This window comes from Molossus molossus, unplaced genomic scaffold (assembly GCF_014108415.1).
Source record: "Molossus molossus isolate mMolMol1 unplaced genomic scaffold, mMolMol1.p scaffold_m16_p_10, whole genome shotgun sequence".
Taxonomy (NCBI): domain Eukaryota; kingdom Metazoa; phylum Chordata; class Mammalia; order Chiroptera; family Molossidae; genus Molossus; species Molossus molossus.
In genome coordinates, this window is record NW_023425345.1 from 104,832,152 (window position 1) to 104,974,672 (window position 142,521).

Below are 142,521 nucleotides of genomic sequence, written 5' to 3' on the forward strand. Positions count from 1 at the left end.
GGGTTGTAGTCCTCAACTGAATGAAAAACTTGCTCAGGTATTCAAGGTAAAAGGATTTCCAGAGGGTGGGGAGATGCAGGCTTTTAGCCTCAATTTGCATTTCTCTGGTCTTCGGTGGTGTTATATTTGTGAGGGAGGGGCTGTTACTTCTTTCTTCGGCTCTGGGAAGAGGTGCTTTGAGTAATATGACTACTGTCCTGTGAGGGAGTGATTCAGCAAAAAACTCTAATTGCCTTCTCTTGTCTCTAAGTTCCCAAGTCTCCACCCAGTTCTAGTCCAGTCCACCCTCCCTTTACCAGAGCCCAAGATGAGTAGCTGTAGCTAATTTAGTGCTCTGTCCCAGCCCTCTGTGCTGTGGATATGGCTTGAGATTTTAACCCTGAGGGAGCTGCTCACAGCTAAACAGCTGCTGTTCCTGGTCTCCCAGCCTGCCCTCTTGCTTCTCTGGAGTTCCTACCAGGCTTGATTCAGTGTCCTTTCTACTGTACTGGTTATATGTATCCTCTCCAGCTGCTTTTCTGTTGCTTTTTCTCAATTATTTATCTTTATTTTAGTTTGGTTCTGGGAGATGGTCTGTGTAGCTTTCATTCACACCACCGCCACTTTGGGACTGTGTTCTACTTCTTAATGCTGGACTTCAAGCTCCTTCCACCATCTGAACATTATCCTCACCAGGCCCACAGCTCCCACACCTGACTCTGGTTCCAGGGCCTTCCCTCTTTTCAAGGAGCACTGCCTTCTCCACCAGGATGCTCAGCAAGGGTAGCTTCCCAGAACTTGACCATCTCCCTATGTCTTTAATTTTTGCCTTTTTAATTATAATGTCTTGGTTTTGGCCTCTGGGCCTATCTTGTTTGGGACTCTCTGTGCTTCCTGGATGTGTATGTATTTTTTCTTCATCAGCTTCGGTTAGTTTTCAGTCATTAAAATAGGTTCTTTATCCCTTGTTTTTTCTCTTCTTTTTCTGGTACCCCTATGATTTGTATGTTGTTAATTTCAAGTTGTCCCAAAGGTCTCTTAAACTATCCTCATTTTAAAAAGTTCTTATGTTTCTTTACTGCTCTGATTGGGTGTTTTTTTTTTTTCTACCCTGCCTTCCAAATTACTGATTTAATTCTCTGTTTCATTGTGCCTACTGTTTATTTCTTCCAGTGTATTCTTTATTTGTGTTATGGCATTTTTCATTTCTGACTGGTCCTTTTTATGGTTTCTATGTCCCTTTTCATGCTGTTGAACATCCTTATAATTATTGCTCTGAACTTTATACCTGATCAATTGCTTACCTCCACTTCATTTAACTCTTCTTCTGGAGAATTATTTTCTTCTTTCATTTGGGGTCTGTTTCTTTGTCTCTGCATTTTGGCTGCCATTTTGTTTCTATGTATTAGGTATGTCTACTATGACTCCCAGTCTTGGTAGGGTGTTCTTATGTATTAGACCTGTGGGACTCAGTTGTGCAGTCTCCCTGATCACCTGAGCTGGGTGCTCTAAGAATGTCCCTTGTATGGGTTATGTTGGCCCTCATGTTGAAATTGAGTCTTTATTGCTGTTGGCCTGTTCATGCATAGGATTTACATGCATACTGGCTTATAGTTAGGCTCAACCTCCAACACAGCATGCAAGCTGCTATGCAGGTGATGATCACATGAAGCAGAATTTGCTTCAGCAGGTTTTGGTGCCTGCCAAGATCTCCCTGTGGATGTGCTGCTTGTGAAGCTAATTGGATCCTGCTCTGTTGTTGTCTGAAGCTTAACACTGGGTGTATTGGTTCAGGGCTTCTTCAAATGGACTCTGTTGCAGACAACCTGTGACTGGTTCTGGGCAACCTGTTTGGAGCTATCATTAATCCACAACTTTTGGCTCCCTCTGCTGGGCCTGGTTGTGTGTGGAAAGGACCAAGCTGTGCACCAAGTTCTAATTTTGCTAGCACTGGGTTTAGGGATAGGTCAGCAAGAGTCTCAAAGCAGCTCAGCTGGTGTGGCTCAGTGGTTGACCCATGCACCAAGAGGTTGCTGGTTCAATTCCTGGTCAAGCAACATGCCCAGGTTGTCATGCAGAAAGTGGCCAGTCAATGTTCTCTCTCATCAATGATGTTTATATATCTCTCTCCTCTTCCCTTCCTCTCTCTCTCAAAAAATAAATAAATAAAAAATCAATGAAGAAAAAATATTTTTAAAAAAGTGTCAAAGCACTCAGAGATCCACCTCTGCCTGCAGGTTGTCTGTTAAGCTCAGTCACTCAGGGTGGGGTGAGAGGGATTTCAATGGGTGGGTTATTGTTTACCCAGGCTGATGTGGAAGGGAATGTTCTGCTTGAGAAAGATGGCTTCTGTAGTATGGGGAATGATTCAGCACAGGGATCCTGGCAATTGACCCTTTAGCTCTTTCCCCAGAACCACCAACCCCAGAATCTCCTCCTGCACCTTTAGTCTGCTCTGCCCTCTATCTGCTGGAGCCCAGGGTGAGTGACTTCCAATGAAATTTTGTGTGTTGACCATTTCAGAGGGTTCCTGTGTTTCTAGACATCTCTCCCTAGTGGACAGAAACCCCACTCCTTTTCACAACCAGATGTTATGTGGAAGCCTTTCCTGGTTCTGGTACTCGAGACTGAGGAGCCTGGCTTGGGGTGTAGACTCTACACTTCTCAAGAGGGGCCCGTGGCAGCTTATATATTCCTCTGAAACTTCAGCTGATGAGTGCCCGGCCAGCCCTCCTGTGCCTCTACACTTCCTACCAGTCTCTATTTGGTGTCCTTTGTAGCTGGTGTCCTCTCTCCAGCTAGTCTTCAGTTGGTTATTCAGGATAATATTTTTATACTTTAGTTGTGGTTCCAGTTTGGTCTTTGGAGGAGGTGAGTGTAGCTTCCACGTAATCCACCACCATCTTGTATCTCTTCAATTTGTAACTCTAAGAAAATCAGAGACAATTTTCAAAAGGTATTAAGCTTGGGAGGATAGCTTTTAACCATTGTGGATTACAAACATAAAGGGGATGCAGTGGTTTGGTAGATAATTTCTATCCTTTGTGCTGCCATTGCTAGATAATTTATAGGGGGCCTTAGACAGAGACTTTATAGAGAGGTTTATATGGCTATAAAGAACATGAAACAGTTTGTCAATGTAGTATATTAAACAAAGTAGAATAATAATGAGTAGAATGATATGTAACCCAGACTTAAAAAAACACCAAGTCCAGTTGGGAGGCAACTGAAAATATCAGAAAATTTAGATGCTAACCAGTTACTGATGCAGCAATAAAACTGGAATATCTTTTAAGGGATTTTGCAGGTTTAAAAGCTTAGTTGTTTTAATTCTACCTGGACAGAAGTATGTATTTGGGTACAGCAAGAGGTATTAGCTATGGCAGAACCCCTGTTTGGGCTGCAAATATAAACCCCAAATCTAAAACAATTCTGTTGTCAAGGACTACCTGAGTTAGGGCATCTGAAGATATTTGTTGAGCTCTGATGACTCTAGCAGCTAAATGAGCTATTCTGTTAACTGTTCTGGATAGATGTCACATCATTATGTCTAACTGAGCAGTTCCAAGACAAGTTTATGAGCCTATAATTCTAAAGGTCAAAATTCATTAATATCAATTTTCTACCTTTCATCTTCTCAGAATACTCAATATTCAGCTACATCTGAGATGATTTAAAAGGAGCTATAACTAAAACCATAGTTTTATATGCTTTTACATGTTTTCTAGTGATGCCATTAAAAAATTACACAACTGGATTTATTTACTGTATACATAAATTAGTGTTGGAATTTAAGAAAATTACCATTTACATCTGCAGGACCAGAATCAAACTCGGAATTACAAAGAGGAATAATAATCTGTTACCATATAATTAACTGTTTGTAAAATTTGTAATGATTAGTGGAACAAAATCCTTATGAATGTAGTATCAGCGTTTAGCAAATTACACTAATTAAGCATCTCAAATTTATAAGGGTAAAGACCCAATATCTCTGAATTTCTAAGCATTCATCTCAGCATTAACATAGTTTTATCTAAGGATTAACCCATTAGATAAGATGTTTTAAATGCTTCTCTCTTTCCAATATGTCATCATACTCTCAGAGATAAAAGGGAACAATTCAATTTCTGTACCCATTCTCATTAGTCTGATCTTAGTTTAATTGCAGGCTAAGGTGATTTCTCTGAAGGACCTACTAAATTTAATTTCTAGACTTCAGAATATTGATGGTATTGCACAAATCGTGTCTACCAAAAATCCACATCTTTGGTTGAGGTACAGTGGCCCTCGTTTATTGCGGTGAAACAGTTCTAGATTCTACCGTGACAAATAAATTTCCATGAAGAAAGATTCTTTATTTATAAATAAAATATTTTTGCAGTTAGAGCATAGAAAACCTATTTATGACCTTCTAAATACATTTTTAACATTATTAGAGCCCTCTAGGCATGAAATAACACCCTTTAGTCACCATTACACTTACAAGAGCAAAGATACTTCCAATGCTTAGCGATGTGGAGGCGTTTATGAGAGAAATGAACTTGCATAAGGCTGAGCCAATCAGTGGCCAGGAGAGGAAGAGGATAGAATAGCCAATCAGTGAACAGCAAACTCTGATTGGCTTGGTTTCACCACACCTGATTTTTTGGAAAAAAAGTTATTGCCCACACACAAGGAGTGGTCAAGCGGTTGCACCTGGAGTTGAAGGATTCCTGGGGCGCTCGAATACATAGGCCTACAGTCCATATCTACAGTAATTTTAATTTTTATTGTAATACAGGGGTGTATAATTGACTCAGACAACCACACGTGCACTGTATCATTTTCACTGTCTCAATTAACTTTTTTTTTTTATCCTCACCCGAGGAAATTTTCCCATTTTTTGTTCAGACAGAGTGGCGGGGGAGAGGGAGGAAGAGAGAGTGAGAGAGAGAGAAACATCAACATGAAAGGGACACATTGAGTGGCTGCCACCCGCACCACCAACCAGGGCCAGGGACAAACTGCAACCGAAGTACATGCCCTTAGCGGGAACTGAACCCGGGTCTCTCTGGACCACAGGCCGACGCTCTAACAGCTGAACCAAACCAGCCAGGGCTCGATTAACTTTTAAATTCATATATTTGAAAAAACCGCGATAGAGTGAAGCTGCGAAAGTCGAAGTGCACAGTGGGGAGGGACGACGTATATTCCTAGATCAATGATAGAGAAGTTAAGACTGGCTGCCAAAAAAGTTAGACTGTTCCCTAATTGTCAATAACAGTTTGATCTTCTTCACTAAATTAAAATTTCTTAGTAAATAGGACCAGGTCTTTCTGTCTCCCTCCACCCACCTTTATATCTCTAATGCATCTTCTGTAGCATCAACCAAAGTGTTGGGCAAATATATATACTCAAGGAAACAATGAGTGATGGGAGTTGGAACTGAATCAAGGGTCAATGTGGTCGTGGGGAAGCCTTATTTCATCCATAACTAAAAAGGCAGACATCAGAGTAAATCTCTGATGCTGTCTCTGAAGAACAGATGTTTGTCTTCTGCCATGGTCTGAAAGGGAACAAATCATGTGGGACTCTTTATCTCTTTCTCTTAGTCACTAAGAGATTATAAATTAGCATAAGTATGATTTGGTGGATGACATCTGAAAAGGTTTTTTCTGTCTCAGAAGAAGAGCCAATCCATCACTTGGTACACTTTAACTCAATACAATGTATAAAACAGTTAACTTTTAAAGTTATATTAAATGTTATCCATATTAATAAATATTTAAAATGTTAGACTTATTCTCTCTACACTTAAAATGTATTTTATTTTTTAACACTGTCATGAATTAGAAGATAAAGAATTCACAAAAGGAAGTAATCTTCAAAAAATTGAATTTTGTTTGATACAATTAGCCCCAAGAATTTTTTTAAATTAATTAATTAATTTTTGTTACAGATGTTTTTCCTTTTTCCCCAGTAATTCCCCCCCTCCCCGCCCTGTCCCCAGCTTTGTTGCCCATGTCCATTGTCCATGCACACATGCATATAAGTTCTGTGATTTATCTCTCCCCCACCACCCCCTCTTCTGGGGACTGTCAGTCTGTACCCCACTTCCACGTCTCTGGGACTACCCCATTCCTCAGACTGTTATGTTCATTATATTCCACAAATAAGTGAGATTATATGATACTTGTCTTTCTCTGTTTGGCTTGTTTCGCTTAGGATAATACTTTCCAGGTCCCTCCATGTCGTCTCAAAGGATAAGAGATCTTTCTTTCTTACAACTGCATAGTGCTCCATTGTGTATATGGACCACAGCTTTTTAATCCATTTGTCTACTGATGGACATTTGGGCTGTTGTAAATAGTGTTGCTACCAAGAAAAAAGTAAGTTATAGCCCTAAGCTGGTAAGCTGACTACTGTCAAGTTACTATCCTCATTTGAAAGAAATGTCTTATATTTGAATGTGAGGTGATAATTTTTTCTTAGTAACCATTTCCCCATTAGGTGCTGCATGAAACAATTGGAATGTCCATTTTCATGGTAGAGAGGCAGAAAATGGTGAAAAGGACTGTTTGTGTCATAGTGGCTTTAGAGAGGAGGTTTTGTGGAATCAACAGTAAATTTAGGAAGGGTCAACTAATTAACATGGCAATAAATATGGGATCACCAATTCTACCAAAGGTAGAATTAACATTGGATGACAATCCAGAATTTAGACAGGTTTTTTCTAGGTGGCTAAGGATGGAGTGTATTATATAATATTCTTATGCCAAGTTTTCCCATTTACAAAGTTGACTACCCTATAAGTTTATTTTATAAAACCAGAAAAACAATGATAATAACAAGGTAAATTGAATACCAAATTTTGCATACCTGGTGTAGAATTTGCCTTGTCTACTGGCTTCCCTGATCATTTAAGCTCTGTGGGGGTTTTTCAAGGCAGAAAGAATTTTTTTCTAGAAATATTTTAGTAACTGCTGTGATTGTAGTTCTCTGGTGTGGGATCCACTTTCCAAACATCAAAATTGTATCATATCAAATAGGCTTAATTAGTTTAATCTTTCTCTTTTATAAAGAGAGATTTCTTTTGAATTGCTTCAAAATCCTAATGAAGAATTCCAAAGTTATCTTTAGGTTAAGATTAACTTTCTATTTAAATTTCAAAATTTGGAGTGTTTGTTAAACACATGCTTAGGTAATAGGGTCATAAATCATTGTAAACAATACTTAAATCTCCATTTAATCATCACAGAAATTACCAAAAGTTAAATATTTAAAAGCAATATAGCTATTCAAGAAGCACTGATTCAGGCAGAAGCTCAAATGATGTTCCAATGAGGACTCGAAGACAAGGAGTACTTATGAGGAGAAGGGGAACGGTTACATCATTGAAGGAAGTAGTTTTTGTTGGTGCAGATAACATAGCATAGTAAAGGAGTTCTAAGTAATGTCTTTAATTTTTAGTCTGGCAGTCATCAGTCCATAAGTCATAATAATTGATTTCTTGTTATTTTTGCAAACACTTATTTGGAGCACAGGTTGCTTTCGTCTCATTCTAAGGGTAATTTTACCTTGTTTTAACATTCCAAAAGTTTGAGGCATAAGATGTTTTCCTAGCATGGCAACACTGACTTCATTTTAAAGTGGCTCCATTTAACATTTTTTTGACAATAATTAAAAGAAAACTAAATAAACCCATTCAACTTTTGCTTAATTTGACCATACATAAGATTTCCTTTACCAAATTTATTTTCCATAAGTCTTCTGCAACTTTCATAAACCTATCAACTTTGTCCTATCTTTTTCCTTACATATTCTGGAACAATTATTTTACTTGAAGACAAAATTATATTTTTTCTATTCAAATGCATTTCCATTCTTCATGTCTTTTACCAAGCACATATACTGTATTTTCCAAATGCAATTATTCTCAATCACCGTAACATCTCCTCAGGTTGTGTTCCAATGTCTGGATCTTCATCTGCTGTCACAGCCTTGACACATAGCACTGTAAGGTTTTAGAGACAGGCTAGTCAGCCAGGACAAGTGGAGTGGCGAAACTGAGAAAGATAGTTCAACAGCCGAGCAGTTTATAGCTATCCAGTAAACCACAAAATTCTATCTTTTGTAGCTAAGGAGAAACATGACAGTCAATGGTTCATATTTCTCCTTCCCAACCAGAAGGCAAATAGCTTAAATCACCCTACTCAGAGAGATAGAGAGCAAAAATTCAATTAGTGCCACTTGCCAACCACACCCAAGGACAGATGAGGTTAAGGTAATAAATCTCATTTTGGCACATCAGCATAAAGCTGATGAATATTCTGTTGATATTTTCTCCTAAGACTTCTCCTTAACCCCCAGCATTTGAAACCCTCGAGACAAAGGACCCAGTGTGCTCTCTCCCGGGAGCACACTCGTGCCTTTCCCTTCCCCTCTTCTCCCCTCACAGGCTTGCATCTCCTAAACTGTCAGAGACCCATGATTGCAACCAGAGGAGCAATGGGCAGCAGCAGATCATCCCAGGCTAACCCCCGATCCCGTCTCCAACGCCCCCTTTTCTCCGACTCCTGTGAGATGAGATGACAGCAGCCTTGGCTTACATCTTTTCCTAGCCTCGCCTCTCTCCTGCTACTGCTTCTATCTTAAGCCCTTCTTTATTTATTTTCTCCAGCTTTGATCACTGTACTCTCAAGATCACCTGGACTCAAGGTGTGAACTCTTTCCTGCATGAAGTTAAGAACCCACATACTACAGGCTGGACCAAGGCAGACCTGCTCTGGCCTGGTCTCTTTCCAGTAACAGCTAACAATCTTACTACCTTGCTTTCTACCTCATATGCTAGTCCCAAAGCTAGAAAAGCAGTGGGCAACCAGTTTTTGATTTTTAATCCTCACCCAAGGATATTTTTCCATTCATCCGTAGACAGATTAGGAGGGAGGGAGAGAGAGAGAGAGAGAGAGAAACATCGGTGCGAGAGAGACACATCGACTGGTTGCCTCCAGCGCGACCCCAACCAGGGCCGGGGATGTATGGCAACCGAGGTACATGCCTTTGGCTGGGATCAAACCTGGGTCTCATTGGTCCATGGGCTGACGCTCTAACTGCTGAGCCAAACCGGCCAGGGCCAGTTTTTTAATCTCAGCTCTTCTTTTCAGTTTAATTCATCATTTAACTTAGCAGAATTTAAAGTTTCAAGTAACCAAAGGATTTTGCAAGACCATTTACTGAAAAGTACTACAAACTCTTATTCCTTTTATCTCTAGGTCAATAGTCTTTTTTAAATAATTATTTTTAGATTACCCCTGGAAGTTCCACGAGACTTTAAGGTGATTAGCCATTATCTTAAACTATTTTTCTTGCTGACAGTTTTGTAGCATAGATAATATGAGTTTCTTTGACTAATAAACCCAGGTAGAATTAAAGTGATATAAAGCAGTCTTATAACCAAGGATTTGTTGAAGAAGCCACACTGAGACTGGTAGAAAGGGCAGAGACATGAAAAGGGCTAGCCACATCCCCACGAGCGGTGGCTGAGTTTCCACAAGGATAGCTCAGATGGGGGGGTTCCCCCTGAGAAGCGTGGGGCCTAAACCAAAGTTGGGCTCCCCAGCCCAGAGCGCCAGAGCCTAGAAGAGGGATCCATATAACATCTGACTGTGAAAAGCAGTAGGTTTCTGTCTGCCATGGAGAGATGAGAGTCTTCTAGAGACACAAGCATCCTCTTAAAGTGCCAACGCACAAAATTTCATTCACAGCCACTTACCCTGGGCTCTGGCAGAGGGAAGGCAGAGAAGACTAGAGTTGTATGAGGAGAGTCTGGGGCTTGTGGCTTTAGGGAGAAAGCTGAGGGACAGCTGGCAGGATCCCTGTGCTAGTCATTCTCCCACACTGCAGATGCCTTCTTGCTTGGGCGGGGCACTCCCATCCATGTGGCATAAGCTTGGAGGAAAGCAACAGCCCCACACTTCGGAATCCCTCTTGCACCACCCTACAGAGCATACACCCTGTTTAGGGTCAGCTACCTTGGCCAAGTTGTAGAGGTCTAGGCAGAGTCAGGGGGTTTCAATGACTGAGTTTTGTGTAGTTAGCACCTGTGCAGCAGCTCGCAAGCTGTGGTAAGAGTTGATCATCATAGTTAGCCACCTGAGGGTCAATCCCACACACAAATGGGCCCGTAGCAATCAAGACTCAATTAAAACAAAAGGGCCCATATATATAACATTCCTGAAGTACCCAGCTCAGATGACCAAGGAGACTGCACCACTGGTCCCCTCAGCATACCTACTACGTAAGACCACCCTGTTGAGACTGAGACATAGCAGATTTATCTCCTACATAGAAACAAACAAAGAAGCAGCCAAAATGACGAGACAAAGAAACGGGCCCCAAATGAAAGAACAGGAGAAATCTCCCCCCCAAAAAGAGCTAAATAAAATGGAGGCAAGCAATTCATCAGATATAGAATTCAAAGTAATGACTATAAGGATGCTCAACAGCATGAAAAAGGACTTAGAACCCGTGAAGGGGAACCAGTCAGAAAATAAGTACACATCTAAAATGAAGAATGCACCGAAACAAACAGTAGGTTGGATGAAGCAGAGGACTAAATCACTGATTTGGAAGAAAAGATAAAAATAAAACCACCCAATCAGAGCAGCAAAGAAAAAAAATGAATTTAAAAATGAGGGGTAGTTTAAGGGTCTTTTGGGAAAACATGAAGTATAGCAACATCCACATCATAAGGATACCAGAAAGAGAAGAGAGAAAGCAAGGGATTGTGAATGCATTTGAAAAAAATAATGACTGAAAACTTCCCTACTTGGTGAAGGTAAAAAAAAAACACACACAAGTTCTCTTTCCTCTATTAAAAAAAATAACTTTCAAGATTGAATTTTTTGAAAGAGTTTATTGAGCTATATACTAGCTAGAAAAAAAGACCAGGTTCTGGGGTATGCAGTCTAAACTACCAGCAGCAGGGCTAGAAAGAGAAGACAGACATGTCTGCCATGCTGAGATTGATGGGGTTCTTTTATACAATACTTTTTGAGAAGAAAGAAATAAATTGTTTTGAAAAATTTTGCATTAGCTGTAGATAAGGGATATTATATAATAATATAAATTTTTTGTCTTTTTTTCTATGATAATAGTTTTGAATAGCAAATTTCTTTTATTTTTGTGCTATTCACAATGTGATGACTACAGATACACGATCTTTTTAATAGAGTTGTTATTATTAATATATTGTTTTCTCCATCATAGCCTTAAGTCTACAATGTAGACCTCATTAAGGAATATATCTGCCCAAAAGGAGTCCGTATGATTTTTTGCCAAATTCAAAATCAGAGCCTAGCAATCATTGTTTACAGAGGCATCTCAGCAAGCTGAACATCAGGGAAAACCACAGACTGATCTATGAAGCCTCTTGCACTGTGTTCCTGCCTTTGGAGCTGAATCTTCTAAAAAAAATAAATAAATTCCTGGAATGTATTTTGACCAATGGGCTGAGACCTGCCCCATCTAATTGGAGGTGCCAGCTACAGGGCAGTGTTATTTGAACCCATAAAATTGTGTAAATATGGGTTATTCATTTGCATAAGAATGGACCAATCAGGGACTAGGCAGGGGATTTTCTCTCTGTTAGTGGACCTTTCCTTTATCTCAGGGGGAGAAAACTTTCAGTTGCTTCTGGAGGCCGCATTTCTCTGGTTAGCAAACTGTTTACCTAAATAAAGTTACTCCTTTTACAATACCCTAGGTTGGTGACCTCCGTTTGGCAATGGCTTGGTGGCAGTGACCTTTAGTCAACATCTACAAAATTAAAAAAACAGTGAATCAAGCCCTGATTAGCATTAGTTGACAAGTTGCATGGTGCTATATTCCTAGCATGGAGAGTTTAGGCTACTAAGGTGACATCACTGAAGGTGGGTGGTAGAGGAGCCTTGTAGCCCAGCATTATGGGGCATTTCCAAGAGCAGCAAGAAGACTTCGGGCGTAAGCAAAAATAAAATAATAGGAATGGATGAGTTTTGAGTGTTTATTCCTTTTGTTTTTAACACAAAGGTTCTATGATTTAATATTTAATAAAAGCTAGGCCTGGAAAGTAGCTTGCCGAATTCCTGGCAGAGTGTCTTTCGGCTTTCAGGAACCAGAGCAAGACATCGTAAGCAGCACCCACACCACTGACCTTGTTTACCTGTTTTCTTCATGACAGACAGGCATGGACTCAATTCAGTTTTTGCCTATTATCAATAAAACTGTTGTGGACATTACTGTACAGTTCTTTGCATGAATGTATGCTTTTATTTCTGTTTGGCAGATACCTAAATTTACTGAATGATAGGATAGGTGTATGTTTAGTTTTTATTTTTAAAGAAACCAAAACCTTTTTCTAAAGTGATTATACCGTTTTACACTCCCATCAAAATGTGAAATTTTTATTTATTTTAATTTAATTGTAGAATGTGATACACAGTTAAAATAAAAAAAATACCTTGAAAATTATTCTTATATACTGCGCTCATGGATTAAAAGAATTAACATCATTAAAATGTCCAAAGCAATCTACAGATTCAATGCAATTCCTATTAAAATACCAATGGCATTTTCATAGAACTAGAACAAATAATGTTAAAACTTATATTATAGAATTGTACCCCCAAACCTATATAATTTTGTTAACCAATGTCACCCCAATAAATTCAATGTTTAAAAATATTCTAATATTTATACGGAACCACAAGATACCCTAAACAGCCAAAATAATCTTAAGAAAGAAGAACAAAGCTGCTACAATTATCAAACTGTACTTCAAGTCTAAAGTAATCATAACAGCATGGTACTGGCATAAAACAAACACGTGAATCAAAGAAATAAAACAGAAGACCCAGAAATAAATCCATATCTGTATGGTCAATTATTCTATGACAAAACAGGCATAAATATACAACGGGGTAAAGACAGACTATTCAATAAATGATTTTGAAAAAAAAAAAACTGGATAGACATATGCAAAATAATAAAATAGAGCCTTTTCTTATAACAAATACAAGAATAAACTCAAAATGAATTAAAGACTTAAATGTAAGATCTAAACCATAAAACTTCTAGGAAAAAACCCACATAGATTGGTATTAGACTCTTTGACATAGCTCTTAGACAATACTTTTTGGATATTCTGCTCTGGCAAGGGAAACGAAAGAAAAATAAACAAGTAGGACTACATCAAACTGAAAAGTTTGTGCATAGTCTGAAGACTATTAACAAAATGAGAAGACAACCTATTGAATGAGAGAAGATATTTGCCAATGATGTATCTGATAAGCGGTTAATATCCAAAATGCATTTAAAAATTCATGCAACTTAGCACAAAAATAATCTGATTAAAACGTGGGCAGAGAGCCCTGGCTGGTTTGGCTCAGCAGTTAGAGTGTCGGCCTGCGGACCAAAGAGTCCCGGGTTCGGTTCCTGCTAAGGGCATTTACCTCGGTTGCAGTTTGTCCCCGGCCCTGGTTGGGTTCGTGTGGGTGGCAACCACTTGATGTGTCTCTCTCACATCAATGTTTCTTTCTCTCTCTCTCTTCCTCTCTCTCTCCCTCCTGCTCTATCTGAAGATAAATACAAAAATGTCCTTGGGTGAGGATAAAAAAAAAGGGCAGAGGGCTTGAATAGATACATCTTCAAAAAGAACAGAAAGATGGTCTATAGACATATAAAAAGATGCTCAACATCCCTAATCATCAGAGAAATGCAAATTAAAATCACAATGAGATATCATGTCAAACCTGTCAGAATGGTTTTTCTCAATAAATCAATAACAAGTGAAAATATGTTGGTTTTTACTTGTACACAAATGCAGAAATAGTTTTAAAAATCCAAAAACTAAATCAAAGAACTTATATGCATGTATGGGTAACCAATGGACATAGACAACAATGCTGGGGGTGGGGATCAGGAGGAGGTTGTCTAGGGAGGGAAAGGAGAAACATCTGTAACAAAAATAAATAAATTAATAAAAATATATTTTTTAATCCAAAAAAACTAACAACAGTGATTACCTGCAGTGAGGCTAGTTACAGGTGGGCCCTGAGAAAATGAGAACAAGAGTGAGAGTATAATTTTTTTTTTTAATTTTGTAAACTTGATTTGTCAACTACAATTGACATACAATATTATATTATTTTCAGGTATCCGAGATAGTAATGTGGAAAAAGGGAAACCCTCATTCACTCTTCCTAGGAATGTAAATTGGAGCAGCCACTATAAAAAATAATAGTATTGCCCTGGCTGGTTTTCTCAGTGGTTAGTGTCAGCCTGCAGTCCAGAGAGACTCAGGTTCAGTTCCCGCTAAGGGCACGTACCTCGGTTGCAGTTTGTCCCTGGCCCTGGTTGGTCATGCGGGTGGCAGCCACTCGATGTGTCCCTTTCACGTCGATGTTTCTTTCTCTATCTTCCTCTTTCTCCCTCCCACTCTATCTGAACAGAATATGGAAAAAAATGTCCTCAGGTGAGGATAAAAAAAAAAAAATAGTATGGAGTTTCCTCAAAAAATTAAATATGGAATTATCATATGACTCAATTCCATTTCTGGGTATATATCTGAAGAAATTCTAAACACTAATTCAAAAAGATATATGCACCCATGTGCTTATTGCAGTATTGTTTACAATAACCAAGATATGAGAGCAACCTAGATGTTCACTGATAGACAAATGGAAAAAGACAAATGGATATATATACAAAATGGAATATTACTCAGCCATGGAAAAAATGAAATCTTGCCATTTGCAATAATATGGATAGAACTACAGGGTATTTTGCTAAGTGAAATAAGTCAGACAGAGAAAATCAAATACAATATAATTTCATTTATAGTGGAATCTAAAAATAATAAACAAACAAAACATAAACAAACTCATAGATACAGAGATAAACTTGGTGGTTGCCAGATGGGAGTGCAGTTGCAGGGATGGATGAAAAAGGCAAAAGGGATTAAGAAGTACAAGTTGCCAATTAAAAAATCATCATGGGGATGTAAAGTACAGCATAGGAAGTACAGTCATTAATATTGTAATAACTATGTATGGTGTCAGATAGGTACTAGACTTATTGAGGTGATCAGTTTGTAAGTTATGTAAAAGTCTAATCACTCTCTTGTACACCTGAAACTAATATAATATTATATGTCAATTATAAATAACAAATCTATTTACAATTTTTTTTTTAAAAAAGAAAGTTATCCTCTCACTTCTGTTTCTCATTTGCTCAGGGCCCATTCTGTACATAGTCTCACTGCAGGTAATCGCTATTGTTAGTTTCTTGGATTTTAAAAACTGTTTCTGCATTTATATATGGGTAAAAACAAACATATATTTTCATTTTTCCCATTTTTTTTCAATTTTCATTCATTTATTTTTGATATAGATGTTTCCCCTCCTCCCCCGAGACCCTCTCCTCCTCTACCTGTCCCCCACCCTCCACCCCCATAGCATTGTTGTCTATGTCCATTGGTGATGCACACATGCATATAAGTTCTTTGGTTTATCTCCTCCATCCCCCCACCCCCCTACCCTGAGGTTTGTCAGTCTGAACCATACTCCTTTCTATGTCTCTTGGTTCATTTTGTGCATCAGCTCACCTTGTTCATTATATTCCACAAATCAGTGAGATCATGTGGTATTTGTCTTTCTCTGATTGGCTTATTTCGCTTAGCATAATACTCTGGAGGTCCCTCCATGTTATCTCAGAGGATAACAGATCTTCCTTACAGCTGCATAGTATTCCACAGCTTTTTTTTTTTTTTTAACCCTCACCCGAGGACATTTTTCCATTTTTTGTTCAGATAGAGTGGGGAGAGAGGGAGTGAGAGAGAAACATCGACATGAAAGGGACACATTGAGTGGCTGCCACCCGCACAACCCAACCAGGGCCAGGGACAAACTGCAACCGAGGTACATGCCCTTAGCGGGAACCGAACCCGGGTTTCTCTGGACCGTAGGCCGACACTCTAACTGGTGAGCCAAAACGGCCAGAGCTCCACAGCTCTTTTAGCCACTCATCTATTGATGGACATTTGGGCTGTTTCCAGATCTTGGTGATTGCAAATAGTGCTGCTAAGAACATAGGGGCACATATATTCTTTGATTGGTGTTTCAGGCTTCTTAGGATATATTCCTAGAAGTGGGATCATTGAGTTAAATGGCAATTCAATTTTTAACTTTTTGAGGAAACACCATATAGTTTTCCATAGTGTCTGCACCAGTCTGCATTCCACCAGCAGTGTACGAGTCCCCTTTTCTCCACACCCTCGCCAGCACTTGTTGTTTGATAATTTGTTGATGGCAGCCGTTCTGGCTGGTGTGAGTTCAATCTGCATCTCTCTGATGATTAGTGATGTTGAGCATTTCTTCATGTCTCTTGGCCATTTGTATGTCCTGTTTGGAGAGGTGTCTATTTAGTTCCTCTGCCCATTTTTTAATTGGATTCTTTGTCTTCCTTTTGTTGAGTTGTATGAGCACTCTATATATTTTGGAAATTAACTCCTTATCTTATGTATAATTGGCTATTATGCTGTCCCAGACAGTGGGTTCCCTTTCCAGTTTTGATGGTTGTTTCTTTTGCTGTGCATAAGCTTTATAGTTTGATGTAGTCCCACGTGTTCATTTTTCCCTTTTTTCTGTTGCCTTAGGTGTTGTATCAGTGAAAATTCTGCAGTTTATGATGTCTAAAATTTTGTTCCCTACATTTTCGTCTAGGATTTTTATGGATTCATGAGTCACATTTAAGTCTTTTATCAATTTTGAGTTTATTCTTGTGTGTGGTGTAAGTTGGTGGTCTAGCTGCATTTTTTTTGCACGTAGCTGTCCAATTTTCCCAACACCATTTATTAAAAAGGCTGTCTTTACTCCATTGTATGCTCTTGACACCACTGCCGAATATTAATTGAGCATAATGTTTTGGGTCAATTTCTGGGTTCTCTGTTCTGTTCCATTGATTTATCTGCCTATTTTTGTGCCAATACCAGGCTGTTTTGATTACAGTGGCTTTGTAGTATAACGTGATATCCAGTATTGTGATCTCACCTACTTTGTCCTTCTTTTGCAAGATTGCTGTGGCTATTCGAGGTCTTCTTTGGTTCCATATACACTTTTGAAGTTTTTGTTCTAGTTCTGTGAAATATGTCATTGGTATATTGATGGGGATGGCACGGACTCTATAGATTGATTTGGGTAATATGGACATTTTAATTATGTTAATTCTTCCAATCCATGAACAAGGTATGTGTTTCCACTTTTTTATATCTTTCTTTATTTCTTTTTTCAATGCCCTGTATTTTTCTACAAATAGGTGCCTTACTTCTTTGGTTAAGTTTATTCCTAGATATCTGAAATTTTTTGCTGCAATGGTAAATGGGATTTTTTTAGTTTCTTTTTCTGTGAGTTCATCATTGGTGTATAAGAATGTGGTTGATTTCTTGACATTAATTTTGTATCCTGCTACTTTGCCAAATTCATTTATTCAGTCTGATAGATTTTTTGATGGAGTCTTTAGGGTTTTATTTTTGATGGAGTCTTTAGGGTTTTCTGTGTATAATATCATGTCATCTGCGAATAATGACAGTTTTACTTCCTTCCTTCCAGTTTGAATCCCTTTTATTTTTTCTGTATGTCTGATTGAGGTGGCTAGGACCTCCAGTACTATGTTAAATAAGAGTGGCGAAAGTGGTCATCCCTCTTTTGTTCCTGTTCTTAAAGGAAATGCTTTTAGTTTTTGCCCATTGAGTATGATGTTGGCTGTAGGTCTTTCATATATGGCCTTTATTATGTCGAGATATGATCCCTCTATTTCCAGATTGCTGAGCATTTTTATCAGAAATGGGTGCTGAATTTTGTTGAATGCTTTTTTAGTGTCTATTGATATGATCATATGGTTTTTATTTTTCATTTTGTTTTTTGTGGTGTATCACATTTATTGATTGCAAATATTGTACCAGCTTTGCATCTCTGGGATAAATCCCACTTGGTCATGGTGAATAATTTTTTAAATGTATTGCTGGATCCGATTTCCTAGTATTTTGTTCAGGATTTTGGCATCTATGTTCCTCAGGGTATTGGCCTGTAGTTTTTTTTCTTTGTAGTGTCTCTTTCTGGTTTTGGAATTAGAATTATGCTGGCTTCAGAAAACGAGTTTGGAAGTCTTCCTCCTTCTTGAATTTTTTGAAATAGTTTGAGGAGAATGGGTCTTAGTTCTTCTTTGGATGTTCGATAAAACTTCCTTGTGAAGCCATCTGGGCCTGGGTTTTTGTTTGCTGGGAGATTCTTGATTACATCTTCAATTTCCTTAGTTGTTATTGGCCCGTTCAAGTTTTCTATCTCTTCCCAGTTCAGTTTTGGGAGACTATGTGCTTCTAGAAATTTGTCCATTTTGCTTAGATTGTCTAATTTCTTGCTGTATAATTAATCGTTCATAGTACTTGTTAGCGATCTTTTGTATTTCTGTGGTGTCAGTTGTTACTTCTCCTCTTTCATTTCTGATTTTGTGTATCTGGGTTCTCTCTCTTTGTTTCTTGGTGAGTCTAGCTAAGGGTCTATCAATCTTGTTTTTCGTTTTAAAAAACCAGTTCTTTGTTTTGCTGATCCTTTGAATTGTTTTTTTTTTTTTAGTCTCTGTTGTTTATTTCTGCTGTAATCTTTACTATTTCCTATTTCCTTCCATCTACTTGCTCTGTGGTTTTTGTTTGTTTGTTTATTTTAAGTTGTGAGGTTAGATAGTCAATTAAGAATTTTTATTGTTTCTTGATATAGGCCTATAGTGCTATGAACTTCCCTCTCAGAACTACTTTCACTGCATCCCATAGATTTTGTGTTGTTGTGTGTTCATTTTCATTCGTTTCCAAGAAGTTTTTAATTTCTTCCTAAGAAGTTTTTAATTTCTTCCTTGATGTCCTTGGTAACTCATTCATTGTTTAATAACATGTTATTTAACCTCCATGTTTTCAAATGTCTTTGCATGTTCTCATTGCAATTAATTTCTAGTTACATGGCATTGTGATCTTAGAAGACACTTGATATGATTTTAAACTTCTTGAACTTGTAGAGACTTAGCTTGTGCCCTAACATGTGGTCTATCTTTGAGAATATCCCATGTGCACTTGAGAAGAACGTGAGTTCTGCAGTTTTGGGGTGTAATTCTCTGTAGATATGTACTAAATCCATTTGGTATAGTGCTTCACTTGGAGTCTCTGTTTCCTTGTTAATTTTTGTCTAGAGGATCTATCCAGTGATGTCAGTGGGGTGTTGAAGTCCTCTGCTATGGTTGTATTGCTGTCAATTTCTCCTTTGAAGTCCTCCAGAAGATTTTAAATATATTTTGTTGCTCCTGTATTCGGTGATATATGTTTACCAAGGTTATAACTTTCTGTTGGGCAGATCCTTTCAATATTATGTAGTGGCCCTCTTTATCTCCAGTTGTGGTCTTCATTTTGAAATCTATTTTATCTGATACAAGTATTGCTACCCCAGCTATTTTTTCTTTTTGTTTCCTTGGAAATTTTTTTTTCATCACTTCACTTTCAACCTAGGTGAGTCTTTTGTTGTGAGGTGGGTCTCTTGTAAACAACATATATATGAGTCATGCTTTCTTATCCAAAAAGCTACTCTGAGCCTTTTGATTGGAGCATTTAGTCCATTTACATTTAAGGTGATTATTTATATGTACTTATTTATTGCCATTTTTGTTTAGTTTGGTTATATTTTTCTTCCTATTTCTTCTACTAATTACAGCAGTCCTTTTAACATTTCTTGCAGTGCTGGTTTGGTGCTAATATATTCCCTTAGCCTTTTTTTTTTTTTTGGTCTGGGAAGCTCTTTATTTCATCTTCTTTTTTGAATGATAGCCTTGCTGATAGGGTAGTCTTGTATTCAGAACCTCATTTTTCATTATCTTGATTACTTCATGCCATTCCCTTCTGGCCTGCAGTGTTTATGTTGAGAAGTCATATGATAGCCTTATGGGGTTTCCTTTGTAGGTAACCTGTTACTTATCTCTTGCTGCCTTTAGGATTCTTTCTTTGTCTTTAATTTTTGGCATTTTAATAACTATGTGTCTTGGTGTAGGCCTGTTTGGGTTCTTTTTACTTGGGGCTCTCTGTGCTTCTTGAAATTGAATGCCTTCTTTTTCACCAAATTAGGGAAGTTTTCTGTCACTGTTTCTTCCAATATATTCTCTAGGCCTTGCTCATTTTCCTCTTCTTTGGGGACTTCTATGATGTGAGTGTTGTTACATTTCCAGTTGTCCCTCAGTTCTTTTAAGGTGTCTTTCTGTTTCTTAATGGATTTTTCCTTTTGGTTTTCTGCTTGGTTGATTTTGTTCTACCCTATCTTCTAATTCACTGATCTGGTCCTCAGCTTCCTCTACTCTGCTGGTTATTCCTTCCAATGTGTTCTTTATTTCTGCTATATCATTCTTCATTTCCACTTGGTTGGTTTTCAATGTTTCTATATCTTTACTCATGGTGTTGAACTTCTTACTCATGCTATTGAGCTTCCTCAAGGCCATGTCTCTGAACCCTACCTCTGATAACTTGCTTAACTGTGTTTCATTGATCTCATCTCCAGTAGAGGTCTCTTATTATTTCATTTGGGATTTGTTTCTTTGTTTCACCATTTTGGCTCTCTCAGTGGGTTTTGGAGCCTGCCAAATTTTTTCTGTGGGTGTGGTATTCTGCTGTTTGTGGCTCCCTCTACTCAGTTTGGATGAGTGTGGAAGGACCTATGTTAAACACCACTGTGAAGTCTTACTTTCCTGGGTAGATGCAAGCCCAGGAAAGGTTCAGTTATCCTCTAGTTTTTTTGCCTGTAGTCTATTAGTGTCATATGAGTCTTGTACTCATGTAAGTAATAGTACTTGATGAGCCTTGGGTTGTAGCCCTCAGCTGAATAAAAAACTCCCTTAGGTGTTCAGCATAAGAGGATTTCCAGAGGGTTGGGCGGATGCTGGTTCTTAATGAGCCTCAGTTTGCATTTCTTTGGCCCTGCTGCATTGGGTTAAATCTCTGAGGGAGGGGCTTTTGCTTCTCCCCAGAGCTCTGGGAAGAAGCAAGGTGGCCACCATCCTGTGTGGCCACAATTTAGCAAAATCTCTGAGCACCCTCCAAATCCCAAATGTCCCCACACAATTCCAGTCCTGTCTGCCCTTCCTCTGCCAGATCCCAAGGTGAGTGGCTTTAGCTAATTTAGTGCTTTGTTCTGGCCCTCTGCATTGTGGAGCCAGCTTGGGATTTTAACCCTGAGGGAGCTGCTTACAGCTAAAACCGCTGTTGTTCGTGGGCTCCCAGCCTGCCCTCTCGCACCTCTGCAGACCTACCAGGCTCAAGTCAGTGTCCCTGGTTATATGGTCCTCTCCAGCTGCTTTTTTGTTGCTTTTTCCTGACGATTTGTCTATATTTTAGTTGTAATTACAGTTTGGTCCTGGGAGAACATCTGTGTAGCTTTCATTCACTCCACTGCCATTTTGATCTCCTGCAAGCTCTTCCATTTCTCCCATTTTACACAATGTTTTTTAATTAATTTTTAGAGAGAGAGGAAGGGAGAGAGAGAAAGAAAGAAACATAAACCAGAGATCAAAATATTCATTAGCTGCCTCCTACACAATCCCTTCCAGGGATCAAGCCCAAATCCTGGCCATGTGTCTTGACTGGGAATCGAACTGACAACTTTTTAGTGCATGGTATGTTACCCGGCCAGCTGAACCACACTGGCCAGGGCTACACAATGTTGGTTTTTTTTGTTGTTGTTGTTTTGTTTTAGCACAGTTGTATTAATTAGCTAGATCTGCCATAACAAATACCAAAGACAAGATGGCTTAAACAACAGAAAATTTTCACAATTCTGGAGGCTGCAAGTCCAAGATCAAGGGTATATGTTTTTTCTGAAGCCTCTCTGCATGAAGATGGTCACCTTCTCATTGTGTCCTCATATGGATGTCTGTAGATCTATGTTGTTTGTACTCTAATCTCTTTTTAGAAAGACACTCGTCAGATTGGATTAGTGCCCACCCTACTGACCTCTTTTAACCTTAATCACTATTTTAAAGGCCCTATCTGCAAATAGTCACATTCTGTGTAACTGGGAGTTAGGGCTTCAACTGTTGAATTAGGGTGGGAGAACACAATTCAGTGTATACCAACAGTTCTACATTTTGTTTTGTTCATTTAACAGTCTACCTTAAAGATATTTCAGTATACAGAAAGGTTATTCATTTATTTTATTTTATTAAAAAAAATTTTTTCCCTTTATTGATTTTAGAAAGAGAGGAAGTGAGAGGGAGAGAGAGATAGAACCATCAATGAGAGAGAATATCTATTGCCTGCCTCCTGCATGCTCCCCAATGAGGATCAGGCCCACAACCTGGGCATGTATCCTGACTGGGAATTGAACCAGTGACCTCTTGGTGCATGGGTTGACACTCAACCACTGAACCACCCCAGGCAGACTTGTTCATTTTAAAAAAATTATAGAGTAATTCTGTGTATTGATAAACCAGAGTTTATTCAGTCACTCTGGTGATGGACACCAGGGTTGTTTCCAATATTTTGCTGCTCTCAACAATGCTGCAAAATTGTTAAGAGGTGAAATGGAGCCAGATGTTAGACCTTGGTCCTTGAGTTTTGGCTAAGAAAGAATTAAAAAAACAACTATGAGGTATCACCTCACACCTGTCAGAATAGCTGCCATCAAAAAATCATCAAACAACAAGTGTTTGCAAGGTTGTGGAGAAAAGGGGACTCTAGTACACTGCTGGTGGGAATGCAGACTGGTGCAGCCACTGTGGAAAACACTATGGTGTTACCTCAAAAAGTTAAAAATTGAACTGCCATTTGACCCAGTAATCCCACTTTTAGGAATATGCCCTAAGAAACCTAAAACACCAATCAGAAAGAATATATGTACCCCTATATTCATAGCAGCACTATTTACAAAGCTAAGATCTGGAAACAACCCAAGTGCCCATCGGTAGATGAGTGGATTAAAAAGCTGTAATACATGTACACAATGGAATACTATGCAGCTGTAGGAGAAAAAGATCTCTTATCCTTTGAGGTGGCATGGAAGGACCTGGAGAGTATTATGCTAAGTGAAATAAGCCAAGCAGAGAAAGACAAATATCACATGATCTCACTTATTTGTGGAATATAATGAACTAAACAAACTGCTGAACAAAATTAACCCAGAGACATAGAGGTAGGATACAGACTGACAAGCCTCAGAGGAAGAGGGATTGGGGGAGGAAGAGAGAAACCACAGAACTTACATGTATGTGTGCATGACCAATGAACATAGACAACAAAGCTGGGGATGAGGTGGGGGGGGGTGGAGGGAGGAGAGTGTCAATGGGGGAAAAATGAGAAACATCTGTAACAAAAACAAATTAATAAATAAAAAGTAAATAAATTTTTTTAAAAAAGAAAGAATTCAAGGACAAGACTCAAATACAAGCAAAATTTACATAGAAAATCACAGAGACAGAAGGAGTGAGCTGTGGAAGAACTGAACCAGCTGGGCTATGTGAGCTCAGGAAGAAAGTTACAGAGGCGAAAGAAGGACCCTTGGAACTTAGGAGAAAGAAAGACAAAGAAAACATGCCTGGGTGAAGGAGAGGGGAAAGGTATGGGCATGCTTCAGAGAGAGTCTGTACTTTGAGTCATTTGTCTTAAGGGTTTCTATCAGGAGGTCTCAGGGGGTGGATCACAATAGAATATTCATCAGCTTTCCAGATATGTCCTTTCAGGGTCATAGTCTCTATTGATTGGTTGGCTCCAGGGCAGCTAGTCCTGATATCAACCTGGGCATTGTCCACCTGGCCTTGCTGCTTTTCTGGGCTTGGAGCTGAAACATAACTGATGCCTAGATGTTACCTCTAGGGCTTAATGCTTATGAGAGTGGTCATGCAAGGCTTGTATGGGAGTCATATGAGGCTATTATCTGGCCCCCTTGTTCCTCCTCTAAGGGTGTTTACCACACAACTAGCAACATGCTGAGGAGGAAAGGTGAGGGGAGGATCTGAACCACATGACCAGTGATATGAAAGGTCAGGGGGTCTAAATTGCATCACCAGCAATATGGTATAGGGGGAAAGGTCACCTAGAGGCGAAGTCCCACCTTATAATTGTCTGTTGCTGGGCATCTGGGGCTTTTCCTCTGGTGACCTTGCTACCTGACCTAATATTCCTACTCTGCTCATGTCTGTCTAACTGCCTACTACATCACAGTGAATAAGCTTGAAATGGTTTCATTTAATATATTGGCAAGAATCTCTGCAGACAAACTCTCAGAAGTGAAATTGTTAATACACATCATCGAATCATCTCCCCCACCAATTCAGCAAAGTGCCTGCTTCCCCATAGCCTCAGCAATAGTGTACTATCATATTTTTTGATGTTTCCAAATCAAATAGGTGAAAAATGATATCTTAATGAGTTTAAACTCCCATTTTTATTTTTATGACTGAGGTTAAACTTTTTTTCACATTTTAAGAGCCATGTACTTTCTTTTCTATGAATTCTCATTTTTCTATTGAGTTGTAGGACCTTTTCTTAATGACTTCTAGAAGATCTTTGAATATGAAGATTATCCTATTGTGTATGATATGTGTTGGAACTATTTCTTCCATTTTAATCATTTGACTTTTGACTATGCCCATTGTGTATTTTGCCAAATCCAAGTTTTTCATAGTCATGGCTTCTGGATTTTGAGAGGACATTAGAAAGGCTTTATTTATGTCAAGATTAAAAATAAATTTTCACATGTATTTTTGAACAGTCTATTTTTATCCTTAGTGATATGAGATACTACCTTTCATATAACAACTTCTCCAAGTTATTTGGGTGTATTTCTAGATTTTCTGGTACAGTTCATTGGTCTATCTAGTCATGCACCAATGATACACTGTGTTATGATTGAGGCTTTTAAATCAGTCTTCTTATCTAGGAGGTCTAGGAGACCCTCCCCATTACTCTCTTTTTTTTAATCCTCACCCGAGGACATTTTTTGATATTTTGTTCAGATAGAGTGGGAGGGAGAGAAACATCGACGTGAAAGGGACACATCGAGTTGTTGCCACCCGCATGACCCAACCAGGGCTGGGGACAAACCACAACCAAGGTATGTGCCCTTAGTGGGAACCGAACTTGGGTCTCTCTGGACCGCAGGCTGATGCTCTAACCACTAGGCAAAACCGGCCAGGGTTTACTCTTTATTTTCCAAGTTTTTCTGGCAGATATTCTTGCTTTTGATTTTTTTTTTTGTTAATTTTTTCCCCATATGTAAATTAGAAACACTTTATCTAGTTAAAATAATTATTGGTGTTTTATAGGAATTGTATTAAATTCATAAATTAAGGAGCATTTACATTATTTTGACATTAAATCTACTTATCCTAGAATATGATGATTTTTTCCATGTTCTCTGGTGTCATTTAGTAAACTCTTATTCATATAGATCTTGAATGACTCATAGAAGTTTATTGTTAGGCATTGTATTGTTATTTTTATATATTTGTTTATTTTCCCTATAAGAAATCTTTTACAAAATAAGTATTTTCTTCCTTTATATCTTCTATTTGTTATTTAAATACATGATAGTTGTTTGTTTTTTTTCATTTTGATTACTACTTGTTGATTAATTCTCTTATTTTTTGTGTACTGCTTTATATAATCCCACCAGCTTTGGACCTAATGCTTAAGTGAGAAATAAACGTCTGTTGTGTGAAGACACTGATTTTGGGCTTGTTGTTATGCAGCATTTCCTGGCTCTCCTGACAGCTACAAGTAATTTTAAAAAACAAACAACAAAAAGATGCCCAGCACACTAATATATTAGGGTAAAATTCCATAGGAGCAGTGGAATGCAAGCAGAAATTCAAAGAGAAAAGGGAGCAATGAAATTGAAATTTCATACTGTTACAGAACTTACTCATGTATTTTAAAAATGAACAATAGTGAAGATCAAATCACCAGTCTATATATTCCAATAGATGTTTCAAAGAATGATATCCAGTTTTATTTAAAACTATCTGCATTTCCAGCCAGAAATTACATCCTTTGCAACTATTTTAACTTGCAATGAAATGCCAGGGAAACAGTCTTTAGGAACTGAAGGGGTTGTTCCTCAAGATCAGGTTGTTCACTGCTCTGTCAGGGCAAGCTAGACTGCCTGGGCTCTTTCTGATGAGTACAGGCCCACAGGGTTGTTCTGCTCTCTGGGCCCTAGCCAGATGACCCATCCCAGTCTGTATCACAGGACTTTTCCACCTCCCTTCAAGGGAAATACACTGGTTCTGAGCTCAGGCAGGGAACTTGTGGGTCCTATTAATACTACAGAGACAGTGAGAGCAGTTCTGAGTGTCAACAAAAGGTCACTATACCAACCCAATGTCAACAGGAGTCCCCAGTCTGAGGTACAGTGAAAGGAGAGACTTAATTTAGGTGAATTGGAATATGCAGGATCCAGCAGAAATGGAAAGCACACTCCCACAGACACAGGAGGCTGGCTAACAGAGAAAGTACCTGTCCTAGTCCTTGATTGGTCCATTTTTATGCAGATGAGGAATCTAAATTTGCAGTTTTATTGGTCCAAATTGCACAGCCCTGATTGGTCCCTGTGGAGCCACTTCACTGGGATAAAGATGCAAATGTGGATATATCTGTGCACCTCCAGTTGGACAGCGCAGGTCTCAGCTGATTGGTCATAATAGGATTCCAGGAACTCCTTTATAAGATTGGGCTCAGAAGGCAGGAATGTAGTGCAGGAGGTTTGGCAGGTTAGTTTTTGACTTTTTCCTGACATGCTGGTGCATGAGAGGCCTCCATAAATAATGGCTGCTAGACTCTGGTTATGAATTTGGGCCCAATTAGCCAAGAATTCTTTTTGACAGGTATATTACATCTTAGGGTTAGCGTGGGAAAGCTAAAAGCCAGAACTTCCCCTTTAAGAGTAAGCACTCTAAAGCCAGAAATTGGGGTTTGAATCCTGGGTCAGCTTCCTAGTAGTAGAGTGTTCTTGAGGAAGTTTGTCAACCTCTTTGTATCGTAATTTCTTCATCTGTAAAAATGATTTATTATTATTAATGAATACAGAGCATTGAAAAGTGTCTGGCAGAGTGCTGTGTCCATGCTGGTGGCCATTGTGTGTTATCTCTGCATCGTGGCTGAAGTGTGCTCTTGGTGAGGTAGCATTGATCCCTACTCTCAGCACTGAGAGATCAGTCCTGGATGCAGGAATTAAGCCTGGTGCTCAGCTGTCCATTGAGCATCCCAGCCAGGAGTGGGTAGCCCACCAGCATCACCCCTTTGCCTGTTTCCACAAAGGTTCTTGCAGAGCAGCGGCTGTTTTTAAATACAAAATCAAATACATTTTCTCATAATGCTATTGTTGTAATTCACTTAATTACTAAAACATGAAAGGAGCAAAGCGAAGGCCAGATATTATAGTGATGTCCTTTGTGCAGCTTCACCAGGAAGCTGCAGTTTAACACTCCCCAGGTCTTGATCGCTGAGAAATGGGACTAAAGGGGGAGAACAGATGCATGCCCAATAAAACCTGCGTGAAACAGAGAGGGCACCTGCCTGTCAGTCACACCGGAGAACAGGGCATCGGCCACTGCAAGGATCGGGGGAAGACTTGAGATATGTGATCCCGCACCAAGAAGTTTGCTCCCTCACATTGCCCACTAGGTTAATTACAACAGCGTCATATGTCACGGCCATGTGGACCCCACATCATGGCACATAGGCTGCAACAGCCTGATGCTCCGCCCGACCTAACTGCACATGGAAAGGGCACTGGAGCTGGCTCGCGTCTAGCCGCGCACCTTCCAGGACCAGGCTCACGGAAATGGGGCTTGGAGACCCAGAACTGATTCCGCACAGGTGAAAACCACTCATCCTCCAGGCAAGTCTCAGAGAAGTATTTTTCTGGAGACACAGTAAAGACCCCACACCCAGCGCTCCGTGGGGAAACGGATACCCCACTTCCACGACGTTAATACAACGCTACAATTACATTCCGTTTGTTCTTTCCATCCCGCCTCAGGAGAAGCGGCGGAAGTCGCTTGAGGAAAAACACTCCGAGACTTTGTTGTAAATTGTCAACGGAGCTGTCGCGGCCAGCGCCACGGCCTCTCTGGCCGGCAGCCCTCCGGACCATCCGTCCGCTGGGGGGTCGCCCCACACTCGGCTCCCTGCCCTCGCTCCCCGGGGCCTCTGCACGCCGCGGGACGCACGTCACCTCCGGAGCCCGGAAGGGCAGTCCGTTGACGTGCCGGCGCGCCCCCGCCACCGCGCGCTCCGGGCGGAAGTGAAGGGGGGCCGCCGCTGCGGAGCTTGCGGCAGCTGTGGGGAGGCGGCGGGAACGGGCGTGCCGGCCCACCCCCACGGCAGAGCGGCGTTCCGCGCGCTCGCCCCTCGCGGAGCCCCAGCGCCAGGCCCGGCCGGCCGGCGCGGCTCCTCCCGGCCCAGGGCTGCCCGCAGCGCCGTGAGTGCGGGCGCGCGTCCCGGGCGGGCGCGGCTGCCGGGCCGGAAGTGCGGCGCTTTGTGCCGCGGGCCTGGGGCGGCGCCAAGGTCGACCGTCGCCCGGGTCCTTCCGCGCCCCGGAAGGGACCGGCTGCGCTTTGTTCCGCAGGGCCGGGCTGGGTGGTGTTGGCGCCGGGTCCCGGGACGCGGAGCCTGGTAGGCGGCGCGGCGCGGGCAGGTGCGGTGTGGGCCGCGCAGGCGGCCGCCCAGGTGGTCTTGGCGCGGGCACGTTCTCTGGGTCTCGAGGTGTGAGATCGCGCCAGGAAGTGGATGAAAATGGGGAGAAGCGGGTTCTTGTTTCTGTAACTTAGGTTCTTACGATTTTAATAATTTCATACGGGTGAAGTATTCACTTTGTCTACCCACAAAGTGAAAATTCTTCTATTTGCCTAGAACTTAGTGTTCGCCCGCCAGCTTGAGAGGCTTGCAGTGTTTTCTTAAGAAAGGGCATTCGTGGCCCAGTCGGGGCGAACTTTGGAGAAGAGAGGGGCAGTTTTACAACCTGTCTACAAACAGGGTATTTCTCGTCTATGGTGTATAGAAGTTTGCATTTAATGGGTTGTATGAGTTAATGTTTAATTAAACTCATAAATAAAAATACTTGGCATGCAAGAAATTTTTTAAAATAAAAAGGTTTTTCTAGTTCCCACTCTTTAAATTTTCAAGTCATCCCTGTGTTTATAATTTGAGGTTACTTCCCCAAATAGTATATAAAAAACTAGATTAAAAGTTTTTGTTTTTCGCAGTAATCGGGGCACATTTTTAAACTTTGGTAAGTATAGATGTAGTGGATTATGTTTGCAGTGATAGCCAAGAATTGAACATTTCAAAGCTGGTTTTCTAATGTTGAAGCTACTGTGGTACAGATTGTGAGGATTTTCTTGTTTGCTTGTCTTAAGCTTCAAGGGTTTTGCAGTAAGTGTTTATATACATTGTATATGTTTAGTCCTGTTGTGAAACCAAGGTCTGGTAGAGGTCCCTGAAGGCTTGAAGAGTTGGAGACAGCCCGCTTCCTTGGGTGTTTTTTTGTGCAGTAGTTACTAGAAATGCCAAGCAGGTAGCATCCCTCTTCCTGCCTCCTGCCCTTCAGAATAGTGGAAGAATTGGGCTATGTGTGTAGCGCAACTGCCTGTGACTCAGGACGAAGGAGGAAGCCCCATCTGTTGCAGTTGCTACTTCTGCTCCCCTATCAGGCCTTCCTGTATGTGTTAGGGTTTCAGTTGTTCTGTTCTACATCTGCCTTTCAACTTACTCCATTTTAAGGTTAGACAGAATTGTAATGCCAAAATTATTTGAGTTTTCAAACGTTGGGACAATCAGTACTGTAATGCCACAGAAGTAGAGGATTAAAATTGAAAAAAAAGTTAAGCCCTTAAAAATATTATTTTACCTTTTTATAGATTCTGTAGTTTAAAGAGAAATATTTGTTTACCAGACTTGTCTTATATAAACAGCTTCTTTTCCTGAATCAGTTGAGAACATTTAAAACACAGTACATGTGTTCTACTCTATACGGTTGAGGTCTCTCCAGTTCTATGCAGAAATATGTGGATTTCTTCTAATAGGTTGCATACTTTGGTAGTGAATGAAGGTAAAGTTTGTGGGAGTTGAGAACTTTCTCCTGTTATATGCTCTTGATGATATCATACATCACTGAGAATTTCCAATGTTGATTGTACAAAGGGGTATTGTATATTGGTGTCTCGGAGATAGAATTTAAGGCTCTTGAGGTTAGTTTTGTTGACATGAAATACTATTGTAATATGCCTTTACAATTTTAGAATTACTATTTTGTGGGGGAACTTTATTTAGGTCATAGCATGTTTTGAAACTAGAGAAAGTGGTACAGTGATGGGTCTTAAATATACTTTCCCTCTGATTATTGTTGGATTTTCAAATCGAAGACATTTTGCTGTCATCTTTTTAAAGGTAAAACACCTGAGATTTTTCTTCTGATGCAAGTGTCTAACCACTGGTAGTTGAGTCACTGACAGTTGAGTCATCCAACCTTGAAGTCAGGATCCTTGGTCCATACCAACCATATCATACTGGAATACTGAAGGTTTTTGAATGGCCAGTGTCATGAGAATCCCAGGCAAAGTAGTGACCGTGGTTTCTTCCCTTACATTTTCATTAGAAAATTTTAAAAGTATAACAATACAGTGTGTAGCCCTGTACCCAACGTCTCAGTGTAACAATTATTAGCATTTTGTTGAAGTTTCTCAATAATTTTATTCAGAAATACTTTAAATTATAGGCATCATGTCATTTTTATCCTTATGTGTGTTAGTATTTCTGAAAAAAAAAAAAAAAAAGACCTTTGTTAACCAAAATACATTATCACACCTAACAAAACTAACAATTGTTTAATGCCATTTGATTCAATTATTCAGTTGTGTCCCAAAATCTTTAAAATACCATTTTACAGTTTTTTCAATGTAAATAAGGATACAAACAAAATCCTCCTATGGCCTTTATGTCTAAATCTGTTTTAATCTAAAACTGTCCTCCCACTCCTCCACTTTTTCTCAGACCATTGACTTACTGAAGAAACTGGGTCATTTGTCCTCTAGAAAACCCCACCTTTTGGATCTGTCTGATTGCTTCATGGTATTGTTAGGCATATTCCTCCAATTCCTGTCTTTTCCTGTAAACCAGAAGTTATTTAACAGTTCCATTAGATTCAGATTTTAGTGTTTTGTAGTAGCACACCTTAGATAGTGCAGAGAAATGTCATCACTTGAGGGTGAACATAATGTTAATTACCTTGACTTTTAGTGATCTTAAGATTAGTCAGTGAGTTCAGCTTTCATATTCACTAACCGATAAATGTATTTGAACACTTTTGAATTAGATTTTAAATAAATGTCTCAACATCATATTTATTGCTATGAAAAAGTCCTTTATTTTCTGTTGGATACTTCTTTTATTCAGGAACATTCTGAAGGTATTTATGACCACCTCTTTGCTAAGCACTGTGCAGGGAGACTTGACTGAGTAAGGTATTTTCCGTGCCCTTGAAGCACACAGTATTGGGAGGGAATCTCTCTCTCTAATTGATTGAGAAAGAGAGAGAAATATTGATCTATTGCTTCCTTCCCAAACATGCCTTACGAATATGCCCCAACTGGGATTGAACCTGCAACTTTTTTTTTTTAAATTTATCTTTATTATTGAAAGTATTATAAACGTCCCCTTTTTTCCCCCCATTGACCTCCTCCTCCACACTCCTGCCCGCGCCTACCTTCCCCACACTATTGTCTGTGTCCTCTGGTTATGCATATAAGTTCTTTGATTTATCTCTTCCCACCCCCTCCCCGTTCCCTCTAAGATTCATCAGTCTAACAACCAATTTGTACTTTTTAATCCCTTTAACCTTTTTTCCCCCATCCCTGCAACCCTCCTCCCATCTGGCAACCAACAAAAAGTTCTCTGTGTCTATCAGTCTATTTATGTTCTGCTTGTTCATTTTGTTTGTAGATTCAGTTGTTGATAGATATGTATTTATTGCCATTTTATTGTTCATATTTGTTACTTTCTTCAAGAAGACCCTTCCATATTTCATATAATACAAGTTTAGTAGTGATGAACTCCTTTAGCTTTTTCTTGTCTAGGAAACTCTTTATATATTCATTAGTTCTAAATTATAGCTTTGCAGGATAGCGTAATCTTGGTTGTAGGTCCTTGCTTTTCATCACTTTGAATATTTCTTGCCACTCCCTTCTGGCCTGCAAAGTTTCTTTTGAGAAATCAGCTGACAGTCTTATGGGAGCTCCCTTGCAGGTAATTAACTGCTTTTTGCTTGCTGCTTTGAAGATTCTCTCTTTGTCTTTTACCTTTTGTGTTTTAATTATGATGTGTCTTTGTGTGTTCCTCTTTGGCTTGTCTTTTTTGGGACTCCGCTTCCTGGACTTGTGAGTCTTTTTCTTTTATCAAGTTAGGGAAGTTTTCTATCATTATTTTTTCAAATAGGTTTTCAATTTCTTGCTCTTTTTCTCTTCTTCTGGTACCCCCACAATGCAAATGTTGGTATGCTTGAAGTTGTCCCAAAGACTCCTTACACTATCCTCATTTTGGGGGATTCTTTTTTCTTTCTGCTGTTCTGATTGGGCTTTTTTTGATTCCTTATATTCCAAATTGATGGTTTGCTTCTTGGCTCAACCTACTCTACTATTGATTCCCTGTAAATTATTCTTTATTTCAATTAGTGCATTCTTCATTTCTGACTGGTCCTTTTTATGCTTATGGTCCTCACTAAGTTCCTTGAGCATCCTTATAACTAGTGTTTTGAACTCTTCGTCTGTCAGAGGTTCTCAACCTGTGGGTCGCTATCCCTCTAGGGGTTGAATGACCCTTTTACAGGGGTTGCCTAAGACATAACAGTAGCAAAATTACAGTTATGAAGTAGCAACGAAAATAATTTTATGGTTGGGGGTCACCACAACATAAGGAACTGTATTAAAGGGTTGTGGCATTAGGAAGGTTGAGAACCACCGTGTTAGATTGTTTATTTCCATTTTGTTTAGTTCTTTTCCTGGAGTTTTGTTCTGTTCTTTCATTTGGGGCATATTTTTTTGTCTCCTCCTTTTGGCTCCCTCGCTGTGTTTATTTCTAGGTATGAGGCAGAGCTGCTATGTCTCCTAGGCTTGGTAAGGTGGCGTATTGTAGTAGGTGTCCTGTAGGGTCCAGTGGCACAGCCTCCCTGATCACCCCAGCTGGGCCCTCGAGGTATACCTCCCATAAGGACTATACCCTCTTCTGTTGTAATTGAGTCTTATTGCTGTTGTCATATCAATGGTAGGCATTTACTTGGGCTGATCAGCTGCAAGGATTGTTTCTGACCACTGACCTCTGACCACCTTGGAGGATCAGCTGTGCAGGGGCCCACCACACAGAGCAAGACTTACTTCAGCAGGGCTCTGGTACCCTCTGAGCCCACCCCTTGAGTGTGTCGCTTTTGAAGGTGGTTGGGTGGTAGTGCTTCAGTGTGATCTGAAGCTGTTCCTTGGGTGTGTTGACTCTGGGGCCTATGGTAAAACCACTGGAAATAGCTTGTGTGGGCCCAAAAGTTGGTTGGGGCAGGGCCTCAGAGCATCACCAGGGTGGGTCAAACAGTGTGAACCAGGTTGCTGGAGTCTCAGATATGGTGCCTGTCTGCCAGACCCGTGGGAGAAGGGCTCACCAAAGAAACAACCGCCTCCTCCAGCATGTCTGTCTGCGAGAAAACTGCCTCTCCAGCTCTCACCGATGCCAAACAACTCAGTTCTTACCCATATGTCTCTGGTGCCCTTCAAGCTGCCTCCCCCATCCTGGAACCCAGAGGGTGTAAGTCTGAGTAAATCTGTGTGTGAGCCCTTTAAGAGGAGCTGCCTGGGGCTCCAGCATCCTCAGCCTCCCTCAGGCTCAGTTCCCACTGGTTTTTATAGCCAGAAGTGATGGGGACTTCTCTTCATGGTACTAGAACCCTAAACTGGGTGCCTGGTGTGAGTTGGGGATCCCTCCTTAAGGAGGACCTTCCCAGCTGAAGTGTCCCTCTGGATTTTACTTGCCACATGTAGGTGTGGGACCAGCCTGTTTGTTCCTCTGCCCCTCCTACCAGTCTGCATGTGGCTGCTTCTTTAATTTCGTAGTTGTAAGACTTCCATTCAGCTTGATTTCAGGTGGTTCTAAATGATGGTTCTATAGTTGTTATTTTGATGTGGTTGTGGGAGGAGGTGATAACCGCATTTACTCACGCTGCCATCCTGACCAGAAGTTGAACCTGCCACCTTTTGATGTGTGGGACAATGCTCCCACCAACTGAGCCACACCGGCTGGGGCAGGAAACTCATTTGAACAAGTAACTTACGGAGCTGTTTGACATGTGTTCATCGACTTTGTCTTTGTATTACGTGGTGCAAGCCCTTTTGAATTGGAGAGGAAACTGCAACATGTTTCTAATTCTGTTACCATGTTTTCTTACCTGGAATTTTTAGTTCATTAAGACTTTTTAATCACTTTAGGAAACATTATTAGCTTCTAAGAAGTAAAGGTGTTTTCAGGAAAGGTAATCTCTGGGTAGTTTGAAATTAATGGTATTTAGAATTCAAATGCAATTTTATAAATTTTTTAGCAGCAAATGTAGAGTACGTTTTTATTATTGGTTTAGACTATAAATCAGGTCATCTTGGAAGGAGAGCCTTTGAGTTGTTTACAATAGTTGGCCATTGTGAATAATGGTTTGATAAACATTTGTATACAAGTTTTTGAGTGGTTTTATGTTTTTACTTCTCTTTACAATTTTCACCTAGGAATGGAATTTTTAATTGCTATGCTATTCATGAACTTCATTGCCTACTACATGATATCTCCTGCTTAGCCCCACATTTAAGAGTTTCCACATGATGGTTCTAACCTAACCTATGTGTCCATAATCATTTGCTGACTTCCTACATGTAGTCTAAGCTTCAAACAAGCCCTGTTGCCCAATATTCCTAAAATGCATCTTGCATTTTCTCACTTCTATCGGTTTTTGGGAATCTTAACTGCTACTTAGAGATTATTGGAAATACCTCCTCTATAGTCAGGTTTTCCCTGGCCATTTCTCTTCTCCCCAACTCAACTCTCAGAACACTTTATTCTTTTATGGCTCTTAATACTCTTTGCCCTGTATCATCTGGTCTTATAGACCTGTGTTGTCCAATACAGTAGCTATCACCTACAGGTGACCATTTAATTAAAACTTAAAGTTAAACTAAGATGCAGTTCCTTTGTTGTGCTGGCCACATTTGAAGTGTTCAGTAGCCATTAGTGGCTTCAATGTGTGGACAGAGCAGACACATTTCCATCTTCGTAGAAAGTTTTTTTGGACAGCATTTTTCTAGATTGTAAACTCAGAACAGGGACTGATTTGCTTTCTTGTTTTCCCTATAGCCTTTGCATAGTGCTCTGCTCAATTAAGAAAATATAATTATGTTGGAACAGAATAGAGAAATAGAGTTTTGGGAAATATTCACTTCTTGAGATGTGATAGTTGAACCAGAAAAGTAGATGAAGTATGTGAGGGACTCCACAATTCTTATGTTGTAGATCTGCCAAGAATGGATTAAAAGTGCAGGATAATAGGGATTGGCAGTTGTCAGTTTGCTCATTCTTAAACCGTGGGGTAAAAATTCACAATTGATTCTCCTGATTGCTTATAATATATCTTCCTATCCTTATTTTCTCTTTATTCTGTAGACCTGTGCTGTTCAATTGTGGTAACCCTTAGACACATGTGAGGAAATTGAAACTGAAATTTAATAAAACCACAACATAGATCTTACACTAGCCACCTTTTTTCAGGGTGCTCAGTAGGTTCTTTTAGCTAATGGCTACCATATTGGACAGCACAGACAGAGAATACCTGCATCACTGCAGAAGGTCTGCTGGGCAGCATGGATCTGTGCTTACCTCTTAGCTCTGGTTGTAGCTGTCATGGCAGATTTGGCATCTGCCTTTGGTTTAGAAGTTTAAAAAAATTAAACAATTAATTATTCAAGTAGTGAATGTCCTAGTCACTGATGCCCCCAGTTTATTCCATTTGGATTAGAACTTGTTACAAAGGTTAAGGATATGACCAAGTATATTCTTTTTGCATATTGAACTGCTTGGTTGTGAATATTCTAAATGAGTCAGGTGAGCTGAAGATTTCAAGTAGTTCATTTTTGTATTTTGTCTTTATAATATAATTTGATATTATAGTTTTGAGGTGCATGTGTTTTTGAGAAAGTCAGCAAGTAGTTGCACGTCTTTTGTGGCAGACATTGTTATTTGTGCTGGAAGTACTACAGTAAGTAGGCCCAAGTCCCTTTTCCCTACCTGCATTGGGCTACATTCTAGTTAGGGATGTGGTGGGAAAGGTTAAACAAGTAAATGCACGTGCATTTTGCTGACTCTTCCTGCTGGGGGTTGTCGCATTGCAATGAACTATAAGACACTGCTTGGAGTGAGGGGGAGCATTACAAGGGAGCAGATGCTCCAGATCTCTGGATGCAGTCCAATTTATTGGCAAAGTGGTTTCCTAGGTCACATGGTGTTTTAGGTAATTAAGTCCTTGAGATCGCATCTCTGCTGACCATACAGCCAAGCCCAGCATATTTCCTGTCTCTCTCTGTTTTCAGAAGAGATACATCATAAACACATTCATGCTTGGGCAAATCGCCCATTGTCACTGCCAGGATGGCTTTTCAAACACAATTCACACATACCTTATCTGTTCACATGCATACGTTGATCCTTGGCTGGTCAGGCTGCATACCTCAAGGTTACATTTTGTTCATCCACCAAACACCCAACCCTACATCTCCCCCTTTTTTGTTTTCTTGAAGTTGAGGAATCACCATGACTACAGTGGTCAGCAGTGTCATCACTCACTTTTTAGTCTGCATAGAGGACACCATTTGCCAGAGTCCTCAGAGTGCTATGAGGCCAACACAAACAAGAAAACAACCAATAACAGTAAACATCCAAATTCTAAGGTTGAAAACCTCAAACCAATGCTTTGGATTGAGCCATTGGCCATTATCTGAGATTACCTTTAAAACATTCTGTTGATCAAGTTGTTGTATATCTGCTAACTGTGTTTCCAGAGTCTTTTTTAGATTGGCAGCTTGCCAGCAAAAGCTCCTTGTAAGTGTTGCTAATTGTGGGAGGTGGCATTCCAAGGCAATGCAGTTACACACATATTATGACTAAATTCCCAGTCACAGAGAAGTGAGTGTCTAAGGCCTCTTCACGCTCTCCTGGCCATAATACAGCTGCCTCTAAGGCAGTGGTTCTCAACTTTCCTAATGCTGTGACCCTTTAATATAGTTCCTCATGTTGTGGTGACCCCCAACCATAAAATTATTTTCATTGCTACTTCATAACTGTAATTTTACTACTGTTATGTCTTAGGCAACTCCTATGAAAGGGTCATTCGACCCTCAAAGGGGTCGCGACCTACAGGTTGAGAACCGCTGCTCTAAGACGTCTAATCGAGCTAGGATTCCTTCATCAGTCCCTGTCTGGGAAGTCATAGCTTTAGTAACATTGGTCATTACTTTAGCCACTGTATGTGCCGTTTGGACCGATTCTGTTAAGGCCGTGACTGAAACATCTGCAGTAGCAGCGATGACTATAGCTGAAATTATGAATGCTATAAGCCACCCAATAAACCTCCTTTTACAAGGGTGTCTAAATGCTTCAGCTAATTGTGCTAGGCCAGATTCACCTTCCCATGGGTGAGTAAGGTTTACTGGTATCCATATTTCTGCTTTACGGCGCATGGGAATAATGCTAGTAATACTAAGAATAGTAATATTTTCATTAGTAATGCAGCTTAGATAATAAGGTTGATTAACAGAAATGTTAAATCTATTACTACTTTCAGAGATAGTTAAAGAAGAGGCAGCCAAGAACATACGAGTGAGAGGTGCAAGTCATTACAGAATCAGTATGATTAGTAGTCAATGTAAAATTGCTACTATGAATATAATTTCCATGAGATATATACCTCATAAAGAAAGGCAAACCCAGTCTCCAAATTCCTGTGTGCCAGGGGCCAGTATGATTTTTAGAGCTAGCCCTGAGAACAGGTCCTGAGAGACCTCCATTGGTCCATGAAATAGAGGCACTGGAGGGTGTGAAAAAGTTTAACTCATGATGATTGCTGGACAAATGTCCTTGAAGACCCCAGTCCTCAATAATAAGGCTCAAATTTGGGCTAGCTGTGGACCGTCCTCTCAAGCAGCAAGGCTTCCAGTGTGGGGCCAGGGACTCAAGGTTGGTTCTTTGAAACGTAGCACAGGTGGGGATGGACACAGGGGTTTGGAATTTTGAGAGAGAGTGTCTGTGCTCTAACCCCAGTTCCCATGATAAAGGTACAGTTAGCAGTCTGTCCCGATGTGGCTGGCTTATAGTACAAATGCCACTGTATGGAACACAGCCAGGGGTTTCATGGATGGACAAACAAAGGGGGGGTAGCTCTGATAAAAATGAAGCAGTGGCATTGGCCTGGAACCAATTCTCATTCTCTTATAGCGGTCCATCTGTGGGAAGCCAAGTCCTCCTGTCCAGCAAGTGTTATTGCTAGATAACAGGGCCTCTGTATCCCACCAAGCGACAGGGTGGAATAAACAGAGGTCCATAATATGAGCCCAATATAAATGTTGTTCTGCTGCTACAGGGCTCAATAATATAAACAAGCAGCATAAAATACCTACCCCAGACTGTGTGGAGACTATAGATAAGTAAGCCAAAAAATATTCTCCGGGGTAGAGGAGCCCTTACTCTAGCTAGTACTTCCTCAGAATGTTGCTGCAGCTGCTTAAGGCTTCCCCAAGTAACCCCAGGAAAATTTCAAGAGGGGCCCTGAGACCAAGCATGAGTTTTATGATTAGCATCCAAGGTGAGCTGTGCCCTCTGAGGAACTGGGTTGAAGGCAGGTCCTTCCTATTCATGGTAAGGTCTTATCCATGGAGCCACAAGCCACTTGGGACCTGTAGGAGACAAAACACAAGCATACCCTTGCCCCCCCATGCCAGTAACTGCAGGGCCCTGCCATTTGGGCCTCTGCTGTGGATCTCTATACTTCATAAAGGCTTGGGCCCTATGACGGAAGCCTTTTGTTGAAAATGTCACGCTGCAGCTATAGTGCCAAAGTGATCCCGATTTTAAAAATTAAGGGTATAGATTGCTAGAGAAAGTTGATTTGTAGAGGGTTCACTCATATTCCCCTTCTTTTTGTTTTGTAATTAATTTTAAAGTAGAATGAGCATGTTCAACAATAGCTTGCCCTGTAGGGTTATAGGGGATGTCAGTTCTATGTCCAATGCCCCACTGTTGAAGAAATAATTTAATGCTTTGAGATGTATAGGCTGGCACATTATCTGTTTTAATTTCTAGTGATACACCCATATGTGCAAAACAGGACAGCCAGTGATGCTTAACGTCTTTGGCTTTTTCTCAGGTAGCAACGGTTGCATGCAGGAAATTGGAATGAGTATCAGCAGTAACATGTGCCCACTGAAATCGACCAAATGATGGAATATATGTTACATCTATCTGTTTGCCATAAGGCATTTGGGGTTAAACCCCGAGGATTGACTCTTGCTGGTGTTGAAGTCCCTCTGGAAAGTTGGCAGTCTAGGCAAGCCTTAATAATATCTTGAGCTTGCGAGAGGGTCAAATGCAAGGTTTCCATGAGTGCTCGAGCATTCTGGTGACAAAAGTCATGCGAACTCTTCACTTGCTGAAATGCATGAGTTGCTGCTACAATGACATCCACCTGCTGATTTCCTCGTGTTAAAGTTCCGGGGAGCATGGAATGAGATCAAATGTGGGTTTTAAAAGTAGGATGAATTCGTTGGTCTATTAAAGTTTGGAGAGACAAAAATAAGGTTAATAGATGCTGATCAGCTAAAGGTTTAATATAGGCTTGATCTATTTTTTGTAACACTTTAACTATATTTAAGGGCTTTTCTGTAAATTGCTGAAGAGCTAATATTGCAGCCCGTAATTCAGCACACTGAGTTGACCCAAGCTCAAGGCTGCTAATATTTCTCCATTCCTCATTTTCTTTCCAGGCTACACCTGCTCTGTGAGACTTACCTGATCCATTAATGAATACAGTTTTAGCCCCAGGTAATGGGGTATTACTGACTTTTTTTGCACCATGTTAAGGTGTAATTGAGGAATATTTTGCAATAATTTATTTGCTGGAAGAGAGTAATTACTTTCCCCAGTGAAGTCTAATGGAGCTACTTGAAAGTCCATTGCCTGGGAAATCAAAGTGGTAAATTGTTCCTGAGTAAGAGGCAAATGTAGAGTCTGAGGGTCATACCCTATCAGTTCTTGTGTTCTTTTTCTATCTTTGGCTATTAGATTTGGTAACTGTTTGACAAATGGAGTTATTGTTTTAGATGGGGTAGTTGGGAGAAGGATCCATTCAAGATATTTTATTTCAGGTGTTAATTGTCCTATTAATGCTGTAGGATGGTGCAGGTGGATATACAAATAGCCGAATAGTGTCCTTTAATGACCAATGATGAGCTTGTTGGGTTTGTATTTGAGTAGATATTTCTCTAAGTTCTTGCTTCGTCCTTATAGATAGAGTTCTAGGTGAATTTAGTGCTGGATCACCCATGAGGGTATTAAATAAATGAGTTAACTGCTGAGTAGTGATACCAAGCATAGGTCGAAGCTAACTGATGGCTCCCAATAATTTTTATAATTCATTTAAAGTTTTTACTTTTATTGGAATGGTAAGTTTCTGGGGGCAAATAGTTCTTGCCCCTAATATCCACCCTAAGGATTGCTAAGGTTCTAATTGCTGTACCTTGTCTGGAGCAATTTGTAATCCTGCCTCTTTCAAAGTCTCCTGAAGCATTACATAGGCCTGATTTAAGTCTTTTGGGGTAGAGGCAGCTGACAAAATATCATCCATATAATGATACAGATAAACGGCAAGAAATAGTTTTCTTACTGGATCAATAGCATGATGCAAATACTATTGACAGATTGTTGGACTCTTTATCATTCCTTGGGGTAGTATCTTTTATTGAAACCATTACATTGGTTTACTATTGTTAATGGAAGGAACAGAAAAAGCGAATGTCTCTTGATCTGTAAGGACTAAAGGGATAGTGAAAAAACAATCCATATGATCTATAGCAGTTACAGGCCATTTTTCAGGAATCACTGTGGGACTGGAGAGCCCAGGTTGTAGTGCTCCCATGGGTTCCAAAACAGCATCGATTGCCTTCAAATCATGAAATAATCTCCATTTACCACCTTTTTTAGGAATAACAATAATGGGGGTATTCCAGGGACTAACTGAAGGTTCTGTATGACCTGTTTCTAATTTTTTTTTTATTAATTTGTTTGCTTGTAATAATTTTTCCCCTTTTAAGGGCCACTAATCAACCCATAGTGGCTGTTGTTTTCCAGGCCAATGAAAGGAGGAATTTTACCAGTGATCCCTAGCCAAAAGGCTGAGTTTTAATAACCATTCCCCATTGAGAGAGAAGATCCCTTCCCCACAAATTTAGAGGAGACTCCATGACATGAGGTTGAACCCCTCCTCTTTGTCCATCTGGGCCTGTACAGGAAAGGGAGCGAGTACTGTGTTGAGGAGCCTGAGCTCCTCCCACTGCTGTTACTAGCAGGGGTACTGGGGCTTTAGGCCATTTTTCAGGTCATTCCCTAGTTGTTATAATAGAAGAGTCTACCCCTGTACCCACTAATCCTGAAAATAGTTGCCCTTGTATATTAATGGAGAGTAAGGGCAATTTGGTGTTAATAGCAGCCATCCAGAAAATATCACTCTGACCAGTGCCCCCAATTCTGCATTTCCTCTTATCCTGGAAGTGGCTCTAGGGACCCAGTATGGTAACAAAAGGAGTTGAGCTATTCTGGTTCCTGGTGTTAACACGTGAAAGCCTGAGGACATTTTTGCACTTATCTTCAGATAGAGCTGGAGGGAAAGAGGGAGGGAGAGAGAGAGAAACATCAATGTGAGAGAGACACATCGAGTGGTCGCCACCCACATGATCCCAATTGGGGGCTGAGGACAAACTGCAACCGATGTACATGCCCCCAGTGGGAACCAAACCCGGGTCTCTCTGGTCCATGGGCTGAAGCTCTAACCACTGAGAAAACTGGCCAGGGCTCCTTAAGCATTATTTTAATTCCTTCTTCGAAATCTGAGTCAATTATCCCTGGTATCACTTGAATTTCTTTCATTGTTAAACTAGATCTTCCAATCACTAAACCCATCTTTCCCTCAGGCAAGGGGCCATAAACTCCAGCAGGAGGAGCTAGATAAGTAACATCAGACTCCTTAAGGGTTAATTATGTGGTACTGATAAGGTCCAGGCCAGCACTTACCACTGTTGATACTTGGAGGTCTCCAACCCTCCACTTGATTGACTGAGGAAAGCCTGAGGCTGAGAGACCCAGGGAGCTGTTGGGGCTCCGGGTCTCAAGCCCCTTCTCTCGTTTCCCAATAAGGAATTTCCTGTTTTGATAAATTTAGACTTACACCAATACAGCCCTTTGCCACATCAAGACTTAGTAGGAATGGCACTGATTCCAACCTTTCTTTTTCTACATTCCTTCTGAAAATGACCTGGCTTTCCACAATTGAAACCTAATTTGGACCCTTGTTGTCCTTTTTTGAATCCTCTAATTTGCAATGTCCTGAGATCAGCAGCTAATGCTCTGGACCTGTGCACTTCTGTCCCTACATTCTGACATGTTTTTATACATTTCCCTATCTTTGAGGTTATTCCCTACAAAGGAGCAAGTACAGCCTGACAATGTACATTAGCATTCTCATAAGCTAACTTTAATAACATTGTATCTGCTACTTCTGATTATCAACCTGTCTACTTACTGCTGCTTGCAACTGATTAACGAATGACATAAGATTTCTGTGTTTCTTGTCTAACTGTAGCAAAAGAGCCTGACCTTTCTCCAAACTCTGGAACCCTTTGCCAAGCTTTAGTAACCAAATCTGAGGCCTTACGAAACAATCTAGCATCTTGCCTTACCTGCACTCGGGGTTCTAAATAGTTTCTTTGCCCAATAGGAATCCCTGCCCCAAGATTCTCCATTCCCTGTTGGGCGGCTCCCTCCTAATACTCTAACTTCCACACGGTGAATTGGCCCAGCTGTTTTTATGAACGCTACCCAATCCCAGGGAGCCATCTGATAACTACTAGCTACTCCCTCTAATATTCCTACAGTAAAGGAACTTTGTAAACCACTTTCCATAATGCTTTACCTGAATTATTTAAAAACCTGATAGGGCAAACATTCATGCACAGATTGCTGACCTGGCTGTATTATAGCTGGGAAAATGCCCAAATCCCCAGCTTTCCTGGCCTCTCTAAAACAGCCCTCCATAGCTGGGTTTGGAGAGGCTGTGGAATCCTCCACAAAAGGTGGAGGAGGAGAGGGAAAATTTTCCTCGTTTAATGACCATGGGGTGGGGGGTGGGGAGGCTGACACCAGAATCTCTTCCAAGGGGGGAGATTGGAATCACCACACTGCTAGGACTGATTTCCTTAGTTATTGGCTGCAATGCTGTAAATACCAGTCGCCAAAAAAGAAGGATGGAGACAGAAAGATTACACCCCAAATCCTTGCGCACCCTAAAGGTTTCCCCCACTTTGAACCACACATCAGAATCCAGTGTGCCCTCCTTAGGGAACATGGGCAGTGCTCCTCAGAAGCTGCGGGAGCTTCCGCTCTGATGCGGAGCATTGAGCTGCTTTCAGCAGCTATTGTAAGACTCACACATAAAGTTGCTGATCTTTAGGAAATCCCACCCCCACGCTGTCTTACTGGAAAACCCCTCACTACACTAGATATGCGAGCAGCTGTCCCAAGCCAGGTGCCGCTGACTTGAAATAACTCGAGCATACTTTTACTTTTGATCCAGATCACTAATTACCTTTCACATATCGTCACATTGCTGGTCACGTCAAATCATATTGCTGCGTATTTGAGTCACGTCGGTGTCACCACTTGGCCGATTTTCTTGGCCTGCCGAGGGTCGTCACAACACAATGAACTACAAGCAGATACTGCTTGGAGTGAGAGGGAGCATCGCAAGGGAACAAATGCTCCAGATCTCTGGAGGCAGCTCAATTTATTTGCAAAGTGATTCCCTAGGACACATGGTGTTTTAGGTAATTAAGTCCTTGAGATTGCATCTCTGCTGACCATAGAGCCAAGCCCAGCTTATTTCCTGTCTCTCTGTTTTCAGCAGAGATACATCATAACAAACACATTCACGCTGGGGCAAAGCACCCATTGTCACTCTCAGGGTGGCTTTCCAAACCCAGTTCATGCATACCTTATCTATTCACACATATACTTTTCATTCCGGGTGGCATTCCAGCCCATATTCTTACATACCTTATCTATTCCCATGTATACTTTGATCCTTGGCTGGCCAGGCCATGGGAATGCATACCTCAAGATTACTTGTTCATCCACCAAACTCCAACCCTACACATTTTATGTATTTTTATTTTTTAAATAGACCTTATTTTTTAGAGCATTTTTAGGGTCGCAAAACTAAGTAGAAAGTACAGAGAATTCCCATGAACTACCTGTTGCCCACTTTCACCCCTTCCCCCTTCCCATGCTGTTTTTATTGTTACATGTAAGTTTGCCTTAAGCCTTAACTACCACATAAATCAGTGAATGGCTTACTTGATGAGAATACTGAACAGTCTTAATTAAGCTAACACTTTAAAAATACATTGGGTAATAAAATCCAGAGGAGCTTGCTGGAGATATTAAGGATAATCATTTCTATTGGGGAAGGGATAAAATCATGATTGTAGCTGTGCAAGTTCTTGGACTTTTTAGGAAAAAAAGATTGTGAATGCTAGAACACTGAATGGGTAATAGAGTTGCTGGACTGTAGCTAATTTTGTTAGGAAATATATGCATATTTAACAAGGTAGTTAAGAAATAGAGAAAAATGCAAAAAGAATACTAAATCCACCCCATCTAGAGACAGTTACTCTTCATTTTTAAAAATTTACTTCTAGACTTTTTCTGTTTGTTCTGGGGTTGCCATGCTTGTACATCTAGGTGTAGATTTGAGATCATGTTGCATATGTAGTATCATACCCTTCTTTTTTCTACTTAACATTTATAAAAGCAGCTGCATGATATTTCATGTTGTGGGTCGATCTGTAACTTAACTATTCTTTTTTGTTATAAGGACATTTAGGTTATTTTCAGAGCGCCCCCCCCCCCCCCCCCCCCCGTTTTAAGCAGGGACATAAAGAACATTTTTTTTCCCTTATCTTCTGATGGACCGAAGCAGTTGTAAAGGAAAGTTTACAGTATCCTGGTGTTTGCCTATTAGGACTTTGTTATTGCTTTTCTGTTCACTGTTGGTTAGCAGCAGCATGAGATGCCTTGTTTATGTAAAGGAGAGGAAGGACTCTTGCTACCTACTATTTTGAGACTGATGCTGGAGAAACACCTGAGAACAATAGTGATTGACTAAATTAATTTTTTTTTTTAGTTCCTAAAGTCATGAATCCTGTTTATAGTCCTGGTTCTTCTGGGGTTCCCTATGCAAATGCCAAAGGAATTGGTTATCCAGGTAAGCAAGTACAATTTTGTTTTCATTACTGAAATTTGAATTTGAACACTGGTGAAATTCCATGTCATTAAGAATGCTTTCTGTTAACAAACGCAGCTCGAGTGGCTTAGGTAAGAAAGCAAATATATTGGGTCATGGAACTGAAAAATCATGGTACTGGAAAATCAAGAACTCTGGTGACTCCAGTGGTTTGAGACTAGGATCTAGTGTCTCTGCCTCCTGGGCTCAGCATTACGTCCTTAGTATTAGCTCAGTGTTGGTTACAGGTCACACTTCTCCCCATTGTGGTTGCTCTGTGTTTAGCCCTTCCCATCAAGTCCCTTGGCTAACAGCCTTTTATTTCTGCTCTACAGGAAAGCCCCATAGACCTTGTTCTCTATTCAAACCATTCTTTTGCTTTGTTTTAATAGGACTCAGCTTCCATCCCCAGGCCAGGGTAAGATGTCTGCTGATTAATTTCAGTCTGAGCTACATTCCCCACCCTTGTTAGAGTCAACTAGTCAAACATGGGCTGTGAGAGAAGGGTGAAGCAAAATTTGGAGGAATGGGAGCTGGTTGGTTAAAAATAACAAATGGGGCCCTGACTGGGTAGCTCAGATAGTTTGAGCATCATCCCTGTATGCCGGGGTTTCAGGTTTGATTCCCAGTCAGGGCACGTACAAGAATCAAATGCGTAAATAAGTAGGACAACATGTCGATGTTTCACCCCCCTTCCTTTCTCTCTTTCAAATCAATCAATAATAATAGTAAAAGCAAATGGTTGTCTTAATTGTTGAGTTTTGGACAAGGAATAATTATTTGTAATGTTACAGTTTCATTTTGGGTTTTGATAATATGGTAGAACAGATAAACTTAAAATCATGTCAATAAAAAAAAACTAAAAAACTGAATAAAACATTTTAAAAAATGTAACTGAACTTGCAAGAATGTAAGAGAAATATCTGCAGGTAAATATGAAAGTGATATAAAAACCAGTGCATTTGACTATTGAGCTGATATTGTGTTGTCCTGGGGACATTTGTTATTTGTGGATTTAAATAACCCACATGGGGACAGAAAGTGAGGCCTTAGGCCCTTGTTGGAGTTAGAGTGGGAACTCTCATCAGTCTGGTTCCTCCAGAGAGTGATACTCCCAGTGAAGAGGTAGACTGAATCAACCCATTTACTGACCTAGAAGGAAGTTTTTCCGTGGTTTCTGGGAAGGGGTAAAATCTTTCCTAAAAATATGTAACATAAAAAATAGTTTTAGGCCCTGGCCGGTTTGGCTCAGCGGTTGGAGCGTCGGCCTGCGGTCCTGAGAGACCCGGGTTCGGTTCCCGCTAAGGGCGCGTACCTCGGTTGCAGTTTGTCCCCGGCCCTGGTCGGTCGTGCGGGTGGCAGCCACTCGATGTGTCCCTTTCACATCGATGTTTCTCTCTCTCTCTCTGTTCCTCTCTCTCCCTCCCGCTCTACCTGAACAACAACAAAAAAAAATAGTTTTAGCCTGCAGTATTCCCCGGAGCACCTGAGAGCAGCAAGTGCAGACTGCTCTAGAGGTGTTGTTCTCAATCCAGGTTTTGAGGGTTTCCCATGGACTTCTGTCTCTTCGCAGTGCAAAATTATTGGCGTGTGTGCAATCCCCACTGGAAAGAGTTTGCACACTTTTCTTGCCATGGGTCCCCAGCTCCACCCCCCTTTTCTGAGCCTGTCAGCAAGGTAGTATGTACCGTGGCCCGCAGAGGGCTGTCTGGACCCAAGTTTGCATCTGTGCCTCTGGCTTGTGTAGGTCAATGGCCCAGTGCCCAGATAGGTAGCTGAGGATTGCCTTTGAAGTTATTTTTAAAGTTTTGAGTAGTTCAGCACTTGATTCTTTTGCTCCATTGTGGAAACATGTCTCCACAATTACTACTTCACAGTTACGAGTGTTACAGGATTCAACTAATGAAACTACTGCTCATTCTGACGCTGGCAGCGAACTTGAAGAAACAAAGGTCAAAGGAAAAGGAAAAAGGGGTCATCTTGTCCAGCTTCCATCCATGAATAAGTAACCTTGAAAATCTCCTGGAGAGAACAGGAGAGTTGAAGCTGTGGAAGAGCTCACACAAACAGAAACATTGAACTTCTGAATTTAATCAACTTTTTTATCCATTGTTCTGGATGTCGAGGTATACTGTGAGAATAGAGATGTTTCGAAATTTGCAGAATGCAGAAATTATCAGAAAAATGACTGAAGAATTTGATGAAAACAGGGGTGGTCATCTGCTTATCATGCCTGGATCTCTGGAAAAATTTGTGAATTTATTGGAGTCCTGATTTGACAGTGTTAGTATAGCATAATTTATGATGAGCATATGATGGACACAGTGTCTCCCTTTTGACTGGTTTATTGGACTCCCAGGTCAGTTTTTAGGCATACAAGCACCCTTGCTGCCATGAAGCTCATGACTACTTTGGTGACTGTTGCCTTAAACCTCAGAATTCAGCCCTGGCCAGTTTGGCTCAGCGGTTAGAGCGTCGGCCTGTGGTCCTGCTAAGGTTGCGTACCTTGGTTGCAGTTTGTCCCTGGCCCTGGTTGGTCGTGCGGGTGGCAGCCACTCGATGTGTCCCTTTCACGTCAATGTTTCTCTCTCTCTCTCTCTTCCTCTCTTTCCCTCCCACTCTATCCAAGCAGAAAAATGGAAAATGTCCTCGAGTGAGGATAAAAAAACAAACAAACAAAAAAAACCTCAGAATTCATCAGGATAATACACAGAGACAATGTGAAGTTGAAAGAAATAAAACCATTGGGAAAAGAGATAATGAATGCTTACAGTCACTACTTTAGAAACACAAAGAGGTACAAGAAAATCAGGATGAAATAAAAAAATATGATGAACTCTCTTTTTAAGGGTATATTTGTTCTTAGATACTGTGATGCTATTGCTGAGATTAGAGCCATTTGTATTAAAGAAACTGTAGTATGGATGAAAATGTATAGTGATGCCTTCCTAAATGACAGTTAACTAAAATATGTTGGCTGGACTCTTCATGACAGGCAAGGAGAAGTCAGGCTGCATTTTTGAAAGTTCTAGAATCTATATGCCAATAGAGAATTATTCCCCAAATTGGAGCTATTCACAAACTAATTCAAGGATTGCATTGTGTCAATGACATTTGATAAGGAATATGATGTTGCTGTGAAAGCTATTTGATTGGTTGCTCTGATATTTCATAGAAGAAGCTCTTTCCAATGAAGACTGAAAATGTTTACCACTTGATGTACTCAGCACATCATCCTGTTGCTGTGGCAGCTGGAGAATTCTTTCACAAAAGTTGTTTAGCAGACATGACCCACAAGCAGAAGAAGCATTAGCAAAGAGGAGGGGAAAGAAAAGTCCAAATGGGAATCTCATTATGATGCTGGTTTTTCTTTCTTGAACGCTTTCATGTTACTCTGTGAAAAAATCATCTTTTGGTGATTTTTAGCCACCAATTAATTACAGGTGGCAGGGAGGGCCTTCAGCTTTTGGTGTTTAATCCAGATATTGAACTCCAATCTGAACTCCTTAGTTTTGTGATGGATCATGTTTTCATTGACCAAGATGAGGAGAACCAGAGTATGGAGGGTGATGAAAAAATGAAGCAAATAAAATTGAGTCTTTACCTAAAAGAAGACATCAACTTGCTGCCTTCAGCAAACTTATCATTTATGATATTGTTGACATGCAAGCAGCTTCAGACATCTTTAAACACTACATGAAGTATTACAATGACTATGATGATAAAATCAAGGAAACATGAGTAACGTGAGGCAGATTGATAACATTAAGTGTGCCAAGACCCTCATTCTCGATTTATGGCAGTTGTTTAATGACCTTGTTTAAGAGCAGGGTCCCAACCTAGACAGGATATTTGCCTTCGTCATTGGCATTAAAGAATTGGCATGTCACTTTGCCTATACCTTTGGACTGGACCAAAAAATCAAGACATGAGACTCAGTTGCCACACTTCACAAAAATTATATAGAATTTGTCTTTAAACGCCAAAATCAGAAAGGACAGAATGTCCACCTCTTAATCTGGCTTTCCTGGAAGTACTAAGAGAATTTTCTTCTAAATTTTTTTGACAGGACCAAAGGACTGTTCATTCATACCTAGAAAAAAATCCTTATGGAGCAGATGATGGAAAGGAGGGAAGGCGTATGGCTTATACTCATCTTTTATAGAAATGTGTTAGTCACCAGAAGAGAAAATAACAATGTCTGTGAACAGTGGAAGTAGCAGCAGCAACAGCTCCTCAGTAAGGAATAAGAAGGACAACCCCCACTTCACAAGAAACGAGTAGAAGCTGAAAGTCTGGTAATACGTGGCTAAATAAGACTGGCACCGGGATTCGGACTCCTGAACCCTGCCAGCACCACCGCTCACTTCCACGGTCCTGCGGAAGAACAGCTGGCCCACGGGCGAGCAGACTCAGGAACCTGGGTCTGAACGTGATTCTGAACCCGCTCTTGACATAATCCTCAGATGCAGATCTCTTCGTTAGGCCAGCCAAAATTAGAAGACTTAAAAGGACAGAACAAGGACTACATGCATGTGAGAACTGGAGTGAAGCACGCTGTTTGGGTCCACTGGAGGAAGACGCTGAGCCCATCTTTGAAGCTGTGGTGATGTCCTTCTGGAGCCAGTTAGAAGATATGAATGAAGTATTCGAAGACACCGTGGTTACTATCTGCTCCCATCAAGAAATCGGTGAGAGAGCTGAGCTGATGCCAGATTTCTTATATTCTAAAGCTCTCCTAGAAGATGATTCAGGGTTGGGAATACCTGTGTTCTGAAGTCTGAAGAAAATTTACAAATCCAGAACTCTGTTTTTAGAGCTAGAGGCCTATATACTGTGATAGCTGGTGTGGGGGTAAAACACGTTTGATGTGATCTGATTTGTTTTTTAATCAAATGATTGAGGTCAATCCCCTTTTTCAGTGACAGAAGCATGTAAATTACCCAAGGGATTGTTGGTGAATGTCACCTCAGAAAGACTGACCTGAAAAGATATTTGTGTCCTAATATCAGATTTACCCAATACAGATGTGTGTTTTTCTGTAGGGAGGAAAAAATGAAAAATACTTAAAACAGCTGTCAAAATAAAAACTATTATATACCTGTGTTATGAAAAGTCGTCATTGAGTAAAGAATATATATATATTTTTAAACTTTATTTTCTTGCTGTACAATTTAAAAATTGTTTTGACATTTTGCCTTTTTATGTTTTAAAAGCTAACCATTTTTATTAAACCTATGAGTAAGCAGCTCATTTTAATTGCTGAAGAGTTTTGGAGCTCACTGGATTTGATTGACCTTATGAAATACAGAAATATGGAGGAGCAGAATATTGACAAGCTAAGACGAAATTCAGCCAGTGCATTTCTGCTCCAAATCACATGCCCTCTATGGATGTGGAGTTCCAGATTTTATATACTTTTGAATAAAAAGGTTTATTTTTATTTATTTTTTAATGCTCACCCGAGGATATTTTTTCATTTTTGTTCCGATAGAGTGGGAGGGAAAAAGAGGAAGAGTGGGAGAGAGAGATACACATTGACTGGTTGCCTCCTGCATGACCCCAGCCCAGGGCCAGGGAGGAACGCAACTGAGGTATGTGTCCTTGACTGGAGTCGAACCTGCAGCTCATTGGTCTGCAGGCTGATGCTCTAGCTGCTGAGCCAAACTGGCCAGGACAAAAGGTTTCTTTTTATTTATAATGGGGCATAAAATAAGCCATGCCTATGCAGCCATTTTTCCAACAGATGCTGTACACAATATTATATAGAATAGGGAGATCCAAATTTTCTGTTGGCGTTTGTTTTGTGCACTTTTAGCAAATGAAGTACTCTCAGTAAAAACAAACAATAAACAATGCAGAATTATTATAAAACACATGGTATTATTTATCAGTGAGTCACCAGTCTTGACAGACTCCAGGAATAGAACATCAAGTGGAAGCTCTGTCACACAAAAATGTTTAGAAAACAGAAGATGTAAAAGAACGAAGCAAAATGTGAGAGGGCAATGACACTGGATGAACAAAATGAACCAACTGGAATTTAAATGGAGGGAAAAAGGCACTTGAACAAAGTTTAGATTAAATTGCAGGTAAAACTGCTGAAGAGAGAAACAGCATTACGGAAAGGGGAAATAGACTAGTTAAGAAATAAAGATGTTAGAATGAAAAGATTAGAGGAATACAAGCTCCAGAAGGATTCAGTAGAAACTAGAAGAGGAGTGACACTATTTGCCAGAATTGGTAACAGGTCATTTAGGGATAAGACCTACTGTTACTAAAATGTTAACACAAGTTGAAGCAAAATGCTAAGTTGCTAAAGAGAATTCTGAGTGGATCCAGAGCCAGTGAAATAGGCATTACCTGAGAGTCCATATCATAAAGCATTGATTGATTGATCGATTGCCTGTCATACATCAGCTCTGTGCAAGGCTGTGAGGATACTAAAGACAAATACATTAGTTTTGTTCTGCTCTTTGGTTGGTCAAAAGCAGGAAATGGCTAACTTTATGTAAAGATCCAGGTAGTATACAGGATCTGTGGGTCACAATGTCTCTGTGATAATTACTCAACTCTGTCGTTCCAGCACAAAACCAGGTGTAGACAGTACTGAGTGAGTGTCTCTAAGTGCAACTGAAAACAGTGAGCTACATGGTCCTGAGGACTATAGTTTGCTGACCTCTGGTCAGGAGCATTGGAGTAAAACTTTTTTTTAAAATAAGAAATTTAATGTAAATTAGATTGAAAATTAAGTGTTTTTTTTAAATTAATTTATTTTTGTTACAAATGTTTCTCCTTTTTTCCACAATCAACACCCTCCTCCCAATACCCACCCCCCACCCCGCCCCAGCATTATTGTCTGTGTCCTTGTTTAGGCATACATGTGTATAAGTTCTGTGGTTTATCTCTTTCCTCCCCCCACATCCACCTCTTCTGAGGTTTGTCAATCTACAGCCCATTTCCATGTCTCAGGATCTATTTTGTTCATCAGCTTGTTTTGTTCATTATATTCCTCAAATAGGTGAGATCATGTGATATTGTTTTTCTCTAATTGGCTTGTATCGCTTAGGATAATACTCTGCAGATCATTCCATGTCATCTCAAAGGATAAGAGATCTTTCTTTTTTATAGCTGAATAGTGTTTCATTGTGTATATGTACCACGGCTTTTTTATCCACTCATCTACTGATGGACACTTGGGCTCTTTCCAGATCTTAGCTATTGTAAATAGTGCTGCTATGAACATAGGGGTACATATATTCTTTCTGATTGGTGTTTCAGGCTTCTTAGGGTATATTCCTAGAAGTGGGATCACTGGGTCAAATGGCAGTTCAATTTTTAATTTTTCGAGATAACATCATGTTGTTTTCCATAGTGGCTGCACCAGTCTGCATTCCCACCAGCACTGTACTAGAGTCCTCTTTTCTCCACTCACCAGCACTTGTTGATGATTTGTTGATGGCAGACATTCTGGCAGATGTGAGGTGATACCTCATAGTTGTTTTAATTTGCATCTATCTGATGATTAGTGACGTTGAGCATTTCTTCATATGTCTCTTGGCCATTTGTATGACCTGTTTGGAGAGGTGTCTATTTAGGTCCTTTGTCTTCCTTTTGTTGAATTGTATGAGTACTCGATATTTTTTGAAAATGAGCCCCTTATCTGATGTATTGTTGGCAATTATGCTCTCCCATACAGTGGCTTCCCTTTCCATTTTGATGGTGCTTTCTTTTGCTGAGCAGAAGCTTTTTAGTTTGATGTAGTCCCATGTGTTCATTTTTTCCTTTGTTTCTATTGCCTTAGGCATTGTATCACAGTAAATTCTGCTGCATGTGATGTGTGAAATTTTGTTGCCTGCATCTTCTAGGATTTTTATGGATTCATGGAACACATTTAAGTTTTTATCCATTTTGAGCTTATTTTTGCGTATGGTGTAAGTTGGTTGTCTAGCTTCATTTTTTTGCATGTAGCTGTCCAATTTTCCCAGCACCATTTATTAAAGAGGCTGTCTTTACTCCACTGTATGCTCTTGCCACCTTTGTCAAATATTAATTGAGCATAATGTCTTGGGTCAATTTTTGGGCTCTCTGTTCCATTGATCTATATGCCAATTCTTGTGCCAGTATCAGGCTTGTTTGATTACTATGGTTTTGTAGTATAACCTGATATCCAGTATTGTGATCCCTCCTACCTTGTTCTTTTTTAAGGTTGCTGTAGCTTTTTGGGGTCTTTTTGCTTCCATATAAACTTTTGGAGTATTTGTTCTAGTTCTATGAAATATGTTGTTGGTATTTCGATGGGGATTGCATAGAATCTATAGATTGCTTTGAGTAGTATGGACATTTTAATCATGTTAATTCTTCCAATCCATGAACAAGATATGTGCTTCTGCTTTTTTATATCTTCCTCTGTTTCTTTTTTCAGTGAACTGTAGTTTTCTGCAAATAGGTCCTTTACTTCTTTGGTTAATTTATTCCTAGGAATTTTTTTTTTTATCCTCACCCGAGTATATTTTTCCATTTTATTTATTTATTATTTTTTAAATTTATTTTTGTTACAGATGTTTCTCCTTTTTTACCCCATTGGCACCCTCCTCCCCATTCCCCCTGCCCCGTCCCCGGCTTTGTTGTCCATGTCCATTGGTTATGCATACACACATATAAGTTCTGTGGTTTATTTCTTCCCACCCCCCACCACCCCCTCTTCTGAGGGTTGTCAGTCTGTACCCTACGTCCATGTTTCTGGGTCTACCCTATTCCTCAGACTATTATGTTCATTATATTCCAAATATAAGTGAGATCATGTGGTATTTGTCTTTTTCTGCTTGGCTTGTTTCACTTAGAATAATACTTTCCAGGTCCCTCCATGTTGTCAAAGAATAAGAGATCTTTCTTTCTTACAGCTGCATAGTACTCCATTGTGTATATGTACCACCACATTTTTATCCATTCGTCTACTGATGGACACTTGGGCTATTTCCAGATCTTAGCAATTGTAAATAGTGCTGCTATGAACATGGGGGTACATATATTCTTTCTGATTGGTGTTTCAGGCTTCTTAGGGTATATTTCTAGAAGCGGGATCGCTGGGTCAAATGGAAGTTCAATTTTTAATTTTTTGAGGTAACACCATATTGTTTTCCATAGTGGCTGTACCAGTCTGCATTCCCACCAGCAGTGTGTTAGAGTCCTCTTTTCTCCACACCCTCGCCAACACTTGTTTGATGATTTGTTAATGGCGGCCATTCTGACAGGTGTGAGGTGATACCTCATTGTTGTTTTAATTTGCATGTCTCTGATGATTAGTGATGTTGAGTATTTCTTCACATGTCTCGGCCATTTGTATGTCCTGTTTGGAGAGGTGTCTATTTAGGTCCTCTGCCCATTTTTAAATTGGGTTCTTTGTCTTCCTTTGGTTGAGTTGTATGAGTACTCTATATATTTTGGAAATTAACCCCTTATCTGATGTATCATTGGCAGTTATGCTCTCCCATACAGTGGGTTGCCTTTCCATTTTGATGGTTGTTTCTTTTGCTGTGCAGATGCTTTTTAGTTTGATGTAGTCCCACGTGTTCATTTTTTCCTTTGTTTCTGTTGCCTTAGGTGATGTATCAGTGAAAATTCTGCTGCACATGATGTCATAGATTTTGTTGCCTACATTTTCTTCTAGAATTTTTATGGATTCACGGGTCACATTTAAGTCTTTTATCTCATTTTTCCATTTTTTGTTCAAATAGAGTGGGAGGGGGGGAGAGAGAGAGAGAGAGAGAGAGAGAGAGAGAGAGAGAGAAACATCAATGTGAAAGGGACACATCCAGTGGTTGCCACCCGCATGACCCAACCAGGGCCGGGGACATTCTGCATGCCCTTAGCAGGAACTGAACCTGGGTCTTTCTGGACTGCAGGCTGATGCTCTACCACTGAGTCAAACTGGCCAAGGCTATTCCTAGGAATCTTAATTTTTTTGCCACAGTGGTAAATGGGGTTGCTTTTTTAGGTTCTCTTTCATTGAGTTTGTTGCTGGTGTACATGAGTGCCGTTGTTTTCTTGACATTAATTTTGTATCCTACTACTTTGCCAAATTCATTTGTTAAATCTAGTAGATTTTTGATGGAGTCTTTAGGGTTTTCTATGTACAGTATCATGTCATCTGCGAATAATGACAGTTTCACTTCCTACTTTCCAATTTGGATTCCTTTTATGTTTTCTTCATATCTAATAGCTGTGGCTAAGACTTTCAGTACTATGTTAAATGAGCATGAAGAGAGTGGGAATCCCTGTCTTGTTCTTGCTCTTACGGGAAATGCTTTTAGTTTTTGCCCACTGAGTATGATGTTGGCAGTAGGTTTTTATAATATAATGCCTTTATTCTGTCAAGATATGATCCCTGCATTCCAATTTTGCTGAGCATTTTTATCAGAAATGGGTGCTGGATATTGTCAAGTGCTTTTTCAGCATCTATTTAAATGATCGTATGTTTTTAATTTTTTTTTTCTCACCGAGGACATTTTTGCATTTATATTCAGATAGAGAGAGGGAGAAAGAGAGAGAAACATTGATGTGAGAGAGACACATCGATTGGCTGCAACCCACACAATCCCACGGGGCCGGGGACAAACTGCAGTTGAGGTACGTGCCCTTAGTTGGTACTGATCCCAGCGGTTAGAGCATTGGTTCACGGGCCAATGCTCTAACCGCTGAGCCAAACCGGCCAGGGCTGATCATCTGTTTTTTATCTTTCAGTTTGTTTATGAGGTGTATCACATTTACTGATGAGTGGATAATGTACAATCTTTGCATACCTGGGATGAATCCCACTTGGTCATGATGAATAATTTTTTTAATGTATTGCTGGATCTGAGTTACTAATATTTCGTTAAGGATTTTGGCATCCGTGTTCATCAGGGATATTGGCCTGTAGTTTTCTTTCTTTGTAGTTCTTTGTCTGGTTTTGGAATTAGAATTATGTTGGCCTCATAAAATGCATTTGGAAGTCTTCTGTCTTGGATATTTTGGGATAGTTTGAGAAGAATAGTTGTTAAACATTCTTTGAATATTGGGTGAAACTTTTCTGTGAAGTGGTCTGGGCCTGGGCTTTTGTTTGCTGGGAGTTTATTGATTACATCTTCAAGTTCCTTAGATGTTATTGGTCTATTCAAGTTTTCTATTTCTTCACAGTTCAGTTTTGGGAGACTATGTGTTTCTAGAGATCTGTCCATGTTGCTGATATTGTCCAATTTGTTAGCGTATAATAGTTTGTAGTATGTTTTAATGATCCTTTGTATTTCTGAGGTGTCAGTTGTTACTTCTCTTTCGTTTCTGATTTTGTTTACTTGGGTCTTCTCTTTTTAGTTTCTTGATGAGTCTGGCTAAGGGTCTATCAGTCTTGTTTATCTTTTCAAAGAGCGAGCCCTTTGTTTCATCGATCTTTTGAATTGTTTTTTAGTTCCTATGTCATTTATTTCTGCTCTGACCTTCACTATTTCTTTCCTTCTACTTGCTCTTGGTTTTTCTTTCTGTTTGCTTTGTAGTTTTTTGAGTTGTTGGGTTAGAAATCAATTAGAAATTTTTCTTGTTTTCTGAGGTAGGCCTGTAGTGCTATGAACTTCCCTCTCAGGACTGCTTTCACTGCATCCCATAGATTTTATGTTGTTGTGTGTTCATTTTCATTAGTTTCCTGGAAGTATTTAATTTCTTTCTTGATTGCCTTGGTAACCCATTCATTGATTAATAACATGCTATTTAGATTCCATGTGTTTGAATGTCTTTGCGTGTTTTAGTTTAATTGATTTGTAGTTTTATGTCATTGTGGTCTGAGAAGTTGCTTGATACGATTTCAGTGTTCTTGAATTTGTAGAGATTCATTTTTTGTCCTAACATGTGGTCTGTTTTTGATAACATCCCTTGTGTCCTTGAGAAAAATGTATATTCTGCAGCTTTGCATGTGAAATGTTCTGTAAATAATCAATTAAGTCCAGCTGATCTAGTTAGTCATTTAAAGACTCTGTGTCCCTGTTAATTTTTTGTCTAGAAGATCTATCCAGTGATTTCAGTGGGTTGTTAAAGTCACCTACTATAATTGTATTGCTATTGATCTCTCCTTGGAAGTCCTCCAGAAGTTCTTAAATATATTTTGGTGCTCCTGTGTTTGAGGCATATATGTTTACCATGGTTATTTCCTCTTGTTTGATTGTTCCTTTTAATATTATGTAGTGACCTTCTTTGTCTCTTATTATGGCCCTCATTTTAAAGTCTATCTTATCAGATATGAGTATTGCTATACCAGCTTTTTTTCATTTCCATTGAGTCTTTTGTTGTGAGGTGGGTCTCATGTAGACAGCATATATATGGGTCATGTTTTCCTATCCAATCAGCTACCATATGTCTTTAGATAGGGGTATTTAAGCCATTTACATTTCTGGTTATTATTGAGAGATTCTTATTAGTTGCCATTTTTATTTTATGCCTGTGTTTATCTCCCTCTCTCTATTTCTTCTTGTTCTTACAGCATTCCATTTAGCATTTCTTTCAGTGCTGGTTTGGTAGTGGTAAATTTCTTTACCTTTTTTTATTTTTTTGTGAAGCTCTTTATTTCACCTTCAATTTTGAATGATAACCTTGCTGGATAGAGCAGTCTTTGATTCAGATCCTTGCCTTTCATTACTTTGTACACTTCATGCCACTCCCTTCTGTCCTGCAGTATTTCTATTGGGAAATCAGCTGACAGTCTAATGGAAGTTCCCTTGTTGGTAACTTTTTGTCTCTCTCTCGCTTCCTTTAAGATTTTTTTCTGTGTCTTTAATGTTTGCCACTTTAATTATTATGTGTCTAGCTGTGGGTCTTTTTGGGTTCATCTTGCTTGGGACTGTCTGTGTTTCCTGGACTTGTGTGACTTTTTCCTTCACCAAATAAGGGAAGTTTTCTGTCATTATTTCTTCAAACAGTTTCTCTATTCCTTTTTTTTTTTATTCTTCTCCTTCTGGTACCCCTGTGATGCAAATGTTGTCACTTTTTTTTTTTATTGTCCCATAGCTCCCTTTAACCCTCCTACTGTTTTTTTAAATTTTTCCCCCATTTGCTACTCTATTTGGGCATTTTTTTCTGCCTTGTCTTCTAACTCCCTGATACGGTCTTCAGCTCCTTCTAATCTATTGAATCCTTCCAAAGTATTTTTCATATCAGCTATGTTGTTCTTTATTTCCTCTTGGTTTTTATTTATAGCTTCTACCTTTTTTTTTAAGCTGATGTAGGTCCCACTGAACTCTCTATAGTTCTCATTAAGTTGCTTGTACTTCTCACTGAATTGTTTGAGCACCCTTAAAATCATTGCTTTGAATTCTTTTTTTGGCAAATTGCTTTCTTCCATTTCATGTTCTTTTTCTGGCGATTCTTCCTTTTCTTTCATTTGGGTGTTGTTTCTTTTCTTCCCATTTTAGCTGTCTGGTGGTTCTCTACCCAGTGAGGGATGTTGGGGTGTGTATGCAGGTCAGTGTGTATCAAATAAGGCTGCCATGCCCCCCAGACTGTTCTGGTGTGTGTTACCTTTTGCCTGCCTTGTGTCCTGGATGGAGGATTGTCTACTGGCAGCTGGTATTAGTCTGTTCTGGTAGGCACTGCTGCTGGAACCGCAGGCCTTGCTGGTCCCACAGGCAACTGTATCACATGGGCCCCAATGAAGCCACGGGCTCCGCCATTGGCAACTGGAGGTGCTGATGTCCTGTGGGGCTCAGGTCTTGCTCAGTCTCTGCTAATGCTGTTGGGGATGGGTCTTAGCTGCTGAACTGTACTGCTGCTGCCTGGGATTTATGTCTGCTTCCAAGCCTGTGTCGCTGGGTGTGTTTCTTAGCTCCAATCAGGCTGCTGCTGTGGGGGTTGGTGCTGGACTCCCAGCCACTTGCAGCTTCTGCAGCAAGCACCTTGACAGCACCACTACTGGGCACTTGTCTGTGTTGACAAAGCATAGTCCACTGGTCCGATGATGCAAGGTGCACCAGTGGGCTCAGGTCGCTGGGCCCTAGCCACTCCCGCTGCCTCCTTTCAGAAAAGACCAAGGATCTTCCGAAATGGTGGGTGCTCCTGACCACGCAGGGAGTAGTGCCCTGATGAGTCATTGCAGTAGCTACCTGCTCCTCATCCACAGCACAGGAACTTTCTGCCCTGCTTTTCTGCATTGCTCAAGGTTGCTGATCCACACTGACGTCCACTCACACTCGCTCACTGACACACTCACCCTTGCTCTGGTCCTGCCCACTGCCATCATTCTGTTTAAATGCCCCTGGAGTAAAACACTTTTTAAGAGTTGTTTTTTGTTTTGTTTTTTTTCCTCTTGAAATTACATTCAAAAGAAAATTTCTGTAATGTTAAAGCAGTTGTAAAGTTTGTGTACTTTTGTATAGTTTCTCCTTATTTTATCTATTTGTTTACATTTATCTTGACTCTTTTTATGATTTTGGTACTTTTAGTTTCCTTGACTTTCAAAACACTCTGTATCAGCAAAGGCACAATGCAGGAACTAGTAATCAGTCTGAGTATTTGTAATGCGGCGCAGGGGAGTGTCAATAGAAGGAATTAAAGTGCCTACAGAATTTTGGAAGTTGCATAACTAACGAGTCATTACAAGAAAGTGCTTTTATACTTTAATATATGCAAATGGACAGGCTTGTCTATAACTTTTTAAAATCTATATTTAATGGATAAGGAGGCATATCTTCCACCTTCATCTTTTCTCTCTCTTTTTTTTTTTATCCTCACCCGAGGCTATTTTTTGTTCAGATAGAGCGGGAGGGAGAGAGAGGAAGAGAGAGAGAGAGAAACATCGATGTGAAGGGACACATCGAGTGGCTGCCACCCGCACGACCTACCAGGGCCGGGGACCAACTGCAACCGAGGTACGTGCCCTTAGCGGGAACCAAACCCCGGTCTCTCTGTACCGCAGGCCGACGCTCCAACCGCTGAGCCAAACTGGCCAGGGCCACCTTCATCTTTTAATTGTAGTAATATAATTACTTATACAACTGGGTTTATATGTACCATCTTACTATTATTTTCAAATTGATAGCTCCTGTTTTTATTCACCTTCCCTTCTTTTGACATTCAAAAAAATCAAATATATATTTCTTAATTTAGTATTTTTTAATGCTAACAATATGACAGTTGTCCCCATTTTACCCCCTTTGCCACACTCAACCCAGCCCCTACCCCACACTATTGCTTGTGACCATGGGCTATGCATATATGCATATATGTTCTTTGGTTAATCTATTCCTTACCCCCACACACACATTGCCCTCCCCACTGAGATCTGTCAGTCTGTCCCATGTATCCATGCCTCTAGAACTATTTTGTTAGTAAGTTTATTTGTTCATTAGATTCCACATATAAGTGAGATCATGTGATGCTTGCCATTCTCTGAGTGCCTTATTTTGCTTAGTATAATAATTGCCAAGTCCACTCATGCTGTCACAAAGGATAAGAGTTCTTTTCTACAGAATACAGCAGAGTATTCTATTGTGTAAATGTACTGTAGCTTTTTAATCCACTCATCTACTGATGGGCATTGGGGCTGTTTCTAGATCTAGGCTATCGTAAATAATGCTACTGTGAATGTAAAGGTGCATATATTCTTTCTGATTGGTGTTTCGGGTATCTTAAGATATATTCCCAGACATGGTGTGGTTGGGTCAAATGACAGTTCCATTTTTAATTTTTTGAACAGACTCTATACTGTTTTCCACAGTGGCTGCACCAATCTGCATTTTCAACAGTGCACTGGGATTCTGTTATTTCCACATCCTTGACATCACTTGTTTGTTAATTTTATTGATGGCAGCCATTCTGGAAGGTATGAGGTGATACCTCATTGTTGTTTTAATTTGCATCTTTCTGATGATTAGTTGAACATTTTTTCATATGTCTATTGGTCATCTGTATGTCCTCTTTGGTGACTTGTCTGTTTAGGTCCTTGGCCCATGTTTTCATTGGATTGTTTGTCTTACTGGTGTTGTATAAGTTCTTTATATAATTTGGAAGTTAACTCTTGTCAGGTATATCATTGGTGAATATGTTCTCCCATACTGTGCTTCCATTTTTGTTTTTTTGTTAATCTTCACCCTAGGCTGTTTTTCCATTAATTTTTAGGTAGAGTGGAAGGGAAGGAGGGAGAGAGAGAGAGAAACATTGATATGACAGAGACACATCAATTGGTGGCCTCCTGCATGACCCTGACTGGGACCAGGGATCGAAACTACAACTCAGGTACGAATCAAACCCAGGACCCTTTGATCCATGGGCTAATACTCAAACTGCTGAGCCAAACCATCCAGGGCTCCCTTCAAATGTTGTTGATATATTCTTTTGCTGTGCAGAAGCTTTTTAGTTTTATGTAGTCCCATTTGTTTATATTTACCTTTGTTTCTCTTACCCTAGGAGATGTATTGGCAAAAATACTGCTACATGTTACGTCGGAGATTTTACTGCCTACGTTTTCTTCTAGGATTTTTATGGTTTCGCCACTTACATTTAAATCTTTTATCTATTTTGAGTTTATTCTTATGTATGGTGTAGTTTGGTGGTCTAGTTTCATTTTTTTGCATGTTGCTGTCCAATTTTCACAGCACCATTTGTTGAAGAGACTGTCTCTACTCCATTGTATGCTATTGCCTCCTTTGTCAAATATTAATTGACCATAATGGAGTGGGTTGATTTCTGGGTTCTCGGTTCTGTTCCAGTGATCTATATGCCTGTTCTTGTACCAGTACCAGTCTGTTTAGATTATAGTGGCTTTGTAGTATAACCTGATATCCAGTATTGTGATCCTTCCTTACTTTGTTCTTCTTTGTCAAGGTTGCTGCAGCTATTTAAGGTCTTTTTTGATTCCATTTAAATTTTTGTTCTAAATCTGTGAAATGTGCCATTGGTATTTTAATAGGGAATGAGATAAATCCATAGATTGCTTTAGTTAATATGGACATGTTAATGATGTTAAGTCTTCCAAACCATGAACATGGTATATGCTTCCATTTGTTGGTATTGTATTATTTCTTTTTTCAAGTGACCTGTCATTTTCATAGTACATGTCTTTTACCTCTTTGGTTAAGTTTATTCATGGGTTTCTTTTTTGTTGTTGTTGCAATGGTAAATGGGATTTTTTTTTAAGTTTCTCTTTCTGAGGGTTTATTATTGGTATATAATAATGTCATTGATTTCTGGATGTTAATTTTGTATCCTGCTACTTTGCCAAATTAATTTCTTAAGTCTAGTAGTTTTTTGGTAGAATTTTTAGGGCTTTCTATGTACAATATCATGTCATCTGTGAATAATGACAGTTTCTAACTTGGATGCCTTTTGTTACTTCTTGTCTGATCACTGTGGGTAGGACTTTCAGTACTATGTTGAATAAGAGTGTTGTTGAAAGTGGACATCCACGTCTTGTTCCTGATCTTAGGGGGAAACGCTTTTAGTTATTCTTTGAGTCTGATGTTGGCTGTAAGTTTGCCTTAGATGGCCTTTGTTATGTTTAGGTTTGATACCTCTATTCCCACTTTGTTGAGAGTTTTTATCATAAATGGGTGCTGGATTTTGTTGAATGCTTTTTCCATGTCTAATGATATGATCATGTGATTTTTATCATTCACTTTGTTTATGTGATGTATCACATTTACTGTTTGGTGAATATTGTAACTACTTTGCATCCCTGGAATAAATCTCAGTTTATCATGGTGTATGATCTTTTAATGTATTGCTGGATTTGATTTCTCATTATTTTGTTGAGGATCTTAGCATCTATGTTCATCAGGATATTGGTTTGTAATTTTTCTTCTTTTAGTGTCTTTATATCATTTTGGAATTAGGATAGTGCTGTCTTTGTAAAAAGAGATTTAAAGTCATTGTTCCTCTTGAATTTTGAATTTTTGGAATAGTTTGAGGAGTATAGATGTTAATTATTCTTTGAATGTTTGGTAAAATTTTTGCCTGTGAGGCCATCAGTCCAGGACTTTTGTTTTCTAGGATTTTTTTTTTTTTTTTCCATCATCACTCGTGGATATTTTTCCTTTTATCTTTAGATAGAGTGGGAAGGAGAGGGAGAGGGAAAGAGAGAGAAACATTGATGTGAGAGAGACACATCAATTGGTTGCCTCCCACATGACCCCTACCAGGGCCAGGGACCGAACCACAACCAAAGTACGTGCCCTTGACCAGAATCAAACCTATGATTCATTGGTCTGTGGGCTAACACTCTAACTGCTCAGCCAAACTGGCCAGGGCTGTTTTCTGATATATATATAAATATAAATTTTACTGCTTCTTTATTAATTGTTATTGATCTATTCAGGTTTTATGATTCTTTCTGATTAAGTTTTGGAAGATTGTATGTTTCTAGGAATTTGTCCATTTCACCTAGGTTGTCTATTTCATTGACTTTTTCATAGACATTTCTTACAATTCTTTGTATTTCTTTGGTATCAGTTGTTACTTTGTCTCTTTCATTTCAGATTTTATTTATTTTTTCCTCTACCTTTGTTTCTTCATGAGTCTGGCTAAAGGTTGATCAATCTTGTTTATCTTTTCAAAGAACCAGCTCTTGATTTTATTGATCTATTGTATTGGTTTTTTTTTTTTTTTTTTTAAGTTTTTTTGTCATTAATTTTTGCTCTGATCTTCATTTCCTTCCTTCTACTTACTCTGTGCTTTTCTTGTTATTCTCTTTCTGCTTCTTTTAGGTGTAAGGTTAGACTATTTAAGTGAGATTTTTGTTGGTATGTTTCTTGAGATAGGCCTTTAATGCTATGAACTTCCCTCTCAGGACTGCTTTTGGTGTGTCCCATAGATTTTGGGTTGTTGTGTGTTCATTTTTCTTTGTTGGCAGGTAGTTTTCGATATCTTCCTAGATGTCACTGTTAACCCATTCACTATTTAATAACTTGCTATTTAGCCTACACATGTTTGATTGTTTTTATTTTAGTTGATTTTTCATTTCATGCCATTGTAATCCAAGAAGATGCTTGATATTATTTCAATCTTCATGAACTTATAAAGACTTCTTTTGTGTCATAACATGTGGTCTTTCTTTGAGAAAGTTCAATGTGTTCTTGAGAAGAATGTGTATTCTGCAGTTTGGGGATAAAATGTTTTCTATATATCAATTAAGTCCATCTGATATATTGTGTCATTTAAGGTTGCTGTTTCCTTACTGAATTCTAGTCTAAAAGATGTATCCAGTGATGTCAGTGGGGTATTAAAACCCCCTACTATTATTGTATTGCTATTGATCTCTCTGTTAATGTCCTGCAAGAATTTTTATATATATGTATTTAATTAGGTGCATATGTCTTTACCAGGGTTTTATTCTCTTGTTGGATTGATTTTTTTTTTTTTTTAGAATTATGTATGTAGTGACCTTCTTTGTCTCTTGTTACCGCCTTTGTTTTGAAGTTTATTTTGTCATATATAGGTATTGCTACCCAAGCTTTTTTTGTTTTCATTTCTATTTGCATGGAAAAATTTTCCACCCCTCACTTTCATGTACTGTGAGTCTTTTGTTCTGAGGTGGGTCTCTTGTAGACAGCATATATATGGGTCATGTTTTCTTTTTTATTTATTTTTTATTTATTTTTTATTGATTAATTTTTGTTACAGATGATTCTCCTTTTTTCCCCCACTGATTCCCCCCTTCCCCTCCCCTCCCTGCCCCTTCCCCAGATTGTTGTCCATGTCCACTGTTCATGCATACATGCGTATAAGTTCTGTGGTTCATCGCTCCCCCACCTCCCCACTCCTTAGGGGATTGTCTGTCTGTACCCCGCTTCCGCGTCTCTGGGACTACCCCATTCCTCAAACTGTTATGTTCATTATATTCCACAAATAAGTGAGATCATATGAAATTTGTCTTTCTCTGTTTGGCTTGTTTCACTTAGGATGATACTTTCAAGGTCCTTCCATGTAGTCTCAAAGGATAAGAGATCTTTCTTTCTTACCGCTGCGTAGTACTCCATTGTGTATATGTACCACAGCTTTTTGATCCATTCATCTACTGATGGGCACTTGGGCTGTTTCCAGATCTTAGCGATTGTAAATAGTGCTGCTACAAAGATGGGGTACATATATTCTTTCTCATTGGTGTTTTATGCTTCTTAGGGTATATTCCTAGAAGTGGGATCACTGGGTCAAATGGAAGATCAATTTTTAATTTTTTGAGGTGACACCATATTGTTTTCCATAGTGGCTGCAACAGTCTGCATTCCCACCATCAGTGTACTAGAGTCCCCTTTTCTCCACACCCTCGCCAACACTTGTTGTTTGATGATTTGTTGATGGCGGCCATTCTGACAGGTGTGAGGTGATACCTCATTGTTGTTTTGATTTGCATTTCTCTGATGATTAGTGATGATGAGCATTTCTTCATATGTTTCTTAGCCATTTGTATGTCCTGTTTGGAGAGGTGTCTATTTAGTTCCTCTGCCCATTTTTTAATTGGATTCTTTGTCTTCCTTTTGTGGAGTTGTATGAGCACTCTATATGTATTGGAAATTAACCCCTTATCTGATATATCATTGGCAATTATGCTCTCCCATACAGTGGGTAGCCTTTCTGTTTTGATGATTGTATCTTTTGCTGTGCAGAAGCTTTTGAGTTTGATGTAGTCCCATGTGTTCATTTTCTCCTTTGTTTCTATTTTCTTAGGTGATAGGTCAGTAAAAATTCTGCTGCGTATGATGTCTGAGATTTTGTTGCCCACAGTCTCCTCTAGGATTTTTATGGATTCATGAGTTACATTTAAGTCTTTTATCCATTTTGAGTTTATTTTGGTGTAGGGTGTAAGTTGATTGTCTAGTTCCATTTTTCTGCAAGTAGCTGTCCAATTTTCCCAGCACCATTTATCATTTCTCCTAATCCCTGAACAGGGTATGTGCTTCCACTTTTTTATATCTTGCTCTATTTCTTTTTTCAAAGACCTGTAGTTTTCTGCGAATAGGTCCTTTATTTCTTTGGTTAAGGTTATTCCTAGGTATCTTAATTTTTTTGCCGCAATGGTAAATGGGATTGTTTGCTTATTTTCTCTTTCTTTGAGTTTATCATTGGTGTATAAGAATGCCATCGATTTCTTGATGTTAATTTTGTATCCTGCTACTTTGCCAAATTCATTTATTAAGTCTAGTAAACTTTTGGTGGAGTCTTTGGGGTTTTCTATGTACAGTATCATGTCATCTGCAAATAATGACAATTTCACTTCCTCCTTTCCAATTTGGATCCCTTTTATTTTTTCTTCCTGTCTGATTGCTGTGGCTAAGACTTCCAGTACTATGTTAAATAGGAGTGGCGAAAGTGGGCGGGTCATTTTTTCTTTTCCATTCAGGTACCCTATGTCTTTTGATTGGAGCATTTAATCTATTTGCATTTAAGATTATTAATAGGTACTTATTTATAGCCATTTTTATTTTTATGCCTGTGTTTCTCTGATTGTATTTCTTCTTCTTACAGCATTGGCTTTAACATTTCTTGCAATACTGACTTGGTGTTAATGAACTTCTTTAGCCATTTTTTTGTTTGTTTGTTTGTTTGTTTTTGTCTAGGGAGCTCTTTATTTTACCTTCAATTTTAAATGATAGCTTTGCTGGATAGATTAGCCTTGGTTTCAGATCTTTGCCTTTCTTTGAATACTTCAAGTAATTCTCATCTGGCTTGTAGTGTTTCTGTTGATAAATCAGCTTTCAGTTTTATGGGAGACCCCTTGTAGGTAACTGACTGTCTCTCTCTTGTTGCCCTTATAATTTATATTTGTCTTTAATGTTTTTCATTTTAATTATGATGTGTTTTGGTGTGAGGCTCTTTGGGTTCATCTTGATTGAGACTCTGTGCTTTCTGAACTTGTGTGACTTTTTCCTCCACCAGGTTAGGGAAGTGTTCTGTCATTATTTTTTTAAACAGGTTCTTTATCCCTTGTTCACAATATTCTCCCTCTGATATACCTATGATGCGTGTGTTGTAATGTTTCATATTGCCCCAAAGTTTCCTTCAACCATCCGCCTGCTTTTTAAATTATTTTTTCTTTTTGCTGCCCTGATTTTTTTCTACTTTGTCTTTTGATTTGCTGATTCTATCTCCCGGTTTATATAAACTACTGTTTCTTCCTTCCTGTGTGTTTTTGATTTAAACTATTTCATTATTCATTTTCAACTGTTTTTTTTTTGTTGTTGTTTTTTTCCCCCAATGGTGTCTATGTCCCTTTTCATGCTGTTGAGCATTCTTAAAATCATTACTTTGTACTCTGTTTCTGATTGTTTGCTTCCATTTTATTTAGCTTTTTTTCCTGGAGATTCCTCCTATTCTTTCATTTGAGGCCTGTTTCTTTGTTTCCCCATTTTTGCTGTTTCTTTGTGATTGTTTTGTATGTTGGATAGGACTGCTGTGACTTCTGGTCTTGGTGAGGTGGCCTCTTGTAGGGGTTGTCTTGTGGGAGTCAACAGTGTAGTTTTCTTCATCTTCTGATCTGGGTGCTTTAGGTGGCCCTTGTATGGGTCATGTGGGTCCTCTTCTATTTGAGTCTTGATTCCTGTTGTCCCATTTGTGGGTAGTCTCAGTTTTTGGCCTGGTGACTGTGAGGCTCAACCCCAACTATGTTGTGCCAACTGTTATACAGGTGCTGACGAAACAAATGACAAAAGAAGACCAAGCCAAACACAACACAAAAAACAAACAAACCAACAACAACAATGAAAACAACAACAAAGAAAAAAAGAATACTAAATGACAAGAGACCAAAAATATTAGAGAAGAAATAAAGAAACAAAAAAAGAGATTATGAAAGAAGCTAAGAGAAAATAAAAATAATAAGAATAATAAAGAAAAGGAACAATATAATAAATGAAATAATTTTAAAAAGTAATAATCATCAACAAAATAAAATATAGAATAGGAATGGCAAAGTTAAATTAAATTAAAAATAAATATAAAGAAAGATAAAACAGAATAAAAGGAAAAAGAAATAAGAGAGAGAAAAGAAAATGGAAGAAAGAAGACTAAAAATATGAAATACAGTAGAAAACAAAAAGTTTTCTAAAATAAATATTAAAAAGTGGAGTCCGCCTCCACAGATCTGTGTGCCTGCTGCGATTACCCTTTGGATCTGCTATTTTTGGAGCTTGGTGGATTTTGCTCTGATGTTGTTTGAATCTGGCCACTTTGCTGATCCCAGCCTCCCAGGTTTTCTGGTTCAAGCCAGTGCCAGTTACTCTGCCTGCCTGTCCCTGGGCAACCTGACTGAAGCATGACTGGGCTGAGCTCCAAGTAGTCTGGAACAGGGTCTGTGTAGCTTGGAGGCTAGGTCTGCCTTGGGTCTTCTCCCTTCAATGTGACTGGTTTGAGCTGCTATCCCTTCCTTCACAGAACTGGGCTCTGCAGAGGTGTCTGGAACCTGGCCAGACTGGTTTAAACAGACTTGCGTTCAGGGTTGTACTTGTAGCGTGTAGGAGAGGGGCAGACACTTCCTTCCTTTCTAGGGCTGTGCTAGCTGAACTCATGGGGAGCTTGTTTCTGGTTTCCCATAATGCAGCCAAAGGACCCAGAGACAGAATCGCAATGCTTCATCTTTGCGTGGCTCCCTGGCACCCCCTCCCCCCATCATCACACCAAGTAGGAGGGAATAAAAAAGGAAATCAGCCGTACTTGGCACTCTTGTCTTTCAGCATGGCCGTCCCCTGCTGGGCAGGGCCTCCACCCAGGATCCAACTGGGCCAGATGTCTGAGTCCTCCACGCCATCACACTCAGCCATATGGGCACAGATTTTCAGTCCAGAGCTGTTCCCCTTTGCATAGGTTTACAGCAGGTTAGGGCACACCCAGCTGTTTTTTACAGGTGCGGGGAGGGGTGCTTCCCAGGCCACACTGTCTAGCCCTTGTCCTAATTTCTGCCCAAAGTTCTTCCAGAGAATACAGGGTCCCTCAGATTCACTGCTGGGTGTACCAGGCAGACAACTCCATGGGCTCCAAGTTTTGCTGCTTGGCCCCTCCCTCAGACACAGATCAGCGTGAACTTCCCAGCTGGTGTTGTAACAATGAAATCACTCTTTGCCTGGGATGGTGCAGTCTGAGTCTCCCAGGTGAACCGAATCACCACTGATTCCCATACCCAGTCCCCTTCCCTTCTCTGTTGCTCTAGATTGAGGATCCCTGTGTGGGGCTGAGACCCCCATGCTCCAGGGGGTGGGGGCTGTGCTGCCACACTTGCTCTCTGGTTTCCCACTCCAGCAGTTGCATGAGTTTGTTCGCCCTCTCCCTGTCTCCTCCTGTCTGTTCTCCGTGTTCCCTGCTCACAATATGTCACATCAGCTACACTTTCATTGGTTTTTCAAGCCAGATGCTCTGTAGTTTAGCCTCAGGTCCGGTCCAGTGCTGGGAGCCAGTGGACAGATCTTCCAGCCACACTGTGGTCATCTTGGAATCCTTTAAATCAAATATTTTTATGTGATTTTTCCTTTTAACTTAAAAACATTTTTTTTTTTACTATTCTAGTGATGACTCTAAAGATTACAACATTTGCCCTGGCCGGTTTGGCTCAGCAGTTAGAGCGTCGGCCTGCGGTCCCGAGAGACCCGGGTTCGGTTCCCGCTAAGGGCATGTACCTCGGTTGCAATTTGTCCCCGGCCCTGGTTGGTCGTGCGGGTGGCAGCCACTCGATGTGTCCCTTTCACATCGATGTTTCTCTCTCTCTTCCTCTCTCCCCCTCCCACTCTACCTGAACAAAAAATAGAAAAATGTCCTCAGGTGAGGATAAAAAAAAAAAGATTACAACATTTTTACCCCTTTCATCCTTTTTTTAAATTTTATTGTTGCTATGCCTTAAAACATAACACTTTTTATTCTGTGCCATCACCATCATTTATATTAATTTACACATTTATGATTTGTAATTCTCTTTATTGCCTTTCTGTGTTGTAATGTGTCAGCGAGATAACCAGAGACGCATAGCTGAATTATAAAGGAGCATTTTATTACACCTGTGGGCTTCCCCAAATCCTCAGCCCTGATTTGATCGTTCTTGCAGGTCCGCTTTTAAAGACAGAAGCCACGTTTCCTTTTCGCTCCCCCTCAGGGGACCAGCGATTACAGAAGTCAAAATGAGCATTAGTCACTGGGCTCGTGATTTTCAGTTTCCAATACTCAGAAACTGCAAGATACATCCAAACACTAAGAATGAGGCAGGACGAGGCAGTGTAGGGTCTCCAGAAGTGCAGGTATATTGGGAATCAGCCTGCCAGACTACCTCTAAGGAGAGAGTAGCAACTGGCTTGTACAGACTAGGGATTTTTAAACTCAGGGCTTGGGGGGTGGTCGTTCAGCCGAGGAGACATGGTCGTCTTTAATTGGTCGGGCCTGGGGTCTCCCAAGTTCTTGATTGGTCGGGAGCTGGGGTCTCCCAAGTTCTTGATTGGTCAGGGGCTGGGGTCTCCTGAAACTTTTCTTGTCAGGCAACTGCTTGCAGTTTGGGGTGGGTTAGGGTGGTTCCATCATTCCTTCCTCCTGACTGGAGTGATGGGTTTTAGTTTTCTGGAATGAGAGGCTTAGGGAAAGGTTAAATGATAAGAGTGATGGGTTTTGGTTTCTTGGAATGAGAGGTTTAGGGAAGTAATTTGGAAGTTAAGAGCTAACAAACAAGTAGGTCAACTATAACCTTAGGCAAAGTTCCTTTACTTCCAGGGGCAATTAACCTGTTACTGGAAAAACACCGAAAATGGAGTCATTTAGGGGCCTAGATAAGGATGGAATTGCCTAGTCGCCAGGGGGCCTCGATAAGAGTGGAATCTAGTCACCTTAGCCTCAGGGCCCAGGTCATTCCCCACTGGTTTTCCTGACAAGTCAAATCCTTGACTCGACTTCCTCTTCTGGGACAGGGTTATATTGTCCCTTAATTACAAGGAGTTTTACAGAATTTATTCTCCCCTGTATAGTTTTTATGAGGCCATTTATTAGACGTGGCCCAAAGGCTGGGAGTAAACATAATATAGCGAGAGGGCCGGCAATGGCAGATAATAGAGTTTGTCAGCCATGGTGACCAATTAAACATTTGTTGAAACCAGTTATTCAATTGTCGCCTTTTTCTTTCTCGTTTCTCAATATTTTTCCTAAGTAGTGAAATTCTTTCTTGAAAAATGCTGTTTTTATGCAAATAATTCGGAGATTATTCAAGAAAGTGTTTCATTAGATTTGCATAAAAACAGCATTTTTCTCGCCCTGGCTAGTTTGGCTCAGCGGATGGAGCGTCGGCCTGCGGTACAGAGAGACCCAGGTTCGGTTCCTGCTAAGGGCATGTACCTCGGTTGCAGTTTGTCCCCGGCCCTGGTTGGTTGTGTGGGTGGCAGCCACTCGATGTGTCCCTTCACATCGATGTTTCTCTCTCTCTCTTCCTCCCGCTCTATCTGAACAAAAAATGGAAAAATGTCCTCGGGTGAGGATAAAAAAAAACACAACAGCATTTTTCTCCCAGTGCAACACATAAGCCTCCTTCCTTAAGAAATAAGAGGTATAATCCTCTCCTGTTCTGCAGGACCATTTCAGCTAAGGAGTTTTCTAAGTGGCTGAGATGTGTATCTATTTGGAGGCTGAGATCCCTTAGATTCTGGTAGATAGTTGGGGTTGGTCAGCCTTTTAAAATTTATATGTGGATCCCTATTTCTTAGATAGCCTGTAATAGCAGACATTGTTTCACAACCTCAAGAGGGACAGAAATATTCATTAGCATTGAGGCAACTAGCAGTAATCTTGCTGCCTCATGGGCAAATATAAATTCTTATCCCTTGTAATCCCCATTCTGCAGCAGATGTTCCACAGCCTCGTGCTGGGGTGTCATCTAGCTGGGGGTTAACCCCTCCAGATGACCCAGACATCAGGGACCTTTGTGATCCTGACAGTCCCCCTCAAGAGGTCACATAGATCAAGGTTAAAAACAGGTTTTTCTATTCACTTTGTAGTAACATTTTTAAGACCTCCCCCGATATTCCATTTCTAAGTTCCCATTTCCATTGGGGCCCAGGTCTATAAGGATTCCCCTGAACAGTCATGACCAGAGAGATTAAGGTCCTGATGAGCACAAGAGTCTTATCTTTAGGGGGTCCTGAGTCTCTTCTGCAGTTCATGTTGTCTTTTCTGCCGAGAATGATGTAACCAGGTTGGAATGCTGTTAACCTTTACTGCCGTCTGGGTGGTCAGGATGACAGTGTATGGTCCCTTCCAAGCTGGAGTTAGTCCTCACCCCGAGTCCCCAGGTTGGGAAGGGTCTCGCAGGCAGGGCGTCACAGACGTGCTTATGGACGGCCTTCTGGGCGGACTGCAGGGCCTGCAAGAACTTGAGTAAGAAGCAGTTGTGAATTTCAGCCTTCAATTCTTCCCTGAGTTTGGGACGAAAGGGAGGAGGTCTACCATACATAATTTCATAAGGGGAGAATCCCTCCCAGTATGGGGTATTCTCGCCTGTAAGGGGGCCAGAGGGAGCAAAGTAGTCCAGTTTTCACCGGTTTCTAAAGTAAATTTGGTTAAAATTTCTTTTAAGGTCCTGTTTATGCGCTCTGCCTGCCCAGAACTCTGTGGGTGGTAAGCATAATGGAGCTTCCAATTAATATTTAACCCTCTAGAGATATCCTGTGATATCTTTACTATAAAGGTGGGGCCATTGGCTGATCCAAGGGTTGGGAGTAGCCTAAACCCGTTACTCCCTTTACTACATCCCAGACTGTTATCCCACCACCAGGGACAAGCTTTCCTCTCTCACTCAGTGTCCTATCTCCTTCCCTTCTTGAGTATTCCTCCAATGTCCTGTCTTCCTGTAATATGTATGTCCCTTCCTTTTATCCTTTTTATGTTTTCACTTCCTTCCTCTACACAATCCTTCTTCAACTTGCATAGACTCTGCAATGTTCCTAGTCCCTCCCCTGACATGAACCTGAGAGCTTGCTCAGTCCACCTGCTGTCTGCACATCCCCCAGCTTTCCTTCTCCTCCCTACTCAGACCCACACACCTGCTTCCCTCCGCCTTCTCCCTTTCCCTGTGACCTAACTGGACATTGCCTGCCTCTCAGGAGTTCAGTAAGCTTGGTGTACCTAAGTGGGTAGTCTGGTGCAGCTGGTTGACTAACGTCTGACCTAGAGCCTCTGGACCAACAACCTCCTGTCAGGCAGAGTCCATCACCCGTTTGGTTCTAGGGTGGCTTGCTTCTGTTCAGCCAGCTCATTTTCTGACCTAGTGTATCTGGAGAGGCCCCACTGGTTTTAGGGCTATTTCTCGAGCTTCCTGGTCTGCAACAGATTTTTCTGTGCTTCTAAGGAGTTCCCTTTTTGATGTCCTTCCCAGCCAAGGTTAATAACCCTTGTTCCCAGTTTGCACACGTGCTGTGGCAAAGGCTTATCTGCTGTCAGTGTAGATGGTTACCAACTTTCCCTTGCCCCATCGGAGAGCCTGGATTACAGCAACTAGTTCTGTTCTTTGGGCCACAGTTCCCCTATTCAAGGACTGTGACCAGGTGACACGATCCAGAGTTACTACTGCTGCCTCGGCATACCTGATTTCTTCCTGGACATAGCTGCTCCTGTCCGTGAACAATACCTTATTTGATGATGGCAGTGGGGCAGCCTTGGGGTCTGGTCAGGCCATCTGCACTATGTTGATTACCTCCAGGCAGTCCTGTAGAGATTTCTCCGGGTCATCATCTGGAGGCAGGCTGACAGGATTGATGGCCAACGTGTTGTGGAACTTGACGCGGGGCTGGCCTGGAGTGGCAGTGGCCAGCAATTGAACGATCATTGGAGGAGGTCACGTCTGAGTAGGGGGTATGGGTGCTCTGGCATGACCAGAAACAAATGAGTCACAGTAATTTTTCCAAAGTTTATAGTCCTCTTTACAGTCCAGGGGTAGGTTAGGGCCCCATTGGCTCGGTCAGGACTGAGTCTGCTGCACCAGTGTCTACCAGGAAACTAACTAGTTTGTCCCCTATTGTCTTTTTTTCCCAAGTCAAGGATGGCTTTTTACTCTGTTTCTTTATATCTGACTTTTCCCATGTCTTTTCTATCCCTAATTGGGACCTAGGCCTGCCATTCTGACCCTCATGTTTCTCTTCCTAGGGTGATCCTTTTCCGTGGGCCCTATTTCCCTTAAGGCTGCTTTTATGACCTTTGCTATTCTTTTGTCATTTTCCCCCAGGGGTGTCTCTATTATTATATACCTTTGAGCAATCTCAGCCAGCTGAGAGTGGTTCATTCCTTCGAACTAGTTTCTGGAGCTTCTTACTAATATCCTGGGCTGAATGGGTAACAAAGGCCACGTTTACTGCCCGCTGGTTTTCTGCAGCATTCAGGTCTGTTGGGGTACACCCGGTATGCCTCACAAAGTTGCTCCAGAAAAGCAGCAGGAGATTCCTGCAGTCCTTGAATCACTTCTGACACCTTGGATAAATTAGTAGGCTTTCTAGCAGCTGCCTTTCATCCCTTCAATAAGTACCTGGCGAAAACTGAATTTTTCCCTGCGGTGGTATTGGGGTCCCATCTGGGCCTGAGGGTAGGAAACACACCATTGATTCCGTCCCTATTTTCCTCTAAGGACCCTCCACCAGGACCCAAAACCACCTTTCCGACCTCTAGTTTAATTTTATCCTCTCTTCTGAGGTAAAGAGGGTGTGAAAGATTATTTTTAGGAGGCTGATGAGGGCCTGTGGTTTTTTTGAGAAGGGGGCGTTCTGTGCTCTCCAGTTAAAAAGACCACTCGTGGAGAATGGGACATAGACAATGAATGGTTCCCCTGCCCCCAGATTCCCACCCGCTGGGGGAGCTTCCCTTAGAGGCAAGATGGCCTTCCCTAGAGGAGGACCCCTGCCCCACCTTGCCACATGCCTGGTCACTGGGCGCCCCTTACCACCCCCCCAGAGTGGGTGGGAGGCTGGAGGCCCAGCAGCTGTGCAGGCTCCTGGAGGCTATATTGCTGGGGGCCTCCGTGGGGCCACTCCCACTGCTCAGTGCCCGGGTGCACAGGGGAGATTCGCCTCCTCTGAGGGGGGCAGGAGGATGGGGGGAGGGTTCCATTCTCAGGTTTTTCTTGGGGTCCAGTTTGGGGCCCACTACCAGTATTCATGTCCAGGTCTGGGGGGCATGGCTCTTTAACCATGGGCGTGGGTGTCTCATTAGATTAAGCTATCAATCAATATAGGGAACTTGGTCTGGATGGCCTGGATCCCCTGTTCCAGCATTCTGTATTACCTGTCTAAGTTTAGGGTCAAAGGGTCCCATGTCAGGCCAGCCCACCCTGAATGTGGGTCGATTTAATTCACAGAAGCTCCTTAACTTTCCTTTAGATAATTTTTGTATCCTAATCAGAATCTTCCTCAAATCCTTCTCTAAGAATGTTTACTATGCAGCCCAGTGAGGTCTTCTGAGCACCAGGGCTGCTGTCCATGATTAGACTGACCGTAACCAGCACAGTAGGGAGGCAGACGAGGACAAAAACAAGGGAAGACACAGAAGACGGAAACTTTTGCTTCGTCCGCCTGACTCCCCTCGTGGAGATTTCAGATGCCTCTTGTCATGTGGCAGGTTGAATAAGCCCCCAACTGGGACCAGGTTCGCTGGTGGGACACCGGAGTGCTCCAAGAACCTGATACTGCCTTTTTGCTCTATGAGGCTGTCACGGAACCACAGGGTAGGACTCACACAGGCTCCGTAACAAGAGTCATGGAGCACAGTCACTAACACACAGTTACATTCACACAGTCACACTCACACCGTTTGAATTTCCTATCCTGAGTGGCGCCTATGCTGCTTGGGAGGTGATCAGTCTCCCCTCCTGCCCCAGTGGCGGGTCAGAAAGCACCCGGGTCCCAAACCAGAATTTACCAGAATTGAATCCCTCCCAACGTCTTAGGGGGATTCCCGGAGAGGAGAGGCTGTGCTGCGTCTGGCTCTCACTCTCACCCAGACAGACCGTCACCCAGAACTTACCTCCAGAGGCTTTTACCAGGTCTTCTTAAGTCTTTTGGGGGCATCTTGGCATCTCCCGGCCAGTTGTCGGAAGCCTAAGTAGGATCTTTGGGGCCCTGGACTGTCTCAGGTGGTACCCCCCCTAAAGAACTCCAGGTATCCGGTGGCTGGACCGGGAGAGGCCGCCTGTCTAGGCCTCTATCCCCTGGTGTCATAAAGCACCAGGGATCTCGCTGGGGCCTCCAAATGCTGTAACGTGTCAGTGAGATAACCAGAGATGCACAGCTGAATTGTAAAGGAGCATTTTATTACACCCGTGGGCTTGGGGAGTACAGCTTCCCCAGATCACAGCCCCGATTGTTCTTACTTGTCTGCTTTTAAAGACAGAAGCCACATTCTCTTTTGGCTCCCCCTCAGGGGACCGGTACAATAGTGGGTGTGACAGCGATTACAGAAGTCATAATGAGCCTTAGTCCCTGGGCTCACGATTTTCAGTTTCCGATGCTCAGAAACTGTAACATACATCACATCATGTAGGTCACCTAAACCTTAGGCAAAGTTCCTTTACTTCTAGGGGCAGTTAACCTATTACTGGAAAAATACTGAGGAAGGTCCGCTGCCAATAAAAATGGAGTCATTTAGGGGCCTCGATAAGGATGGAATTGCCTAGTCGCCGGGGGGCCTCGATAAGAATGGAATCTAGTCGCCTTAGCCTTGGGGCCCAGGTCATCTGTATCTGTGTGTTTCTATCTGGAATCTAGTCGCCTTAGCCTTGGGGCCCAGGTCATCTGTATCTGTGTGTTTCTATCTGGATCATTTTTCTTTAACTGGTATAGCTCCCGTTAGTGTTTCTTGTTGTTTGTTTATTTTTTATATTGCAGGTCTGCTAGCAGTGAATTTAGTTTTTGTTTGTGAAAATGTCTTTATTTTGGAGCTTATTTTTGCTGAGTATGTTAGTTTCCTGTGGTGGCTATAACAAATTACCACAAAGTTGGCAGCTTGAAAAACCACAGAAACGTCTTCTCTCATAGTTCATAAGTCAGAAGTCCAAAATCAAGGTGTCAGCAGGGCCTTCCTCCCTCTGGAGGATTAAGGGGAGAATTATTTCTTGCCTCCTGTAGTTTCTGGCTAAATCTATTCAGTTTCTGTTTCTGTGGACACATCATCCCCTCTTCTCTGTTTCTTTTTTTTTCTTTTTTAAAAGGAATTTAAGTTACTTTTTATTTTTCATTTTCAATTGACATACAATTTGATATTAGTTTTATGTGTACAACATAGTGATTAGACATTTATGTAACTTCCGAAGTGACCACCCTGATAAATCTGTTACCTCCTTGGCACTATACATAGTTATTACACTTTTACTGACTATATTCCCTATGCTGTACCTTACTTTCCCTTGACTATTCTGTAACTACCAATTTGTACTTCTTCACCCTTTCCCCTTTTTCACCCATCCCCCCAAGCTCCCTTTCATCTGACAGCCATTAGTTTGTTCTCTACATATGTTAGTCCGTTTCTGTTTTATTTGTTAGTTTATTTTGTTCCTTACATTCCACATATGAGTGAAATCATATAGTATTTGTCTATTCCTGACTTATTTCATTCAGCATAATATACTCTGGGTTCATCTATGTTATTGCAGATGGCAAGATTTTATTTTATTTTTTTATGACTGAATAATATTCCATTGTACATATACCCAACTTCTTCTTTATTCATTCATCTAGTGATGGGAACTTAGGTAGCTTCTATATCTTTGCCACTGTAAATAATTCTGCAGTAAACATATGAAAGGATGTTCTTTTCTAATTAGTGTTTTGGTTCTTTTGGGATACATACTCAGAAATGGAATTACTGCGTCTTTTCTCCCTTGTTATAACATTTATTTTTAAAGTCTGTTTTGTTTGGTATAACTATTGCTACCTCAGCTTTTTTTCTATTTGTTTCTATGTTCATGATATATATATTTCCTTCCTATTACTCTCTGTTTATGTGTCTTTTTCAATCTTAAGTGAGTCTCTTATAGACAGCATATGAGGGTCATGTTTTCTTATTCATATAGCTACCCTATTTCTTTTGATTGGAGCAGTTAGTCCATTTACATTTAAGGTTATTGATAGGTACTTATTTAGTGCCATTTTTTTCCCCCTTTATAACTGTGTTCTCTGTCCTAGTATCTTATTCTTCTTAAAGCTCTTCTTTTAACATTTCCTCCAATGCTGGTTTGGTGGATATGTACTCTTTTAGCCTTCTTTTTTTTGTCTAGGAAACTCTTTGTTTTACCTTCAATTTTAAATGATTGCCTTGTTTAGAGTAGTCTTGGGTTCAGTTCCTTGTTTTTCATTATGTTGAATACTTAATACCACTCTATTCTGGCCTGAGTGTTTCTGTTCAGAAATCAGCTGACATTCTAGTGGGAGCCCCCTTGTAGGTAACTTTCTGTTCTCTCTCTTGCTGCCTTTAAGATTCTTTCTTTGTCTTTAATGTTTGTCATTTTTATTATGATGTGCCTTGGAGTGGGTCTCTGTGGGTTCCTCTTGAGTGCAACTCTCTCTGCTCCCTGAACTGTATGACTTTTTCCTTCACCAGTATTGGGAAGTTTTCTGTCATTATTTCTTTAAACAAATTCTCTATTCCTTGCTCACTTTTTTATTTTTCTGGCACTCTTATGATGCAGATGTTGTTATATTTCATGTTTTCCCAAAGTTCTCTTAAACTATCCTCCTGCTTTTTAATTGTTTCTTCTTTTTTTCCTTTTTGCTGCACTTATTGGTGCTTTTTTTTTTTTGTCTTCCAAATCACCGGTTCCATCTTCTGCCTTATTCATTCTACTTTTGAATTTTTCCTTTGTGTTCTTGATGTCGGATATGTCATTCTTCATTTCCACCTGACTCTTATTTATGTTTTCTATTTCTTGGTTCATGCTGTTGTAGTTTCCACTAAGTTCCTTGAGCATCCTTCTAACCATTAATTTGAACTCTATATCTGATAAATGTCTGGCCTCTATTTTGTTTAGCTCTTTTTCTGGAGTTTCCTCCTTTTCTTTCATTTGAGTATTTCATTTCTTTGTCTCACCAGTTTTGTTGACTCTTTGGATTTGTTTCTATGTATTATATCAAACTGCTGTGCCTCCCAGTGTTTGTAGTGTGGCGTTATGCAGTAAGTGTTTTGTGGGACCCAGTGGTGCTGTCTCTTAGATCTGCTGAGCTGGGTGCTCTAGGAATGCCCCTGTGTGATTCATTTAGGCCCTCCTGTTATAACTGGATTCGAATGTGTTATCCCGTTTGTGGGTGGCATCTGCTCTCAGGCTGGCTGATTGTGAGGCTCACCCTGGACCAAGTCATGTGAGATGTTGTGCAGATGCTGACAGTACAAGATTAAACACAACACCACATAACAAAACACACAAAAGACCCCTACATGCACAACAAAAGCTACCAGAAGAGAGAATTAGGAAGGAGAGAAGAGAACAAGTATAATAGAAGAAAAGAGAAAAATACTAGGAGAGAATAATAGGGGAAAGAAAATGTATTATGAAAGGGCAGAGGTGAAAGAAATAAGAACAGAATAGGGAAATGAAATGGTATAAAAGAAAAAAGAAAGAAGAGAATTATGAAAAGGAAAATAGAGGAGAGAGCAGAAAGGCAGAAAATTGGGAAAGGAAATAGAAGCTCAAGTAGGAGAGAGAAGAAAACCTAGAGAAGAAAAGGGAAAGAAAACAGACACTATAATAATATCAAGTCAATACAAAAAGAAAGACAAAGAAGATGGGGTAAAAAAAAAAGAGCGAATTGACCTTGGTCACAGCAGAGTTTTAGTGCCTCCTGGGAGCTCCCTTTGGATCCTGCTCTGCTGAGGTGCCAGCCAGGCAGACACTGCCCTCCTCTGGCTCCTAGAACGTGTTGGAGCCCCACGCTGTCCAAGAGCTGGCTGTTGAGTCGGGCCAAGCGGCACTCTATAGCCAGTCTGTCCTCAGCTTGGGGCCCAGGGGTGGGTATCAAACCTCCCCAGGTTCCCTGGGCTCTGCCTCTATCCACCTTCACCTGCCGGCCAGCTGTCAATCTTAGTCGCTGAGAAGTCTGTTTCTGAAAGGGGTTTATGCAGAATCGGGGTATCAAACCTCTGGGTCTCCTGTGAGGGGCAAGTGCTGTGCAGTTTTCAGGGAATGTGGTGGGTGTGTTTCTCTGCCCCAGAGCTAGAGCTCCTCTGAAAGCGATCCAGAATATTCCCCTGCCCTCAGCTGGGCAGATTCTTAGACACAGTCCAGTGGGATTGGCTGGAAACCAGGAGTCTCTAACAGCTGTCCCCTGAGGGGGAGGTTCCAGCCAGGTTCCCGGGCAGTGGGGTGCATGGCCCAGCCTCAAGCCAGTCACTGAGCCTGTTCCACCTGTGGGCTTGCCCCCACTGCTGTCACCTCTGTTCCAGATGCAGGTGTGACCGCGTTGTCCTGAGGCTGGGGGAGCTGCATCCCCAGGGGCAGTGTTTTCCTGCACCGGAGCTGTGGCTGCTGGGAGGGGCCGCGCCTCTCAGGAGAAATGGCCACTTCGGTTTGGGGGAGGCTTGGCTGCCCAGGGCACCTGGCGGCCACCTTTCCATGTCCTTCCCCAGTACTTCCCACCCAGCCTCCTCAGGCACCCCCGTTCCGCACCACCCTCCCTCCACTGAAGCCTCAGGTGAGGAGATGGAAACGAAAATCCTGAGCTCTGGGGAATTCTTTATCTGTCTTTCAATTCTAAATGATAACCTTGCTGGGAAGAGTAATCTTGGTAGTAGATTCCTGCTTTTTATCACTTGTAGTATTTCATGCCACTCACTTGGCCTGCAAAGTTTCTGTTGAGGTATCAGCTGTCAGACTTATGGGAGCTCCCTTGTAGGTAACTTAACTGCTTTTCTCTTTCTGCTTTGAAGATTTTCTCTTTGTCTTTGACCTTCGGTGTTTTAATTTTAATGTGCCTTGGTGAACTCTTTGAGTTCATCTTGTTTGGGACTCTGTGTTTCCTGGACTTGTATGTCTCTTTCTTGCACCAAGTTAGGACATTTTAAGTTATTATTTCCTCAAATAGGTTTCTATTTCTTTCTCTCTCTCCTTCTGGTACCTCTATGGTGTGAATGTTGATATACCTTATGTTCCCAGAGTCTCCTTAAACCACTGTCATATTTTTGGATTCTTTTTCTTTTTGCTGTTCTGAGAAGTTATAGCCAGGTTGACGGCGACTCAGACATGGCAGCCACCTGGGGTTCTGTGAGGAGAGGGCTCAGCAAAGGAGCAGTAGCAGTGGGTTCTGCCAGTACTTCTGTCTGGGAGAAAGATTCCTTCTAGCCCCCCAGCTCTCACCCTGATGCCAGACAATTCATTTCCTCCCCATGTGTCCCTGGCGTCTTTCATCTTCTACCCCAGCACTTCTATCCGAGCAATTGAGTCCAAGCAAGTCCCTGTGTGGGCTCTGTAAGAGGAGCACCTCAGACCCTGGGAGTCCACTGCCTCAGCCTCAATCTACACTGATTTTTACAGTCAGAACTTATGGGGCCCTGGCTGGTTTGGCTCAGCGGTTGGAGCGTCGGCCTGCAGTAGAGAGACCCGGGTTCGGTTCCCGGTAAGGGCACGTACCTCAGTTGCAGTTTGTCCCTGGCCCTGCTTGTGTCGCGCAGGAGGCAACCAGTCGATGTGTCCCTCTCACGTTGATGTTTCTCTCTCTCTCTTTCTCCCACTCCATCTGAACAAAAAATGGAAAAATGTCCTCGGGTGAGGATTATAAAAAACAAAAAAAGAAATTATGGGCACTTTCTTCCCAGCACTGGAACCCTGGGCTCAGGATCCCTGTGTAGGGCTGGGACCCCTTACTCTTAGTGCACACCTCCATAGGCAAGATTTGTATAGGCCACACCTGGGCATGGGACCAGTGTGCTCTCCCTCTCTGCCCTTCCTGCAGTCTCGAAGTGGCTTCTTCTGTATAGCCTTAGTTACAGGACTTCTGTTCAGCTGTCTCAGGCAGTTCTCACTGATGCTACATCTGTAGTTTAGTTGTAATTTTGATGTGGTTGTGGAGGAGACAGGTGCAGCATCTTTATTGGAAGCCCTTCTCTGTGTTTTTTATGTGGACACTTGTCATTGGATCTGGGGCCTACCTGGGTAATCCATGATGATCTTATCTCCAGACCCTTAACTTATATCCATGAAGACCCTTTTTCCAAATAAGGTAATATTTACAAGGTTCAGGGATTTGATGTGTGGTATCTTTTCGGGGAGGGGTGGCTTTTTTTGCCTACCACACTAAGTATACAATTTTAGGTTGGCAGTTACTTTCTCTCAGCACTTGAAAGGTATAATTGTATCGTCTTCTGGATTATATCAGAATTATTTTTGTTTATTTGAAGTTATCATGTTCCTCCCCCATGATGCCCATCTCACCCTCCTTCACTTCCTCACTACTTCTAAACTATTTGTTTTCACTATGATATGAATAGATGTGAATTTTTTTTTTATTTCTCTTGCTTGGTGCTCACAGAGCTTCTTGATTCTTGTGAGCTGATTTTTTCCAGTAGTAACAGTAGCTCTTCAAATATTTTTTTCTGCCCCTTTTTCTCTTTCCTGGAATTTCATTTATAAGTATATTAGGTCATTTCATGTTATCTCATGTCTCTTACATCCTTTTCTGTACTTCTGTTTTTTTTGTCTGTGAGCTTTAAGATAGATATTTTGTTCTGTTTTACTTTGATTTTGCTAATTCTGCTCATGTATTGAATCAAGTCTTTTCATTTATTCCATCTTTTCTTTTCTTCAACACACAACTCACAGTTATTTTAAAGCCCTGTTGGCTGACTGCAGTCTCTTGATCACCTGTGGGTCTGTTTCTGTTGTCAATTTGTCTTTTCTTTTGTTTTCAGCCATATGGTCCTATCTCTTGGGACGCCTAGTGTTTTTACACTGAATGTAATACACAGTGTATTAAAAATTGTAGGTAGTCCAGCCCTGGCCGTTTTGGCTCAGTGGTTAGAGCGTCGGCCTGTGGTCCAGAGAGACCCGGGTTCAGTTCCCGCTAAGGGCATGTACCTCGGTTGCACTTTTTCCCTGGCCCTGGTTGGGTCGTGTGGGTGGCAGCCACTTGATGTGTCCCTTTCACGTCGATGTTTCTCTCTCTCTCTCTCCTTCTCACTCTATCTGAACAAAATGTGGAAAAATGTCCTCGCGTGAGGATAAAAAAAAATTGTAGGTAGTCCAGTTGATACCTTCCTTTGTTGGGCAGATAGCAATGTTGATTGATATTTTTTCCAGCTTTATTGAGGAATGATTAACAAAAAATTGTATATGTTTAGTTTGTACCGCATGTGTTACATAGATGTGTGTGGAGGGAATACAAACACTCAGTTCAGCCCTGGCTGATGTGGCTCAGCTGTTAGAGCATCATCCTGTAGACCAAAGGGTGGCGAGTTCGATTTCGAGTCAAGGGCGTATATCTGGGTTGCAAGTTCAATCCTTGGCCCCAGTTGGGGCACATGCAGGAGGCAACCAGTGGATGTGTCTCTCTCACATTGATGTTTTCTCTTCCTCTCTGTACCCCTACCTGCTGCCTGCCCCTCTCTCTAAAGAAAAAAAAAAAAGTCAATGGAAAAAATATCCTGGGGTGAGGATTAAGAAAAATAACAAGAAAAACATCCAGTCCATGTCATGCCCTCAGGCCATCTTCATTCTACTTTCTTCTTTGTTGAGCAGAAGGTGGTCCCCACTTAGCTGGAATTAGAAATTGAGACATTTTGGGGGAGGATGGCACTTTTGAGAAGTCCAGTGGGGAAAAAGCAGAATTGGGTTGGGGAGCCTCGGGATTGTGATCCACATTTGCCGAAGTCTCGGTCAACTCGGCAGAGCTCTGGGGAAGGAATGGCAGTGAGCGCAGGCCCTCGTTAGGCCCGAGTGGCCCTGGAAGGTGCTGCTGCTGGCGACTGGCCCACATGCTCCTCATGGCTAAACCACAGCTTCTTGTCTGGAGTAGAGATGCAGCTGGGGTTCACGTTGCTGTGTCAACTTAATGCATTCTAGGAACCATTCCAAATCAATTTACAGAGGTTGCTTTGCTCTTTTTTGTTTTACATCATACTGCTGCCTAACTCTTCATCTGCTGGTGGCCAGGATTTTTACTGTAATAACGCATTACTTGCTGTTTCTTCTGTGTTCACATGAATTATTAGTGTCTGTGGTTTAGTTTTATGAAGGATTCCTTGTTTGTATTAATAAATACGAGGTTGCTTCCAAGTAGATCATGAAATTGGCTTTTTCCCAGTTCCGTGTGTCTATGGTCCCCGTTCGAGCCCTGTCAGCATACTTAGCACTCTTCGGTCATGGGATCCAAATCCGGAATAAAACTGCCATGGGACTGGCAGTTTTCTGACTTATACTTGGATTGTTTTCTTGTGGGGTTAACTTAGTTTCTGCCAAATTTTTTTGGTTCTAGAAAGTTTTTTTTTATTATTATTAATGTTTTTATTAATTTTTAGAGAGAGGAAGTGAGAGAGAAAGAGAAAGAGAGAAACATTGATGTGAGAGAGAAACATCAATCGGTTGCCTCCCGCACACACCCCGCCCAGAAATGGATCCTGCAACCTGGGCACGTGCTCTGACCAGGAATCCAACTGGTGACCCTTCAGAGTATAGGATGATGCTCTACCAACTGAGCCACACTGGTCAGGGCAAAAGCTGTACGTATTTACTCATAGATTTAAAGGACATGATTAAGAGTGTGACTGTCACAATCCTGAGGAAAGGAGACAGCTAGAGACACACTGCTCAGGCTACGTAGTGCTGGTGGGCTCTGTCAGTCAGTCTGGACTTCTGGGGAAGATGGTGTGTCTGCGGGAACCCTGGCTGTAAAATCATGTTACTCCTTCAGGTGATGACATCAGATTATTCTGTGTGTTTTTCTGCAGCTGGTTTCCCCATGGGCTATGCAGCAGCAGCTCCTGCCTACTCCCCCAACATGTACCCTGGAGCGAATCCTGCTTTCCAAACAGGTATGCACGTTGTATGTGCTGGGTGGCGGAGGTGCTTTGTCCATGCAGTTGGGGGAGCATGTAACGGGGTGGATTTTGAGAAGAGTGGTTATGGAACTAGGATTTGGGATTGATTCCTTGGTTCATAAGATTGCCTTGTTGATAAGGACGATCAAAACTTAATTCTTCTTGCATGTAAAGCTTTAGATATTGCATTTCTGATGTCCGTTCACAACGCAACACAGATCTTCATTCTAAATATAGGTTGTTCCAGGTCAGTAATTGTGCCAAAACATGTATTTACGAAATAGTGTTGATTATAAGAAGCTAAAGCATCTTGCTATGCACTGGCCAGTTTTGCTCAGCGGTTAGAGCATTGGCCTGCGGACCAGAGAGTCCCAGGTTCAGTTCCCGCAAAGGGCACATACCTTGGTTGCAGTTTGTCCCTGGCCCCTGTTGGGGTTGTGTGGGTGGCGGCCACTCGATGTGTCTCTCTCACATTGATGTTTCTCTCTCTTCCTCCCTCTCTCCCTTCCACTCTATCTGAAGTTAAATGCAAAAAAAAATGTCCTTGGGTAAGGATTAAAAAAAAGATCATCTTGCTATGTTAATGGGTGGAATTTCCATGTTGCTAACATTTTTAGATATTATTTTAAATATCATTTTACTACTTTGGTTATAGTATTAAAAGAAAGTCTTATTTTCTATATAGTTTTCAAAGAAAGTCTTTATATTTTAGGGTTTTTTTTGCTTTTGTTATTTTTGTTTCTGAAAGTCTTATTTTCTACACATGAGAATTTTTTTACATTTTAGAAATGAGTGATGAAATCGGAAGTGGTTTGGGTCTGAACCTTGTAAAGAAAGTCTATTTGGTGGAGTTTTTCTCTGTGAGCCTGCACTGTGGTGCTGGCTCATCCCAGCCTTTATCCACCGACACTGAACTCTAGGTCCCCTGTGGCGGACTCGGCCTCACTGGTCCGCCGGGCGCCTCTTTGTCCTTCAGAACCTGAGCCTCACACAGTTAACCTTGACAGGAGAGAAGACAGCAGTACTATCTTTCCCTGAATTCTTCCTATTTTGTTCATTATAAAATTCTTCCTTTTACCCCTCTCTTCCATTTCATTTCCACTCTGACCATCTTTGTTCAGCCTGTAACTCACACCCACAAATGGCTGTTCTTTTCCAACTAGTTATTTATTTATTTATTGCTTAGCTTTTATTCATTCTTTCTCTCCTACCTGAACCAGAGTACGTGCTACTTTGCACCTGTCTGTTGGGGTCTGCTGTGGAATCCCCCTCCCCTGGGGTATCATTCACTGAACTCTGGGCCCACAGCAACACTCGTGCCCTCGTGTGAACATCTCCCCTTGCGGACTCCTACACAGCTCTCTTGGGGTATAACTGAAAGTGTATAGTTTGATGACTTATGATCTAACGTATGCCACTCTCACAATTGAAAGTGAGCATATCTGTCACCCATAAACGTTTTCTGCTGCCCCTGATTTTTCTCTCGTTATAGATCATTTGTATTTTCTAAAATTTTATATTAATCATATGGAATGTATTATTGTTTGGAGCAGGGATGGCTTTGAATCATATGGACTATACTTTGAGGGAGGCTGGCTTCCTTTAGCACAATTACTTTGACATGTATGTTGAAGTCGATTGTTCTTTTCTATTGTTGGGTGGTGTACCACCGTATGGACATCCACATGTGCTCTTCCCCAATGGATTGTTTGTAGCATTTGGCTGTGACAAATGAAAATGCTATGAATATTTACGTACAATTGTGTGGACATATGCTTTCCTTTTCTTAAGTAAATACAGAGGAGAGGAGTAGCTGGTTTTTAAGGCAGAGTTATGTTTGACTTTGTAAGAAATCGCCAAACTGTCTTTCTAAGTGACTATACTTGTTGGTTGCTCCCACCAGCAGGGTGTTCCCGCTCCTCTGCCTCCTTGTTAACACAGGATATCCTCACACTTTTTCATCTGAGCTATCCTTGTGCAGTGATATTTCGTTGTTTGTTTTTTCAATTAGCAATAATCATGCCTCAGATGAACATCATTGGCTACAATACTGCCACTGTGCAAAGCTTCATTGTGGTTTTAATTTGAGCTTATCTAATGACTGATAATGTAGAATATCTTTTCATGTGCTTATTTGCCATTTGTATGTCTTTGCTTAAGTGTTCATATACAACTTTTAGTTCTATTTCTGCCAGTTTCTTCTGTTTTGGACATGTTTCTTGGTCTCCCCATTGTGGCTGCCATCCTGTGTTCGTGTCTGTGTAGTAGATGGATCTGCTGTGTCTTCCAGCATTGGCAGAGTGGTCTTACATAGTAGGCGTCCCGTGGGGCCTAAGGGCACAGCCTCTCTGATCACCGGAGCCTGGTGCTCCAGAATGATCCCTTGTGTGGGTTGTGTGTGCCCTTCTGTTGCTGTTGGCATGTCAGGTAACCAGCAGTGAGGTTTGGCCAGAAGGAACCACAGTGGATGAGTCGCTGTGCAGAGGTTGACCCCACAGAGCAGGACTTTGGAACTAATTGGGTAGTGTTCTGAAGCCAGCCAACGTCTGTGTTGGTTGTGGGGCCTCTTAGGAGGGACTGGAGTGTAGGCCAAGGTCAGCCACTACCTGTGACCAGCCCAGGGCTGCCTGGTAAAAGCTAAAAAGTGACCCATGATTGGTAGCTGCCCATGCTTGGCCTGGAGGTATGTGGGAGAACCATGCTGTGAACCGTGACCAGCTGCCACCAGTACCGGCTCAGGGGCTGCTTAGCAGAAGGGTACCCCCAGGCCTACACCACCTGCTGGCTCCCTGTAAGGTCACTGAAAGAGCCTTGGGTGGTTGGCCAAGTGGGCGAGGTGAGTTGGGTGCGGTGGGATTTCAGTCACCAAATTGGGTTGAGTGGGTTCACCAGGTTAATGCAGAGCAGAACTGGTGCCATGCTAAGCCCAAGGATACTTTTCCAAAGGCACAGGGCGTGCCAGTGCTGTTCACCACTTCCTGCCTGGGTGCTGGGAGCTTGTGAGAGTTACTGAGAAAGACTGCAGTGCAGGCCGAGGACAGCTGCCTGTCTTTGGCTGCCTGCAAGTTGGGTGGGGGCATGGTCTCAGGGAGTCACCAGGGCAGAGCGAATGATGTTCACCAGAGGGAGGCAGCCTCAGATTTTGCCCATGTAGGGGTAGGCTCAACACAGGGAAGATAGTGCCCACCTGCCTGCTGTGCAAGGGGAGGGCTCCACTGAAGGACAGTGGCAGCTGTCCTTCCAGCCCGCACCCTGAAGCCACACAGCTCTGTTTCTCCCTATATGTCTCCAGCATCCCCCAAGTTGCTGTTCCTTTGCTGGAGCCCAGGGTAAGTGCCTGTTGAGTCACTGAGTTTGTGGGCCCTTGAAGAAGGTGCCTGGGTTTCCAGCAGCTTCCCGTTTCTCCTGGATGGACTGAATCCCTGCCAGTTTGCAGAGCCAGATGTTGTAGGGGCTCCTCTTCCCCACACTGGTGCTCCAGGCTAGGGACTGGGACCCCTCGCTTTTAAGGGGGAACCTCTGCAGCTCAGATATCCCTCCCAGTTAACTGCCAGACATGAGTGTGGGACCAGCCCTTTTCGTGTCTCTTCCCTCCTGTCATTCTTATGTGGCCTCGTACGTGTATTCTTGGTTGTAGGACTTCTGTCTAGTAGTTTGTAGATGGGTTGTTCTATAATGTAGTGGTAAGCTTGATGTGATCCTGGGAGGATGTTAGCAGGGTGTTACCTGCCCTCCATCTTGACCAGAACCTGCCCAGTGGAAATAATTTTACAAAGATGAAGATGTTGCTAAGAGTTTTTGAATGTCTTCCTTGGTTGCACCATGTGTAGCTGGATGGAGGATTAATTAGGGAAACGTTTGAAGGACAATTTGGCAGTGTATTAGGAAAAAACTTAAAAATGAGTCCTTTTGACTCACTTCTAGGAATATATCCTGAAAGAGTAGCCAGATATGCAAACATTAATGTACAAGTGCAAATTTATCTGATAACAAAGTTATGTTTTAATTAAACTCTTGGTTTATTTCACAGTGTTTAACTGGTCTTACAACTTTTTTATGAAGAATCTTTAATAAGTAAAATGCTCTACAGTATACCCCCTTTTTTAAACCCTGGAATTAGGTACATGAAGTAAGACCCCAAGTTTATTTAAAAATTAAACTTCATATGGCGGCCACACAGGAGAGAAGATTGTTAGAGTGTTAACAGGTTGTGAGGTTGTGGGATCCATCTCTCCCTTGCTTGAAGTAAAGGTTTGCAGACAGTTGGAAGACTCCCCCACGCTCCTTCCCATGCTTGTTACTGTGACCATGTGAGCACTGTGCACTGCTGTGAATGTGCGGCCCTTCTGCAACTCCTCCCCCTGGACCTGGTGTCCTGTATTAGATTTCTGTAGTTATATTATTAATTAAGGCTCCAACATCCCCTCAGGTGTGGGGAACTCTCCTTACTATTTTATTCCACAGGAGGGTTTTTGTGTTTTATTTTATTGGTGGTCTCTTTTGAAACCCACTCCGGCTCCCGTCCGGACTGCTTGTCCTCTGGGCCTGACCCACGTGTTCTTCTTCCTTATCTCCCCAAGGCGTTCTTTTGCTTTTCCCTTCTGTTTGATTCCTTGTCTTCTTCCTCAGTTTACTCTTTGATTTTAGTGGAGGATCTCCTTCAGTGATCTCCCAAGAGAGTAGGAAAGAGTCACAATTTTGAGATTTTTCATGTCTGAAAACAATTTATTCTGTGCTCACACTTCATGAACAGTTTGTCTGTAGAATTCTAGGCCAACAATTATTTCCATTCAGAATTTTGAGAACATTCCTTCACTGTTTTCCAGCTCCCATTGCTGCTGCTCCATTGACTGTAACTTTGGTCTCTCTGTGGTGCTCTGTGACAGTTGTCTTCAGTGTTCTGAAATGTCACGATGCTGTGTTTAGTACAGCACTCTCCTTGTCACACATACTTTACGTTTCTTAATTTTCCAAATTTACTAAATAAATATCTTTTATTTTTTATTTTTTGGGTCAATTAAATATTTATTTCTCTGGTTGACTAAAACGTGTGTCACTTGATGTAGGAATTTCAGTTTTCACAACTCTTGGGTTTTATCCAATTCTAAACAACTGTTTCTTAAAGTATATGATTCGCAAGGCAGTGGAATGAAAATCTTATCAAAGACCTTGCTTATTCAAAGGCATCAGCTTATACTTTGTCTGCCATGTTATTGTATTTTTTATTCTTTTTTGGTTTTTTTTGCCTTTTAATTTATTTTTGTTACAATGTTTCTCCTTTTTTCCCCATTGACACCCTCCTCCCCATCCCCCCCCCGACCCTGTCCCTAGCTTTCTTGTCCACATGAAACACTGTCAAGTCTTACTTTCTTTGGAAGCCCAGGAATGGTTCAGTTATCCTCTAGCTTTTTGCCTGGAGGCGCGGTTACTTGAAGAGCCTTGGTTTCTCAGTTGAATGAAAAACTTCCTCAAGCGTTCTGCATGAGAGGATTTCCTGAGGGTGGGGCAGATGCTAATAGTTAATGAGCCTCAGTTTGCATTTTAATCGCCCACCTGAGTGGGGTTGAATCTCTGAGGGAGGGGCCAACGCCTCTGCCCACAGCCCTGGGAAGGAGTAAGGTGGCCACTGTCCTGAGTGGCTGCATCTCAGCAAGAGCTCTGAGCGTCCTTCAAATCCCAAGTGTTCCCACACAGTGTCAGTCCCGTCTGCCCTCCCTCTGTTGGAGCCCAAGGTGAGTGGCTGTGGCTAATTTAGTGCTCTGTCCTGGCCCTCTGCGCTGTGGCTTGGGATTTTAACCCTGAGGGCGCTGCTCACAGCTAAGACCACTAAGACGGCTGCTGTCTGTGGACTCCCAGCCTCTCTCTTGCACCTCCTCAATCCTCAATCCTACCAGGATTAATTCAGTGTCCCTGGTTATATGGTCCTCGCAAGCTGCTTTTCTGTTGCTTTTTCCTGATGATTTGTCTTTATTTTAGTTGTAATTCCAGCTTGGTCCTGGGAGATGGTCTGTGTAGCTTCCATTCACTTTGTCTCCATTTTGGAGTTCCCCAATAAGTATCTTTTATACTCAGAAAATTATTATATAAAATCTGTGTGGTACTTTTGGAAACAGTCATCCATTCAAATATAAAAAGCTCTGGCACAACCAGCAGCCTAGGAACATGAGTTCTTCCCTGAGGGGAGTCAGCCAGCGGCAACTCATGTTCGGTGAACAGAAGGACAAAGGTTCTAATTATTTTGTTGTCTATGTTACATTGGTGAGGGTTGTCTTTTTAGGGACGGAGAACCTGGAAAGCTATTATTGTTTTTGAAAGGCCTAGCAATTAATACATTGGTTCTGTATTGTGAATGGTTGGCAAGTCTAAAAATTATTTCAGAGAGGTAGTGTTTATTTTGGATATATGAGTTGTGTGTATGTGTGTATGTATTTTAAGTTGTTTATAAGGTTCCTTTTGAGGCTTTCTGGTGTGATACAGTATATCTAGTGCTATTAAAAGAAAAAAGGAAAGTGCCTGACACACACTAAGTATTTGTTTTTTATTCTTATTTGTTGATTTGAGAGAGAGATATTGATTTTTTTTGTTCCACTTATTTGTGCATTTATTGGTTGATTCTTATATGTACCCTGACTGGGGATCATACCCCCAACCTTGGCATATCGTATCGATGCGCTAACCAACTGTGCTATCTGGCCCGGCACACTTAATTTTTAATTGACTAGGAGGCATGCTTGCTTTCCTTGAATGTGAATAGAGAGTAATGTAATATTCATGCCTATATATGAAAAAAAAATCTGGTGGGTATTAGGACATTGCTCACAGTTATAAGAATAAGCAGTAAGATAATTTAAAACCATTGCAATAATCAGTAGAAATAGTGGGTGACTAAATTTCCAACATTATAGTGTGAAAATTTACAAATATGGAGAAGCTGAAAAAAATTCACAGTGACCATGTTCATATGGACTACAATTAAACATTTAAATTCTACAATTAAAAAACCTTTTAAAAAACAATTTTTAAAACTAACATTTTACTTGTTTCATGTATATATTCCTGTATTCATTCTTCAGCCCATCTTGCTTTTTGATGTGTTTCAAAGAAAGTTATGGAAGTTAGTACACGTCACCTCATTTACTTCCTTGTGTGTATTGTTAATATTTATTTACAATTTTTTTTTGGTTTTGTTTTTAGGTGAAATTTACATATATGAAGGGAACTAACTGTTCATTGCATTCTGACAGATGCATACACATAGTAGCTTCTTGGAGTCATCCCTTATCTTTAGCAGAGCATACTTATGAGGCAGGTGTTTATTAAAGGCATCTCAGATAAGGATGAGACCTAGGGCCAGAGGAGGGATATCCACAGCAGTGGGCCTCAGGCCTCCCGTAGAAGTAAAGAAAGACATCACAGGTTGGCCTGTCATTGATTGTGGGTAAAGGAGTTCACCTTCTTTTCTTTTGGTGAGCCAAAAGAATGCTTCTGAATCAGAGAACCTCTCTTTGGAGGGGTATAGGCCTAGATCTTCCTCACTTTGATTTAATTTACACTGTATCCTTAGAAGCTTATACAGGTTGGCAGCTTTGTCTTTATTTCAGTCCAAGCTCTTACTGCAGTTTGAACCGTAACAAAATGGTCATGGACTTTCTTATTAGTAATATTGATTAGATTTTTGAGGCTCTGTTTTCTCCAATTTTTCCTCCAGGTCATGAATTTATTGCTTGTGTGTTTTCACTCCCTCAAATAGCTTCTTCTTTTCTTCTTATCCTACTTGTGAATCAGTTTCTCATGTAGAATCATGACTTTCTGCACAGTGTTGGCTGTGTGTATTGAACATTGGCATATTTAATTTTTATTTATTCTTCCAGCTAATACCTAGCTGCTAGCTCACCTTTTATGTCAGTTTTTTGCAGAGCCATGCCTTCTTGCTGATGGCTCTTTAAGGTTCAGTACGATTTTATATTCATCTTCCAGTGGCCATCAGTGGGCCTCTGTCTGCTTGTCCCTTCAGCTCATGCGTGACTGTCTCATGGGAGATTTTCTGGCTGGCTTAGATCCTCTCAGATATATGTCACCATCTGAGGGCATTTCAATTTTTATCACCTTGTTTACTATAACCTTTTAAAAAATATACAAAAAAATTGAGAAAACATTATAGTGCATGCCCACAGAATCCGTCACTGAGATTAATCAGTTATCATTTTGTAATATTTGCTTTGTCTGTGATGTAAAAATGAATGTGTATATATTTTATTGTTGTTTGTTTTTGTTTTTCTGCTGAGCCAGTTTAGAGTTGCATTCATTGTGGCTCTTGTCCAGTGGAATTCAGTGTGGTTCTTCTTATCATAATAATTGGATGCTCTTCTGCACAACGACCACACCATCATCACACTCAGACACAGTAGTTCTAGTTTTATGCAGTTGTTTATATTTAACATTGCCCAGTTGTCCCTTAGTGTTTTTTTTTTGTTGTTTTTTTTTTTATTCTGGAACCAAGATCTAGTTAACATTTACATGTAGAATTTGTTTATAAAGTTGAATTTGTCTCGTCTCTCTTAATCCATAACTTTACCTACCTTTTAAAAAATACTTTGACTTAGACTTTTTATTATGAAAACCTTCAAATATATACATAAGTACACAGCAGTACGGTGTCTACTCGCCCACCGGTCACCTAGCTTTAGCAGTTGTTAGCGAAAAGCTGATCTTCTCATCAACACTCCAGCCATGTTGCCCTCGATTATTTTGTGGTCAATCTCAAAGATCATGGTCAGTTTTTTAGTATTATCTTTAAAATATAAATTTTAAACTGTACATTTTCAAACCTAAAAAAATTATCACAACTAAAAAAAGAATAGTAATTCTTTAGTACTATCAATATTATAATAAATATTCATATTTCCAGTTGTCTCATCTACGTCATGAACTTTTAAAAAAATTCTTACCTGAGGATATGCTTGTTGATTTTAGAGAAAGGAGAAGGGAGAGAGAGTAAAAGATCAAAGTGAGAGAGAATATCAATCAGTTGCCGTTCATATGTGCCTCGACTGCAGATCAAACATAAAAAGTTTTGGTATTTGGGATGGTGCTCCAACCAACTGAGCCACACCAACCAGGGCCATGAATTATTTTTTAATACTTAATTTATTAATGTTAATTTTTTTTTTCCTTCATCACTACTCTCTCTGTCTATTGGCTATGCATATATACATATTAGTTCTTTGGTTTATCTCTTCATCCCTCCCCCACCTCCCTACCCTCTGATTTTTTTCAGTCTATTCTCTACTTCCATGTTTCTGAATCTGTTTTGCTCATCAGTTTATTTTGTTCATGATATTCTACAAATAAGTAAGATCATGTGATAATTGTTTTTCTCTGTCTGGTTTATTTTGCTCAGCATAATATTCTCCAGGTCTCTCAATGTCATCTCAAAGGATAAGAGATCTTTCTTTCTTACAGCTGCATGGTATTTCATTGTGTGTATGTACCACAGCTTTCTTATCCACTCATCTACTGATGGGCACTTGGGTTGTTTCCAGATCTTTGCTATTGTAAATAGCACTGCTATGAACATAGGGGTGCATATATTCTTTCTGATTGGTGTTTCAGGCTTCTTAGAATATATTCCTAGAAATGGAATCACTGCTTAAATGGCAATTCCATTTCTAATATTTTGCAGAAACATCATATTGTTTTCAATTATATTTTTTTAAACAATAAAGAGGTCGAACAACAGCTGAGGCTCAGGAGCTGAGCATCCTCAACCCCCAACAGCAGCTGAAAGCACCCCCTGGCAATAGCAGCAGCAGTAGCATCACAAACCGAGAGCTGACACTCACCCCCATCAGCCCCCTGGTGGGACCCATGTTCCCCAGCAGAGCCCCAGCAGCAGGGACCCACGCACTCGCACTGGTGAGACCCAAGCACCCCAGGAGCGCCTAACATGACAGACTGATACCAGCTAACAATTGTCAGTCCTCCAGGACCCACAGTAGGCTACAGGCACACACACCAGAACAATTTGGGAGGCACAGCAGCCTTATTTGATATGCACCGACCTGCCTACGCATTCCAGCGTCCCTCACTGGTCCTAAAACTACCAGACTGCTAATACGGTGAGACAAAAAAACAACACCCAAATGAAAGAAAAGGAGGAATCACTAGAAAAGGAACTACATGAAATGGAAGAAAGCAATTTGTCAAATAAAGAATTCAAAGCAATGATTTTAAGGGTGCTCAAACAATTTAGTGAAAACTACAAGCAACTTAAAGAGAATTATAAAGAGCTCAGTGGAAACTACATCACCTTTAAAAAAGAGGTAGAAGCTATGAGTAAAAATCAAGAGGAAATAAAGAATGACATAGCTGATATGAAAAATACCTTAAAAGGATTCAATAGTTGATTAGAAGAAACTGAAGACTGAATGAGTGAGTTAGAAGACAAGGTAGAAAAAACAAGCAAACGCCCAAATAGAGAAGCAAATGGGAAAAAAATTAAAAAGCAGGAGAGTTTAAGGGAGTTTTGGGAGAATACAATACGTAACAACATTTGCATCATAGGGATACCAGAAGGAGAAGGATCAGAGAAAGGGATAAAGAACCTGTTTGAAGAAATAATCACAGAAAACTTCCCCAATTTGGTGAAGGAAAAAGTCATACAAGTTCAGAAAACACAGAGAATCCCAAGCAAGATTAACCCAAAAGACCCACAGCTATATACATCATAATTAAAATGGCAAATATTAAAGACAAAGTAAGAATCTTAAAGGAAGCAAGAGAGAGGCAGAAAGTTACCTACAGGAGAGCTCCCATTAGACTTTCAGCTGATTTCTCAATAGAAACACTGCAGGTCAGAAGGGAGTGGCATGAAGTATACAAAGTAATGAAAGGTAAGGGTCTGAATCCAAGACTACTCTATCCAGCAAGGCTATCATTCAAAATGATAGGTGAAATAAAGAGCCTAACAGCCAAAAAATAAAAAAATAAAGGCATTTACTACCACCAAACCAACATTGCAGGAAATGCTAAAGGAACTGCTGTAAGAACAAGAAGAAATAGAGAGAGAGAGGAACACAGGCATAAAATAGTAGCAACTAATAAGTATCTATCAATAATAACCTTAAATGTAAATGGCTTAAATGCTCCAATTAAAAGACATAAGGTAGCTGACTGGATAAGAAAACATGACCCATATATATGCTGTCTACACGAGACCCACCTCACAACAAAGACCCACACAGGATGAAAGTGAAGGAATGGAAAATTTTTTTCCAGGCAAATGGAAATGAAGTAAAAGCTGGTGTAGCAATACTTATATCTGATAAGATAGACTTAAAATCGAGGGCCATAACTAGAAACAAAGAAAACCTCTACATAATATTGAAAGGATCTATCCAACAGGAAGATATATATAACCTTGGTAAACATGCATGCACCAAATACAGGAGCACCCAAATAAATAAAAAAACTTCTGGAGGACTTCAAAGGAGAGATCATAGTGGATGACTTTAACACCTCACTGACACCATTGGATCGACATCTAGACAAAAAAATCAACAAGGACACAATCATTACATGCTGAACTACATCAATTGGACTTAATTGATATTTGCAGAACATTTCACCTCAAAGCTGCAGAATATACATTCTTCTCAAGTGCACACGGGACATTCTCAAAAATAGACCACATGTTAGGACACAGAGTAAGTCTCTACAAATTCAAGAAGGTTGAAATTATATCCAGCATCCTCTCAGATCAAAATGACATGAAAGTAAAAATCAATTACAACAAAAACATGTAAAAACATTCTAATGCATGGAATCTAAATAGCATGTTAAAACAATGAAAGGGTTACCAAGGAGATCAAGGAAAACATTAAAAAATTCCTGGAAACCAATGTAAACAAACACACAACAACACAAAATTTATGGGATGCAGCAAAAGCAGTCGTGAGAGGAAAGTTCATAGTACTATAGACCTACCTCAAGAAACAAGAAAAATTTCTAATTGATTTTCTAACTCTACAATTTAAAGAACTAGAAATTAAACAAAAGGAAAAACCCAGGGTTAGTAGAAGGAAAGACATAGTAAAGGTCAGAGCAGAAATAAACAACATAGAAACTAAAAAACAAACAAACAAACAAACAAAAAAACAATTCAAAAGACCAGTGAAACAGAGGGCTGGTTCTTTGAAAAGATAAACAAGATTGATGGACCCTTAGCCAGACTCACCAAGAAACAAAAAGAGAGGACCCAAAGAAACAAAATCAGAAACAAAAGAGGAGAAGTAACAACTGGCACCATAGAAATACAGAGAATCATTAAAACATACTGCAAACAATTATACTGCAACAAATTGGACAATCTAGGCAAAATGGACAAATTTCTAGAAACACATGGTCTCCCACAACTGAACTGGGAACAAATAGAAAACTTGAACAGACCAATAACAACTAAGGAAATCGAAGATGTAATCAAGAAACTCCCAGCAAACAAAAGCCCAGGCCCAGACGGCTTCATGGGGGAGTTTTACCTAACATTCAAAGAAGATCTAACACCCATTCTCCTCAAACTATTCCAAAAAATCCAAGAAGATGGAAGACTTCCAAACTCATTTTATGGGGCTAACATAATTCCAATTCCAAAACCAGATAAAGACACTACAAAGAAAGAAAACTACAAACCAATATTCCTGATGAACACAGATGCCAAAATCCTTAACAAAATATTAGCAAATGGGATCCAGCATTACCTCAAACAAATTATTCATCATGACCAAGTAGGATTCATTTCAGGGATACAAGGATGGTACAATATCCACAAATCAATAAATGTGATACACTACATAAACAAAATGAAAGGTAAAAACCATATGATCATATAAATAGATGCTGAAAAAGCATTAGACAAATTTTAGCATCCATTTCTGATAAAAACGCTTAGCAATGTTGGAATAGAGGGATCATATCCTGACATAATAAAGTCCATATATGAAAAATCTACAGCCAATATCATACTCAATGGGCAAAAACTACAAGCATGTCTCTTAAGAACAGGAACAAGAGAGGGATGCCCACTCTCACCATTCTTATTTAACATAGTACTGGAAGTCTTAGCCACAGCTATTAGACATGAAGAAAACATAAAAGGAATCCAAATTGGAAAGGAGGATATGAAACTGTCATTATTTGCAGATGACATGATACTGTACATAGAAAACCCTAAAGACTCCATCACAAATCTACTAGATTTAATAAGTGAACTTGACAAAATAGCAGGATATAAAATGAACATCAAGAAATCAACAGCATTCTTATATACCAACAATGAACTCACAGACAGAAAAATTGAAAAAGCCATCCTATTTACCATTGCTGCAAAAAAATTAAGATATGTAGGAATAAACTTAACCAAAGAAGCTCACAGGAAACTACAGGTCTCTGAAAAAAGAAATAGAGGAAGATATAAAAAAGTGGAAGCATATATCTTGTTCATGGGTTGGAAGAATTAACATCATTAAAATATCCATACTATCCAAAGCAATCTATAGATTCAGTGCAATCCCCATCAAAATACCAATGGCACATTTCACAGAACTAGACCAAATACTCCAAAAGTTTATGTGGAACCAAAAGAGACCCTAAATAGCTACAGCAATTTTGAAAAAGAAGAACAAAGTAGGGGGAATCACAATACTAGAAATCGGGTTATACTGCAAAGCCTGTTATGGGCACAAGAACAGGTATATAGATCAATGGAACAGAGCAGAGAACCCAGAAATTGACCCACATTAATTATGCTCAATTAATATTTGGTAAAGGTGGCAAGAGCATACAGTGGAGTAAAGACAGCCTCTTCAATAAATGGTGTTGGGACAATTGGACAGCTACATGCAAAAAAATGAAGTTAGACCACCAACTTACACCATACACAAAAATAAACTCAAAATGGATAAAGAGACTAAAATGTGACTCATGAATTCATGAAAATCCTAGAAGAAAATGTAGGCAACAAAATTGCAGACATCACACACAGCACAATTTTCACTGATACAATGCCTAAGGCAAGAGAAACAAAGGAAAAAATGAACACATCAAACTAAAAAGCTTCTACACAGCAAAAGAAGCAAGCATTAAAATGGAAAGGGAGCCCACTATATGGAAGAGCATAATTGCCAACATCAGATAAGGGGCTAATTTTCAAAATATAGACAGTACTCATACAACTCAAGAAAAGGAAGAAAACCCAATTAAAAAATGTGGAGAGGACCTAGACACCTCCAAAGAGGACATATAAATGGCCAAGAGACATTTGAAAAAATGTTCACTAATCATCAGAGAGATGCAAATTAAAAATCTATGAGGTATCACCTCACACCTTTCAGAGTGGCTGACATCAGTAAATCTTCAAACAAGTGCTGGCGAGGGTGTGGAGAAAAGGGGACTCTAGTACACTGCTGGTGGGAATGCAGCTTGGTGCAGCCACTATGGAAAACACTCTGGTGTTTCCTCAAAAAATTAAAAATTGAACTGCCATTTTACCCAGTGATCCCACTTCTAGGAATATACCCTAAGAAGCCTGAAACACCAGTCAGAAACAATATATGCACCCCTATGTTCATAGCAGCACTATTTACAATTGCTAAGATCTGGAAACAGCCCAAGTGTCCATCAGTAGATGAATGGATAAAAAAGTGGTGGTACATATACACCATGGAGTACTATGCAGCTGTAAGAAGGAAAGATCTTTTATCCTATGAGAGGACATGGAGGGACCTGAAGAGTATTATCTGAAGTGACACAAGTCAGTCAGAGAAAGACAAATATCACATGATCTCACTTATTTGTGGAATATAATGAACAAAATAAGCTGAGAAACAAAATAGACCCAGAGATATGGAAGTGGGGTGCAGACTGACAAACTTCAGAAGAGGTGGACGTGAAGGGACGGAAGAGAGAAACCACAGCACTTATACGCATGTATGTGTAACTATGGACATAGACAATAATGCTGGGGGTGGGGCAGGATTGGGAGGAGGGTGTCAATGAGGGAAAAAGGAGAAACATCTGTAACGTAAATAAATAAATAAACATTTTTTTAAAAGGACATTTACATTTTTAAGGCTGTTTCCCTCACTGAACCAAGAAGAGGAGGATATCTCTAGAAATTGTTATCAGTGGAGAAGGTGTGGATTTAAGTCTGCATGATAATATTATGCTTATTTCCTGTGCTTTTCCTGGTAACCTCCCATAACTGACTCCCCACCCCCACCTTTTCTGTCTTTAGCTGAAGGTAAAAGTAAAGGCTTTTGTCATCTTGGCAAGTTATTCAGTGTTCCTGCATCTCTCCCATGGATACCGAAAGTATATGTGTTATTAAACTGTAATGTGTGTTTCTCCTACTAATCTGTCTTGTCAATTTGATTATTAGACGAGCCAGAAGAACCTAGAAGTATTGGTGACAGAACTATACCAGTTGCTATACAGGTGAAATCAAACTAGATTTTGGTTGAGCAACCTAGGTACTTGAGTTCTGGCTATTCAGAGCCAAGACACAAACGATAATGGACAGTTCATTTAGAAAGTCACAGAGGTACAAGAAGTGAGCTGTGAAAGAAAAGGGCTCAGGAATCAAGTGACAGAGGCAAAAGAAGGGTCCTTGGAGCTTAGAAGAGAGAAAGGTAATGTATCTGGGTCAGCACCAGGGCAGGGGGTCATTAAAAATAAAAAAGAAAGAGGTCCTTGGTTTGTTCTTTTTAACCATTTGAAAATTGGTAGCACCAGAAATTCTAAATGTGATTTTCAAGTTTTCAGTTTAGCCTTTGTTTTCAAAATATTACATAACAGTGGGCAGTTCTATGAATATTTTGATTATATGACAGTTTTCTAAATATTTGATAAACTTTTAGTTAGGTGTGAGTTTAATGACTCTTGGGAGGCTGCAGACCAATGGAAATAATGGGAAGAAATGGATTAAGTCATCGAGTGGGAACCACATTTGGTGGTCTCCTTCGTGAGTTAGCCCAATGATACCTAGCAAGGCTGCAAGAAGTGAAGAAGCAGAAGGTGGCTTAGGGAAAAGGGAGCCATCGACAGTTTTCATCATCCACAGGTTCCTTTTCTTGAGACAGCGTGACCCCTGCTTTAGCCAGCCAAGACTGAGTCAGTGCTGCTCTGTTGGTGGTGTGTTCTTTGTGATTTTTCCCTGAGGTCAGTGCCTTGTCAAGAGAGCTGGACCATCCTGATCAGCTCTGTGTCAGGGCCTGGACCTAAGCAGGGCACATGATGGTGCCAGCCCACTCTGCTGGCATCACCCTGTCAGCTCACTAGTCTGCTCACCACACACCAGCATCTCCCATCCTCCTCTGACCTAGCCAGTCATTTATGAGAAAGTAGGAGCTGTCACTGAGACTTCTCCTGGGAATGTTAGTGTGTGGTTAGAAACTGATGGCTTTCACGTTACCTTTTTCTTTATAATTAAAGAAAATGTTTTACCACCTTATTATGGTATAATTGGCATATAAGAAAATGTATACATTTAAAGCTTCAATCTGAGGAGTTTCAGGAAACTGCTGAAACCATCACTTTCCTTTTCATTCCCCTTAAAGACCAGGAGATGAACAAATAGAGGCACATTTTAACTACTCTTGTATTTATAATTTTGCAAATCCAAAATGAAAACAAAGCTCCCTTTTAGCTAAACGCTGGTATTGAAATTTGGTGTGTTCAAATTTTGGCATTGTTTTTACTTACAGTTAACACAGCACTTACTTAATAAATATTAAAATAATATAAGGAAACCTGGGAAGATCTTTTCTCTCTCCAATCAGAAACTAGCTGAGTTTGGGAGTTACCTGGTTTGGGCAAAGAAGTCGACTTGGTGCAGCCAGATCTGAGTTTGAATACCTGCTCTGCTACTTAGGATTGTGTGAACTTTTGGGGGTTTAGAATCTTTGTCACTATCTTCATTGTGAATGTCTTGAAAGGTGTTCTGGAGAGTAAATGAGAGACATGGCATTAAGGTCTTCATGAACACAGGCACACAAAGTACAGTCCTGAGCAGGGCCTCCAGGAATGACTCAGCTCCTTAAAGGAAAGGGAGATTTCTTTCAGAGGATCATTTAAAACTACAGATCCCGGAGTCATTAATTCTCTTTCTCTCTTTTAGATTAAATGTAGCATATATTTACACTGCTCAACACAATCCAATAATGTAATTAAAAATTTTTTAATTTTAATCTTTTTATACTCAGTTAATTTTTTAAACTTGATATAATTTTTGTATAAACATCCACATATGAAATGTTTAGTTGGATGAATTTTAAGAATTCTACATAGTCATGTAATCACCACCTGAAACGAAATACCAAGCACTTTTGCCAAAGCCTTCCATTTGCCTTCTCCAAGTCACTCCTCCCCTTCTGAATTCTCCTTTTGATATGGAGTAGTGTTTATGTGGGTGTGTCATAATTTGTCCTTTCTCCTGTTGATGAACATGTGAATCATACCCCATGTTTTGGCTATTACGAATAAGATTGGGGAACATTTTTGCAAGTCCTGCTGTGGACAAGTTTTCATTTTTCTAGGGAAAATGCCTAGGAGTGAATTGCTGGGGCCTGTGTGTGAACACTTCACCACATCGACTGTTCTGGTGAATGAGGAATGGTATTTCAGACATTTTACAAGGTGTGTGTCGGCAGATGTGTACCACCACCACAGCCAAGTGACTTCATTCCCCGAAAGGTGCCCTCATGCCCTCTGGCCCCTGGGAACCATCAACCTGTTTTCTATCATTATAGATTCGAGTTTCAGATTAGTGAACTCAAATAGCATGTATTCTTGTGTCTGGCTTCTTTTGTGTATTACAGTTTTGTTTTGTTTTTTAGATTTATCCCGTTTTGTGTGTATTAGCAGTTTTATCCTTTTGGTTGCTGAGTAGTGTTTCTTTGTGTGGGTGTACCCCGATTGCTGACCGACATTTGGTCATTATGAATAAAGCTCCTATGGACATAGCAATTCAGAGACACTTTCTTACCCTCCAAGGAGAATCGACCCTTATTCTCTGTTGGGATAAGGGGGTCAGGAAGGGGAGCCAGGCATCTCCCTCCTTACAAGACAGACTCAGTCAGTCTTCCAGACCTTAGCCCTTAGCCCTTCTTCAACTCCTGGGGACAAGTGATAACAGCTTCTAGTCTTGGGGGAGGGGCATTCCTGGTGTCAGGTTGCTTTTTGACCCTCTTCAGTGCTGGCTGAGAGTGTACCTTTTTGAGTCTGCTAAAATAATTTTACACTTCTGCTTCTTATGTTACAAAATGTTTAGGTTCCAAATATTGTCTTCTCTACAATTACTGATCTGCATGGCTTTATGCTTTTTTTTATTTATTAATCTGCTTTATTGTCATTTTGAGTGAGGACAGAGACAACCTGTGTTCAACCTTCTGTGTTAACCAGAAATCTTATTACCTGAGCTCTTGTGTTTGACAATTTTCTCCTTTCGTTTTTGCTTTAATATACAACACTGTGATGAATATGCTTGTTTTTTGTTTTCTTAATCCTCACCCGAGGATATTTTTCCATTGATTTTTACATAAAGTGGAAGGGAGGGAGGGAAGAAGAGAGAAAGAGAGAAACATTGATGTAACTTAGACACACTGATTGGCTGCCTCCCACATGACCCCAAGCAACCAGGACTGGGGATCAAACCTGCAACACAGGTATGTGCCCTTGACTGGGAATTGAACCCTCTGAGCCAGGCTCTTATTCTTTTCTTTTCTTTTTTTCAGTTGAAGTAACACTGATTTATAATGTTATGAGTTTTTGATATATAACATTATAATTTGACATCTGTATACACTGCAGTGTGTTCACTAGCAAAGGTCTATTTCCATCTATCACCATACAACTGATTTCTTTATATATTGCACCCTTTCCCTCTGGTAACAACCAATCTGTTGTCTGTATTTATGAATTTCTTTTTTTTTTAGCTTTGTATGTTTGGGATTTTTGTGTGTGTGTTTTTAAAAAAAAGTAATTCCATATGTAATCAAAATGATATACTATTTGTCTTTTTCTTTCTGACTTATTTCAGTAAGCATAATACTCTCTAAGTCCATGCATGTTGTCTCAAGTGGCAATGTTTCATCTTTTTTATGGCTAAGTAATATTCCATTTTGTATATATACCACATCTTATTTATTCATTTATCCGTTGATGGACACTTAGGTTGTTTCTATATCTTGGTCATTGTAAATAATGCTTCCAAGATCATAGGGGTGTATCTCTTTTCAAATTAGTGTTTTTTAAATTTTTAGACAAATAAGCAAATGTGGAAAAGCTGGATCATATGGTAGTTCTTTTCTTAATATTTTGGGGAACTTCTATACTGTTTTCCATAATGGCTGTACCAATTTATAATCTTACCAAGAGTTCACAAGAGTTTCCTTTTCTCCACATCCTCTCCAACATTTTTTGTTTCTTGTCTTCTTGACGATAGCCATTCTAACAGGTGTGAGGTAATATCTCATTATGATTCTTCTTTGTATTTCCCTAATAATTAGTGATGTTGAGAACCTTTTCATGTACCTGTTGGCCATCTGTATGTTTTCTTTGAGGGGGAAACGTGTTCAGATTATCTGTCCATTTTTAATTGTTTTTTGTTGTTGTTATTGTTGTTGAATTCTTTATGCATTTTCAATAGCAACCCCATATCCAGTGTATGATTCACAGATATCTTTTTTCATTTGGTAGGTTGCCTTTTTGTTTTGTTTACCATTCTATTTGCTGTGCAGAATTTTTTAATTTGATGGAGTCCTATTTATTTTTGTTTTTGCTTCTCTTGCCTTTGGAGTCAAACCCACAGAAACATCCCTGAGGTCAAGGTCAAGGAGCTTAGCACCTGTTTTTTTTATGTATTTTATGGCTTCAGGTCTCACATTCAAGCACTTAATCCATTTTTGAATTAATATTTGTGTATGGTGTAAAATAGTGATTTGGTTTTATTCTGTTTCAAGTACTGTTAGTTTTTCTAACACCATTTATTAGAGAGACTATTTTTTTTTCAGTTGTATGTTCTTGGCTCCTTTGTCATAAATTTGTTGACTATAAATATGGGGATTTATTTTTAGGCTCTTAGTTCTGTTTCATTGGTCTCTGTGTGAATATATGCCAACACCATACTCTTTTGATTATTGTAGCTTTATATTATAGTGTGAAATCAGGGAATGTGATACCTCTAGCTTTGTTATTTCTTTCTCAGGATTGCTTTGGCTGTTTGCAATCTTTTGTACTTCCGTACACATTTGAGGGTTTTTTGTTGTTGTTGTCATCGATGTTGTTATATTTCTGTGAAAAATGCTACTGGGATTTTGATAGTGATTGCATTGAATCTGTAGATTGCTTTAGGTAATATGGACATTTTTATAATGTTAATTCTTCCAGTATATGAATGGAATATTTTTCCATTTTTTTGTGTCTTCTTCAATTTCTTTAAATGTCTTAGTTTTCATTGTACAGGTGTTTCACAACTCTTATGTGAAATTTACTCTTTTTGTTGTGATTTTATTTAAAATAGGTTTTTATTGATTTCTTTTTTTTCCCTCCAAATAATCAAACACAGTTTATTTTATAACTAAATAGGACAAACTGGACACAAGCAAGTTTTATTCTAAACTTTCCCAATAGACTTTTCTCCCTAAGCTCCATGTTATAGATTTTAACAGTCCCATCAGAATATGCAGAAAGGATGTACAGAGTGTCATTTGGTTAAGGAGTCATGTTTGTGCTTTAGAACAATTATTAAAACTCATTTATTATGCTCCCCACTCATAACTAGTCAATTAAAATTTTCTTCTAAAAATAATTTAGAACAAGAAAATCATTTACTTTATACATATTCAAAAACAGAACTCATCCATTCTCTCCAGGGTTCCATGGTCCGACCAAACAGGTGTAAGAAAAAAGTATGTTTCCTATTTTGGTTTCTGTTTTAATGACCAGAGGAAATCTTTTGTTGTGTTCATCTTGCTTCCAACCTGATACTTAGCAATATCCTTTCTTCCTCTGAATCTTGATCTGGCATCCAACATTGATCTTTTACATTCAACAAATAAATATTTCAAAGCTTTGCAGTTTCCTTTAGACATTACCGAGGGGATTTTCCTTCCTGGAGCACACAGTCAGACTGCAACAGACAAGTGCCCAGGTCCTCCTTCACGCCGGTGGTGCATGTGCCATCCTCTGGCTTGTCCTCCTAATACCGAGGTATGGCTGCACCTCCTGCCCTCCATGCCCCAGCTTCCGTCCCTTTATTGATATCTTAGAGAGAGAGGAAGAGAGAGAGAGATAGAAACACCAATGTGAGAGAGATATATTGATTGGCTGCCTCTTTTACACCCTCCACTTGGGATCAAGCCTGCAACCTGGCATGTGCCCTGACCAGAAATCAAACCTGAACTTGTCAGTTCACTGAGCCACACCGGCTGGGCTGTTGCTATTTTAAATGGGACTGTTTTCTCAATTTCTCTTTCCTATAGTTTGTAGTTAGTGTATGGAAACACCACCATTTTTGTGAATCTGTTTTGTACCCTGCACTTTACTATATCTAGTAATAATTTCTAATAATTTTTGGTAGTCTTTAGGGTTTTCTTTATATAAAAATGTGTTATCTACAAATAGTTACAGTTCAGCAAATAGTTACAGTTTTACTTCTTCTTCTTTTCCTATTTGGATACCATTTATTTGTTTGTTTATTTACTTACTTACTTATTTTTAGCCTAATTGCTCGGGCTAGGACTTCTGAGTGGTGAGAGTGGGCATCCTTGTCCTGTTCCTGATCTTGGAAGAAAAGCTTTCAGTTTTTCACTGAAGAGTATGATGCCAGCTATGGGTTTGTCACATACAGCTTTTATTATGTTGATGTACTTTTCTCTATACCCATTTTATTGATAATTTTTAAAAAAATCATAAGTGGATGTTGGATCTTGTGAAATGCTATTTTTGCATCTATTGAGATGGTAATATATATATTTTTTAATTCTCACTTGAGGATTTGATTTTAGAGAGAGAGAAACGTTGATGTAAGAGAGAAACATTAATCAGTTGCCTCCTGCACTTGCCCCGCCCAGGAATCAAACCTGCAACCTTGGTTTGTGCCCTGACTTGGAATCAAATTCACAACCTTTTGGTGTATGGGATGATAATCCCACCCATTGAGTCACCCAGCCAGGGCAAAATGGTAATGATTTTTATCCTTCTTTCTATTAATGGGTATCACAATGATTTGTGCAAATTAAACCATCTTTGCATCCCTGGAGTAAATCTCATTTGAGCATGGTATATGATTCTTTTAATGTATCATTTTATTCAATTTGCTAATACTTTGTTGTGGATTTTTGCATCTATATTAATCTGAATAATTTTCTTTGTGTTCTTGTCTGGTTTTTGGTATCAGGGTAACGTTGGCCTTGTAAGATAAGTTTGGAAGCATTCCCTCCTCTTTAATTTTTTGGAATTGTTTGGGGAGGATAGGTATTTAAAACTTTTTTGAATGTTTGGTAGAATTTACCAATGAGCCTGTGTCTGGCCCTGGACTTTTGGTTTTTGATTACTGTTTCAATCTCCTTACTGCTGATTAATCTATTCAGATTCTCTATTTCTTCATGATTCAGTTTTGGAAGGATGTCTGATTCTAAGAATTTATTCATTTCTTGTAGATTATCTAATTTGTTGGTATATAGCTGTTTCAAGTAGTCTCTTAAGATTCTTTGTATTTCTGTGTTATCCACTGTAACTTCTTTGATTTGTATTTTGTTTATTTGATTCTTCTCATTATCTTTCCAAAGAATCAGCTTTTAATTGACCTTTTCTATTGTCTTTTTTGTCTCTATTTTATTTATTTCCACTCTGATTTTTATTATCGCCTGCCCTCTATTGAATTTGTGCTACATGTGTTCTTATTTTTCTAGTTTCTCTAGTTGTATGATTAGATTGTTTATTTGGGATTTTTCTTGTTTCTTGAAGTAGGCCTATATTGTTATCAACTTTCCTCTTAGTACTGGTTTTTCTGCATCTTAACTTTGGTGTCTTATATTTTTGTTTTCATTTGTCTCCTTTTTTTTTTTTTTTTTTTGATATCTCCTTTGAGTTCTTCATTAACTCAATAGTTTTCAGTAGCATGTTGTTTAACCTCCACATATTTATATTTTTTTCAATTTTTTTGTTGTTGCTTTCTAGTTTCATACTACTGTGTTTGGAAAAGATGCTTGATATGATTTCATTCTTCCTCAATATGATTTATTGAAACATTTTCTCCCTCAATATATGGTCTGGTTTTTGTTTTTTTTCTTTATCCTCACCCGAGGACATTTTTTGTTCAGGTACAGCGGGAGGAAGAGAGAGAGAGAGAGAGAGAGAGAGAGAGAGAGAAACATCGATATGAAAGGGACACATCGAGTGGCTGCCACCCGCACGACCAACCAGGGCCGGGGACAAACTGCAACCAAGGTATATGCCCCTAGCGGGAACCGAACCCGGGTCTCTCGGGACCTCAGGCCGATGCTCTAACCGCTGAGCCAAAACGGCCAGGGCTGTTTTTTCTTTTTTTTAACCTTCCATGTGTACTTGAGAAGAATCTGTGTTCTATTGCTGTTGGGTGAAATGTACTATATATAGATCTGTTAAGTCCCTCTAGTTTAATGTGTCATTTAAGGTTGATATTTCTTTGTTGATTTTTTTCTCTGGATGATCTTTGATGTAAGTGGAGTGTTAAAGTTTCCTATTCCTTCACTTCAGTTACTGGTGGCTCTCTATATAAATGTGTCTTCTTGATGGATTGTCCTTTTTGGTCATCATATAATGTCCATCTTTGTCTCTTATTACCTCTTTTGGCTTGAATTCTATTTCTATACAAGTATGGCTACTTATTTAAATTGAGGTAACATTGGTTAACAACTACATCTGAATTTTTTAGCTATCATTTGCTTGGAGTATCATCATCCATTTCTTCACTTTGAACACATTTGTCTTTAAAGCTAAGATGAATCTCCTGAAGGCAGCATATAGTTGGATATTTTTTTAAAATCCATCCAACCACTCCATGTCTTTTGATTGGGGAGTTCAATTCATTTACATTTAGGGTGATCATTAATTAAAATATACCTGATAGTACTATTTTATCTTTTGTTTTATGGTTGCTCTATATCTCCATTGTTTGTTTCTCCTTGTGTTTCTATCATTTTATTTTGGTGATTTTCTATGATATTTTTCTCAGTTTCTTTTTGTTCTTAATGTTTCATATCTTTTCTCTAGATTTTTGTGTTATAGTTACTGTGTGGTTTATACAATTTTGTCTCATAGCTAAAATAGTCCTTCTTTGCGGGCTGGGAGCCCATGGACAGCAGCAGTCTTAGCTTAGCTATGAACAGCACCCTTGGGGAATAAAGACCAATCCCACTCCACAGTGCAGAGAGCCAGGACAGAACGCTAAAATAGCCATAGCCACACACCTGGGGGCTACGGCAGAGGGAGGGCAGACTGGGCTGGAACTCTGTGGGGACACCAGGGAATGGAGGACACCAAGAGTTTTTGCTGAGTTGCGGCCACAAAGGATGGTGGCCAGTGTGCTCCTTCCCAGAGCTGTGGGGGAAAGCAACAGCCCACAAACCCGTTGGAGATTCAGCCTTTCGAAGATGAGTCAAAGAAATGCAAACTGAGGCTCATTAATAACAAGCATCTATCCCACCCTGTGGAAATCCTATTATGCAGATCACCAGGGCTACATTCCAAGGCAATGAGTAACTGAGAATACTAGCCACCAGGAAAAGCTAGAGGATAACTGAACCTTTCCTGGGCTTGCAAATCTACCCAGGAAAGTAAGCCCTGACAGTGGTGTTTAATGTGGGCCCACCCAGGGTCATCCAAACCCAGCAGAGGGAGCCACAAACAGCAGAACACCAACACCCATAGGGAAAATTTGGCAGGCTCCAAAACCCACAGAGATAGCCAAAATGGTGAAACAAAAACAAATCCCAAATGAAAGAACAAGAGAACTCTATTGAAGATGAGATCAATGAAATTCAACTAAGCAAATATCAGAGGTAGAGTTCAGAGTCCTGATCTTGAGGAAGCTCAACAGCATGAGTAAGGACATCAGCACCATGAGTAAAGATATAGAAACACTGAAAACCAACCAAGTTGAAATGAAGAATGACATAGCAGAAATTAAGAACACATTGGAAGGACTAACCAGCAGAGTAGAGGAAGCTGAGGACCAGATCAGTGAATTAGAAGACAGGGTAGAAAAATTCAACCAATCAAAAAACCAATAGGGAAAAAACAATGAAAAAAACAGGAATATCGCTTAAGAGACCAGTGGGACAACTGGAAATGTAATAACATTCACATCATAGGAGTCCCTGAAGAAAAATAAAACGGGCGAGGGTTAGAGAATATATTTGAAAAAATAGTGACAGAAAACTTTCCTAACTTGGTGATATCAGAAGGCATTCAAGTTCAAGAAGCCCAGAGAGCCCCAAGTAAGAAGAATCCAAACAGGCCAACACCAAGACACATAGTAATTACAATGCCAAAAATTAAAGACAAAGAGAGAATCCTAAAGGCAGCAAGAGATAAGCAACAAGTTACCTACAAAGGAAATGCCATAAGGCTGTCAGCTGACTTCTCAACAGAAACACTAGGGTCAGAAGGGAATGGCATGAAGTAATCAAGATCATGAAAACAAGGATCTGAATCCAAGAATACTCTATCCAGCAAGCCTATTCAAAATAGAAGGTCAAATAAAGAGCTTTCCAGACAAAAAGGCTAAGGGAATATATTAACACCAAACCAGCACTGCAAAATATGCTAAAAGGAGTGCTGTAATTAGTAGAAGAAATAGGAAGAAAAATATAACCACACTAAACAAAAATGGCAATAAATAAGTACATATCATAATCACCTTAAATGTGAATGGTTTGAATGCTCCAATAAAAAGACACAGAGTAGCTGATACGAAAAGAAAGCATGACTCACATATATGTTGTTTGCAAAAGACCCACCTCACAACAGAAGACTCACATAGGTTGAAAGTAAAGGGATGGAAAAAATCTTTCAAGCAAATGGAAAGCAAAAAAAGCTGGGGTAGCAGTACTCAAATCTGATAAACTAGATTCCAAAATGAAAGCCGTAACTAGAGACAAAGAAGGCCAGTACATAATATTGAAAGAATCTATCCAACAGGAAGATATAACCTTGGTAAACATATATGCACCCAATATAGGAACACCAACATAATATTAAAAATCTTTTGGAGGACTTCAAAGGAGAAATCAACAGCAATACAATCAGACCGGGGGACTTCAGTACCCTGCTGACATCACTGGATAGATCTTCTAGACAAAAAATTAACAAGGAAACACAGACTCTAAATGAAGCACTAGATCCAGTGGATTTTGTAAATATCTACAGGGAATTACACCTCAAAACCACAGAATTCACATTCTTCTCAAGTGCACATGGGACATTCTCAAAGATAGACCACATGTTAGGGCGCAAACTAAGTCTCTACAAGATCAAGAAGACTGAAATTATATCAAGCATTTTCTCAGATCACAATGGCTTGAAACTAGAAATCAATTGCAACAAGAACACGTAAAGACATTTGAAAACATGGAGGCTAAATAGCATGTTATTGAACAATGAGTGGGTTACCATGGAGATCAAGGAAGAAATTAAAAACTTCTTGGGAACCAATGAAAATGAACACACAACAACACAAAATCAATAGGATTCAGCAAAAGCAGTTCTGAGAGGGAAGTTAATAGCACTACAGGCCTACCTCAAGAATCAAGAAAAATTTCTAATAGACTATCTAACCTCACAACGTAAAGAACTAGAAAGCAAACAAAAAGAAAACCCCAGAGGAAGTAGAAGAAAGCAAATAGTAAAAATCAAAGCAGAAATAAATGATACGGAGACCAAAAAATCAATTCAAAGGATCAATGAAACAAAGAGCTGGTTTTTCGAAAAGATAAACAAGATTGCTGGACCCTTAGCTAGACTCGCCAAGAAACAAAGAGAGAGAACCCAAATACACAAAATCAGAAATGAAAGAGGAGAAATAATAACTGACACCACAGAAATATAACGGATTGTTAACAGATATTATGAACAATTATACGGCAACAAATTCGACAATCTAAGTTAAATGGACAGATTTCTAGAAACACATAATCTTCCAAAACTGAACCGGGAAGAGATAGAAAACTTGAACAGACTGATTACAACAAAAGAAATTGAAGATGTAGTCAAGACTCTCCCAGCAAATAAAAGCCCAGGCGCGGACGGCTTCACAGGGTAATTCTACCAAACATTCCAAGAAGAACTAATGCCCGTTCTCCTAAAACTATTTCAAAAAATTTAAAAAGGAAAACTTCCAAACTTGTTTTATGAGGCCAGCATATTTCTAATTTCAAAACGAGAAAAAGACACTACAAAGAAAGAAAACTACAGGCCAATGTCCCTGATGAACATAAATGCCAAAATCCTGAATAAAATACTAGAAAATCGGATCCTGTGATACATCAAAAAAATTATTCACTATGACCAATTGGGATTCATCCCAGGGATGCAAAGATGGTACAATATTCACAAATCAACAAATGTGATACACCCCATAAACAAAATGAAAGATAAAAATCATATGATCATATCAACGGACACTGAAAAAGCATTTGACAAAATCCAGCACCCATTTCTGATAAAAATGCTCATCAATCTGGGAATAGAGGGATCATATCTCGACATAATAAAGGCCATATATGAAAGACCTACAGCCAACATCATACTCAGTGGGAAAAAACTAAAAGCATTTTCCTTAAGAACAGAAACAAGACAAGGATGCCCACTTTCACCACTCTTATTTAACATAGTACTGGAAGTCTTAGCCACAGCAATCAGACAGGAAGAAAAAAATAAAGGGATCCAAATTGGAAAGGTGGAAGTGAAACTGTCATTATTTGCAGATGACATGATACTATAATTAGAAAACCCCAAAGACTCCATGAGAAATTTACTAGACTTAATAAATGAATTTGGCAAAGTAGCAGGATACAAAATTAACATCAAGAAATCGATGGCATTCTTATACACCAATGATGATGAACTCACAGAAAGAGAAACAAACAAACAAACAAAAATCCCATTTACCATTGCGGCAAAAAAATTAAGATACGTAGGAATAAACCTAACCAAAGAAATAAAGGACCTATTCACAGAAAACTACAGGACATTCAAAAAAGAAATAGAAGAAGATATAAAAAAGTGGGAGTGCATACCTTGTTCATGGATTGGAAGAATTAACTTCATTAAAATGTCCATATTACCCAAAGCAATCTGTAGATTCAATGCAATGCCCATTGAAATACCAACGACATACTTCACAGAACTAGAACAAATACTTCAAAAGTTCATATGGAACTAAAAAATATCTCGAATAGCCACAGCAATCTTGAAAAAAAAAAAAAAAAGAACAAAGTTGGAGAGATCACATTACCAGATTTCAGGTTATACTACAATACCACTTTGTAATCAAAACAGCCTGGTACTGGCACAAGAACAGGCATATAGACCAGTGGAACAGAACAAAGAACCCAAAAATGGACCTAAGGCAATATACTCAATTAATATTTGACAAAGGTGGCCAGAGCATTCAGTGGAGTAAAGACAGCCATTTTAATAAATGGTGTTGGGAAACTTGGACAGCTACATTCCAAAAAATGAACTAGACCATCAACTTACACCCTACACAAGAATAAACTCAAAATGTATAAAAGGCTTAAATGTGATCTATGAATCCATAAAAATCCTAGAAGAAAATGTAGGCAACAAAATTTTAGACATCATATACAGCAGAATTTTTACTAATATACCACCTAAGGCAACAGAAACAAAGGAGAAAATGAACACATGGGACTACATCAAACTCAAAAGCTTCTTTCTGCACAGCAAAAGGTACAATCATCAAAATGGAAAGGCAACCCACTGTATGGGAGAGCATAATTGCCAATGATATATCTGATAAGGGGTTAATTTCCAATGTAGAGTGCTCATACAGCTCAACAAAAGGAAGACAAAGAACCCAATTAAAAAATGGGCAGAGGACCTAAATAGATACCTCTTCAATCAGGACATACAAATGGCTAAGAGACATATGAAGAAATGCTCAACATCACTAATCATCAGAGACATGCAAATTAAAACAACCATGAGGTATCACCTCACACCTGTCAGAATGGCCGCCATCAACAAATCATCAAAGAACAAGTGTTGGTGAGGGTGTGGAGAAAAGGGGACTCTAGTACACTGCTGGTGGGGAATGCAGACCGGTGCAGCCACTATGGAAAACAATATGGTGTTGCTTCAAAACATTAAAAATTGAACTTCCATTTGACCCAGTGATCCCACTTCCAGGAATATACCCTAATAATCCTGAAACACCAATCAGAAAGAATATATGTACCCCCATGTTCGTAGCAGCACTATTTACAATAGCTAAGATCTGGAAACAGCCCAAGTGTCCATCAGTAGACGAATGGATAAAAAAGCTGTGGTATATATACACAGTGGAGTACTATGCAGCGGTAAGAAAGAAAGATCTCTTATCCTTTGAGACGACATGGAGGGACCTGGAAAGTATTATCCTAAGTGAAAGAAGCCAAGCAGAAAAAGACAAATACCACATGATCTCACTTATATACGGAATATAATGAACATAACAGTCTGAGGAATACGGTGGACCCAGAAACATGGAAGTAGGGCACAGACTGACATCCCTCAGAAGAGGGGGTGGGGGTGGGGTGGGAAGAGATAAACCACAGAACTTATATGCATGTATGCATGACCAATGGACATGGACAACTAAGCTGGGGATGGGGTGGGGGTGGGGTGGGGAGGGGGGTACCAATGGGGTAAAAAAGGTGAAATATCTGTAACAAAAAAATAAATAAATAATTTAAAAAAAAAAAGCGGTGGTACATGTACACAATGGAGTACTATGCAGCTGTAAGAAAGAAAGATTTTTTATCTTTTGAGACGACATAGGAGGACCTGGAAAGTATTATCCTAAGCAAAACAGGCCAGACAGAGACAAGTATCATATGATCTCACTTATTTGTGGAATATAATGAACATAACAGTCTGAGGAATGGGGTAGTCCCGGAGACATGGAAGTGGGGTACAAACTGACAATCCCCAGAAGAGGGAGTGGTGCAGGAGAGATAAACCATAGAACTTATATACATCTATGCATGAACAATGAACATGGACAACAAAGCTGGGGACAGGGCGGCGAGGGGGGTGAGGGGGGAATTGGGGGAGAAAAGGAGAGACATTTGTAACAAAAATAAATAATTAATAAAAAATAAAATAAAATAGTTGTTTTTTTCTGCTGATAGTATCTTATCTTCATTTTCCTATGCAGGATTTTGTCCTTTTGTTCCCCTCCTTTTATCTTTTATCTTATTATTAAAAATATTTTTATATTGTGAATTTGTTACCAGGTTGAAGTAGGTGTAGTTATTTTTTAATGCTTTTACCCCCTTTAACCTTTATGCTATGATTGTCCTAACAACCTTTTCTTTTTTTATTTATCTTTTTAAAAAATGTTTATTGTTGAATGTAGAATGTATTACAGATGTTCGTCATTTTTCCCCCATTGACCCCCTCCTCCCCACTCCCACCCCCCTCCCGCCTTTTCCCACACTATTGTCTGTGTCCATTGGTTATGCATATAAGTTCTTTGGTTTATTTCTTCCCACCCCTCAACCCCTTTCCCTTTGAGATTTGTCAGTCTAGCAATGAATTCTTACTTCTTAATCCCTTCACCTTTTTCACCCCCCAACCCCCCTCCCATCTGGCAACCAACAAAATGTTCTCTGTATCTATGAGAATGTTTCTGTTCTGCCTGTTCATTTTGTTTTAGATTCCATTGTTGATAGCTATGTATTCATTGCCATTTTGTTTGTTCATATATTTTATCTTTTTCTTCAAAAAGACCCTTCATCATTTCATATAATAACGGTTTGGTGGTGATGAACTCCTTTAACTTTTTCTTGTCTGGGAAAGTCTTTATATGGCCATCGATTCTAAATGACAGCTTTGCAGGATAGAGTAATCTTGGTTGTAGGTTCTTGCTTTTCATCACTCAATATTTCTTGCCACTCCCTTCTGGCCTGCAAAGTTTCTTTTGAGAAATCAGCTGATAGCCTTATGGGAACTCCCTTGTAGGTAACTAGCTGCCTTTCTCTTACTGCTTTTAAGATTCTCTCTTTGTCTTGAACCTTTTACATTTTGATGATGATGTGTCTTGGAATGGGCCTCTTGGGGTTCATCTTGTTTGGGACTCTCTATGCTTCCTGGACTTGTATGTCTGTTTCCTTCACCAAGTTAGGAAAGTTTTCTGCCATATTGTTTCAAACAGGTTTTCGATTTCTTGTCCTCACTCTTCTCCTTCCGGCACCCCCAAGATGCGAATGTTGGCACGCTTGAAGTTGTCCCAGAGGCTCCTTACACTATCCTCATTTTTCGGGATTCTTTTTTCTTTTTGCTGTTCTGATTGGGCGTGTTTTGCTTCCTTATATTCCAAATCGATGGTTTGCTCCTTGGATTTACATACTCTACTATTGAATTTCCTTCCTGTATATCCCTGACGCCTTTTGAGCTTCTGCCCCAGTTCTGGAGCTCATAGTGCATAAGTCGAAGTAAGTCCACGCACAGGCCCTTTAAGAGGAACATCTGTAATTTCAGAGGCCCTGTCTCACTCAGCTAAGTCCCTGCTGTTTTCCTAGCTAGACATTATGAGTACTTTTCCCGGCACTCGGGACCCCTTGGTCCCCAGCCAAGGTATTCCTCCCAGTTTTTATCCGCTGCATGTGGGTGTGGGACCAGACCATGCAGCGCCTTCGCTCTTCCTACCAGTCTGATGTGGTGCGTCTTTGTGTCCTTAGTTATAGGACTCTGTTCAGCTAGATTTCAGGTGTTCTGAGTGATGGTGGTTCTGTAGGTTAGTTGTAATTCTGGTTGTAGGGGGGTTAGAGTACTGAGTTTACCTATGCCACCATCTTGACTGGAAGCCCATGCTTATTTATTAAAAACAAATTTCTATAAGTGAAATTATGGAACTAAGAGACATACATGCTTTTAATGCCTCAGCAAGGCTGTACCAGTATATATTCCATCAGGAAAGGTGTTTTTTCCTTTCTCTCTGAGTGTATTTTCAGTATAACTTTTTACTTTGTTTTTATTCCTTCTTCCCATGTGACCCCCACCCTGCGCACACATTCTGCACATCAATACTGAAGTCAGGCCGCAGTGGGGCACAGATGGGCACAGCGGTGTCATCTCCTGCGCGTCTCACTCACACTTGGTTCCTTCCCTGCTTCGGCCAGATGTGGGTGTGTGATGAGATCACTGGGCTTCTGTGTTTCAGGTTACACTCCCGGAACACCTTACAAAGTGTCCTGTTCCCCCACCAGCGGGACGGTGCCACCGTACTCCTCCTCCCCCAACCCTTACCAGACTGCTGTGTACCCTGTGCGAAGTGCCTACCCCCAGCAGAGCCCATACGCACAGGTAGGCCTGGGGTGCACTGTGAGGCTCTTGATGGCGCTCGTGGGCACTGTACATGCAGATCCCGTCTGGGCTCTTACCCACTGGGTGTGGGACCCTGTTGCAGTTGTCTCTCTCCCTCTCCACAGCAGGGCACATTCTACACACAGCCCCTGTATGCAGCTCCCCCTCATGTCATCCATCACACCACGGTGGTGCAGCCCAACGGCATGCCGGCGACAGTGTACCCAGCTCCCATCCCTCCTCCGAGAGGCAACGGGGTCACCATGGGCATGGTGGCTGGGACTACTATGGCCATGTCAGCAGGTGAGTTGACTCTGGGCTGCCTGTTCTGTGGTGGCATGAGAGCTGGGAAGGGAGAGGCCCCTAACACTCTGATCCTTTGTCTTGATTCCTTATGTCTAGAGTTGTGTGGAAACACATATTATTTTGGGAAGGAAGAGCATATTATCTTTTTCTTTTTTTCCCCTTCTCCTTTCAATTGAGACGAGACAGGAGTTGGGGTTAAAGTACTAAACCCTGAACCAAGTGCCCTCCTGGTGGAGTATGCATGGATGGTGCTCTCTGAACGTGAGGGAGCCACTTTGTTGCTGAGCTGAGCCATTTGGCAGTAGGAACTAGGGGTGACCAGGTCTCCTCTGGGAGCAGGTAGAGCTTACTCACAAGGGCACCTTTGCATTGTGGGGCTGAATCTCTTGTACTTCCTTTTAGTGTGGGCTCCTTTGCCGGCCAGGTTGTCCGTCCAGGAAAGCTAGTCTTGTGTTAATAGAGATCACAGCTACTTGTAGAAATCCTTTGGTATTCATCAACTTTATTTCCAAAAGAAAGTAAACCACTGAGAGATGAGGTCCTTGGCTAGGATGGGCACATCTACTCAGAGCCCTGGCACCCCTGTGGCAGGGGGCCAGGTACACGGGACCTGTTGCCCATGGCTGGAATTTACAAAAAAAGAAAATATATTGTTCCCTCTGTGTTTTCTATGCTTTACTTCAATGTAAGAAAATTGTGCCAGAGAGAAAGATGTTTCTTCTTAGTCTTTATTTTATTTGGTTTTCCCATACTTATCTTCGAAGGCAAAGGAGATTGTGGCACAGACAGAACTACCTATTGAGGCAGGTAGAGGGAGGTGAAGGTAGGGCTGGGATGGGTGTGAACAGGGAGACAGGAGAGTGAAGAAATGAAGACGATGCTGTTGTGTTTGAGGTAGTGCTGGTCTGTAAGTGGACTCAGATAATCGCTGGTTTTTCTCCACGTTTTTCTCCAGGTTAGTGTACTCAGAAGCTTATTTAGTTTGGAATATCCCTCAGTCCCTCTCTTCCGTTTATTTGTTATCATATTAACCATCTTTAATTGTACAGTTCAGTGGTGTTAAGTATATTCACACTGTTGTGAAACATCTCCAGAACTTTTCTATCTTGCAGAACTGAAGCACTGTCCCCTTAAGCGACTCCACTGTCCCTGCCCCCAGCTCCTGACACCACCATTCTGCTTTCTGTCTCCATCAATCTGGCTACTCTCGGGACTTCAAATAAGTGGACTCATACAGTATCTGTCTTTTATGACTTGTTTTTTTCTACCTAGCATAATGTTCTCAAGGTTCACACATATTGTAGCATGTGACAAATTTCTTTTTTAAGGCTGAATAATAATGTTATCTGTTTTGTCTTTTATCACCTAATCCACACAAATAATTGAATATGCTGATGTGAGGGGAAGGCATGAAGGTTCCCCCATGGATCTCCATAGGAGCTTGCCGGGTGTACCCCTTTGAGCTGTGAGATATCAGTCTGACAGCGCTCACGGCCGAGGCCCTTCCTCCTGTCAGGCAGCCTAGAGCTGTGCCTGGTGACCAAGGCCAGCCTCTGCCTGTCACTGAGACACGCTGTTCTTTCTTCCAGGTGCCCTGCTGACTGCCCACTCCCCAACTCCTGTCACCCCCCACCCAGTCACTGTGCCCGCGTATCGGGGCCCGGGAACGCCCACTTACAGCTACGTGCCCCCGCAGTGGTGATCGCCTGCAGACGTAAGTGGCTGGGAGGCCTGGGCCCTTGGCTCCGATGAAGCCCGCGAACCTGCACTCGTGAGAAAGATGCGCCTGACTGTTCCCTCGAGGGCAGTGCGAGTGTTTCAACTTTCGTTCCTATTGTTCATTTGGTCTCCAGAAAGTAGAAGGAAGAAGGAAACCACTCAGGACTCGCTCTGTACACTGTGCACGTTGTTCCTTGTACCTGCTCCTGCAGGACAGGTGGCTTTCCACCTGTAACCAGGAGTGTGCGTGCGGTCCGTGGGAACCAGAGGCGGTGGCCTTTCCTCCGCCGCCCCTTCTGTTCTCGGGTCTCCTCCTCCTCCGACTGAATGCCTCCTCTTCAGAGCAGCAGTGCCAGGAGAGCTCTGACCGTGTGTCTTTCTCCCCGGCCAGGTGCGAGGCTGGCGCTGTGCGGCTCATCCGGATATTCACAGCTGGTGCTGCAGGCCCCGCCCCCAACCAGGACTTTCTCTCCTGCTCTCGACACTTAGCCGAGCACTGCTGTGGCCCAGCCTGTGGTCTCAGTTCCCAACTGACTGTGGATTGGTCTTAAAGCAAATCCTGCCTGGGGGCTCCTGGAAACTTTTTTAGCTAACTGTACTGATACAAAGGAAGTATTAATGTATTCTGAAATCATATCTAGTTGAATGCATGTGTAAAAAAACAAACACAAAAACAAAGCTTGCTCAAACTATCAGCAGTGACTGATGCAAAACCATCGTATGCAAAATCCAAAGGGATGGAAAACATTCACCACTTGTATCACTGGTGCGCTGTTCAATGTGTGCAGAGTCCCCGAGGTGTGAGTTTTAGAGTGGGCTCTTCATAAGCATCCGAGGTCTCCCGATAGTTCTTCAACTTTCGGGGTGATGTGGGTTGCCAGTTGGAAACACGAAATTTGAGTTTTTAGCCACCTGTTCCTTTCACACTAACTGCACTGGGAGAGAGTTGCAGGGATAGGGAGAGAGTTGCAGGGATAGGGAGAGAGTTGCAGGGATAGGAGAGAGTTGCAGGGATAGGAGAGAATTGCAGGGATAGGAGAGAGTTGCAGGGATAGGGAGAGAGTTGCAGGGATGGGAGAGAGTTGCAGGGATGGGAGAGAGTTGCAGGGATAGGGAGAGAGTTGCAGGGATGGGAGAGAGTTGCAGGGATAGGGAGAGAGTTGCAGGGATAGGAGAGAGTTGCAGGGATAGGGAGAGAGTTGCAGGGATAGGAGAGAGTTGCAGGGATAGGAGAGAGTTGCAGGGATAGGGAGAGAGTTGCAGGGATAGGAGAGAGTTGCAGGGATAGGGAGAGAGTTGCAGGGATAGGAGAGAGTTGCAGGGATAGGAGAGAGTTGCAGGGATAGGAGAGAGTTGCAGGGATAGGAGAGAGTTGCAGGGATAGGGAGAGAGTTGCAGGGATAGGGAGAGAGTTGCAGGGATGGGAGAGTTGCAGGGATGGGAGAGAGTTGCAGGGATAGGGAGAGAGTTGCAGGGATAGGAGAGAGTTGCAGGGATAGGGAGTGTATGGTGGGCCTGGCCATGGCTACTGGCCTGCTGCCAAGTTAATGGACCTCCCTGTCTTTTCATTTAGGCTGGTGGAGTCGGTGTGACACAGACATTCTTAAGAGATTATCATGAAAGATTAGAGTTGAATGACCAGTACATTTTGGGGCAAGAGGCAGTTTGTCTATCAGCAAAGCAGTTTTCTCTGGATTGCTATGTAAATGTTCATGACAAAGCTCATACAGATAGAGATGCTGTTTGCTCTATCTCTATTGGAAAAGCCCTATGTAGAATTAAATTATATTCCTGGGATGTAAGATATGTGAAATAAACCAACTTGGAGGAGGTATTATTCTCTTCTTGATTTAGCTTAGAAAATCATTTCTTTTTTCTTTCCTGAGAGATGTTTGAGTTAGCTGAAAGCATATGTAGGCATTGCTATTCTTGCCCCCACAACGAAGGGTAAAGATTGCAACTGTGTGTTCTGAAGAAAGTTGTATATTTAAGAGCTATTAAAACTGGAGCAAAACTTTATTTGATTACTTGTTGTAGAGAGGTAGGGCGGTGGCTAATTTGGGCCTGTCTACTTGATGGGGACTTAATCATCGACTATCTGGACACAGGTGTGGGGAGGGGTGAGGGAAGAAGCCCTGGTGTCTGCTGTCTGTGAGCCTCTTCGGCAGCTGAGGGCACTGGGCTCAAAGCCAGGACAGACGCACGGGCCGGGCAGCATCAGAACGCATTTGTCTGCCAGGGTTTGCTATGGGAGGGTTTTGTTTAAAATATGAATATTGTATATAAGAAATCAAGGATTTTTTTCTTTCTTTCTTTCTTTCTTTTTTTTTTTTTTTTTTTTTTTGCCTAAATGGTCTCTACTTGTATTGAAGAGAGTGAATCTGTTCTCAGATAGAGTCAGAGGGAGTGTGGGGAGAGGGTTGTCCCCATTCAGCAGTTCGTCAGGCAGGTGGGAGGGTTCCCCTGTCTCAGCCCATCATTGTTCCGAGTGCTGTGTGCTTTGGTCCGAGAGGGGGCCTACTCTTCCATGTCTCTGACATGTGGGTCAGGGCTCCTCCTCTGGTTAGGCATTCAGCCAGATTGCTGAGTGGGGCACCTCACCCCTGAGCCTTTGGTAACCTTATTTCTTATAGTAAGTATTCTTTGTAATGTTTTTTTCATATTTTATTTATAAGAAGTTTAGGAATATTTTTGCATGGATCATTGTAAAGAAAAGATTCCTTATTCCTAATGTCTGTTAACATAGTGTGTTTACTGATAAGTACTTTAAATTGCTTCATGAGCATTTAACGCGTGTGTGTGTGCACAGTTTGTGTACACTTCTCAAACTCTGTGCTGTGATTCCATCTGTATAGTGGACGGTTTGTAATATCAATAGGTTTCAGGGACTGAACTGACCCAGTAATAGAGAACTCTGCTGCCTCAGTTTAGTGTAATAGATAGGAGAAAGTGTGATTTTAGTACATACTTTTAAAAAGACCAAACAAAATGAGAATGCAGACACACACACACACACACACACACACACACACACACACCCTGTAAGAGGTGGAGTCATCTGAAATTATGAGGAAACCATTAGACGTCATAAAGGGTGCTGCTTCAGGCTTGCATGCGACTCGGCCCACACGGGGTGAGTTTTCATGAGCACGAAGTTAAATGGTGTTTTCAGGAGAAAGCAGAACGGGTTGCATTTTCCTCCATTTACAGCAGCTTCATAAACACTTTCCCCCTGTAATTTTCCTTTTAAATCTTTTTTCTTTTGTCAGGTTGAGCTGAGAGACTTTATTAAATATTTTTGCATTATGGAATACATCTTTTTAATTTGTAACTCTCAGGGCATCAGCTATCAAAATGCTGGTAAAAGGTAGCTCTTGTCTAGTGTCTGTGAATCTGGACTTATGAACAGTAAAAGTACCAGGTTATAATTTTAGCAGCATTTTTAATATTGTCTACTAAAATTAATTAAGAAATAGAAGTCCTGTTATAAACTTGCATAATTTGATGTCCAAAGCACAATAGTGGAACATTTAAAGAAATTTTGCTCCCTAATTTGAGAATCTTTTAGCTGACCTATAGTTCTTTTAGAAGTTGAGACAGGCAAGCAAAGACCCTAATTTCTATAAACATGGACAGATCATGGATAGTTAATTTCTTCTTCTTCTTCTTTTTTTTAGTTTCTTCCTTAAAGTTTAGGAGATCTGTTTCTCTGTTTATAGAAATCTTGTTTGTTTTCCCTGGCCGGTTTGGCTCAGCAGTTAGAGCGTCGGCCTGCAGTCCAGAGAGACCCGGGTTCGGTTCCCGCTAAGGGCACGTACCTCGGTTACAGTTTGTCCCCGGCCCTGGTTGGTCGTGCGGGTGGCAGCCACTCGATGTGTCCCTTCACATCGATGTTTCTCTCTCTCTTCCTCTCTCTCCCTCCCACTCTATCTGAACAAGGGCTGGAAAGGTGTCCTCAGGTGACAATTAAAAAAAAAAATCTTGTTTGGCTCTGGGCTGGATGAGCAGGCCATGGTCCCGTTCACTGGCCGCCTGTGTGAGGGGGACATCAGGCCAGGGCCATTTGCGGTAATAGGCACAGAGGCGCTTCAGAACCTTCGATGTTTCTTGTATTAAATATTTTCAGAGCATTCTTGTTGGTGTGGTTATTAGGCCCACCAGTAGCTATTCTGTGAATGTTTCTTGTGTGCAATGCAAATGTAGTATTTACAGGAGATTGAGGAAGGTCCTGAGGCTTGGACTGGGCACCTGGTCCTTAAACATCCTGCCCTTCCCAAGCTGGGCAGACAGTGCCAGGCTCTCTCTGGTGGCATCACGACCTCGATAATGAGAGGAAACCTATTCTTAAGGCACTTTGGTTGTGCTAATATCCAGTAGTGTTGTCCCCTTACACGGGTCCTTGTGAGTGGCCTGCCGGTGGCGGTGGAGGCAGGCAAACGGCCGCAGCAGTAGTGGGCCTGCTGTAACAAGGCAGCCCACACTGCTGCTGTCCTGTGGAAACTATTGTCCCCAGTCATCGCCAGCCTGAGCATTGCCCAGAAAGGACAGGGCACCTGTCTGCCACCCTCCACTGGGTGCAAGGGCAGTGTAAAGGTGCATGGCTTGAGGTGGAGGCAACTTCTTCTGGCCCTTCTGTGGTCTTTCTAAGATGTGGGGATGTCTGTAAGGAGGAGTGTGATTGGCTTCGGGAAAGGGCAGACTGTTTAGCTCTCCTCTCTGGCACACCTTGTGTGTGTGTGTGTGTGTCCCCATGTCCTTGTCCCTGAGCTTCCTGAAGGTGCAGCAGATGACATGCTTCAGAGGAGGGTCTGATCTTTTGGGGAGAAAGTTGCAAAGTTGATCTTACATGTTTCAGAGGATTTGTCCCTTTTTCCACCCTATTCATTTGAAGAACAAAACCCCTGTGGCGTCATTTAATAAGAGTCCCCAGGACTAAAGTCAACTCACTGGGACAGGGACAGAGGAGATGCAGACATCTCCGTGCAGGAAACCCGAATGATCTGGGAAATGGTCTAGTCCAGGATTTGGGTGTGGAGATGACAGGCGGTCCATCCCAGCCTCCTGAGACCTGTGGGTCTCCTGGGCCTGGTGCCCATGAGTAGTCAGACTGGCGCGGAGCCCAGGGCCCTGTGCGCCCTGCACGGTTGTTCTGACAGCACTTACAGGAGAGGTGCCAAGGGGCCACAGAGGTATGCCTGGCTAGGAAATGGTTCCTTTAAAAAAATGTTTTTTAATGATTTCTAAATGCGGTTTTTTTAGACTGTTTTCTTGGTGCAGTTTTAAGCTGAAGTCAGCATTGTCTTCCAGCGCCAGAGGCTTCCCTCCGCTCGGGTTGGACGCAGGTGTCGGTCAGTACAGAGGAACGGAACCCAGCCTGAGCCAGGTCCATTATGTGTAGATGTACCATTTTACTTTTGTATGCAATCTGACAAGTAGATGAGTTCAGATTTAAAATGATTAAAAGCACGTTTCTTATAACAAAAGTTATGTATTAACACTGCAGTTTTCAATAAAGATTGACTTGTGTTGCATGTTATGGTTTTCATGATTTTTCCCATAGGTTTTTTCTCAAGGTGTTTGCCTGGCTGGGAGGCGGTGTAATTTCTCTATAGTTAGGAAATCCAGGGGTTTCAGACGAAAGCCCTTGTGGTGCTCAGCTGCCTCCCAACTCAAGCCCTGTGCTCTTGACCTCGGCAGTGTGTAAGGGTGTGTGGGTGTGGCAGTTGTGGGGCTGCTTCCCCAGGTGGGAAGGGGAGGGGTCACGCCCATTCCTCTTCACCTGGTCCCGTGGCCCAGGTCCTCCTGGGAAGACACATTCTTCCCCTTCACGGAGGAAGATGCTGAGACCCAGGAAGATTATGGACTGCCTGTCCCCCAAACACATCTGCTAACTTCAGTGAGCACAAACTCGGAGAGCAGTCCGGGAGGGAGGGGGCCTCCAGGCCCCAGAGGGAGGGGAGGCTGAGCCTGCCAGACCCCCCCCCCCCCCGAGAGCTCCCGGCTGTTTCCCAGTTCTGGAGCCCCAAGCTGGCCACCTTCGCCTCTCTCCATCAGAGCCCTGAGGCAGGTCTCCACTAGGGGAGGCCCACCCCACCTCTGGGTGCTGCTGGGCTCCGTTCCTCCAGGCTAAGGAACGGCCTGGGGAAGGTACAGTAGGATGGGCTTGCAGAGGAGAAAATGCACAGACACCAACAGAAAACAAGGGCTGGCAGCCAGGTTATTTTTCACAGGTTTATGGAAATAAATGTAGTTTCTGGCTTGGAAAGGGTATAGTGGTGCAGTGACTGCGCTGCTGAGTTCCCATGGGCCCGAGGGGCGGCTTGGCAGTTCGCACCCACAAGCCAGGCCCTGGCTGCACTCACAGGCACCCTTCCTTGGGGCAGGATGCGGGTGGGCTTCCCTCCAACCCACATGCCCACTGGCCTCTGGGTGGGCAGGTCCGTCCCGGGCGCCAGGCGGCAGAACCCGGTCCTCGCAGCTCCTTGTGCCCACTCCGGGCACGGTGGTCTTCCTGCGTCACACAGTTCTTTCTCTCCTACTTCAGAAACACAGATCCAGACAAAAACTGGAACCAGGTTCTGGCGTCAACACACAGCTGAAGGTGGACAAGCCCTGACAGAATTTTGCAGCTGATTATAAACAAATAACAAGTGAAGAGAGTGTCCAGCAGCCAGGAGTGTTTAGATAGGAACTGGGAGACAAAACGAGTGGGCTCTGGGGCCAGGTGTCGTCTGCAGAATTCCTGGTCCCCGCCCTCCAGGGATACCAGCTGCCTGGCACCACCAGTTGGGGGCTTGCAAGGAGAACGGGGGCAGAGAGGCACACAGCCCAGATTTCCAAGTGGCAGAAGGCAGACAGCCTTCTGCCTGGAGCAAACAGGAGGAGGAGGAATAATTAGATGTCCAAAGTAGAGGGTCTGAAGTGGCCAGTCTCTTCACAGATGTCCACCTGGCTAGTGGGTCTCAGCTGCGGCTCCTAGGATGCCCCACAATGGTCCAGAGGTGGTGAGAGGTTTGTATGCTGTAGGGCTCCTGCCCCGCCAGCTGGTGTCTCCAGTGTATCGTAGTGAGGAAGAACCTGGCACATACTGGGGGCACCAAGCCTCTTGCTCGCTCAGCCCTGCTCACTTCCAGTTTGTAGAATAGGCAGAGGAGGGCCAGATGCCATGGGTGGGCTTGGGGAGGGAACGCTGGAAGCTAGCGAGCAGAGGTCAGGCATTGCTGTTGGGCGGCATGGGCTCACTTGCAGAAGGGCACCAGCCCGTTAGTGCTGTGCCAAAAGGTAGGTAGATGGCTCCCACGTGGGCTCTGCCAGCACCAAGACCTATTCCGGGGCAGACTGGTGGGCAGTGCCAGGTGGTTCTGGTGCATCAGGTAGTAGGGCTGGCCGAGGGTTGGATAAGAAGACAGAAGGGTTATATAGGTGCCCAGGGAGTTGATGGCACAGGGCAGAGTGGCATCCTCTGCTGTGGGGTCGTGGAATGGGGCCTGTCCCAAGGCTCTGCCTCAAATTCCTATGTGGAGAACTTGCTTCCTATGGGGCTAACTACACCCAGGGGCCTGGGCCGCCCTCCTGTAGTATGCAGAGAGGATGGCTAGGGCGCCTGGGAAGGCCTGAGGCCCGGGAGCTTCTGCAGGGCACAGACCCTGTGCAAGGCAGTGACAATGCCTCTGTGGTGATGGGGATGGGAGCTCCTTGCCAGGTGGTTGTGAAGACGACTGCCATAAAGCCGGCCTGCCTGGGGAAGGGAGCACTGTCACCAATGGTATTGCTTGGGGATTCTAAGGGTATCAAGAGCAAGAATCTCAACTGCATACTGACACACGTTTCATCGGCGATGACCTCCTTATCACCAACCTTTGGGAACCAACACCTGCAAAGGGCAGTGGGTAACTGAGGACCCAGCTCGCTTTGCTCTGGGGGTCAGGAAAGAGTTTGATCATGACTAAGGCTAGGCTGCTAAGGGTAGAGGTGGGACTACCACCTGCTTACCTTTGAGCTTCCCAGCTGCCTGCAGCTTGGTGGCATTCATCATGGTCTGCTTCCTCTGCAGCTCAGTGGGGAAGCCTGGGAGGGAGGGACACAAATGAGACACCTGTTTCCCTGCCAGGACTTGGTTGCTCTTCTGCCTCCCTCTCCCCTGCCCACAGTCCTCTTGTCCTATGCTTCCTGGCCATGGTGCAGTCCTCTGTGTACCTGGCTTGTCCCACAGTGCTCAGGGCTCATCATACTGCAGGGGCTCAGTGTCCTGCTCAGCCAGATGGCCTTGGCCCCAGGCAGAGCCAAGGAGCCTCTCCGGACCCTCCCCATACCCTCCCCTTGCCCTACTCCATCTTTCACCAGAGGCTTTTCCTAGGCCAAGAGCCAGCTGGTCACTGCTGAGTGTGAGGACAAGGGACACATGGACAGGAGGGGATGCAGTGGGGAGATACCCTGCTCATATGGGATGGGAATGGTTCTGGAGGCCAATCCCACCTCCCACTCCAGTGTTCTCCAGGGCTTACACTGGAAGGGGCACCCCAGGTCCCTGCAACTGAGCACACTTGAATGTGCATGGGTGTGTGCATGTATGTGTCTGTGGTGGAAGCAAACACCCCCGAAAGGCTGGCAGAACCATGCCCTGGGGCTAAAACCAAGAGGTACTCTGGAGCTTCATCAAACCCTGAGGCCCTTGGGTTGTGAGACATGAGATATGCTGTCCCAGCCACTGGTTGTCCTGAGCTCCTTGTATAGGGGAGTGAGGAGGCCTGGGGGCCGTCACAGTGCAGCAACGCTGACTGGAGTATTGCCTCTGTCTCTGTGCAGCTGCACCTGCTCCCTCTCCCTAGCAAAGCCTCGAGCCAGTGCTGCGTCCGCTCAGTCTTCCTGGCACACAACAGGCAGTTCTCTCTCATGGCTCCACAGTGCCGCTGGAAGGCATTCTCGATGCTCGTGTGGAGTCTCTGTCCTTCCCGTCCTCCAGATCCACCACCGGCAAGCCACCCATGTCCACTCATTCCTTGTAGTACAGCACATCCTGGCATAGAAGGTTCTGCCAGAGACACCGTGAGCTACTGGCCCGGGCTGCTTGTTGGGCCCCTCCCCATACTTTGAACTGTTCTACTGACCAATCCCCAAACCCTGCCTCACTCTGCCCTGTAACTGGAAGGGCCGGTGGGCCACACATTCACCTCCCCAGGTCAGAGTGGGCCTACTGCAGCCCCCAACTATGTGCCAAATCTATGATAAGGAGCTTCAGTCCTTAGTTAAGTTTCTGGCTGGCCTAAAGGTCTTTAAGGGCACCGGTAGTGTTGTGGGCAGGCAGCTGTGGATACAGAGGGTCAGGGCTCATACCACAGCAGAAAAGAGCATGAGGCATACCTCGGCCAAGCCAGTGGTCAGCAGGGCTGGACAGGGCTGTTTGGGCCATGTTTTGAAAGAGTAGTAGAAGTTAGTGCAGAAGAGTCAGAGAGTCAGAGAGGCTCCTGGGGCAGAGGACCCCAGGGAGGGGAAGCTGGGTTTTGTTCAGAAAGAAGAGATAGCTAGGTCAGGAAGAAGGGTGTTCTCAACAAAACTGGGACCTGGTCAGGCTGTGAGGGCCACCCCATGGTCCCTGGGCTACTAGGCTCACTCTTCAGAGAGCCACCCTCATCCTGGCCCTAAGGGCAAGACCAGGGAAGGGCCTATCATACTCTAAAAAAAAGAAAAAAAAAGGAACCACCTGTGTGTGGCACCTTTTCTCTGGGCAGCTGCGTCCAGCCCTCAGCTTCACTCTCTCCATTTTGTTCTAAATAGGCTGTCCAGCAGGAAGAGCAACTCTAATACCTTCTTACAGTAGATGAATTGGTGGTCAAAGAAAGAAAACATTCTCTGCTGATCCTTGGCCTGTGGCTGTGTAACTTGATTCAGCTCCTCCAAGTAGATGCGTTCAGAGCTCCTGACCAGGAGATCTTCCCCCTGAGGGACCCAAGGAGAGCCGTGAACTTTAGACAATACCAGAGCATGACCCAGTAAGCTTCACAAGCAGCATATACACAGGGAGATCTGGCAGGCACCAAATACCGCAGAGACGAATTCCACTTCATGTGGTCGGCACGTGTAGAGCAGATCACACGCAGTAGTCGAGCTTGAGCCTCTCAGTCAACCAACCTAAAGGTCAATGCCAAGCACAAAAGAACCAATAGCACTCAAGACTCAATGACAACCAGAGGGCCCACATAACCTACACAAAGGACAATCCTAGAGCAATCCAGGTCAGGTGATCAAGGACTGCACCACTGGTCCCCACAGGACACCTACTACATGAGGCTACTGGGAGTTATAGCAGATCTAATACATAGAAACAAACACAGAGGCATATACAATGGGAAGACAAAGAAACAGGCCCCAAATGAAAGAACAGGAGGAATTTCCAGAAAAAGAGCTAAATGAAATGGAGGCAAACAATTGACCAGATTCAGAGTTCAAAGTAATGGTTATAGGATGCTCAACAACATAGAAACAGACATATAAACCATAAAAAAGGACCAATCAGAAATGAAGAATACAATATCGGATATGAAGAATACAATGGAAGGAATAAACAAGTTGAATGAAACAGAGGATCAAATCAGAGATCTGGAAGACAAGGTAGAAAAAACCCAATCACAGCAATAAAAAGAAAAAAAATATTTTTAAAGAATAGTTTAAGGGACATTTGGGGAAACATGAAGCATAATAATATCTGTATCAATCTCGGCTGGTGTGGCTCAGTGGTTGAGTGTCGACCCATGCAACAGGAGGTCACTGGTTTGATTCCCGGTCAGGGCACATGCCCAACTTGTGGGCCCAATTTCCAGTAGGAAGCATGTAGGAGGCACCCAGTTAATGTTCTCTCTCATCAATGTCCTATCTCTCTCTCCCTTCCTCTCTAAAATCAATAAAGAAAAAAATTTTTTTAAATATCTGTATCATAGGTGTACAAGAAAAAAAAAGAGAGCAAGAGATAAAGAACCTATGTGAAGAAATAATGACCCAAAACTTCCATAACCTGGTGAAGTAAACAGACACACAAGTCCAGGAAGTGCAGTGTCCCAAAAAGGATGGACCCAAAGAGTAATACACCAAGACACATAATTAAAATGGCAAAAATTAGGGATTCCAAAATGGCGGCAGAGTGAATGGAAGCTACAAAGACCATCTCCCAGAACCAAACTGGAATTACATCAAAAATAAAGATAAATTGTCTGGAAAAAGGAACAGAAAAGCAACTCGCGAGGACCATATAACCAGGGACACCAATCGATCCTGGTAGGATTGTGTAGGCATGCGATAGGGGCTGGGAGCTCACAGACAGTAGCAGTCTTAGGTGTGAGCAGCGTCCTCGGGTTAAACTCCCAAGCGGCTCCACAGCCCAGAGCCGGGACAAATGCTAAAATAGCCACAGCCACTCACCTTGGGCTCTGGCACAGAGAGGGCACACTGAAATGGAACTGTGTGGGGACACTCAGGATTTAGAGGGCGCTCAGAGCTTTTGCTGAGTTGCAGCCACACAGGATGGTGCACATGTTACTCCTTCCCAGGGCTCTGGGGAGAGGCAGCAGCCCCTCCCTTGGAGATTCAACCCCACCCTATGGGCCATTGAAATGCAAATTGAGGCCTATTAATAAACAGCATCTGCCCCACCCTCAGGAAATCCCCTTATGCTGAACACCGAGGGACTTTTTCAGTCAACTGAGAAGCCAAGGCTCTTCAGGTAATTGCTACTGATAGCCTCCAGACAAAAAGCTAGAGGATAACTGAACTTTTTCTGGGCTTGCAACTCTACCCAGGAAAATAAGACTTGACAGGGGTGTTTCATCTAGGTCCTTCCTTGCTCATCCAAACCCAGTAGAGGGAGCCACAAACAGCACATGGGACATTCTCAAAGACAGACCACATGTTAGTACACAAACTAAGTCACTACAAGTTCAAGAAGATTGAAATCATATCAAGCATCTTCTCAGATCACAATGGCATGAAACTGGAAATCAAATGCAACAAGACCATGCAAAGACATTTGAACACATGGAGGCTAAATAGCATGTTATTAAACAATGAATGCGTTACCGAGGAGATCAAGGAAGAAATTAAAAATTTCCAGGAAACCAATGAAAACGAACCCACAACAACACAAAATCTATGGGATGCAGTGAAAGCAGTTCTGAGAGGGAAGTTCATAGCACTACAGGCCTACCTCAAAAAACAAGAAAAATTTCTAATTGACTGTCTAACCTTAAGTAAAGACATAGAAACGCTGAAAATCAACCAATTGGAAATGAAAAACAACCAAGAAGCAATGAGGAATGACATAGCAGAAATAAAAAACACATTGGAAGGTCTAAAAAGCAGAGTAGAGGAAGCTGAGGACCGAATCAGTGAATTAGAAGACAGGGTAGAAAAAATCAACCAATCAGAAAACCAAAAGGAAAAAAACAATTAAAAAACAGGAAGACAGCTTAAGAGAACTGTGGGACAACTGGAAATGCAATAATATTCATATCATAGGAGTCCCCGAAGAAGAAGAAAATGAGCAAGGGTTAGAGAATATATTTGAAGAAATAGTGACAGAAAACTTCCCCAATTTGGTGAAGAAAGAAGGCATTCAAGTTCAAGAAGCACAGAGAGCCCCAAGTAAGAAGAACCCAAACAGGCCCACACCAAGACATATAGTCATTAAAATGCCAATAATTAAAGATAAAGAGAGAATCCTAAAACAAGCAAAAGATAAGCAACAGGTTACCTACAAAGCAACCCCCATAAGGCTCTCAGCTGACTTCTTAACAGAAACACTACAGGCCAGGAGGGAATGGCATGAAGTAATCAAGATCATGAAAAACAGGGATCTGAATCCAAGAATACCCTATTGGCAAGGCTATCATTCAAAATAGAAGGTCAACTAAAGAGCTTCCCAGACAAAACAAAAGGCTATCGAAATACATTAGCACAAAACCAGCACTGCAAGAAATGTTAAAAGGACTGCTATAATTAGTAGAAGAAATAGGAAGAAAAATAGAACCACACTAAAAAAAAAAAAAAAAGGCAATAAATAAGTACATATAAATAATTACCTTAAATGTAAATGGACTGAATGCTCCGATGAAAAGACACAGAGTAGCTGATACGAAAAGAAAGCACGACTCATCTATATGTTGTTTTCAAGAGATCCACCTCACAAAAAAGACTCACATAGGTTGAAAGTGAAGGGATGGAAAAAATTCAAGAAAATGAAAAGGGAAAAAAAGCTGGGGTAGCAATACTCATATCTGATAAAGTAGATTTCAAAATGAAGGCCATAAGTAGAGACAAAGAAGGCCACTACATCATATTGAAAGGATGTATCCAACAGGAAGATACAACCTTGGTAAACATATATGCACCCAATATAGGAGCACCAAAATATATTCAAAATCCTCTGGAGGACTTCAAAGGAGAAATCATCAGGAATACAATCATAGCAGGGGACTTCAACACCCCACTGACATCACTGGATAGATCCTCTAGACAAATACTTAGCAAGGAAACACACACTCTAAATAAAGCACTAGACCAAATGGATTTAATAGATATCTACAGAGAATTACACCCCAAAACTACAGAATTCACATTCTTCTCAAGTGCACATGGGACATTTTCAAAGATAAACCACATGATAGGACACAAACTAAATCTCTACAGGTTCAAGAAGATTGAAATTATATCAAGCATCTTCTTAGATCACAATGGAATGCAACTAGAAATCAACTGCAACAAGAACATGCAAAGACATTTGAACACATGGAGGCTAAACAGCATGTTATTAAACAAGAAATGGGTTACTGAGGAGATCACGAAAGATATTAAAAACTTCCTGGAAACCAATGAAAATGAACACACAACAACACAAAATCTATGGTAGGCAACGAAAGAAGTTCTGAGAGGGAAGTTCATAGTGCTGCAAGCCTACCTCAAGAAACAAGAAAAATTTCTAATAGACTATCTAACCTCACAACTTAAAGAACTAGAAAGCAAACAAAAAGAAAACTCCAGAGCAAGTAGAAGGAAGGAAATAGTAAAGATCAGAGCAGAAAGAAATGGCATAGAGACCAAAAGAACAATGCAAAGGATCAATGAAACAAAGAGCTGGTTTTTCGAAAAGATAAACAAGATTGATGGACCCTTAACTAGACTCACCAAGAAACAAAGAGAGAGAGAACCCAAATACGCAAAATCAGAAATGAAAGAGGAGAAGTAACAACTGTCACCGCAGACATATGAAAGACCGTTAACAACTACTATGAACAATTGTATGGCAACAAATTCCACAATCTAAGCGAAATGGACAAATTTCTAGAAACACACAGTCTCCCAAAACTGGACTGGGAAGAGATAGAAAACTTGAACAGACCAATAACAACAGAAGAAATTGAGGATGTAATCAAGACTCTCCCAGCAAACAAAAGCCCAGGCCCGGATGGCTTCATGGGGGGATTTTACCGAACATTCAAAGAAGAACTAACACCCATTCTCCTCAAACTATTTCAAAAAATTCAAGAAGAAGGAAGACTTCCAAACTCATTTTATGAAGCCAGCATAATTCTAATTCCAAAACCAAAAAAAGACCCTACAAAGAAAGAAAACTACAGGCCAATATCCCTGATGAACATAGATGCCAAAATCCTGATCAAAATACTAGCAAAGCAGATCCAGCAATACACCAAAAAAATTATTCACCATGACCAAGTGAGATTCATTCCAGGGATGCAAAGATGGTACAATATTCGCAAATCAATAAACGTGATATACCACATAAATAAAATGAGGAATTAAAACCACATGATCATATCAATAGATGCCGAAAAAGCCTTCGACAAAATCCAGCATCCATTTCTGATAAAAACGCTCAGCAATGTGGGAATAGAAGGATCATATCTCGACATAATAAGGCCATATATGAAAGACCTACAGCCAACATCATACTCAATGGACCAAAACTAAAAGCATTTCCCTTAAGAACAGGAAAAAGGCAAGGATCCCCACTTTGGCCACTCTTATTTATCATAGTACTAGAAGTCTTAGCCACAGCAATCAGACAGGAAGAAAAAAATAAAAGGGATCCAAATTGGAAAGGAGGAAGTGAAACTATCATTATTCACAGATGACATGATACTATATGTAAAAAACCCCTAAGACTCCATCAAAAATTTACTAGACTTAATAAATGAATTTGGCAAAGTAGCAGGATACAAAATTAACATCAAGAAATCGATGGCATTCTTATACACCAATGATGAACTCACAGAAAGAGAAACTAAACAAACAACCCCATTTACCATTCGGCAAAAAAAATTAAGATACATAGGAATAAACTTAACCAAAGAAATAAAGGACCTATTCGCAGAAAACTACAGGTCATTAAAAAAAGAAATAGAGGAAGATATAAAAAATTGGAAGCGCATACCTTGTTCATGGCTTGGAAGAATTAACATCATTAAAATGTCCATAACACCCAAAGCAATCTATAGATTCAATGCAATCCCCATCAAAATACCAACAACATACTTCACAGAACTAGAACAAATACTTCAAAAGTTCATATGGAACCAAAAATTACCTCGAATAGCCACAGCCATCTTGAAAAAGAAGAACAAAGTTGGAGGGATCACATTACCAGATTTCAGGTTATACTGCAAAGCCACTGTAATCAAAACAGCCTGGTACTGGCACAAGATCAGGCATATAGACCAGTGGAACAAAACAGAGAACCCAGAAATGGGCCCAAGGCACTATGCTCAATTAATATTCAACAAAGTTGGCAAGAGCATACAGTGGAGTAAGGACAGCCTCTTTAATAAATGGTGTTGGGAAAATTGGACAGCTATATGCAAAAAAATGAAATTACACCATACACAAGAATAAAAACTCAAAATGGATAAAAGACTTAAATCTGACCCATGAATCTATAAAAAAAAAAGTCCCAGAAGAAAATGTAGGCAACAAAATTTCGGACATCATACACAGCAGAATTTTCACTCATACATCACCCGAGGCAACAGAAACAAAGGAGAAAATGAACACATGGGACTACATCAAACTAAAAAGCTTCTGCACAGCAAAAGAAACAACCATCAAAATGGAAAGGGAACCCGCTGTATGGGAGAGCATCATTGCCAATGATACATCAGATAAGGGGTTAATTTCCAAAATATATAGAGTACTCATACAACTCAACCAAAGGAAGACAAAGAACCCAATTAAAAAATGAGCAGAGGAACTAAATAGACACCTCTCCAAACAGGACATACAAATGGCCAAGAGACATATGAAGAAATGCTCAACATCACTAATCATCAGAGAGATGCAAATTAAAACAACAATAAGGTATCACCTCACATCTGTCAGAATGGCCACCATCAACAAATCATCAAACAACAAGTGTTGGCGAGGGTGTGGAAAAAAGGGGACTCTAGTACACTGCTGGTGGGAATGCAGACTGGTGCAGCCACTATGGAAAACAATATGGTGTTACCTCAAAAAATTAAAAATTGAACTTCAATTTGACCCAGTGATCCCACTTTTAGGAATATACCCTAAGAAGCCTGAAACACCAATCAGAAAGAATATATGTACCCCCATGTTCGTAGCAGCACTATTTACAATAGCTAAGATCTGGAAACAGCCCAAGTGTCCATCAGTAGATGAATGGATAAAAAATTGATGGTACATATATGCAATGGAGTACTATGCAGCTGTAAGAAAGAAAGATTTCTTATCTTTTGAGATGACATGGCGGGACCTGGAAATTATTATCCTAGGTGAAACAACCCAAACAGAAAAAGACAAATACCACATGATCTCACTTATTTGTGGAATATAATGAACATAATAGTCCGAGGAACTGGGTAAACCCAGAGACAGATATATTCCAAAAAATAAAACTAGACCACCTTCTTATACCATACACAAGAATAAACTGAAATGGGTTAAAGACTTAAATGTTAGACTTGAAACCATAAAACTTATAGGCAGTGAAATCTCGGACATTTATCATAGCAATATTTTTTTCTGACGTATCTCCTTGAGCAAGGAAAACAAAAGGAAAACAAATCAGACTACATCAAACTAAAAAGTTTTTGCACAGCAAAAGGAAACCATCAACAAAATGAAAAGACAACCCATTGAATGGGAGAACATATTCACTGGTACATGTGATAAAGGGTTAATATCCAAAATTTATAAAGTACTTATAAAACTCAACATCCAAAAAAAAAAAAAAGCAATCCAATTAAAAAATAGGCAAAGGACCCATTTCTCTAAAGAGAACATACAGATGGCATATTTGTTGAGCATATGAAAAGATGCTCAACATCATTAATCATCAGAAATGCAAATTAAAACCACAATGAACTATCACCTCATACCTGTCAGAATGGCTATTATCAATAAATCAACAAGTGTTGCCGAGGATGTGGAGAAAAGGGAGCCCTCGTGCACTGTTGGGGGAGTGCAGACTGGTGCGGCCACTGTGGAAAGCAGTGTAGAGTTACCTCAGCAAATTAAATGGAACTGCCTTTTGACCCAGTGATTCCCCTTCTGGCATTTATCCAAAGAAACCAGAAATACTAATTCAGAAGAATATATGCACCCCTATGTTCATTGCAGTATTATTTACAATAGTCAGGATTTAGAGGCAACCCATGCTCATACACAATGGAATACTACTCAGCTGTAAAGTAGAAGGAAACCTTACCCTTGGGACAGCGTGGATGGACCTGGAGAGCATTATGCTAAGTGAAATAAGCCAGTCAGAGAAAGACAAATACCACAGGATTTCACTCATATGTGGAATCTAATGAACATAATGAACTAACAAGCAAAATAGTGACAGACTCATAAAGAGTTATGGTGTTGTGACAGGGGCTACATAAGGCTGTGGAAGGACTGAGAAAAAAATTTCATGGACACGGACCACAGTGGTGATTGCTGGGGGGGAGGAATGGAGGGAGGAGGGTGCAGTGGGGATCTGTGGTGATGGACACACAATACAGTGTATAGATGATGTGTTGTAGAATTGTGTACCCGAAACGTATATAATTTTGTAAACCAGTGTCACTGCAATAAATTTTTTTTTTTTAAGGATAATTCCTCTTGGAGGACTGGAATGTCACCATTAGCTCAGGCCTCCATGATGCCTGAGAAGGCAAGATTGGAGGATACAAGGTGAATGTCCAAGCCAGATAAAAGGGACCAGGAGGCTCTTAACTGATGGTGATCCATCTTTGGTGATGCTCTGGCAGGACCGAATCCTTCTGTTGGGAATCCCAAAACTTGGGGATCTGCCAGCCCCTGAGGGCAGAGGATGCTCTTGCTGGGCTGGCTGGCTGCACGTAGCTCCGGTGGCTGTGTAAGGCAAGTCGGCTCCCACACACTCTTCTCCGAGAGAGAGGCCACCAGGCCTGCTCTGGGCAAGGCACTAAGGGACTGGGGCCCAGTACTCAGGTCAGTCACCTGGGGAGGGAGGACTCGATTTCCTGCCACCAGCTCTTGTTTGCTAGCTCCAGGAGCATAGCTGCTTGCCCCAGCTCCCTCCTAGATGTTTCAGAAGCAAGTATGATTGTAAAGCAAGTGGCCAAGCACCATGGTATTTTCTGGAGTTTGGGGCCCTCACCTTCCAGTTCTCTGTGGAGTTCTGCCACTTCGCAATCTTGTCGGTGTTTTCAAGTCTCCATTTCCGTTTATGGATGAGTCGGGCCACGTCCTTCATGGCCTGTAAAGCAGCTTCCACACCCTTGAAATCCCTGGGGCAGAACAGAAATGGAAGAGGGCTGGGGGTGGAGAGCAGAGAATGGCCTGGAGCCTCCTGGAACTGCGTGTGGAGCTGCTTCCGCTGGGTCTGTGCCCTTTAGCCTGTCGATGTCGTCGCCTGCCCGTGTACACCTCCGTTTTCTCCACAGATGCCACACGAGGCAGAACATATTATCCTATTAACGTCTCTTCCCTCATCCCAACAATAGCTTGTGAGAGCAGAGATGGTTTTACTCTGCGCTGTCGCCCCAGAACCTACAGCAGTGCCCAGTACCCCAGGAGTACTCAACAAACTGGCTGCCCACGGCGTAAGGAGCCCCTGGCTGTCCTCCCTCCCTCAGAAGTCCCCTGCCTGTGCTGGGGGTGGGTGTCCTTGAGCAGCCTGGCCAGCTGCAGCTCGTACTTGCAGATCTGCACTGAGGTCAGCTGGAAGCCGTCCGGGGAGATGCTGATGGTCTTCGGCACCAGCCGGCAGGCCTCGAAGAAGGACATGTCCCTGCTGAGCTTGGTGAGCCGGAGAGTTCCATGCAGACGTCAGGGTGGTTGCAATATTCTGAGTAGATGTGGAATTTTGCTTGCTGGGAGGCACAACTGGAGGTTAGGATGACTGTCTCTCCAGCGGGCACCCAGCATGTGTGGGGAGGGAGGGAGAGGGAACCTCTGCATTTCCTCAGGAGCTGTGCCAGGGGCCCAGGCTCTGTCCACCTACTGCATTGGCCTAAGCTACTGTGAGACATGCCCAGGGACACAAAAGACCTCTGAAAACTCCAGCCTGTGCTCCCCGTCACCACGGGGCTTTCTCGGCAGGACCTCAGCAGATACTTTGACTGACATACACTCTAAATATCTTTTTTTTTTTAAATGAAATCAATGATGCTAATAAGGAAGGCCAAAATTGGGGGAGAGAGAAAGGGGGGGGGGGGATTAAATGCATGCCAGGGTCCATGGCTGTGTTTCCCAGGTTTTCATTTCTGGCCTAGTGTCCTGCTTCTTCCTCACAAAATTCTAGTCTCTTTTTCTTTCTTTCCTGGTTTTTTTTGGTTTTGGTTTATATATATATATTTTTTTTTCTTTATTGATTTTAGAGAGAGAGAGAAAGGGAGAGGGAGAGAGAGATAGAAACATCGATGAGAGAGAACATCGATTGGCCGCCTCCTGCGTGCTCCCCACTGGGGATCAGGCCCACAACCTGGACATGCGCCCTGACCGGGAATCGAACCAGTGACCTCTTGGTGCAGGGTCGACGCTCAACCACTGAGCCACACCGGCCGGGTTCTGTTTTGCTTTTTAAAGCTTCATCTACCTGGAGCCAGACAGAGGCCAGGTCTGCCATGTAGTGGCCTATGACATCATGGATTTAGGTGAGCAAGGAGGGTAACAGCTGCTGGCTGGTGGTGGGTTGCTGTGGTGCTCACACTAGGTGATGTCAGCAAACTGCCTGTTTCCATTCCTCCGGTCACAACTCTGCCTGCGAATAGCTGGACCCCAATCCCACACTCAGGTGCTTAGACCCAGTCTGCTCCTGTGTGTGGACACGTCAAAGTCTCCCTTCCCAATTCTCCTGCCATTGGAGAGAGGTGTCAGGGCCTTTCAACCCCCCACTGGTGGTACCGAGGAAGGAAGCCACACTGACCCAGTGAACTGGGCTTAGCATCCTCTGCTCAGCCCACTGCTGCCACCGGAGAGGGATAAACCTGTGCCTCCCTATCAGGCAAGGCCAGAAGGAGTCCATTTAACCTAGACCAGTCCAGTGAGCCTTGGCTAAGTACCAGGTGGCATTTGGAGTAGAAGTAAGCACTGCAAATTACACATAAATTTGCTCAGTGTATGAAGAACTTCAGGATTTGCTATGAACACAGCCCATAGACTGCTCAACAGGCAGCCCAGCCTACCTCTGCCCTCTGCTCTTGGGCTGACCCCAAGCACCCTGCTCCAAGGAGCCTTGGCTGGCTTAGTCTCCCACAGAACAAGCGACACTTCTACAACAGTGTTGAGGGTTGAGGGAATTTGGGCAGGTGAGGGAGGGGAACCTAGAAGCTTCCAGGGAAAAGAGTAGCACGTTGCCTGGCCTGTAGCCTGCAGGGGACTTCTGAGCGGCCAGCAGAGGAGCCCCCGCGGAGGTGGGCAGGCAAGGCGGTAAGGTCCCCTCTCCACCCCACGCACCCCGCACCGCACCGCACCGCGCGGGCGGCTTCACCTTGCAGATGTCTCCCGGGTGCTTGATGTAGTCCCACGCTGTGCGCAGGATCCCCTTGGTGACGATGGTGCGCATCTGGTCCCTGCGGCTGCTCCCAGCCTGGGCTCCGCCATCCCCCGCCCTCAGCTCCTTGTCCTGGTTCACCCAGCTGCAGGCAAGGCGGCCAATCAGAGCCAAGCAAGGGGTAACTGGGGTCTCAGAGCCCTTAAGGAGCACACGCTCCCGCCACCCTCGAACAATGTTCATCTGGACAGGGAGACAACAGGTCCGATGACCACTGCCGTTGTCAGTGTCATCTGAGACCTTGACACCGGAGGGTGCCCCGATCCCCCTCCCCTGCTTACAGTTGGCTTGTGCTGGGCACAGGGCTTGGAACAGAGGGACTGGTCACTGTAGTCTCGGAACCTGCCCACTCATACTGGCTCTCTGTCTCTAGGGAGCATGAGAGAAGTGGATGGTGATGTGGCCTTGCTGGCTGTGACGCACAGCTAGGAAGGGCTTGGGGTGCACAGCAGACAGTCTGTCTAGGGGTCTGGACAGGGAAAGCTGCCAACTGAATTCCAGGGCCTGGGCTCTCCCCTCCCCACTGCCTGCCCCCTGCCTGGCCTTTCGGAGTCTCCCCTGGATTCCTTCCTTGGAGACAAAAGGCCCCCTGAGGAAGAATCGGGTCCCTCCCTGTGAACTCTTGGGCTAAAGGACTGAACTTGTCCCTAGTAAGGTGTCCAGCTCCCAGGACTGCTGTGAAAATTAGAACTGAAAGGCCTCAGGTGCATGTCCTTCTTGGTGCTTAGTCAATGCCTCATCAACCGAGTTGCTTGTGGTGGTGTTCTGACCACAGGTTCCCCTTGGGGGGATGCACGTTCCTTCATTTCTGACCTATTGTCGTCTGAGTACTGAGGGCCCCTGGAGGGGCGGGTGGGAGCTGGGCTTGGAGTATCACGGCTGGAGGAGGAAGACCGTGTCACAACCGCCTGCACTGTCCTTCCTGACCCACACCCCCCAGACCACAGCCTTGAATGGCAGGTCCCTGCCCAACACCAGAACAGTTTCAGGCTTGAGTTTCTGAGCAGAACCAGTTGGCTCTTCACCGGCTTGGGAGAAGCTCAGGCCAGCGCCATACCCATACGAAGCTGGCTCGCTATCAGTGACATGGCCCCACCACCACTCTCTGTGGGTGGCATCCCCAGCTTTGAAGCCCTGGTCCTAGTTATCCATGGTGACATGGGCCCACAGTGCTTCAGCACG

General features: G+C 41.5%; 2 protein-coding genes, 1 non-coding gene and 1 pseudogene across 20 annotated transcripts in view; 1 reads left to right on the forward strand and 3 right to left on the reverse strand.

Annotated features, from left to right (window-relative positions):
* The first annotated feature begins 28,475 nt into the window (after positions 1–28,475).
* On the forward strand, positions 28,476–121,258 carry FAM168B (family with sequence similarity 168 member B). 18 transcript variants are annotated; one of them, XM_036250862.1, is made up of 9 exons: positions 37,845–39,872; positions 40,120–40,177; positions 45,588–45,668; positions 50,153–50,377; positions 85,560–85,643; positions 118,132–118,274; positions 118,400–118,577; positions 120,170–120,294; positions 120,691–120,793. In XM_036250862.1, exons 2-8 carry the CDS (start codon positions 40,156–40,158, stop codon positions 120,280–120,282), a joined length of 846 nt encoding a protein of 281 aa, XP_036106755.1. In that variant the 5' UTR covers positions 37,845–39,872; positions 40,120–40,155; the 3' UTR covers positions 120,283–120,294; positions 120,691–120,793. The 18 variants fall into 18 exon arrangements, with proteins under 18 accessions (XP_036106770.1, XP_036106760.1, XP_036106759.1 ...); XM_036250872.1 differs by lacking the exon at positions 37,845–39,872 and adding an exon at positions 49,756–49,984 and having other exon boundaries at positions 40,156–40,177; XM_036250873.1 differs by lacking the exon at positions 37,845–39,872 and adding an exon at positions 49,756–49,984 and having other exon boundaries at positions 40,157–40,177; positions 50,172–50,377.
* LOC118624932 lies at positions 87,583–87,717 on the reverse strand. Its single transcript, XR_004958571.1, has one exon. It is a non-coding gene; the product is annotated as a U4 spliceosomal RNA (small nuclear RNA).
* Positions 102,502–107,858, reverse strand: LOC118623249 (annotated as a pseudogene).
* A 6,220-nt stretch (positions 121,259–127,478) lies between the features above and the next one.
* Positions 127,479–142,521, reverse strand: part of ARHGEF4 (Rho guanine nucleotide exchange factor 4) — an 18,970-nt gene continuing 3,927 nt past the window's right edge. The window contains 10 exon segments of the mRNA XM_036251569.1: positions 127,479–127,692; positions 128,292–128,366; positions 129,089–129,133; positions 129,136–129,237; positions 129,240–129,330; positions 130,104–130,235; positions 138,943–139,072; positions 139,432–139,597; positions 139,600–139,657; positions 141,277–141,522. Of these exon segments, the coding sequence (XP_036107462.1) occupies positions 127,538–127,692; positions 128,292–128,366; positions 129,089–129,133; positions 129,136–129,237; positions 129,240–129,330; positions 130,104–130,235; positions 138,943–139,072; positions 139,432–139,597; positions 139,600–139,657; positions 141,277–141,522 (1,200 nt within the window). The 3' untranslated portion in view covers positions 127,479–127,537.

What these genes read in the sequence shown, in the direction of transcription:
- FAM168B (XM_036250861.1), top strand. Translation starts at nt 39,861, where the DNA reads ATGAGATCAAATGTGGGTTTTAAAA. An exon ending in AGCAGAGCCCATACGCACAG is followed by an intron (nt 118,275 to 118,399) that starts GTAGGCCTGGGG and finishes CCCTCTCCACAG; the next exon opens with CAGGGCACATTCTACACACA. An exon ending in TACTATGGCCATGTCAGCAG is followed by an intron (nt 118,578 to 120,169) that starts GTGAGTTGACTC and finishes TCTTTCTTCCAG; the next exon opens with GTGCCCTGCTGACTGCCCAC.